Below are 121,896 nucleotides of genomic sequence, written 5' to 3'. Positions count from 1 at the left end.
GCCTTTTAATAGAGGTTAACAGGGCTTTGAACACCATGTTTCATGTTACAGAACACAGCAAAGAGAGACCATCGTCATGCAGAGCCTATTTTGCTGCTGGCAGACTCCAGCAGAGCATGGTTGAGACTGCAATGAGAAATATGGCTTAAAAATTGGAGAGTCTTGGTTTCACAGCCTCTCCTCTGTGGTTTTGTTCCTATGGAAGTTGCATTTGCAGTTGCAAGGTGAGGATTTGATTTGACACCCCTGCAAAGAAAATTTGAAATTATGAGAGGAAATCTTGCTAATCCAATGAACAGCCCAAACTGTTCATTGCACCCTACTCTGCTGTTACAAAGCAGCACAGTGGTGTTGAAGGTGTGGCTTTCTGGTTTGCCACGTGAATTTAGAAGCCTATAAAATATTCTGAATAAAGAAGGAGGATGGAAGGGACACCTTATGAAAGAAAGGATTTTGGGTAGTTACATCAGGTCTACGACTATAGCAAAGTAAATCTCTGTAGTTTCTACTTAATTCTGAAAAAAATGGTAGAAAGTAGGAAAAGGAGGAAACTGAGATGAGCTGTCAGACAGAATGCATTGACAGTTCAAATAATGTTCGTGATGGAGACAGGCCAGTCGAGAAGCAGGGCATTGGGACTGTCCCTGGGCAGACTGGATGGGAGCAGGGCATGGATGTGCTGTGGGAAATGCTCCTGTTGGGACTGCTCAGACTGGTTCAAAGGACTGGAGCTGGTCCTGGCATGGACCTCTGTTACCAAGCAGAAGGTATGTGTTGTACCAACTGTTCACCTGCTTTTTTCCATCTTGGAGGATTTCACCTTAACCAGGATGTGGTGTTTGGGAGAGGTCATCCACTGTGGGTGGCTGCTCTCTCACCAAAACCACCTGCAATGTCCAGCCAGGGTTTAGACCTGGCTAAAGGCAGTGCAGAGCCTGCAGTCCCTGCTCCTTTTGTGATAGATCAGAGACACTATGGATACAGAGACCTTGTGCTGATTCTTCCCACAGGCACCTCACAGGTACCATTAATGTCGCTCTGCCCACCTACAGCAATTCCAGCGTGGGGTGAAGCACTGAATGGCACAGTGTCCTGGGAATCCTCTGGAAAATGGCCGTCCCCTGCCTCCCTCAATGGGGGACACACCAGCTGCACTGAAATGTCAGAAGGGTTTGCACAGCTGACAGGTTGCTGAAAATGGAGCATCGCCATAAATTCTCCTTATCCAGCCAAGTGCAGCTTAATATAGTCTTAGCTGCACGGGCTGTCCCCCGCACTGAGACCGAGAGCTGCCACAGCTCATGACCAAAACATGAAGTTGTCGATTTAACAGGATGAACTACTGCTAGTGAAGGGGGAAAGAACGTAAAATCCTTTGAAATTTAGTTTCCTCTGTAGGTTTAAGAAGTCACAGAGGAAGGAGAGAAGAATGAACATGTCTGAACTTGGCCAGAACTCCGATGAAGACGTGTGTCCCGAGGACATCGATGAAGATGAAATCCTGGCAAACCTGTCCCCTGAGGAGCTCAAGGAGCTGCAGAGTGAGATGGAAGTCATGGCCCCAGACCCTGAAGTCCCGACTGGGATGATACAGAAGGATCAGACGGAGAAACCCCCCACGGGGAGCTTTGACCACAGGTCCCTGGTTGACTACCTGTACTGGCAGAAGGCATCCAGACGCATGCTCGAGGATGAGAGAGTTCCCGTCACCCTCTTGCCCTCTGAGGTAACAAGCAAAAAATCACAAATATTTATTATGCATCTGCTGTGGGATCTGTTTTATAGCTTTAATACCTTAACCTGCCTCTGCCTCTGTCCCTTACGTAACGCATAGTACAAACAAATTTAGATTAATCCTAAAAGCCTCAGCAGTGACAGAATCCAGCTTGGACTGATGTCAGGGTTAGTAATTTTTTAATTGCTTTTCCCAAATATTTACTTAAGCTTTTTAATTTAAGGAAATCCTAATTCTGTTTCAGTAAAGCAAATCACTGAGAAATTGTCACAAGATTAGTTTGGAGGATGTAACTAAAATGTGTTTGACTTTGCATATGAAACAACACCATGTTGCTTTTCCATAAAAGACTGCATTAATTGTATTTCTTAAATTAATTAATTGACAGAATTTAATGATCTACTGGAGAAAAACCCCAAACCACTGTATTTTAACAGGGTGAAACATTCACTAATGACCAAGCATGCAAACTCCAGGAACTAGTCCAACCTTATTCAATACAGTCCTTAAATTTATTTGACTGTCCCTACGACTTTGAAATAAAGTTAAGGTCACACTTAGATATCTTTCAGGATGAGGGCCACACTTAAAAATATGTTAATAGAATTGAAACTTGGCCAGATGAAACACACCCATACCCAAACCTAAGTGAATTTGAGGTAACTGATTTATTTTATTTTTGTTTTAAATACCAATGGTTCTGCTAATACAGACCAACAAGGTACATTGCAGACTTCCCTGGGCAGGTTTCTTGGTGAAATTTGTGGTGTTTTCCCTTCCTGTAACACTCTCACTCTCAAAGAAACAATTTTTTTTAATGTTTCTGAGGTTAAATCTGGAATTTGGGTGTGGAGCTGGCTGCTGACAACTGGTCAAGCGATCCCCACACTAAACCCATCCACTACCACAGGAGACAGGAGCCACAGCCCCAAGGGCAGAGGTGACTGTGACCATTTTGTCAGACTTTGGGTGCACCACAAGCCCTGCCTGAAGTAGTGCCAATCTTTGCAAAACAGCTTGATTTTATTAGCATTTCTCAGTGATGGAGGATACACTTGCAAAAAGATGCTTGAAAAAAAAAAATCTCAGCCGGGGGGATGTCTCTGGAGATGGTAGAAATCTGCAACTAATTTTGTTTGGTTGCTAGAAGCCCCACGCCTTGTAACAGCTTTGTGCCAGATCTGGTTTCCTATCTCTGGACTCAAAACTGAGCTAATATTTTGCTTTATCTTCAGTGAGGTGCTTCTTTGGCTGTGATGCTCTGGCAGTACCACAACAGGCGGCCTTGTCCCATGTGCTGGGTGATTCCACTGTGGTCACAATGTGCCCTCTTTATTCCCCCTTGGGCTGAGCAAACCATGAGTGGTTCACACTGATTTCCAATGGTTTGTGGCATATGAGAGAAATTTTGTCTCTTGTCAAAGAAAAGATACAAATTACACAAAACCCAGAAAGAGACTTTGGATCAGAGACTCAGCCCCCAGAAGAGTTCAAGGACCATCTTAACATATCATTAAATATGTTCAGGATTTAATTGTCAGGACTTAATTTTGTAAGCAAAGAAGAAAACCTGGTTTGCAGCCTCTTTAAGAACAAGTTGTTCCTGTGTCCGCCAGCACAGCCTGGACTTCCAGGCAGTGACACTTTGAAGGATTATTCTCTAAGGTATGGACATTGAGAGATCTAAGTCCAACTGCTACATGTTTATTTGAGTAGAAAGTTACTGTAACAAAGCTGTGTTCAGTTATTTCAGCTGTGAGGTTTTGTCTTCCTCAGAGAAGCACTGCAGAGGAGATGGAAGGAAAGGCTGGCAGCAGCGGCGAGGCAGCCGGCGGGAGGATGCCAGGAGCAGAGGGAAAAGAGAGACATTACCAAAATGAGCATGTGTCCAACTCAGGAACACAATTTGAGGAGACAAAGAAAGATGGAAACGATAAAGAGAGAGGGGAGGAGGAGGATGAGAAAGAAGAAGCAGAGGAGGAAGAGGAAGATGATGAAGAGGAGGAGGAAGAAGAAGAGGAAGATGAGACTGAATTGCAAACAAAGGAGAATTACACCAATGAGAACTGTCACAATGATCAGATAAATAAGAAACCAAGTACAGAATCAGGAGAAGTCAAAGAAAAGCCAAATGAAAATGAAAAGAAAATATCAAAATTGAACATCCCCCAAAAGTTAGCTCTGGATACCAGCTTCATGAAGCTCAGTGCCAGGCCTTCAGGGAATCAAACCAATTTAGAAGAGAGTTTGGAGAAGGTCCGAAAAAACAACCCAGAAGTGAAAGAGCTCAACCTGAACAACATCGAAAACGTCCCCAAGGAAATGCTGATAGACTTTGTCAATGCCATGAAAAAGAATAAGAACATAAAAACATTCAGCTTGGCCAACGTGGGGGCCGATGACAACGTGGCGTTTGCCCTGGCCAACATGCTGCGGGAGAACAGGAGCATCACCACGCTGAACATCGACTCCAACTTCATCTCTGGCAAAGGGATCGTGGCCATCATGCGGTGCCTCCAGTACAACGAGACGCTGACGGAGCTCCGCTTTCACAACCAGCGGGGCATGCTGGGCCACCAGGCAGAGATGGAGATCGCCAGGCTGCTGAAAGCCAACACCACCCTCCTGAAAATGGGCTATCACTTCGAACTGCCAGGGCCCAGGATGGTGGTGACCAACCTGCTCAGCAGAAACCTGGACAAGCAGAGGCAGAAGAGGCAAGAGGGGCAAAGGCAGCAGCAAATGAAAGAGCAGAAGGAGTTGATAGCGATGCTGGAGAATGGACTTGGGTTGCCTCCCGGGATGTGGGAAATGCTGGGGGGACCTCTGCCCCAGGTGAGGATGCATGAGCCCCCACAAGCCCCAAAACCACCCGTCCCTGCAGCTGTGTCCCTGAGCAAAAGGCAGGAGAGCACGAGGCAGCCGGCCCCGGAGCAGCCCTGCAGAGAGAAACCCGCCAGCTTCAAAGTGGTCAAGCTGAAGAAGATTCAGCGCAAACCCGCCGTGCCGGAATACGTGGAACCCGCCGAGAAAACCAACCTCAAAGACGTCATCAAAACGCTTAAACCGGTTCCCAGGAGAAGACCTCCTCCCCTCGTGGAGATAACCCCGAGGGATCAGCTCCTCAACGACATCCGTCAGAGCAACGTCGCTTACCTTAGACCGGTGAGTGCCGGGCTGTGCTGGGGAGGGGAGGGAATCACATCCACCCAGCGTGCTCTGAGCTGGGGTTGGAAACATCTGGGCATTCGTGGGGCTGGCAGTGCACCTGCATGCTGCATCATCAGTGCTGCATCAGGCTGCTGTTCCTGGGATGCAGGTGGTTGTTTTCCAGTCTGGCTTGCACAGAGAAATGGCAACAAGCGCTGAGGCTGCAGCCTCGTGCATCCCTGTCTGCATCTGTAAGGTAAAAGAATGGAAATTCAGTCAGGAGATTAATAAACCCACAGAAACTCAACCTTAGCATACTACTAATAGCATATTAGTTGTGATAGGCATGTGCTATTGTAAGATGCTTGTTTCAGGAGAGCAAGAGGTATTATTTTTCACATTAGCCTGGCCTCAGTCCTCCATAAAAACCTTGTTTCTCTCTTCAATAGCTGTGTTTTACCTTAGTTCTCACTTTACACAGGAAAGCACTATCATTTGGCCCACAACAAAATCTAGCCTAGACTCACAGCCTGCAGCCTCACCCGGCAGCAAGGGGTGCATTATTTTAGTGATCCTTTGCCACTTGATCTTTTTTTGCCCTTATTTAAATCAGCTGCAAAACTCTAGTGCTGTTAGGAAAAAAAAGAAATTAGAAGCACCAGCAGTGAAGATGGAGCAAGGCTAAAGGAAGAAAGTAGCGATACCACAGGAGCTTTTATATTTGTTTCTGAGTAAATCTTTGCCACTGAAAAGTGCTCAGTGGTCACGACTCATGCGAGCTCAGTGTGAGAATCCAAGTCCAAAACTGTGAAAGCTGCCTCTTGGTGATGCTGCTACTTGGGTACCAAATTCACGGGCCACTTCTCAAAATGTTGGCCACCAGATTTAACCTTTTGCTCTCCTGACCTGTTATATTTCCTTGTGTTGTACCATTATTCAAGAAATCCTAAAAGATGACTGATGTATTTGTAGCTAGTGATGCTGATGCCTCTTAGTGTTGCTAAAGCTTGAGGAAGAGGACAGAAAATCCTTTGTAATTAAAAATGGTCAAGTAGTATTTTGTAATTAATTTTTCTTTTAATATTGACATTTTAATATACTGGGCCTCATTTTGCTTTCCTTTATACCTACACAGAAATAATTATTCCCTCAGCAAGTCCCTCAGCAGGGGATACATGTGTTGGGGGTTTGGGGTGGGGGTTTTTTTGGTGTTTTTTTTGGTGGGTTTTCTTTTTTTTTTCCTAGTTCTCTCTCATTGGGCCACGTGGCATGGATTTGGGAGCATTAGGCTGTTATTGTCCCCATCCTGTGTGATCCTTTTTTGCCTCAATACCCTCAGCTTCATCTCTAAAATAGGGTTTTACTGCTTGAGCCAAGCTGGGTGCTTGTTTGCTCCATGAAGGGACTCAATGCTTTCAAATTGATTTCCTGAGCATAAAGCATCACAAACAGCAAGTGGAAAATTACAAACAAAAGAAATTCCCAACCAGAGCTCCCTGGAGCTCCCAGCTGTTATATTTTTGATCATTTTACGTTTTTTGAAGGTTTGTATTAGACTAAACTGGTCTGGGAAATAAGACTGAGAAATTTCCTCCTCCTCACACTTACTGTCCTTGTCCAGGTGCCGTTGCCAAAGCAGCTGGAGTGAGACCAGACTGACCTGAAGAAAACAACTTTGGAATAAGGACTGTTCAAGTTTTGCTTACAACAGTTTCAGCAGATGTTTTCTGCAGAACCCAGGTGGTATATTCAACTCTTTGGGAACAAAGCTTGCGATACACACTTTTATAAGTGTGGTGGAAATGGCTGGCATGGGAAAACCCAGTGCTAAGCATTTCCACCAGGTATCAAACAATCCCGCTGCCATCTGTCTGCCAAGCGGATTTGAGGCTTCAGTTTGTTGTGGGAGTATTTTCTCAGAGGCATCAATAACCTTGTCTTTCTAGTTTGTCAGCAAACTACTTTGCTTCCACGTTGTCCTTCTGCTGCCAGATTCTGCAGGAACACGCTGTGCTTTATCTTTCTTTTCACACACATGCTGCTTTATTATTCTCCTGTCTGTGAGAAATCTTCTTGGGTTCCGTGTATACAGCTTCATTTTTTAGGCTAAGGAAACAGAAATGAAATAAAGCTCTCTCTGTAAGATGTGTGCAGCACTTCCATCACTAACCAGATGCTCACAGACAGAAGGACTGCTCTGGTACAACAAACACCTCGCCTGGATGGTTTCAAGCTCTATTTCAGAACATAGTCTAGTGGGTATTGTACCTGATCAGCATATAAAAGATGCTGCTACATTCTGCTTTGAGAGCTGTGATCTTCATTCCCCATGATTCACCTCTGTCTTAATGTATTCCTTAATTGCAGCCACCTTGGAGTGCACTGAAATGCCATTTCAGGTTTTTTTCCACATTGTTCTTGTGGCAGGAGGATGGGCATTTTTTTCCTCCTCGTGCTTTACTATCACATTAGATTTTTCTGTTGCATTTTTTGTAAAGCAACTGCAGGTAAGTCACACTCTTGTAAAATACATCCATGAGATACCAGTTTGGAAGTTTTTTGTTCGTTTTTTAAAGCTGTAAGGCTTAGGGAAACAACAAAGGCCAAAATGCAGCTCCCCTGCCTTCCTGTGGCTGATATTCGACCCAAAGGCGCAGCTTTGCAGCTCCTGGCAGGATTTCCTTCAGGTGAGTTAGTCTCTTAGTGGTAACTCTTAACAACCTTCCTCTGGCACCTAAATCCCAGTCCCACCCTGCTCCCCCTTCCCATGTTTATTATAATAGTCCTGTAGTATCAGCAATGTCCAGGACCTCATTGAATCCAAGGTAGTCTCTACTATCATTCGTTTAAATTTTCATTTGTCCTTGTCCTTTCTGTACCTATCACCTAGATAGATATGGTCTATGGAAATGGTCTCTTTCCAAGCTCTATCTTTCAAACTGTAAAGCTCCTTCTCAGCTCAGCTTCTGTTTGCAACTGTAATGCCCCAGACTTGGGAAACCCTCTTGGTTTATTGTCTAAGACAGAGCAAGTAGCTTTTAAGTATCAGGTAAAGGGAAAGGAAGAGCCATGTCTGCATGGCAGAGATATAAAAAAAATTGAAGTAATTTTCATTGCAGTCCTTACTTTTTGTAGTGGGTAAGAGTAGGAAAGGGAAGGAGCTTGGGACTTCTAACCAAGCCCTTGCATGGAGCACAGCAGCAAATGCAAAAAGCAAGTCCCCCAGAAAGCTCTTGCAGTAGCTGCTCTCCAGACTGGTTTCAGGGCCAGGCTAGTGCAGCTCAGACTTCAGCAGTTGGGACAGGGAAGCACAAAGGAAAATATATTATAGTGCTTTACAGTCTCCAGCTCGAGCTGCCAGGCACAAATTACTGCTACACCCAGAAGCTGCCAAACACGTCTTACCAGGGTGTACAGAGCAGGACCTGTGGAGCCCTGCTCTGATCCGTGTTCTCCCACCAAGCAGCCTCTCCAGTGATCCCAGGAGGAGCCAGGCAGCCAGATACAGAGATCACACCATCAGTTTGACTGCAGCAGAGCTGGCTTCCTAGTACTGCTCAAGGCAGAGCTCCCAATATTCCTAGGTGCAGAAATCCCGCTCAGGTAATTAAAAGAAAAGTGAAATCCCAGTTAAGCAGAGTTATATAAGAGACTGGAACAGCATGAACAAATACCTTAAGTATTTCACCTCTGTAGAGCAGCCTTTTTAAGGATGCAAGAGCAAGGCTATAACATTGCAGTTCAGAGGTCCCTCGTGCCCCAGCAAAGCTAATACAGACACGGAGCAGTCAAAGCCAGAAGCTTAATCCCCTTCACGGGCTTGCAGCACGAGCTGCTGGGTGACAGCAAATCTCCCACCCCCCCTCCTGGAGTTCCACCAAACACAGAAACAGCCACAAGCTTCAGTTTCAAATCCTTAGAATTTATTTTTCATCGTAACTGTGCAGTTTTTAAAATTCTACAGTAATGATGAAGTCATAGGCTACTATGTTCTTTAAGTGTGGAAACAGCTTTCAAAAAACAAAGACCATGCGCTACAAGTGAGGAACAGGCCATTGACTCTTCTGCTGGAATATACAGACATTTTTGATAAATACTGATCACTTTAACACTTAAATGGAATGACATGTTCAGATTTCTACGCAGTTCACTATGAAAACAGCATGGCAAGTTACATAAAAGCTTCAACTTCAAGGATCCTTCCTTTTTTATTAAATTAATTACTTGGTTAGAAAAGAGAAATGCAAGATTATTTGAAATGGAGTGTCACCTGGACAACTTCCCCCCACATTGTTGGCAAGCTCCTGTTATCAAGATGATTCCATCAGAGCTGGCAGCTAAAATCTATATATGTAAAAGAATCCCCCACACTGTTCTCAGCTTCAAGAGTTCTAACAGGCAAATATCTTCATGAATTTGGAATGGGTTTTCAAAAACTGTATCTTGACATTTATTGCTTTTACTTGTAAACCTGAAACCCAGTTTATTCCTTTGATGAGTACCAGAAGTTACAGAGTCAAAGGATGCATGTTTGACTTATATCTTTGCATTCTGGTTAAGAGGAAAGAAAAAGATGACCCACGCTCGAAAACACACATACACCTCCATCTACAAACAGCCTATACAGACTAAAGCAGAACAAGGTAAGTCCTTAAGTAGCAGTATTTAAAAACATCAATGGGGTAGAAACCCAGCTTATCCAACTTATCTGCACATTTCTTCTTCTCCTGTGCTTGGCCACAGTTTAGCTGGCACACAGGGAAGTTGGACTCCCCTGCAGAAAGGAGCAGTTTCTACAGATCAGGATTTTGGAGAGAGCAAAGGTACATTTTACTGGAGCTGGCAGGCACAGTGCCACGTGTACCCTTCATGCTTACATCTATTTAGACTCTTTCATGGCTGCTGAAGGAGGAGTGTGAGGTGAGGACAGAACCCAGACTCGTTACAAGTACTGCACAGTTTTACCCCTTGCCAGTTAAGCTGGGAGGGATTTGGAGGATGCAAGAGATACCTAATTTTGATACATTCCAGCTCACCTTGATCATCACCAGGCTGAAGGTGCTACCTGGCATAACCTGGCTAAACTGCAATCTTTTAGAACTGAGATGAAGGGGATGTTACTTTAATAGACAAATTTGTTACAAGACAGTTTGAGAGACTGCATTCCATAAGTTTCCATCTCTTCCTCCTCTACCCCCAGAAGAAGAGACAAGCAAACATGACTAAGTTAGTATGTATTTGTGTAAACACCAGAACATTTTGCTATACAATAGAAAAAAGTTGCTGCTCTTATGTTCTTAGAGGAGCCCTGAAGACCTTGGAATACCTGTATCCTGCAACTATTAACCTGTACCACATGCATTTCCTGTTTTGTACACAAACTGAAAGCAAGCTTGAACAATAGTAAATAGCAACTACACTCCTGCAACAGGTGAAAATGCCATGTTGCAGCTGCTTACTCCTTCACTTTAGATATGTAGTCAGCGATTTTGTTGATGCTATCCTCCTGCTGTTCTAGAGCATCCAGGATGATGCCCATTGGGGTCTTCTTCAAGCCTATTCCCTCCATCTTGTTCTGCAGCTTGTTCTGTATGTTCCGGAGCCTCAGAGAAGCATGGACAAACATCACTGCAGGACACAAACACACTCATTAATTGTTAATGCTCAGGGAATGCACAGTTCTTGCAGCCCTCATCTTAAGACACATTCCAGCACCATGACATCAGTGGAAGATGATGACGTATCAATGACTGTTTAAGTAACCACAGGTATCCATTTAATGATATTAAAGATGGCTTGTGCTGTTTTGTGTCTGCTCCCCCACAATTCTGCTTTGGGATCATTTAAACAGAGATATCAAAGGCAACAGCCAATTTGGAATCTGCAGACTTAAGTCAGACCCCTCTAGGCCCGCAGAGAAGAGAAAAATTACTTACAGAGGAGAGGAAGTGTGATCCCAAACATGAACACCATGACATCTCCCAGGTAGGAGATCAAGAAGTAGCTAGACAGCATGATGGCCACCACAAACGTGGTTGGATACTGCTTCTTCAGCTTGCGCAGAATATCCTTGTTGTGCGACATCCACACAAACCCCAGGAACACCAGCACCACCACGGTACCACCAATGACCATGTTCAGGGGACTCAGAAATCTGCAGAGAAGAAGGAACAACAACAAAAAAAGTGTTCAATTTCAGAGCCTTCATGACTTGTGTCCACAAAGGAACAGCTCGCTCAGTAGTAATGTTACCAGGGAGGTAAGTCATTGAGAAGGCAGTTGTTGCTGTCAAGACCTTTACCAAGGTCTTTAGCAGAAGCTAAATAAAGCAACAAAGTGCAACTTGAACAAGCAACTCTTAGCACTGAATTTAGATAATCTTTGTCTTTATGTTCTCTTCTTGAGCTTAGCTGAGGATAATGAGTTTCTGCAGCACCTCATAACAGAGGCACTTCCCACCAGGACCCCTCCTACCTCTGCGATCAACTCATTTGATATCACACCCAGAGTTAACATATCCAGAGAGCAGATGGAGCCAACATTGGCCCAAGGGACTGATCTTTTCCCTCCACGTGGCAAAACCAGGATCAGCCTAGGCCTTCAGATAAACTAGCTTTTCATAGTATCTTGTCTAGGTTTGCAAAATGGGAAAGGTAGAACACTAAAGGAAGTTACTTCACTGTTTCTCATTTCTGAATAAAACTTCTTACTGGTTTACAACCAAACAAAAGAATTGTATGAACTTCCAGAAGGAGCTTGCCACCATCAGCGCAAGAGATGGAAGCCCAGTCCCAAGCAAGCATGCCTGAGAGTCAGAAGGAACTGGAGTATGGGATAAAGGTTTCATAGGAAGAGGAGCCAGGCCTGGGAAGAGAGTCACTGCTGAGGTTTGTGTTCTATTATTGCTATCAGAGTTTCCAAGCAAACCAAGCCACCAAGTGGATCAGCTTTGGACTATAAACAGCAAGTCCCTTTTTTGGACCAGTGCAAGAACATCACCTGCTCAAACCACTTTCCCAACTATTTAGAGCTTGTTCAGAGTCAAGCTTTCAGTAATCGCTTTGCTGAGCTTGTTTCTGTACTCACACAAAGTCAAGGCTCTATGATATTTCACTTATAGAGTAAAAAGTTATGTGATTTCATGTGCATTCTGATTTACTGGCCTGCACATGCTCTGCTCTGGTTACACAGCAGCTGGGGGCTCTGAGCTATTACAACTATGGCAGCAGGACAACACCGCCCTGACAAAGCCAGACATACTCTAGATTTCCCCTCGTAGACTTTGCAGCACATCTTGCTGTTCCAAAGCTAACAGGCCCAGTGATTCACCACTCCTCCCCACTGCTGAGGAGGAAGCTATGGTTTGTGGTCTGTGCTTCATATCCGGCACAGGCACAAGAAATGGGCTGGTATGTCAACACTCCACCTGCAGTGCCAGGGAACAGTTCCCCAGAGAAGGAAGAATCCCCAAGAATTATTTCAGAGCAAGGACTGGCTCTTGATTCTTTAAGTGAGTTGTGCCAACAGGAGACAGGACAACTGGACAGAAAAAGATTAAAATTCAGACTAGTTCCCCACCTGCTTCTGCTCCTCATGCTGAAAAGCCAACAGGGCTTTTTGGAAGTGGTGATAGGGCAGACTTGGTTGTTGCATCTGAGTCACTCCCTGTAGCCAGCCAGTTTATATTTAGCTTTGAATCGTCAATCTAAAGTTTCCAGGCTGGAAAAAGTGAACAGCATTGCTCTGGAAGGAAATCGGTTTCATCTGTGCTCCTTTGCAGCAGGAGAAGGAGGGTGACTCATGACTGGACCACACTGGTGTCTGGCTTATATACATACTACTGGACATATGAGATTCCTAAAGCAGAAGTCACCTCCACATCACAGCTATCTTGGAGCAGAAACGGCCAAACTTACTCAGGCAACTCGCAGTAAATAATTTTTTGTTGCCAAAAAAATCCCCAGACAAGATAATCCTAGAAGCAACAAAGAGCTAGGCAGAGCTCCACTCTGCATTTTCCACATGCCTGCTAAATGCTCTCAAAGCCTTATCTTCCCTGCTCTTCTCTCTACTCTTATTACAACTTCAGAAACTTGTGGTGAAGAGCTATCCCTCCATATTTATAAGGAAGAGACCAAGTAATTCTCTGGTCTACACTTTTTTCTGGTATTAAACAGGTTCTGTATAACTGATTGGCTGTAAGGGATATAAAGAGGAGTGGGGGGGAGGCACAATGCATTCAGAAGATCCCACTTTCCTAAGGAAAGTGATTTGAATTACATGTTTTCTGAAGTGGGCTGCATTCCAACGCATACAAGGGAACAGTGAACAGAAGTATCAAGTGAAGGCATTCAGAGCCACATGAACACAGATGGGGATTGCAGTTGCCACTAAAAACTGGTATTCAAGTTATCAGCCATGTGTCCACAGACTTCACTCCTGGTGATTGCAGTACTGGATAGGGTGTCATATGCCAAGCTCCCCTTTATTGCTTGACTCGCCCACAGCGTAATTTACAGCACTAAGATTACCCTAGAAATTCATATATAGAAAATTCTTCTCCAGCAATGGCATTTTTCAAGAAGGCAGACCTCCATTATCGTCTCACTCAGATCTGTTGGCGGGCTGCTCTCAATAACACAATAGCTAAAGGCTAGAAAGGAAAAAACATGGACACGTTATTTTAGAACACCAGGGCGTGGGGAAAAAGCAAGCTGTGTAACAGCCCTAGAAGTCACCTTACAGCTGAACCACCAACATTGGTATTGGCCTTATTTATCCAGAGGTCAGAACACAATATGACAAATTTGTGCTCAGGCAAGGAGGCTGGAAGTCTTTCAATGCTGCAGAGACAAGGTAAGTGACCAGCCATTAAGTATGTTACAAGATACTTTCTAAATATAATTCCCTTTAGCAGGGATTTATGAGACCTCTCAAATACCTAAAAATGTAATGCACATAACTATCAGCATGGCAGGGGTGTGGTGGCTTGAGTTTACACTGCTCAGATGACTCAGGGGAGGAAAAACTCTTTTAGGGTTGGACATGAAAATCACCAACTTCTATGACCTTGAAAGAAGCTAGAATGGCAGGACTAATGGCATTTAGGTGTGCTAATGGCCTAGAGCATCTTGTGTGGATGATCTCCTCACTTGTTCTCTGTGGTGGACAAGGTACAGCCCTGGTAGGATGCTCTGACCTCGCGTACAGCCAGGACAAACTGACAAGGAAAAGCCATCACTCGGATTCAGTTTCAACAGTGGCACAGTGGGACTTGCCATTGCCCCCCTGCTGCCCTGCAAAGACCAGGCTTCCTTGAGCACCTACCTCAATGCAAAGTAAAGAGACAGGGGAAATAAATAAAATACACATCCTGCCTGGCTGCAGAGACACAGGTATTGTCCTGTGCCAAGCTGGGCCGCAGGACACTTTGTATTCTGGAAGGAGCCTCAGGGGAGATGAAATGCTGGAGGTGCAGTTGTGTGGGAGGAAGTACTGGCAGCTACCCCAGGCCAGCAGAAACAGATGAAGATGAAATACTTTCTTTTTTTAAACTAGATTCATGTTTCTAGGCTCTGCATCGCAGGTTAGAACTCTCACACAGGTTCAGGAAAGCCCAAAAAGTTCTGCTTTCAGTGAGTTACCACATCACCTCTCCTTGTCAGGCTGTTTCATACCTGCACACTTGTACAGCCTTACAGCAGGAGACAAGGAGGACACAGAGCTGTAGTGTAGGGGGAAAGAGCTTGGCAAGACACATCCTTTGTGGAAGACAAGAAGCCTCCAGCAGCACAAGCCCAGAAATAGGACAGGCCACATAAAAAGCAAAAGCTCCATCCTCAAATCAGCTCCATTTTAGATGACTGTATTGGGGTGATTATTCAGCAGTTGCTGTCACATCTGTTTCTTTTGCCTGTGACCAGGGAAGTCTGAACAAAGGCACTGAGTAGGAGACTGGCAGTCATCGTGAACCATGTTTTTTTACTTACAGCAGCTCAGTTAGGCTGTTGCACCAAATAAGCATGAAAATTCCCTTTCAGAAGGCCTTTTGCTCTACCACGGCCCAAACAGTGGTAAGGTCAGAGCACTAAAATGCTTCCTCCCTCATTTGTATTAAATTAAATAACTTGAAAGATGAAGTTCTGCCTCCTCTCTCCCCATACTTTGAGCTTCACTGAGGTTATACAGCTGTAATGAGATGTAGCACATAAAACTATAAATAGCATGTTATTTCAGGTGACAGCCCTCAGCATCCATGGATTTAGCAATGCTTCTGTACCTACTGTTGTTTACTTGCATTGTTTTGAGAACAGGAGACTGATTCCTTCTTGCAGAACTGCCAGACCTTTAGGAAGTTATATATACTAATATTATTATGCAACATATGTTTTAAAATGATGTTTTGCTCGCTCATTCTTAATCTTTCATCAGAGAAACTAAAGATTTTGCTGCTCTGGAGTTTTTGTTTCAGCAGAGGGAATCACTACAGGTACCTCAGGCAGGGGAAGGAAAAAAAAGAAGAAAAAAGACAGGCAGTCATTGATTGCTGGGGTTGTGCAGATGGACAGTAGACGTTTTTAAAAAGTGGTAAAGAAAAGAGACATCAAACCTCAGGCTGTGAGGAGAACATTACTGCAGAAGAGAATGAGCACTCTGATGTTCACATAGATACAGCACTCTGAAATCCAGTATGCTTTTTAAAACTGTCAAATGTAGAAGCTAATTTTTAGCAAGTACATGGCAAGAAAAGCCTAGATGAAATTATATTAATTTAAGCAGTTAAGTTTGAACTACATGACAGAGAGGCCTTGTTGGAGTAGGTGGAAGAAGAGACAAATTCCACTTATTAACCAAATTGACTGTTTGAGGGGAGTTACAAGCTGTTGTGGGAGGCACTGAAGGTACCAATTTTAATAAAAATCCCAATAGGACTCACAATGACAGGGCCCTGGCTCAGGGTAAGAATGGGGAGTCCAGTTCCTCTATAACTGGGTGAAAGGGCACAATTTTGTAAAGATCTTGTTTTTATCAGTGATCTACTGCAACTGAGTTGTAGAGGGGGGAAAAGAAAAAGCACCCAAGTCCAGAGTCATTCTTAAAGGAATTTGCAGGGAGGGAGCGTGGAAGAGACAAGGCTGCTACCACCAGCCTGTATTTGTGGAGTGGCACTAATTTAGCAGTTTCAGTTTTTTGTTCACTGATTTATTATTTTCTACCCAGTCCTGCAGGCTGAAAGTAAAATCTACATTACTGCAAAGCCCAGAACTTCATTTACATGTAACAGTAGCTTTGGGAGAAGACACATGGAAGGAGAAAGGCAGGGACATGATGCAGTAGAGATCATTGCAATTCCACTACGTTCATGGTAAGGTTCTTCCACACCTTGAAGAGAGAGGGTAAAAGGCTGGAGAGGTCACCTTTGCTGTAGGAGAGGCAGTAAACTAAAGCTGTGGCAATGAGCACTGTACCTTCAGTATCAAGAAAGCCCTAGGCTACAATTTCTGAGTCAGCCCAACACAACCACAGTTGCCAAGTATTGCAATAGCTGAAAATATTATCTTCGCATTACAAGTCTGTCTATATAGTTAGATGGTTTAAGAACAGGTAGAGTTGGTTATGGGCTAAGTTTAGTTTTGATCACAGGAAGACCACTACATTAGTGGTTTCAATAATCCTGCCCTTAGGCCTGTATACAGCCCTGGAGTTCCTAAAAAGCCATGATTCATCATTTATCACTCAGAGGTTCCTGCCCAGTACGGAGTTAAGTGCAACATCTATTTAAATTTATCAGGAGAACTTTCTTTACCTTTCTCCCAAAGCTACAGTCTGGCCAAATGAAAAATAATTTTATTAAAAGAAATGGACACTTTTTCTCTATTGAGGTATTATCCAATTTCCTTTAGAGTTCTTCTACCATTTGACTTTACTTCAGGGTTAGAAGGATCAGGTTCATCATACACAAAGGCTCTAAGACATGCTGTAAAAAATATTTGAGATCAAGATTCCATTCCAGGCATTGTTCATCTGTAAGTTTTCAACTTAGAGGGTTATCACTCAATATTAAGGTATTGGAATTGCAGTTCTGATATTAGTTTGCATCTCCTGCGGCTCTCTTCCTCTTCCACCTCCCACCTCAGCACATCAGTGGGAAACAAGTGGGAGATGAATCTCCCTTGATCTGAAGAAAAGCAATCAGAGTTCAAAAGGAGGAATTTAGGAGAGTGAGTAAAAGCTTCTGCTATCCTTGTTTTCTGACCAGAAATATTAAAATTGTTTACATTTTTTTCCCAACCTTCTTGGGCAGAAGAGCTTGTCCCTTTGCCTTCCAGGGACACTGTGATTCACCTGTGATTCATTGGGAGGTGGCTACAGCATCATGCTGCTAAACAGGGGCAAATGAACACAGAAGTTTAGAGCAAGGTGGTATAAGAAAGGCAAGGCCATGGAAGTGTCATTTTACCAGACTTGTAGTCTGTAAAGCTCACTGCAGCATATCCCCAACAAATTAAAAAGCAGAAAGCCTGTGCCACTATGCCAAACCCTTAACCATCATATGCAACCAGAAGAAAAAGCAGGATTCTGAGCCTATCCTTCCACAGAGCACAGGCCAAAGCTCCCTGTGAGCCATAGAATCTTCACCAACTTGAGATGCTGGATCAACAGCTTCAGAAGCCCTAACAGGATGCAGAATGCTTACACCAAAAAAAAATGGATTTAGAGGAATAATTTTAAGACTCTGCAACATAAAAGATAAGATGTACTTCAGCCAAAACCACTCTGGCCTAGTGGCTGGGCAATCCTCCAATTTAAGCATTTGCACAGTCTTTGTTGAGAAGAGTGGAGTATTCCAGTTTCCATATTAAAAGCTTAATCATCAGCTTCTGCTGCATGTCTTGCTTAAGAGCTTTCGGACCAAAGATGCCGAAGCAATACCTCAAGAATCACATAGGCTTTGATTCAGAAGATGATTATAAGGTTATTCCCTAATTCTCTTCAGGAAAGTTGGGCCTCAGACAATATCATATCAGCAGATGCTCCTGTCTTGAAGAAGGCAGAATTTATCTATGTAGTTTTTTTAGATTCACAGTAGAGCATGTCTGAGCTTGCACAGCCCACCGGACAGGTTCAGGAGGAAGCACAAGTCGCTGCACAGGATGCAGCTCCGTTTTCTGCGGGCAGCGACATCCTGCACATTGCACATAAAAATCATCGGTGCCTTCTGCCAGGCTGGGTGCCCACTGCCTCTCCCTCGGGCAAAGGGCTTGAGGAGCAGCCCGTGAAACAGGGAGGTAACAGTAACATCAGTGAGACCGCACCAATAAACTGTTATAAACGCGACTCCTCTCAAGCCCCTCCTGCATTTTTAAGAGACACCAGAGCTTTAAGGGAAGGCAGGAGGGGAAAGGGGGGAAATAGGGAGGGTAAAGGGGAGAAAAAGGGGGAGGGAATGAAAGGGAAAGCGGAAGTGGGGGGAAAGGGGAGTGGGGGAGAATGGGGAGTGGAGGAAGGGGGAAAGGCGGGGGTGGGGAAGGAGAATGGGGGTTAGGAGAATGGAGGGAAAAGAGAATAGGGGAGAAAAGAAAGGGGGGGGGGGAGCAGCTCCCCCGGCCCCGCAGCCCGACATCCCGCCCAGGGCCGGGCCGGGCCCCTTCCCGTGGCACCGGGCCGGGTCTCAGCGCTCCCGGCCCGGGGACCAGGGCCCCCCATCCCGCCGCCCCCGGCCCGGCCGCGCTGCGAGGCCGCGCACTGACCCCACGATGGAGATGAGCGCGGCGGCCACCATCAGGTAGTTGGTCTGGTAGTAGAGCAGGTTGCTGACCACGCGGTTGTTCCATTTCGAGATGTCCTTGAGGTCGGGCAGGGCGAAGCGGTCCGAGCCGGGGAAGAAATCGTCCCAGGCCCGCAGCGGGGCCACCTGCACCTCCATGGCCGCCGCCACCGCCGCGCAGGCTCGGGAGAGGCGGGCACCGCCCCGGGGCGGCTCTGGCACCGCCGCACCCGCACCGACAGACGGACGCCGGCACCGACAGACACACCGACACCGATACGCGCACTAACACCGGCCCCGGCCCCGCTCCTCGCTGCTGAGACCGCGAGCGAACGAGCGGCAGCAGCAGCACAAGAGACGGTCTGTGTCACCGCCCGCCACACGCCCAGGGATGGCAGCTGACACGGGCTGCTGTCAATAACCGCTGCAAATTCATTGTTCCCTCAGCAAATGGTGATGCACGCTTAATATTCACGTGCCGAACCCGCTCCCCATCATCTGTGAGACAGGGGGAGTGTCAGCCCCAGCCACGGGGGCTCTGGGGGGTGTCCCATTGCAGATTGGCTCTGCTAAGTGGGGGTGCTGTCTTCAAGGTGAATTTTCTGTCCTCAGGCTGAGTTTTCTCGCCTTTTTAAAACGTAATTGATGTCAGATAACTTCAACAATACAAGTTGTTTAATGAAGAAAAGAACGTTGTGTTTTCAAGCATTGCGTAAGATTAGATCACCCAAATAAATATGCATTAGGCGGGCGGGGAATATGTATTAGACAGGCGGGTTTATGTAAATTTTACTTATAAAACGTGTAACCCCTTGGGATGCTTGATTTGTGGAAACGTACACCTTGCGCCCTGCGCAAAATAAACAACGTCTCCTTCCTAAACTAGACTCTGTGTCTGTGTTTAGAGATCTCCTAAAATCGGCAACAGGATGATTGTGCCTATGGAGGGAAAGGTTGGTGGCAGCAATTGTGGTGGTTCAATCCCAGCAGTCCGTGTTGGAGCACTTGTGGTTTCAGGCTTTCACACTTCACCCACCATGTGTGTACCACACAGCACACCGGGTTTGCTGCAGGCATCAAAGTCCTTCTCAAAATGCAGACTGGTAAGCCAGGAGGCTGGCAGCTGCTTCTAAAGTTTGGGAGTCCAAGGCTTGAGAGCAACCCTTGTGAGTCCTGCTCATCTGCTTCCCGTCCTGTGCTCAGATGCCGTTCCTTAGTTCTGGTTTATATTTGATCCCAGGACAGCCATGGGCACAGCCTGTCCAGCCTCTGTCCAGGGAGTGCTGACAAGGCAAAAGCCATTGTGGTGGGCAGTGACCAGCCCCAGGCTGCTCCCACACCCACGTTTGGTCCCTAGTCATCCTGTAGGCTCTAACGTGCCCTGAGAATGCCCTCCTGGGTAACTCTGAGTTCAGAGGAGGCCACCAAGATGAGCAGAGGGATGGAGCATCTCTGCTATGAGGAAAGGCTGAGAGAACTGGGACTATTGAGCCTGGAAAAGAGAAGGCTTACGGGTGACCCAGTTGCTGCCTTCCAGTACCTGATGGGAACCTACAAGAAAGGGACTTTTTACAAGAGCATGGAGTGACAGAATAAGATGGATTGGCTTCAAACTGAGAGAGGGCAGGTTTAGATTATATATTAGGAAAAAACTCTTTATTGTAGGGTGGTGAGGCCCTGGCACAGATTGCCCACAGAAGCTGCGGCTGCCCCATCCCGGGAAGGGTTCAAGGCCAGGTTGGACAGGGCTTGGAGCAACCTGGTCTAGTGGAAGGTGTCCCTGGCCATGGCAGGTTGGAACAGGATGATCTCTGAGGTCCCTTCCAACCCGAACCATTCCATGGCTCTGTGATCATCAGGGAGGTGGGCCCAGGGAGACCCCTCAGCTGCCGGGGTCCGGCCAGGGAAGGCGAGAGCCTCTGTCTCACGCATCAGGGGTTCCGCAAGGCTCCCGCCGCCGTCTCACCGGGGCGATTATCGCGATTATCGCCCCCCCCGCGCGGGAAACAACCCCTTGGGCCCGGCCCCGCCCCGCGCGGGGCACTGTGGGAAGCAGAGGGAGCGATGGCGGATCGTGAGGAATCGTAAGTGCCCTGTATGTGTGTGCTCGGCCGCCCCCGCCCCGCGCCCGGGGAACCCCCTCCCTCCTCCCCGGTCTCTGTAGCGCGATACTGACCCTTCTTTTATTCTCTCTCTTTTAGGGAGAAGAAAAGAAGGAGGCTAGAGGAGCTGCTGGCGGATGGGTTAGTGCGGGGCTGCGGGCCAGCGGGGGCAGGGGCAGCGCTTGGCGGGGCGGGGGCAGGGCAGGGCAGGGAGAGCCGCAGCCCCGCGGGGGATGAGGGACGGGGGAGGCGCGGGCAGGGAGGAGGGAGCCCCAGGAAGGCTGTCAGAGGCGGGGCAGGGCTTGGACGGCAGGGGCTGAGGGAGAGGAGCCCGGCCGAGGGGCTCGCAGCTTGGCATGGTGCGCTCAGGAGCTTGGGGACGACACGGGGGGAGCTGCCTTGCCGGCCAGGGAGCGGGGAGGGCCTCCAGGCTAGAAGCAGGTGGCTGAATTTTTTGGCTGAAAATTTCAAAAAAATTCAGGCCGCGAAACAGTTGGCCTCTGCTTGTTAAAAGCTCTAAATTCTATGCACCTGCCTTAAAAACTAATGCTGGGAAATCTTCAGCATCATCTGCTTCTGTCCCTTAGCTGCTCCCTTCCATCTGCCTGTGCCCCTCTTCCCAGGGATCACAAAGCCGGCCTGCCCGAGCACCGGGCTCGCAGGCAGTGCATGTGTGTGTCGGGATGAGGGTCACGAAAATCCCTGGGCATGTTGGATGGGAGGGGTGCATGCCAAGTCCCTCAAAAGCATGGAGCTTCGGAGATGCGAAAGTGGCAGGGAAAAGTCTGAGCTTAAAGCAATATAAGGACTGTGGTGCTCTGAGATCTTAAATGAAATTTTAAATGAAAGCAACTCGGTGAAATAATTAAGAATTTTGTTAAACTCTCCTGATACTTGGTAATGCTGTAACAGCACAGAAAATAAACACTTTAAAAAAAATCTCTGAAATATAAAATCTCAGGTTGAATTATTGATGTTTTTCAGATCTCCACAATGTCCAACCCTGCAAAAACCAAACTGTAGTACAATTGCAAAAGTGAAACTAGATCTTACTATTTTGCCTTACTTATAAAGGGATATAGATGTTTAAACACACAAGGAATGGTGCTGCTTAATGGCTGTTTATAGGGGCTATATAAAAGGATGAGAAAAAGTTGTTCTCAGTGCCACTGAACACAGCTTCTACACTCATTTACAGAAAGGCTAAAAATTATAATATCCACAGAAGCAGTTTTTGTGATGTCTACTGACCTATTTTATTTGCTTAAGTCAGTGCTTAGTGCATGTCCTGAAACCTGGTGTACAACAGGTGAGGGGTTCTGTAGGGGGAGTGTTGTGTTTATTTACACCATTTCCCATTGTGTGAAATATGTGTATTTTCACATTATTGTGAAAACTGGAGAAGGTACAAAAGTGCAGAACAGGTCAAAATCCCCTTATGAATTCAAATAATTTTTATAGCTTTTATTTAACTGCTCATAGAGTAACTAACTTATATCGACAGTTAATCATGGAAGGAGTTCAGACTGCAGTCAAAATATCATAGAATCCTAGAACAGTTTGGGTTGGAAGGGACCTTAAAGATCATCTCATTCCAGCCCCTGGCCAGGGACAGCTGCCCAAAACAGGTGAATTATGATTTATTTATTCCTGCAGTTTAGACTTTTTCCCTGTTACTGAAAATCTTTTGTAAAATCAGTTGTCTGTAACTTGAAGTTACTGTGGACAGGCTGTGTTGTCCATGTTCTGAATGCTGTGAAGATAAAGGAATTCACTCTAGATGTTTTCACTACATTTTCGAGTCACCAGGAAGTTGTAATAAATTCTAAATATTACCCAACAGTTGTTAACCAAGTGCTTTTCATAGGGCTTCACAGAAGGAAGCAAATAACACTCCTTATCAATGGTGGCACAACCTTTTATACTCAGGATTGGGAAAGCTCTTTTATAAGGAGTTTAGTTTTGTATCAATGTAGAACACAATCATATGTATTGAGTGGAGCTTCTGTTTAAAAAGGGGAGTAGCTGATGGTCTTGCACTAGAAAATTACTTGAGAGCTGATTTTAAACTATTCCAGTAAGTCTCTGCAGTTTAAATTTATACTCATGTACTACTAAAAGTGACCTGCAAAAGCAGAAAAAGGGTACTGGGGTATTTTGTGTAAAAATCTGCCTTGAAAATTCAAAGGAAGGTAACTACAAACTTTCCTTTTTGCAAGTGAGACTGTTTACTGCTGACAGGCTCAGGGATGACAGAAAAATGGGCGTGTTCTAAATTACATAGTACCATCTGAGGGTGAAGAGCATTCAAGGTTTATGTCTTTTTTAACACTTGTTCAAATTAACTACTCTGAAGATTCAGAGGACAACGTTGGGGCACGTTACTGTTGTTTATTCAGTGCCTCACAACTGGTGTTACATACTGGTAATTCTAAATTTATGAACTTAAAAAATCAGTCAAAAAAAGGATACAGGACTTTACAGATGAAAAAAACACCCTCAAAATCTAAAGGGACAAGCTCTTTTTCTTTGCCCTCTTTAAATATGAGGGAAATAAAAGGAATTAGACTAGACCCCTTTTTCACTTCAGGTCAACTTTTACTAGTAGCAGTTAGATCAATGGGTTTATTGAAATGCTTGAGGTTTTTCCCCCTCTGTGTGTATTTATATTGTTGCTTTCTAGTTGCACAAATAAAACCCACTCATGCAAATGCTCACATGCATAACACACACGCAGAACATGCAGATGCATTTGTATGAATGGTCAATAATTCAGGTGTTTTTTAATATAGAAGAGTTGGAGGTGTGGCTTTTTCCTTACGATTTTGCAGCTGAATTTACTGTGTTCTGTGCAGAATGGCTGTTGATGGTGGGTGTGGGGACACTGGAGACTGGGGAGGTCGCTGGAACCATGTAAAGAAGTTCCTCGAGCGATCTGGACCGTTCACACATCCCGATTTCGAGCCAGGCACTCAAGTGAGAAACACTTACTTTCAATAAAAAAATATATAGTGTGTGTTGCAAAGTAATGTAAACAGGTTCATTAATTGACCCACCAGCAATGTGTGAGTACTAAAACTGCATGAAGAACTTGTATTTTAATCAATTGAACATTGTGGTCCCAGAAGAACATACTGTGCTCTTTTTTTAAGCTTGCTGTTATTATATATAAATATATATCAACATTTGAATTATGCTCTGTCTTTGAGTTTTACATGAAAAATAGCAGCATTTATCTTCCATTTTTAAATAATTTGATACAGTGAGAAATTCATTGTACTTGAAGAAATTACTGTTAATATGGGTACTTGGAGAACTGGAAAGATGTTTAGTAAGCAAAAGCAAAATTTAGGCTGTTTTAATTATTTCTTCTGCTTTTTCTTTTTTGTACATATTGTTTTAGAGCTTACAGTTGAAAGTATTTTACTATTATCTTTTTAATGTACTGTTCCATTATTTACTAGTTGGAGGCTGGGGTGTAGTGGAACAGTTCACAGAAAGCAGTTATATAGTTAAACATTTCAGTTCTTTTTGGCCAGCAATGTTACCTGTCTGTTTAGATTTATTTAGTAATGTGTATATATATGTATATCGGTGAAATATTTGAAGGAGGAAAACATTACCTCCTTAAGCCAAATAATAATAAAAGTGGAGCTTGCTTTTTTCATGGTCAAAATTAATATAAAGATAATAGTGATATCAATAAAGATCTTACTTTACTCTAAATTTGGATATAGGAACTGCTGATTAAAGTCCAATATGTAATTACTCCTGGAAACACAAAGTTGCTTTATCTGTAACTCACTAGTCACTGAAAATTTATGGTGACATGTTTATAAGGGTTATGAAACAAAGGACAAATTGTATTAATTTTTTGTTTTATGTTTTGCAGGCCCTTGATTTTTTGCTAAGCACATGTAAAGTACTAGTTATTGGAGCAGGAGGATTAGGATGTGAACTCCTGAAAAATCTGGTAATTACACAGCTTTCATCCTTTGCTTAGAATCTTCTCTTTTTAACTAGAGAGTTTATATAATATTTTATTATATATAGCTACTAGATTTCCAAGTTCTAATTGTGTGTAAAATAGATGATGATACAGACAATAACCTTGAAGAATGTTGTTAATAAGCTTGAAAGGTGGTAGTCTAATATGTTGCATGTTATTTATTCAGCTGTCTCAAAGTTTGTCCTAAGGGACAACATGCTGCTGTTTATGGAGTGTAGCCAAAAGTTCATGTGCAGCCTTAGAGAGAGTCTGATGCTGGTGATTCTCCATAATTACCTAATCCACATAAACAAAGTGAGCTAAGAACAAATCATGCTCATAATGGTACAAGAAAGGACTGTTTGGAATACAGTGGTGAAAATCACAGACTCATAGAGTCGTTTAGGTTGGAAAAGATCACTGAGTCCAACCACAACCTTAACACAGGATTTCCCTGCTGTACAGAATACCAGGAGGTGTTCTGTAGTTTTCTTGGCTTCCCTGTGTTAGGATTAGGTAGGATAAAGCAATACTGCCTTCAGTAGAACGTTGTCTTTGACTGTTGAAGCGTTAGTAATTCCATCTGTAAGTACCAGCACTAACAGCCCAACAAAGAATGACCAGGTACCTGTCTGCACACGGAATGAGGAGCAAATACCTTTGTTCCTCTAAAACTTGCTTTTTTTGGCACGTGGAATGAAGTCCAGGGCTCTGTAAGCTTTTTATTTCCTCTTCTCTTTTCACAGGCACTGTCTGGCTTCAGACAGATCCATGTTATTGACATGGATACTATAGACGTCTCTAACCTTAACCGGCAGTTTCTGTTTCGGTAAGTGGCGTTTTCACAGTTCAGCTTCTGGATTTTTAAATGTACCTAAACAAAACACGTGACTGTGATCATTATTTTGGTTGGACAGGATGTCGTTAAAGATTACTGAACCTTCATATCACAGTAGTACTCAGAATAAATTAAATGTTGCTAAACTTCCTTGGGGATCTGTGGTGTCATATTTGAGTGTGAAGAAAATTCTTGTTCCTTGCCATTGCAGTAGAGCTAATGGAAAAAGTCACACTAAAAAATAATGTACACAGACTGAAATCTCAGATTTTCTTATGCCATTTTCTTCTAAGCACAATGAAAAATTGTTGGATTTTTTTTTTTGGTGCTGAAAACTGTAGTTACATGCACATATTCAGGTAACTCTGACTATCTCGTATCTGATGGTTTACAGGGATCATAGAATGCTTTGGGTTGGATGCTTTAATATTATCACGTCAGTAAATTGTCCTAAAGTAACAGTTAGTCACTTAATTTGGTATTGCAATGCATAGAGACTGGAGAGATTGAATCTGCTAAAATAATGCATTTGGAATTGCTTGGGTTTTCCCAGACCGAAGGATGTGGGGCGACCAAAAGCTGAAGTTGCAGCAGAATTCCTGAACAGCCGCATTCCCAACTGTGCTGTTGTACCGTATCCTTTTGTAGAGAAGTAGTGGCCCTGAAGGCTTCAAAATCCTAGAAAACTCTGTAGGTGGTAAGAGTATCTGAAGTATTTTGCTGCCATCCTCTCTTTTTCGTACAATAAAGAACGGATTCATTCAGCTGGTGATTGAGAATTCTTTCTCGGCGACATTAGCATCCAGGGAATATGCATGGGAAAGGCTCAGCTTTAAGAAACTGCTTTGTATTTTTCCACTGAGTGTTTTTATTCAAATGCAATATTGTAATTTTCACTGAGATACTGGAATTACAGGTTATTTCACCAGAGTGTTTTGAGTACTAACTGGTAGGAGACATTAGTTTATAAACTTAGAGCAGCACTTGCTGATAGGGGACTTTGTGAGAGCCCATGTTTTGAGCTTCCTAAATATTTTGCCTACTGAACTTTCTCCTGTTTGTGACTATTACATTGTGTCTCTTACTTGTTTTGTCAGATATTACAGCTGCAGCTGTGGGAATTTTGAATCTCAAATCTCATAGTTTTTTTTTAAAAAGTCTTGTATAAAACTATAGCAATAAATCAGATAATATTTTGGCCTTAGGTTAGCAAATAGGAAACAGTAAACTTAACTATAAATAAATTCCTTTACTGGGCTTACATTCAGGTATTTTAAAAAGATCCAGGACATGGATGAAAGCTTCTATCGACGTAAGTGGAATTTGTGTGCCTGCCAAACACCCACCAGTGCTTTAGGGGAACCTTGCAGTTGTTGCTGCTCACTGCTTTTCCTGGGAGTTAGATTGCTAATTATTTTAGTCTTCTACAATACACTGGAAATAAAAGTAGCAAATAAAATTTAAATACATCTGTGATACAGGTAATCTAGGGGAGACAGTTAAACCACAGTCACTGTCTGTGGACTGTTATGGACAGAATATTTGCTTGTTTTCAGAAATGTGCATTAGTATAGATTTAAATGTTTTTTTCCCTCTAGAGTTCCATATTATTGTTTGTGGGCTGGACTCTATAATTGCAAGAAGATGGATAAATGGCATGCTGGTAAACTCTTCAATCTTTTTAAGGCCTGATTATTGCTTGGGTATAGATAACTAAAATTAAACATGTTGATGTAGAACATATCATTAAAATGAATGAGGGCTGTTGAAGCTCACAGCTATTTCTGTTTTCTTTCTGAGAACAGGGTGAAATGCATGCTCTCTTACCTGCCCTTTTCTTGAGGAGTGTTAGCCAACATTTGTGCAGTGCCCTACAGGGGTAATTTCAGAGTTAGATTGCATTGTTTGTGGCCTTGTGCAGCCAGCTTTTCAAAGTCATATGAAGGAGAGTTCTTCTCTGGATGCTCTCATTGTGAACTTTGTCTTCATTACCCAAACAGTGCTTTTCGTAAATGCCATCTTTTGGAGCTGCAATGTTACAGAGTTCAGTGACCAGAAAGCTGGTCATCAAACTAGGTAGTTTTATCATTGTGAGTTTGTTTACAAAACAAGGATCTGGAGTATGTACCTGTATTTTAAAAAACCAAAACAGCAAACCAAGCATCAAACCCCCAAATCCTTCAAACCAACCAACCATTTGTTCTGATATGCTGTAAGGAAATAACAGCATTTATCAGGGGAGGAGATGGAGGGTGAAGGTGGTAGATAAAAGTCTTATGCACTGACAAATAAGTAGTGTTTTGTATACTGTGCACCCTTAAAATAAACTGTGTATTAGGCCTTCAATCTTACGGTGTAGCATTAAGAATAAAATTTTTAGAATATGTTTTCTTCCTGCAACTTGTTTAAAAAATCCAACCAAACAAAAACCAACACCCCCCCCTACCTTTATTCATTAGATGTCCTTTTTAAATTATGAAGATAAGGCACTGGATCAAAGTTCCATCATACCTTTAATAGATGGAGGGACGGAAGGTTTCAAAGGAAACGCTCGTGTGATCATTCCTGGTATGACAGCATGTGTTGAGTGCACACTTGAGCTTTATCCCCCACAGGTAATTCAACCAGTGATATATCAATTTTTTATATATTCTTCTGATTTGCTGGTTTCTTTTCCTAATACTATATATAGTGTATTACCTGGTTTCTTATGGTTTTCTTCCCCTGCCCAACCAGGTCAATTTTCCCATGTGCACTATTGCATCCATGCCCAGATTGCCAGAGCATTGTATTGAGTATGTCAGGATATTACAGTGGCCAAAGGAGCAACCTTTTGGAGGTAATTAGTGTATTACACTGGTGCTAAATTGCCATTTCTCCTTTTAACTAACTTGAGTTGGGAATATACAGCTACTTCTAATAAAACAATCCTACCTCTCAACCTCATGTGACTCATTGTCATATTGAATCTAAGCCTCCTCTGAGCTGGAGATGGATTTTCACTCCTTGAACTTGCTATCCAGTTCCATATTTGCTCATGTGTTTCTCACACTGCACAGTTTCTTACCTGACTTAAAATATAACTTGTAACAGCTCTATAAATCTGTGCAGTTAAGATAGTTTGTGTATAGGATGTGTTAAAACCAAAGATGTTTGTAGAAATGTACTTTGGTTATTTAAAGTGTCAAGCTTTAAAAGCTTCATGGAGTATTTGTTTTAACTCCAGTGAAAACAAAGGGACTCTTTTTAGACTATAAGAATGCTGTATTTCTGAAGAACTTCTGTAATTGCAACTTACCTGTAAATTCTTAACTTTACTGTAGAAGGTGTTGCATTGGATGGAGATGACCCTGAACATATACAGTGGATTTACCAGAAGTCTTTAGAAAGAGCAGCACAATTTAATATTAAAGGTGTTACCTACAGACTCACCCAAGGTAAGGGGATGGCATTTCACCAGGTTTGTGACATTTGCACTTAGGCTGGATTGGCATTCTTTGTATTTGTTACGACTAAGCTGGCAGCTCTGCTGAGAAAGAAATAGTTCTTTTCTGCCTTAAAACAGAAATAAGCAGCTCATTTCCTGTGCCAGCACAAATATTTTTATGATGAATCAGATGTTGAGGCATTTATGATAAATCAGGGGAACTTATCTGGGACAAAACTGAACATTCTTTTTACCATTTTTATTTTTAACCTGGAGCAGCTCCACAGTTTACATTACACTATGACCACTTTTGCTGGGTCAAAGAATAGCAACAAAAGAATGTGATTTTAGCAATGGCAACATTTATGCCAGCTTAGGCTGGTTAAGACTGGCATCTGTTCCTCACTGCTGTCCATGCCTCTGTTCACAGGCAAGTGCAGAATGCTGACAGTCATTTAATAATAACAGAGCTGTATGTTTTGTTTTTACAGGGGTGGTTAAACGAATTATTCCTGCAGTAGCTTCTACAAATGCAGTAATTGCAGGTATGGTGGAAGAGCTCATTTCACTTCTGCTTGACTGACTTGAGAGTTTTGTAGAACAAAAATTTGTAATTGAGAACTTGGTAAGGATAACAGTAATTTTTAAATGGTCTGATTTGTTCTTACAGTCTCATTTCGTTTTTCCATTGAGAAACTGGATGTGACTGTATAAACATTAAGCTCGTGTTTGACTGTGGGAGTGAGCAAAGCATTTGAGACTGGGAAAAAAAATGGGGAAACACAGTACATAGTCTCAACATAGTGTCAGATTAGTGCCAAATCTAATGCATAGAACTACCAGCTGCCTTCAGATACTTCTTTTTCTTGTTGCATATTGTTGAAGTTGGGTTTGTCACTTCTTTGGTACAGCTGTGTGCACTAATGTCTGATAGAGCTAGAAAGTGAAGACATTGATTTGTTTTTTCTCATTTCAGCTGTTTGCGCCACTGAAGTTTTCAAAATAGCCACAAGGTATTTAATTTCTTATTAATAACACACGTGATTTGCAGCATAATGCCATGTATCAACACTAACCTGTTTGCCATTGCAGTGCATACGTTCCTCTTAACAACTACTTGGTGTTTAATGATGTGGATGGATTATACACATACACCTTTGAAGCTGAAAGGAAGGTTAGTGCCATTAAAGGCTTGAAGGGTTGTTTCCATGATTTTTATTTATGCAGTTTGTGTGTATTTCTGAACTCCAATATCGAATCTCTTGGCCCCTAGCACTGAGTAATAATATTTCTGATGTTTAAAAAGTGGAATCTACAATGTTACCAGTCTGTTACTTCTACAGAGTAGAAGTACAAAATGATATGCAAATTTAAGATGACTCATAGGTAAATCTTCTCAAAAAGAGGTTCTGACAACAATTGATTTCAAGGTTTGTAGTGTTAGATTTTTTTGTCAGTTGAAATTTGTCATTCATAAATACTTGGCTGCTGTTGGGAGTCAGTCAAACAGTGACAAACTTCATGAGGAATTGGGTTTTGTCATTAGTATTTGCAACAGTATTAATATTTCTAGAGCTAAAACTTTAAAAAAACCCACAACACAAACACTTTTGAGACCTTATTGGCAGCATTTCTAAAATGGTATCTATCATAATGTGTATTCTTTGTTATAGGAGAACTGTCCAGCCTGCAGCCAGCTTCCCCAAAAGATAGAGATTTCCCCATCAGCTAAATTGCAGGAGATCTTGGATTACTTGACAAATAATGCTTCATTGTAAGTGTGCAACTATGCCAACTTTTTTGGTAGTTTAGTGTTTCAAAAAGATAATTTGTAAATGTATTTTTACCTTATTGTCTGTTTTGTTCTTTTTTTTTTTTTAATGTTTTATGTATAGGCAAATGAAATCTCCTGCAATCACAGCAACTATGTTTGGGGGAAATAAAACACTTTATTTACAGGTAATCTGAACATAAATAATTATCTTTAATAATCTTAATGTATTTAAAGTTATTTTTCAGAACTTGAAAGGAAATCTTTGGCTTTTTTTTGTTTTTAATTTGCAGACAGTAGCTTCAATTGAAGAACGAACAAGGCCAAATCTTTCCAAGACACTAAAAGGTATCATGGAGTTGTCACATGTAGATTTTCAAGTTACAGAAAGTCAGTTCCATCCCTCTGTATGGATGTTTAGTTTTATTTTGCACTGTGCAGTAAAATGTGGTTCATTGTCCTTTTACATGCAATACACCTTTCTCAGGTATGTGAATTGTTTAAAGATGAAGTGCAGGCAGGTGCAGAGCAGATTGCAATGAAGCAAGCAGATAAGTGCTGTAAATTAAACATACTTCAGTAGAGTTTTATATATATTTCTTGACAAGGTTTCTTAGTTTCCTGATTAAATTAGATTAATATTTATTTAGCCAGTGAGCTGCTTGCAGCGTTATTTCATCATATTTATGGTATGTGGAAATAGCATTCATAACTTTTTGGGGGTTTTAAAATTAACAAAAAATCAGCAAACCTCATGGGTTTAATTAAATTGATTAAACTTTTCTTTCTGTTTCAGAACTGGGGCTTGTGGATGGCCAAGAACTTGCAGTTGCTGACATTACAACACCACAGACTATGTTGTTCAAGCTTCACTTTACCACTTAATTTATTCATAAGTAAAGTGCAAATACAGCAAGAGAAATCTGTGCCCACCTTGTAAAACAAATATACTCTGTGGGTGTTAAAGCAGCCTGAAGTGTTCCTGTAAGTGCTAGCATGGTTGAAGGTTAGGAACTCCAAACAAATCACCATATTTCAGAATTGTACGTAGAAGCCAATATTTGGTGGATTATATTTGTATAAATGCTTATTCATGTACAGATCTCTGATGTATAGAAATACATTTTTTCCCGGTTTTTTTTTTGGTCAAAATGTTCATGTTAATGTACTTTCAGACACATGGAACTTAAGGTGGCTAAAAGTCTCGTTTTTAACACATCTGCACACGTATATGCAAAGAAAGGACCTTTAAAAGGAACCACAGCGATCTGGTTTTTAGTTGTAGCACTCCTTTGGACTTGCTGAGTCACCTTAAACCAGAAGAGGCAGTAAATTAAAATGAGCATTTTCCTCTTATTAGATATTGATTTGATCAATTTTATGAAAGGTTTTAAGTATGGGAGAGATGACTTTGTTTACAAGAAAACACAAAAGGACAAAATGATCAGCTGTACATGAAAATAGTCTCCTCACTGTCCCCAGGCAGCCGCCATGCACAGCATTGCAAGATTATGTTCAAATATCATTGGTGCTGTTAAGGTATTTATTAATAAAAATCATAAAGACACCTGAGTTTGTGACTAATCTGTGGACATTCAAGAGTGTTTATAGCCTCAGTTAAAAATTCTAGGGCATCACTTGGCTGCTTTGGTCAGAGACATCTCTCTCTAAGCAGCTCGGGGTACCTCAGTCTGAATTCTGGTTTTATGTGTTAACAGTGTTTAAATTTTACATCTGTTAAAATATGAACTGTGGGTCAGCTTTCCAGCTTAGTAGTGATGGGACAAGGAGTAATGGGTACAAATTGAAACAGGGGAAATTCAGGCTAGATATTAGGAAGGAATTTTTGGCTGTGAGGGTGGTGAGGCCCTGGCACAGGCTGCCCAGAGAAGCTGTGGCTGCTCCATCCCTGGAAGTGTCCAAGGCCAGGTTGGAACAACTGGTCTAGTGGAAGATGTCCCTGCCCATGGCAGAGGCTGGGATGAGATGGGCTTTAAGGCCCCTTTCCAACAAAACCATTCTGTGATTACGATTCTGCCACATCCCGGTGAGTGCCTTTCGTTGAGCGGCCGAAGGGCGCGTTGGGAAGCAGGAACTAAGGCTGTGTTTATCGGCGGGTCTGGAGGCGCGGGCAGGAAGCCAGGACGGCAGGAACCGAGGCCGAACAGCCCCCCGGCAGGGCAGGACCCAGGGCGGGACCCTCCGCCCCTTCCCGGCGGTTCCCGGCGCGGTTCCGGCCCCTCCTCCCGGGCCGTGCCGGGGCCGGAGCGCGGCTGCGCCCGGGCCCGAGTGCGACGTGGATCCGGCGGCGCCTGCGCGGGGCCGCCCTTCGCTTCCCTTCGCTTCCCTTCGCTTCCCTCAGCGCCGAGCCGAGCCCGCGGCCCCGCCGGGCAGCGCCGGAGGGCTCTGAGCTGTGGGCGGGGGTCCCCCCGGAGCCGCCGAGGATGAGCTGGTTCAACGCCTCGCAGCTGTCCAGCTTCGCCAAGCAGGCGCTGTCGCAGGCGCAGAAGTCCATCGACCGGGTGCTGGACATCCAGGCCGAGGAGAGCCCCTGGCCCGACGCCGTCATCCCCGACTACGGTGACGGTAAGGGCGGCCGGCCGAGCCCTCTCACCTCCCTCACTGCCCCCTTCCCTGGCTCTCGCCCTCCGCTGTCTCCCGTTTAACCCCTTAACTGGGGGGGTTTAACCCGCTCCCTCCGTCCCAAGCCCCCTCTGGTTTGTATAACCCACCCCCTGGTCCTCTGGTGCCCCCCTGCAGGGTGACACCCGCACAGAGCTGGGGCAGGCTCAGCTCAGTGCCCCGCTGCTGTCATCTGTGTCCTGCCTTTATTGCCCTGAGCTTCACATCCGTGTTCCTTAAGGCGTTATTTATTTTGGCTGAGGGGCTAAGAAGTGATAAAACCTGCTCAGTAATAAAAAAGGAGAAACCGTGCCCTTCCAGAGGCATTCATGGATTTGCTCTTTGCGACAGCAGAATAGGAGCTGAAAGGCTGGTCCACATAAACCAAGTGAAGGTTCCACTTTCCCTGGCATCAAGTTCATAATCCTCTAATGTCTGTTGAAAGGAATATGTTGGTGGAAAAGTTGTCATGGCCCTGAGTGTCCCTCTTTTACATGTGCTAATGTGGAACCTGAAGGAATGGTCAGTCCTAAGTTGCTGTTTGGAAATGAAGGAGCAAAAAGGAGCTCTCTCATTAGAAACGTCTTTTCTGTTCCATAAATAATATCTTACAGATAAGAATAAATAAACAAAAGGATGGGAAACTAAATCATCTGAAATCAGTGTCCTTATTACAGCTATATGTAGAAGATGTGTATGTATTTGTAGGAGAAGATTATTTCCAGGTGAACCTGCATCAGGGTGAGATTTCTGAGAACTGAAAGCTGTAGCAATTGAAAGTGTTTTCCAAGCTGGTTGCTCAGCAAAGGTCAGTTTTGCATGTCTTTGTCCCTTTGTGGGCTTGGCGGTCAGTCAAGTAGTCAGTGTCATCTTAAATCACTGGAATTGTTTGTAGAAAACGGTGTCTTGCTTAATTTATTAAAATTTTAGACTTGTCTAAACATTTTTTAATTTTAATTTATATCTGAGTATTTATAGTAGTCCTGTAATTCATAAGGAAAGCAGCAAAGATCAGCATGCATCTGGTTTCAGGAAAAACATACTTGTTTTTAAAAGATGTCAAAATACGTTCTGAGTGTTAACAGTTCACTCAGAGCTTTTTCTGCAGCAAATGAATCATGGACAAGGTAGTAAGAAACCAGATGTTTGTGGTAATAAATCAGACATTTGTAGTATTTTGGGCAGTGAGAGCAGTAGTTATCTGAATTTGAGACTTGAGGCCAACAGCTATCAACAGTTCCTGAAAGTGGAAGACAGTTTTAAATACTATAACTTGGTGTTTTTCATAGATGTTGCTGTATAAAGTGAGCTTGTTTTTAAGTAGCCTGAAATAATTGCGTTACCCAGATTATATTTGCAGGTACAAAATCAAATTGGGTATCATTTTTTGATTTATCTTTCTTACCTGGGATGCCACTGAAATTTGATGCTGAAATTCTCATTATCCTTGCTGTTGACAAGTCCTGGAAAACCTGCAAGAAGTACAATAATAGGATGTTGTTTTAGAGCAGCTTCAGAACTAAACAATTCAGTATTTCTCCACAGGAGGAGAAAAAAAACTCTCAGCTGGGCTGCTGACGATGTGTATTGTCAGCTCCATGCTGGTGCTTGGTGTGTGAGGAAAAATACGAAGCCTGTCACAAAGTGAAAGGGCAAGAACCCTTCTCTTGGTGTAAATTCTGTAAATATTTAAAGCTTTTCCCCTCTGTTTTCTGCCGTGGTGTGTGAAGTGTTTGTGTGCTACTGGCAGATAACTTTTAAGACCTAGTAATAGTTTTCTCTTTTGTAATCTGTATGTTCTCCTCACTACAGATTTTCAGGTTGTTTTGCCTGGCCTCCTCATGCTGTAGGAAGCAGGACACCACATTTGCTTTTGCTGGTTCCCTTTGCAAAAGCAGTGCTCGCTTTTTGTGCCCAAATAGCACAGCCCTGCCCTTACAGCTCTCAGAATGCTCTGTGGGCTTGTTTCCCCTTCCCTGACACTTCTCTCCATCTGCTTTCTGGAATTGTCACTCTTGGATTTACCGGTGCAGTTTGTGTTTGGGTTCTTTCTGCTTTAAAGTTACTGTTTAACTGGGAGGGAGCAAGTTGGTTCTGTTCAGGTACTCCTGCTTTGTAGAGGTGTCTGTGTCCAGCTTAAGTCTTAAGCTTAAGGGAGACATGAAGTAATTTTCTTTTGCTTTGTTTAAAAATTGGTTCCAAGCTTTGTAAGGAAGTAGTAACAAAAACGATGCTGTTTGTGTATAATGTTCACTTTAAGTTGTATGATGTTGAATACGTTCTTTTTTGAACTGTTGCATCTAAAAAGATAAATATTGAAAAAGAATACATTTTAATTTTTTTTTGCCTATTTCTCCTTTTTTTTTTTTTTTAAATTTCTTGTTTCAGGAACAAATTCTCTCATAAGTGGAGGATGGGATACATCTTCCTGGGGCTTGAGTTCGACTACAGAACCCCAGAATCAGCCGGTGTCGCCCACAGCAATCACCAAGCCGGTGAGGAGGACGGTAGTGGATGAATCCGAAAACTTCTTCAGTGCCTTTCTCTCCCCCACGGACGTTCAGAGTATACAGAAAAACCCAGTGGTGTCCAAACCCCCAGCCAAATCACAGCGACCCAAAGAGGAGGTGAAAAGCACTTTGAAGGAGTCTCAGCACCCCAGTCAGCTGGAAGTGCCGGTGACCACAGAGGCAGAAGTGAAGGATTCCTCCGTAGCTGGCCTGGACTTAAAAAGCCTCGATATTCCCAAGGAGAAATCAGAAGAGAATTCTGGGCTGAAATCTGACACCAAGCATGAAGCAAGCACAGATGAAATTACTGACAAAAAGGCATCTGCTCTAAATTTGGAAGAACCTGAGGATGCTCCTAGTGAAAAATCCAGTGTAGGAGGGGAAGGAGCAGTGGGTGCACCGGAGGGCACTTCACAGCCTCTTGGTGCAGGCACAAAAGACATGGGTTTGGAAGGAAAGGAGAGAAAGAGTGAGGACAGACAAAGCAATACCCCATCACCTCCCATTAGCACTTTCTCCTCGGGCACTTCCACAACCAGTGACATTGAAGTGCTGGACCATGAAAGTGTGATAAGTGAGAGCTCCGTGAGTTCAAGACAAGAAGCTGCAGATTCCAAATCCAGCCTTCACCTCATGCAGACGTCGTTCCAGCTTTTATCCACCTCTGCCTGTGCGGATTATAATCGTTTAGATGACTTCCAAAAAATGACAGAGAGCTGTGGCTCCTCTGATGCTTTCGAAAGGATTGACTCATTCAGTGTCCAGTCCTTAGACAGCAGAAGTGTGAGTGAAATAAACTCAGATGATGAGTTATCGGGGAGGGCTTCTGCCTCAGCGTCTGCCGCTGTCAGTCCTGCTGGGCCAAAGACAGAAATGGTCGATGCCCTGAAAAATAAACCTGAAATCTTGAGTGATGCTCCTGTGTTACACGCTGAGGAAGCTGAGATGGAAGAGAGTGGGAGAAGTGCAACCCCTGTTAATTCTGAACAGCCAGATGTTCTGGTTGCTGCTGTGCAAGCTCCTGAAGAACAGGTGGTGAAGGAGGAGGCCGAGCTGCAGCAGGATGCTGTGGAGCAAGTGGTAGAAGAGGACACTGAAAAGCAAGAGTTTAAAAAGGTAACTGTGAAACATGTATTGCAAACACACCCTTTAATTTCAAGTGAAACTCCTGACATCTCCTTACATTAGCCTGTTCTATGTCTCCAATATCAGCTTCACCATATTTGAATGAATTATCTCGCCCTGTAGAAAACTGTGCTTGATGTCCTGCAGAAGAACAATACTGGTGAAATTTCTGGTCAGATAGTTTTGGGTTACACCCGACCCACCTGTTTAACATAATTGTGAAGTGTGAGTAGTGCTGGCAAACAGCACTTCAGTAGGTCAGAGCTTGATAAGTCAAATGTGTTATTTTAATTCTTTAGTGTAATTTTTTTTCTGTGGAAGGTGGAAGAGATTCCTTGGAATATTTTGATTTGAATTGCAAAACTACAAGCCTTTAGTATTTAAGCAATAATCAAGAAAATTTTTTGCAAGCATTTTTTTTCCACAGACAACTATCAAAATTGGATTGCATTCCAGGAGTATAATGCATGTTCTCTGAGGATAGCAGTAGTTAGTGTAAATAAGTCATTTTTACTAGATAAATTAATGTTTGTTTTGAGCAAAAATAATCTTTACTTTTAAAAAGGAGGCAGAGCAGACTTTTTAAAGAAGATATGGATAGTGAACTGATTCAATGAAATGTGCATGGTTAGTTTAGATAGATGGAATGACTAGAAGTGTGACAAAATAAAATACTAAACTGGAGTTTGAAGCAGTGTGTTTTGTCCCATTCTGCTAACTTAGTGAGTGACTATTTTTTCCCATTTTCTGTGACCACTTTGTTTATATTTTGTAGGGAACAGTGATAGTGGACCCCAGCAAATTTTGTCTTTCATTGGCCATATTGTTCATATTTGTACATTTGCTTGTGTGTTTGTTATTTCTCTATATTCAGCTTTCCAAAACTCTAGTATTAAGAAATTACTTTGATGATGTGATCTAAGAGCTCTTGACCCTGCTTGAAAGTTTTCTTCCCCCATCTGATGCTGTTCTGATGCTTTGTGCTAATGTTTCACAGAAGAGACTTTCCCATATAAGTTATTCTGTGATTCTGTAAAGAGTGGTATAAGGAGCCCTGGAAGTCTTAATGCTTAATGTAAGCTGTAGATTTATAGGCTGTCAACTCTGCTTAAAAACTTCATATATAATTAAATATATCTGTTGATGATTTTGTTGAGGAACTTAACTGAGCCACATGTGCTGATTTAGTAGGATTTCTTACAGCTGTAGAAAAGTTATCTTTGTGTTTAGATACTGCTTAGTTCCAAAAGAATGTGGCAGAAACATGGTAATCCTCACTGACTTTTACATCAAATTCCTAAAAGCTTTGACAATTTGAGCTTTAAATGGTCTTGGGAGGGAATGGTGGGGGGGAAAGGGGAAGCCTGCCCCTCTTGTGTTTTAATTGTCCCATTCATCTGATCTTTATCTGTAAAAACATTGTCCAGATGATTGATTCATTAACTGAGAAACTGGAGAAGAGGGAAATACAGTTATTAAGTGCTAGTAAAGAAAAGGCACGCCTGGAAGAAGCTTATGATAACCTAAAAGAGTAAGTATGAAAATCCACACAGTAGTGGGTGTAACTGTGACTTTGCTGTAATACAATCTTAGACAATACATAAACCACGTAGCTTCATGTCTAGAGCAAAGGTTGCACTGGTTGGGAAGGGTGGAAATAACAATTGCATATGCTGTGACGGGATTTTTTTAAAGATAATGTTGTTTCTTGGGGCCAAAATCTCTTTTGGGAAGAGGCTGGTGAAAGATTTTTCAGTGAGCAAGCAGTAGGAATGACAAACATGTAGAGTCAGGCTTGGTTATTAATAAAGATCTTTATAATATCACTGGATTCAGCTATTAAGGGAGACTGACTTTTCTGATACAGAGGTATAAACCCAGTTTACTAAGTACTTTGCTGACTAAAATGTAGGCAGTGAAAGTGTGGTAGAAGGGCTGGTTTTAGGAAAAACCTGAATTCATTATTTAATTTGGTTAAAATTAAAAGAGGAAAAAATGGAAAGCTGTATTTACCAGTTCACTGATCAAATACCAAGTTTAAAAATTCGAAGATGATCTGTGAAGCTACTGTTTAATGACTAAATTGATCTTAAACTTAAAAAACACTTTAAATAATTTACCCTATATATGGTGCAGACTATGGTTACTTACAAAGTACTTTATTAAGGGGCAAAACATTTAAGATAAATCAACTATTTAATTGTTTTCATGGGTAAATTACAGAATTAATAAAGATCTTTGATTAGTATTTCTAATATGGATGTGGGGGGTTTTTTGACCTCTGCTTAACATGTGCAAAATAAATAAACAAAACACTTTTTAAAAGCATTTAAGACAACCTGTTGCAAACTGTTTGGAATGTGACATAATGATGCAACTGTTCTGAACTGTTAATTTTAAATGTAGTGAAATGTTTCGAATGAAAGAAGAGAGCAGTAGCCTTTCATCTCTTAAAGAGGAGTTTGCTCAGCGAATTGCAGATGCTGAGAAGAAGCTCCAGCTAGCCTGCAAGGAGAGAGATGCAGCTAAAAAGGTAATTTGGCTTTTTAGTGAAATTAATACTTATTATTTTAGGACACAGTTAAATTTCTTGAACTTTAATTGCTAAAAATTGAGCTAGGGAAAAGCCTGAGTCTGACAGGTGCTGTCTGATGCTGTTAGAAACCAGCATAAGCTGGTTTTAGCCATCCAGCTGCTTGGTATTTCCTTGGTGTTTTTAAGTTAGTTTGGTTTGGGGAAGAAAAAGGGTTTAAGGTCTGCTCTCATTCACCTTGTACCCATATATGCATTTGCATTGGTGTGAGGGAGAATGGCCTGAGGATGTGAGGAAGTGAGGAAGTGGTGAAGAATGGGAAGGGCTTCTTTAGAGGATTAACTGGTAGGAAAATTAAGGGCTGATGACAGATTGATTTGGAATGAGCAAAGAAATCTGCAGCAACAAAGTTTATGGGATTTAAACGTTCCTGACCTGACATCACAGCATTACATTTCGTAGCTTAATGCAAAAAAGGAAACTCAAATCTGTGACTGGAATACAAATATTTTTCACAGTTGTTTGTCACTGTAGGTGTCACTCTGTTGACACAGTAGTGAGTCAAAATAGAAAATTTACCCAATACCTGTGTATGAATAGGACAGGTTGTTTTTGCAACATTGCAGAAGTTTCAAGAATAGAAAATGAAATGGATGGAGGAGTTGGAACAAATTGTACGGAGGATTTACGGACTCTCAATCCTTGGAGGTTTTTAAAACTGGATGGACTAAGGCTCTGAGCAATCTGTTTTGATCAGATAATCTCCAGAGTTCCCTTCCAACCTAAATTATTTTCCATGAAAATTTCCTCCCTTTTTGAGAGGAAGGGGTGAAAATAAAAAGGTGATCAGTGGAGCTCACTGTCTGTTTTTTCCTAAATGTATGGTAGTAAATGGTTCTAAGTATTTTATCCTACTATTTAGGAAGTAAAGACTGTTAAAGAAGAATTGGCTACTCGACTTAATACCAATGAAACTGCTGAATTACTGAAAGAAAAAGAAGAGCAAATCAAAGGATTAATGGAGGAAGGTGAGAATTATTTTTTTTTAAATAGTAAAAATGTGGAGAGTAGTTTGAAATGTACTCCTCTTGCATACAAGTCTTGTTTATGCAAAAAATGCAAAATTTGAAGCTTTTTGCATGTTTCTGAACATATGAAGCACTCATTGAACAGCAAAGAGCAACAGGAGGGGTCAGGCAGGTACAGGTGGCTGGAGAGGTGCTTCCTGCAGGGAGCATTAAAGGGGCTGTGAGATAGAACCAGTATGTGCAGTACAACACACCGTGTTCCATTCAGCAGAAATCTAATTAGGGCATTGTTAAGGCATTTCTACACTGTCTCCTTTAATACTGTTTAATTTTGAAAGTAAAATATAGTTTCTAAACAGACCATTTTATTTTTTTCCTGATATGATGAGCTCATTTGCTTTACTTTCAGAGCAATTCACGTCCTGTTTCACTATAGCTGAGTGTAACAAGGTCATCCCGGGATAAGGTAGATTTAAAACTTAGGAACTTTCATGAAAAAATGCAAGAATAAGCATTTCCATACTTATTTGGTTATTATTTTCATGGGACTGAGGAGCAAGGCAGGTGTGAATAGAGAGAATCCATAGAATATCAGCAATATGCATTAGCTTTATATTGATTTTCTTCACAGGAGAAAAGCTTTCCAAACAGCAGCTGCACAATTCCAACATTATTAAGAAATTAAGAGCCAAAGAGAAAGAGAGAGAAAATATTAACACAAAACAGAGCAAAAAGATTAAGGAATTGGAAGAGGAGTTGCAGCATTTAAAACAGGTGAGATATTTGTTGATTTTTTTTTTTTTTTACAACTTTTTATATTAACTGCAGAGTTGCCTTTCAGGGGGGCTCTTGACAGACTGAATATTCTTTTCGTTTCTGGGAGACTTCCCTATTTCATAGAACCATAGAATGGTTTGGGATGGAAGGGACCTCAAAGATCATCTTGTTCCAACCCCCCTGCCATGGGCAGGGACACCTTCCACTAGACCGGGTTGCTCAGAGCTTCATCCAACCTGGCCTTGAACACTTCCAGCCACAACTTCTCTGGGCAACCTGTGCCAGGGCCTCACCATTTCACATTATTGGAACACTGAGTTGTGATTTATCTGTATATTCTCATGAAAACTGCAGTCAGGTGTCTTTCCAGGTGCTTGTTTGCACTTGCACTGCTGTTGCCAGGTGAGCCACCCAAATTCAATACACTGAATTTTGGTTGGAAAACATGCACCAGCAAAATTTGGGCTGTGATTTAATCAAGATCTTACAAGCAGCAGACTCAGTAAGTATGTGAAACTGGTGAAGAGCAGCCCCCTCCTATGAGGAAGGTGGGGGAGCAAAACCTTTCCCTTTTAAGCAAAGTGTCAGATGGGTTTAGTCATTTTATGTAACTTCATCCCAAATTGGTTGCCACAGTTGTTGCTGTGCTCAGACAGCATCGCCTGCCCCAGGTCCTGGGGACTGTCTCATGTTTCTTGTTTGCACTCTGACAGGTGCTTGATGGCAAGGAGGACCTCGAGAAGCAGCATCGAGACAGCATTAAACAGCTGAACAGTGTTGTAGAGCGACAAGAAAAGGATCTTGCTAAACTTCAGGCAGAGGTGGAAGACCTTGAAGAAAGGAACAGAAGTGTCCAGGCAGCACTTGACAGTGCATACAAGTAAGCAATCACATCTGCAGATTCTGTGCCTCTTTCTTGTGCAATGCTTATATATAAAAAAGTTATTTGCAAAGTCACTGTTGGCATTGTATAAACTGTAAATGCCTTGAGGTTTTTTTGTTTGTTTGTTTGTTTTTCTCCCCAGGGAACTTGCAGATCTTCATAAAGCTAATGCTACAAAGGACAGCGAGGCTCAGGAAGCAGCCTTAAGTAGGGAAATGAAGGCAAAGGAAGAGCTTGGGTTAGCTCTGGAAAAGGCCCAGGAGGAGGCTCGGCAGCAACAAGAAGCTTTGGCAATTCAGGTGGGTCTTGAATACAGTCAATAAACTTTTTAGCTGAACAAATGACTGTGCTGAGGTGGAGTGTGCACCTGACATCATGAACCAGCTGCAATATGAGGTGGAACTCATTTTGTTTACTTGGCAAATACCCAGTGGATTTCTTTCCAGTTGAATTTGTTCAGTCTTGAGCAGTAGTTGTGCTAAGCTTTAAAATACTAATTTTATTTAAAAATACTTATAATTGTATAAATGAAATTACTTTGACAGGCTCTGTGTTAAGGTTGTAATAGCCTTACCATGGTGCAAAATTCAAGAAATGTATGGAATTTTTCAGTGATAATCAGTGTAACTATTTGCACGCAAAAACAAAGCCTTTGCTTGTTAACAGACATACCCTGTCTAACAGTGTTTAAAAATGGTGTAGGACTGTGGCACTTAAGAGGTGATACTATAACTTTCAGCAAGAGTTTAGTAACAATTACTTGCTTACTTAGGTGGCAGACCTGAGGCTGGCACTGCAACGTGCAGAGCAGCAGGCAGCAAGAAAGGAAGATTATTTACGCCAGGAAATTGGTGAACTACAACAGGTACTATAACAAAGAGGTGATGCCAACTTGTATCTGCAAGGAGGGTTTCTAAAAACTTAAAGTAAAATGCTACCATGGCATTAATAGCCTGAAAGAGAGCATTTGTTTTCCTTGTTACCTGCATGATTTGTCCTGTGTAGAGGAAAAATTAAAATATTAAAGGAAATGGTTTTTTAAATCACATGGTGGACAAAATAGTATTTTTTTATGATGCCTCTTAAATGTAATGCTGTCCTTTTAATATAAGACAAAGTACAGACATGAGGTTTGTGGTAGTCATCTAAAATTGCTGACAAATGTGTTTTGAATGACTCTTTAGCTGCTTCTTAAAAATACTTTTATGGTTTTCAGGTCCAGGAGATAGATTGTTGCCAAAATGTTTCAAATGATGTTCCAGAGGGCTGGACATTTCTGGACCCTTGCTCTGTGATTTATGTAAAAATGTTAAACTTCTCTCTTGGAATATGACACCTAGGAGTTTGAACCCATAAACGTTGGCTGTAAAGCAATAATCTTAGAATGTTAAGCAGCTGCTGTGCATTTAGCTGAATTTTCTATTAATCTTTGAATCCATCATATGATTTCAAAGCTTAGTTATATTTAATTTGTGATTTCAGAGACTCCAAGAAGCAGAGAACAGGAACCAAGAACTGAGCCAAAGTGTCACATCCGCTACACGGCCCCTGCTCCGGCAGATAGAAAATCTTCAGGCCACGCTGGGAGCACAGACCTCTGCATGGGAAAAACTGGAAAAGAACCTTTCTGACAGACTGGGTAAGATATTTTTAGCTTTTACTGAGCTGTGAGGCTCTTGATGAAAATGTGAGATGCCTGAAGGTAAAAGTAAAGGACTTGACGCTTCCCCAGTGCGTAGCTGGTGGATCAGAAAAGATGAGCACAAAATGCTTTCCTTTAAGGAAATGGTGAGGGGGGAATTATGCCAAGGTTCTTGGCCAGGTAATGCACTGTTTCTCTTTAAAACACAATATAAGAGGAGATGGAGGTGTTAAGGTTTTCATGTCCTTACAGCATCTAACAGAAGGATGGGCACTGAGACACTGAAAGTATCCCAGCATGGAGGCTGGTGCTTAGATTCCAAATTGTAAACTTTGGAATCGTTTACTTACCTAACTGCATAGGTGATGATACATATATTTGTTGATACAGTAGTAACCTATAGCTTTAAAGGAAAAATGCTTAAAAAGCCCACAGCTGGGGGCTTTTTTAAGAGAAATTATTTCCTTTCTGGAGACAGTCTGTAGTTGTATACTGCGTTCTGAAAGAGTATGAAATCTCTCTCCTGTGTTGCTCTGATCCTCTGACTGTGGTGGAAAATACCTAATTTCCTTTACAAAAGAAAACAAGATATATTTTTAAAAACCCCTCAAATTCAGTTTTGATGCATAAATAAGTGGCCCCTGTTATAGATGTTTGATGAAAAAATGTTAAATTCCTTGTTTTTCCTAATATTAGGTGAGTCTCAAACTCTTCTAGCAGCAGCTGCTGAGAGAGAACGGGCTGCTACAGAAGAACTTCTTGCTAATAAAATTCAGATGTCTTCTTCTGAATCTCAGAATAGTCTTTTAAGGCAAGAAAATACACGCCTTCAGGCTCAGCTGGAAGTGGAGAGAACCAAATTGAAGAAAATGGAAAATGAAAACAGTAGGTGAGTTGCATTTTTGGTTAAACAGCATTTCGTTAAAATTGTAGTGAAATGGAGTGCTGATATGACTATGCAAAATGTTGGCAGCTGTTGATGTTGTCCAACTTGTTAAGGATATTGTGTTTCATGCTAAAGATTGGAGGGTGTTACATTCATAATGTTTTATAGCCCTGAAGCTATGTTTGTTTTAAAAACATAGGAATCCGAAGTAAACAGAAAATACTTAGTGACTTTCTCTACCTGTTTCCTTCCTCAATGTAGGTATGAGGTTGAACTAGAAGGGCTCAAAGATGAGTATGCAAAAACCTTGGAAGATGCAAAGAAAGAAAAGGTATTGCCTAGTGCATCTTTATTCTGTGTTATCACTGAAGTCTGAGCTAGCAGGATGTTAACAGCCTGTATTTATTTGTGCAGACACTGCTGGCTACTCAGTTAGAAATGGAGAGGATGAAAGTGGAACAGGAGAGAAAGAAGGCAATTCTTGTGCAGGAAGCAGCAAAGGAGAAGGTACCAAAGCCTAACATCTCGAAGTCTTATTGATATTATCATTATTTTAGTAGATATCTATAACCTGAAACTTAGAGTAGATATCTATACCTGGCAGTATATACAGCACATGCTGTCAGCTTGGGCACTGGGGACTTGGCTCTCTCTTTATTGTGACTGCCTTTTATTGCCAGTGAAATAAATGTTGTGTTAGACTCACTGAAATACATTTTGACTATTTACTTGCGAAGAGACAAAATATGGATAATGATTGTTTTAATCATCTGAGGTTTTTGAGGGCTCTTGTATTCTCTTCTGAAGTTACTTGTTTTCTTTGCTTAGACTACTAGCATTGCTTCCACTCAATTCCTGTTTTGTTTCACATGATTGTGTGTAATTACCACATGCTTTCCAGCTGAAGTCACAAGTCTCAGAGCAGTCCTCAGTAGTCATTAACTTTGCTACTGCTAATTAGCAGTTGGTATTCAAGTAGAACTGTTTGTATGATTCCTTTCTTACCTTCTCCAGTTCTAAAATATAAGTTCTTTATCCTTCAGAGGCCAGCATTCTTGTAGATGCTGCCTGGAAAAAGAGGCCAGTCTATTAGGAAGGTATATTAGTAAAGTATGTGAGAAATCTCAGAATTTAATTCATACACTTTATTTGGGGAAAAAAAAAAGTATTAATATTCATTTTAAAAAGAGACTTCCTTCTGGGTGTGAGATACTCCTCCATTTGGGCATACAAAACTGCCTCTGAATCTCCCTTGGCTGCTTGAGAGGAACTCTTTTGGTGTAATTTGCAGCTTCTGTCTTCATTTCCAGAAAAGTCTGAGAACTTGGTCATGGACTATAAGTGTTATAGCACAGACACTCTTCGTTGTTGAACTTCCATATGTTTTAAGGATAAAGGAAATAGAAAGTTTATCTATCACATAGTGTCCTATAGTTAGTGATGAAAAAGGCAGTCTTTTTACAGAATCTGTCTTTTGCAATGTTGTGAACTTTTTTCTTTGTGTAACTGGTGATGTTGTCTGTTGTTGTTTGTGTTTAAGGATCGGAAGTCATTTACAGTTGAAACTGTTTCAAGTACTCCATCAATGTCACGCTCTAGTTCCATAAGTGGGGTGGAAATGGCAGGTCTTCAAACCTCTTTCCTCTCACAGGTAGGATATATCACCTGTGAAAGGCAGGTGAAACTACAACTTTTATTGCAGAGTAATATATACATGTATTGGTGCTGAGTTCACATGTAAGGAGCTATCCCAAACCGTGCCTATTTACCTTAAGGTTTTGTTTTAAAAACAAACTTTAAACATCAAAATGCTTGCCTAGCACAGTATAATTGTAAATCTCAAAGGATGCAATACTTAGGAGAAGGAGGATTTCAAAGTGTGCATGTTTTAATTTAATTTTAAGCTTCTCTAACCTTCTGTTTGTAGGATGATCCTCATGATCACTCATTTGGACCAATAGCTACTAGTGGGAGCAACCTCTATGATGCCATAAGGATGGGAGCAGGTTCAAGTATAATTGAAAACCTTCAGTCACAGCTAAAACTAAGAGAAGGAGAGATTTCACATCTACAGGTACTGTGGTCACTCTTACATACCCAAACAGCGTTTACAAGTGTAAATACTAATGCAATTGATGTTATGTTGTGGGTTTTTATTCAGAAAGCTTGGTCACTTTTATGGTTCTGTGAACCAGAGTAGCTGCTGCAGGTATGTGTAGGGATGAGCACCTTTGTTTGGGCAAGGACCTATCCAGAAAACTTGTCAGATAAACAAAAAAGGCAAAAACCCCAAAGCACTGATCAGATTAGAGAAGAGAGAGTGCTTCCAAGGTGTGCTGTCTCAGAGTCTGACACAATAAAAAGCCTTAATTACTGCATCAAAGTATTTTTTTTTTTAATAAATACAGTAAATTCTTTCCTTCTCCTTATTGTTGTATGTGTTTACCTCAGCTGGAAATTGGAAACCTTGAGAAAACTCGATCAATAATGGCAGAAGAACTGGTTAAGTTAACAAATCAAAATGATGAACTGGAAGAAAAAGTGAAGGAAATACCAAAATTACGCACACAGTTAAAGGTAAATGTATTTCTGTTGTAAATCCATGTCAAATTTATGTAACTGGAGTTTTTATTAGGAATGCCCCTATCAGTTTAGGATTATATTCAAGTCTCTCCCTAATAATAAATGACTGAGGATTTGGGATTTTTATAGAGTAAAATCTGAAAATGCCCACTCTGTAGCTGGGTAGTGACCTCAAAACACAGTTGTTGGAAATGTGTGCTGTGCAGAAGATTTTGTGCTAAATCAGGGAGGGAACATTCTCGTTTCTGTCATTTAAGACACTTGGCTGGAACTGGACTTTTTAGTAGAGGGGGTGTTTTGATAAATAGCATGGATTTGAGAGGTTGATGCAGAAGCTGAATGAGTGTCCGGTAGAAATACAGGAAAGAGGACAAATAGTTTAATCCTCATGTTTAAGAATTTAAATGGAAATATTTGGGAATTATCATTATTCTATACATACAGAATGTTCAGTTTTCTGCTGAAATATTTCACAAACTGGTAATTCCTGTAGTAAAACTGTGTAGTTTTCTAACTGTATTTAGTGCTTATAGCACTAAAGGTGCTTTAGTACAGCCTCTGAAGCCAACACTAATTCTCTGTAGGATCTTTGGAATATCTTCTTTTTAATATCTAGAGTATAAATCTAGCCATATTCAAACACAAAGTATTTCTGAAGAGTTTATGGTGTGCTTCATTGTCGTTATATTTTGATAAAGCAATGCTACACTTACTTCCCTGAGTAGTGTAAAACACTGTCCCAGGAGCAACTTTTTTAATGTTGAAAACCAGTCAGATAACAAACTTGTCCTTGCAGGATTTGGATCAAAGATACAACACAATTCTCCAGATGTATGGAGAGAAGGCAGAGGAAGCTGAGGAACTCCGACTGGATCTGGAAGATGTGAAAAACATGTACAAGACTCAGATAGATGAACTTTTAAGACAAAGACAAAATTAATTCCTGCTGGAACTCTTAACATTATATGTTAACAGACTGTAAAGAAAACTGTTTATGTAAATGCTGAATTTAAATGTCTTGTAAAAAATAATTGTATCATAGAAAATGTGACTATATCATAGAGTTCCTATGTTGACAGAAAAATCAATGCTTTAAGTGTCCCATTCTGTCTGCAGTTAAATTATTTGTACAATATTTAATTTTTTTTTTCAGTCATCCCTTTATTTAAGTCTTTGCTAAATGGTGGGTCATTTTACTTGTAAACAGTAGCAGAAATGATGGTTGTTACCTCATGAGACAGCACTGGAAGGCATGAGTTGTACTAAAACAGCCCTTGATTCATAATTCCTGTAAACCTATGAAAATCACATTAGAAGTCTTTCCTAAGTGTTCTTCATATGAGTTTTTCTAAAACCTCATCAGTTAATTTTTAATAACAAAACAGCAGTGACTTGCTGTCTGAAGCATAATTGGTGGATATTTTTATGACAGCAGAATCTTACATTTGTACTTGCAACATCTGAACATATTAGGGTGATTATTCTTAAATCAGATTAGTCTGGCTATTTTACACTAAGTCCTCTAAAGCAGAGTGTGAGACTCAGATGACACTTTAAATTACAGCTTTATCTTGTATATTGCTCATGTTCTTATGAACAGTGTAGAGACAACAGCTCTGCTTGTAATTGTAAATGTGTCTAATTTTAACACCAGAAATCTGAGCTACTAAATATTTATCCTAGATTTAGTTGCTGATTTTATAACAGTAGCTAAAACAGTTCAGAAGAATGCAGAAAACTTGTTCTTTTTTAAAAATAAGTTGCTGCAGCTCTCATGGTCCCTTGTATACAAGTAGCAGGGTTTAGACTTTCTGTAAAATTGTACTGTGACTTAATACACTTTTCAAGCAAGTCTCCAGTGGCTTCAAAGTATTTCTCATGCCATTCCTTAAGCAAGGTATTGGTCAAACAGCATCCATGTGACTTGGAGTCGAGCTGCATTTTTGGTAATGTCAGAGGAAACGTTTGAATTGGACCCTTGGGAATGCTGAGAATCGCGGGAAGGAGTTTTCGCCTTCCTCTCTGCATTCCAGAGGCCAAATATTTTGCTGCATTTCGGAACCTACTCGTGTGAAATATTCGGCAGTCGAAATTCTTTGCTTATCATACCAGTGCCTCTGTTGGGAAAGGGTTTTTTTTTTTTCCCAGATCTGTGCACGTAATTTGGGAACTCTCTTCCTGCTTGGGTATTCGGTGGCCTGAGAGAGACAAAGGATGTAAAGGATGAGAAATTGCTTCTGGAGAAAAGTCTCTCGGTAACATGGTTTTACTAATGGTGTTAAGGATTTATTCCTCACTGGGAGAACAGTTAATTCACTGAAGGTACACAGGCAAGGGTATGTTCCTGTAAAATCCTAGTCCAATGTGAGATTCAGGCAGTTACTCTGAACATTTCAATAATGCCATAGAGCAAAAACACTAAAATTTGTTATAACTCCCCATCTGTCATAGAAACTTTAACTGCTTTAATATTAAATACTTTTTTCTTTTCCTTTTTTTTTCTTTTTTTTTTTAATGGGGAGGTGGGAGGGAACTATCCTCTTACTGTTTTCATTTTAGATTTGGAAACCATGGTGATTTCATTTTTTTCCTGAAAACCTCAGAATTTAACACTTTTCCTTCATATTGAAGCACAGTTGGTTGCTCTAAGTTTCAAAAAAGCCCCAAACCAACCAACCCCAAACAAAAAACCACTCCTTATAAAAGCACTTTCTGGAGCTTTACTGATTTATTGTGTATTAGAATTATGATGTGCAAAGGTTAGTTCAGCCTTCTCTTAAGAAAACAACTCTTATGATGGTCAAAGATTAGAAATTCTGTTCAGCTTTTATCTACTACAGGAAATCAATAAATTGCTTGTTTTCAGCACTTTTTTACAATCTTGGTAGACAAATGCAGTACTCTAAAAACAACAAAAATCATCCTTTGAACTTTTATTGGGATCTGTTGCTGCCAGTGCTTTTGAAGGTAACATTTCCTGTGTAATTTGTGAGTAGATGCTCCTGAAGGGCTGACACAGGCAGTTCTGAGAATATCTTGGGCTATCTTGGGTTTTCAGGAAGAGCTTTGTAAATGGGAAATTTTAATATGCAGTCAGCATTAGCTGTTTTCAATGTAAAAACATTTGACAGGTATTAGATTTTTAAATTTTACAAAAGTAGATGTAAATATTTTTATTGACTATTTTTGGATTCTTTATTCCCATTTAGTGCAACCTTTACTATCACCTGAGAATCAGATGGCCTTCTGTGTCTTAATCATCAAAGCCTTAGAAAACAAGGTGGCTGTTGGAAGGTAACATAGACTTTAAAGTATTCTGGTTTGGTCATCTTTGGCATAATTCTTGTATGCTTGTTTTGAAGAAACATTAATGTCTGCGTGGACACATTTTGTTCATTGCTCTTATTGAGTTTGCCTAGAAGAGTAACATGCAAAATTAAAGGTCTTAGGTCAGAATTCTAATATCCATGTCTGTTCAAATTTTATTATTTTAGGACATTCCTTCTGAATGCAGCTAATTTAGATGTCATTTTTCAGTGCATATGCAAGTATGAAGAAATGCTATTTAAAGGTTTACTCAAAGTACAGTGTTCAGAGGGGGCTGAATTCCCAGCCTAGGTAATGGAAAGGCCTGTGTGGATGTGGGTGGGTGTGGATGAGGAATAGACTCCTCGGTACTTGCTTCCTTTAAGAACACACGTTCAGAATCCCATGAGAGAAGGGTTAGTTCTACTTATTTTTCTTTCCCTAAAAGTTTGTTTTAATTTACATGGTTATGTTTTACTAAGGGCTATAATGATCCTGAGTATGAGGCGAAATGGTTATTGCACGGTAAAATTAAACCCCTTGGTTTCTAGTTGTAAAATGTGTATAAGTGTGTAAAAAGCACGGGTCAGGGTAAAATAAAATTTTGTGCTAAGAGCGTGCTCTGGTTCTCTTTGAGAAAAGACTTAAAACAGTTCCGTGGTGGGTGGATGGGTGTGAACCTGGTGGTGTGAAACGAAAATACCACTCAAGTCAAGAGATACCAGATCTAGCTGGAATTACAGATGCCAGTTCAATTCTTGTGGTGCTGCGGGTACTGAGGTAGAAGAGGGTGGTTTATTTATAAATGCACTGCAGTGATGGGATTACGGATAATGTGAAATTCAGACTAAATTCCTTTATTCAGGTAAGCGGTGTCAGCCCATCTGCCGGCGCGCTCTGTCCCGTGTTCTCCCGCAGGTTTCCTGTGGCAGGCTGGGCGTTTGTTCCTCATTCCCCACCTGCGAACGAGGGGAGAAGAGCTCTGTGCTGGCGTGGAGGATTCATAGCCCTTGAGTGTTGTCGCCTGTGCCCTCTCCGGCGCTCGGCGCTGCAGGAATTGGGTCAAACCGAAGGAGGTTGCGGGTTCCCAATCCCGGCAGGAGCGCTGTCATGTGCCTGCCCCGCATCTCAGCGGGGGCAGGGCGTTCATCCACCTCCGCCCCTGGAGCGGGGCAGTGTCCGAGCGCGGCGGTGCCACCGGGCCGGCCCCGCTCCCGGGGCTCGGGGGGAGCCCCTAGAACAATGGGGTGCCGGGAAGCTCCGCTTCCTGCCGAGCGGCGGCAGGAAAAGGCCCTTTTCCTCCGCATCCTGCCATCGCCGCTCCCGGGGCGGCAGCGCTTGATTTCCGGCAGCAGAAGGAAGACGCGCCGCTGATCCCCTGCTGATCCCCCGCGGGCAGGTGCCCCCCGCCCCGGACCCACCTGAGCGCCGCCAGAGCCCGACCCGCGACCCCCGCCCGCTTCCCGGGAGCCGGGCCGGGCTCCTCCTTCGCTCCCTCCTTCCCTCCCTCCTTCCTCGGCTCCCGCCGCCCCCGGGCGGGGCGGTCCCGGCGGCCGCAGAGCTCCGGCCGCGGCTGTTCCCGGGGCGGGGGCGGCGGTGCCGCCCGGTCCTCCCTCCTTCCCCTCCCTCACACCCGCGGGGAGAGCAGCTCTCACACACGGGCGCTGCCCCCGCGGGGCCGGGCCGGGCGCTCCCCCCCGGACATGAGGATTGAGGCCATCGGCGAGCGCGTACCGGGAGGAGCGGCCGGTCCCATGGGCCGCGGGGCTGCCCGGGGCCGGCGGGGCTGAGGTGCGGTGATGGGGTGTGATGAGATGTGCGGAGCGGTGACACGCGGTGCGGCGATGGGGCGTGATGTGCGGTGACACGCGGTGCGCTGGGTGGGACGGGACGAGACGGGACGGGGGTGCCGCACGGGGCTCGCTGTGGGCCCGGCATCGGGTCCAGCAGGGGCATGACCAACGTGGGTCAGACCCGGGTCCAGCCGGGCCGGAGGCTGGGTCCAGTTCTGGGTCCAGTTCTGGGTCCCCCATGGCACCAGCACGGCCCGGCACTGGGTGCCGGGCGCCTTCCCGAAGTGACAGACTCTCAGCCGGCACCCAGGGGCCACCCAGCCCTGGGGACACCGCGGGGTACTGATGGCTTTGAGCTGTAATGGGCACGGTGTGATCCTCCCGATACCCCCCTCCCGCCCCACAGGGCAAGAGAAATGGTTTCTTGCAGCCACCCGACGGGTCAGCAGCGTTCCCGGGCTGTGGAAGGCTGCTCTCATTGCTGGGAAAGTGTCTCAAGAAGCAGGACAGTGTCCCAGGGAAAACTCCTTTTACAGGACATACCTAACTCCACTTTTTCTCCTCCTGCATTAGGTTTCTGCACTTGGGAAATCTGAAACGGTTCTCCTCAAACCAAACAGGTAAAACTACTTGTATCGTAGGAATTTTGCTAAAGGCTTCAGTTGAAAGCAAGCATGCAAATTTTAGCAAATTATAATGCCAAAAAAGGTGGGGTTTAGATACAGGCCACGCATTTTTTACCCCAGGAAGTTTAATGGTTCAGAGCAGGGGTGTTTGATGAGAAGGTTGTATTACCAGAAAGGTATGCAGTCAGCTTTAGAGTATACAGATATGTGTGGGCCTGTAGTTAAAGTATGTGTGTATAAAGATACATATATATACTCTTTATATATATGATTATATATATAACTTTTATATGTAAAGTACATAACTCAGCAGTCAAGTTTCTTTAACATGATGTTAAGCACTAAAACCAGGCATTCTGTAACAGACCTATCTGTGACCATTTATTTGTGACTGTGTAGATTTCCTTCAGCTAATGATTAGTTCAAAGTGGAGAAAATATTTTTATACTTATTTTAAAACTAAAAGTCCTTCTTTTCTCACCCTTCCCCCCAGCAGTTCTACATTTTTCTCCCTTCTGACTGGATATTACATGCTCTATACTTAGTTTCCACGCTGAACTCTCAGGATCCCTTGGGAATTAGCTAAAGTAAACACACCCCTTTTAGTTTGACTGGGAGTTGGTGGTGCGTAATAACCCTCGATGACTAATGATTCAAAGATAATCCTGAGGTTGTACAGTCTGGTCTCTCAGTGAAAGTTTGCTCTTCACAGGAAAAAGAAACCACTCCAGAAATGCAAGTACAAATTCTTTGAGTATGTGACTTTGACTGAAATTTGTCTTGTGTGCTTGAAATGCTGCAGATAAGTTAAACGTCTTTTTTTTTTTTTTTTTTTTTGGCTTTTTTTTTTTTAATAAATACAGAACTCACGTGTTGCCATGTTTATGTTGCCTGTGTTTGCATTGCTACTGCAAGAAATTCTGGCTAATTCCCAAGCTGAAAATCCTACTGAATTCAGAAACATTCCGGAGGAGCCATTGTATGACTACAAAGCTATCAGCTTGCCAGATGAGCATATTCCATACTTTCTGCACAATAACCAGCATGTTGCTGACATCTGTAAGCGGGATGCTCTTTGTCCATATAAAGTAAGTTTACTTTTGTTTGTTTGTTTGTTTGTTTAAATGTTATATTGAGGTGGTTTGTTCTTGGAGTCATAGCAGTTAAAGATGGTGATTAATTGGTCTCCTTGCCAATTAGTCAGGAAAAGGGTTTGGCCTAGAACAGACACATTATAGACAAGAATAAAGTTGCTGTGGATGTGTGTCCTCTTTGGAGCCTCTGTTGTGGATGAAGAATCTGGATGTTCTTTCTGAAATTGTTTGAAAACAAACCAGACCAAAAGCCTTTTATGCAAGATTTATGAGCAAGGGGTCATTTAAAATCTAACAACTAACTTAAGTCATTTCCTATTTTGCTGTTGCAAAACCAATTCAGTTATTCTTTGTTACAGAAACACTTGAAGAAACTAAAATCCTGCTGGGGTTATGAGAAATCTTGCAGATCAGATAACAGGTTCAGTTACCCAGTATGTGATTATGTTGAAACCGGATGGTAAGTTAAATTTTAAAAATATACTGTCCAATATGGTAAAAAAAAGAGTGTAGTGGTCACTTTGATATTAGCTGTGAAGTCAACGTTGTTGTGATATTTAGAATTTAAAGGATGATTCTTTGTAGAGACTTGTGTGTATGTATAATGTGTGTATTTATACATAACATGATTTTAAAAATTTAACTTTTTAATGAAGAAAATACTGTTGGAAATGCTTCCTGCCAGAATGTTTTCGTTATTCTGATTTAGCCTTGATTTCAGATTCCTAAAATAACTGTGTATTTCCTTTCTTAGCTTTAAAAACAGAGGGGAAAAAAATGTTAAAAAAAATTTTATACCCTTTTACGGGAGAATAGCTTTAAATTGTCATTGATGTTTTCATTTACATGGAGCTGATAAGTGCTTCCTGTTTCGCATCTTAAATGCCAATAAAGTAACTGGCTGGTTCTTCTCTTCCACTTTCAGTGAAAAAAAATGTTTTCTGTTAAAAGTTATTACTAGAAATAAGCAATAGACCTTGATTTTTTTTTCCTCTGCCCTTCACACATCAGGGCAAGTGACATTGAGACAGCCCAGCAGATATTCTGGAAACAAGCTGATTTTGGTTATGTTCGAGAGAGGCTCAATGAAATGAAGACCCACTGTAAGCCTGCAGCAACAGTAGGTGTTTCTGGTAGATGTGATACTTTGCACTTGTTTTTAGACATAATTTTTGTTATTGACAGAATTCTGCTTGTTCTTTTCTTAACAGGGGGATTCATCTCTGACCTGTTCCCAGTACCTTCAGCACTGCAGAGCAACAAACTTGTACATTGATTTAAGGACTGTGAAGAGAAACCATGACAGGTGTCTGGTTTGCTTGTGTTATAGTGAGAACAGGGTGGCAGGGAAAAGGATTTGAGACTTTGCTTAACAAAGCTGGTGTGCTTGTTGCCGTGGGCTTTTCTGCTGGTCAGAGACTTGTTGATAAAGTCTCGTTGAGGGTTACACCTCTTCACTGCTGTGTGCTGCTGCTGTCAGCAGTACAGGTTGTTTAAAAACCTAAGTGGTCAGTTTTATGGAGTAATGAGGGGTGACTCAAATACTCCCTTATGATAGAAGAGAGGAAGACTTTTCTGTGTCTTCGGTCATGTCCTTTCTTGATCGGATGACATGCAAAACAGAAAGTTTCCATCTGAGCCACCAAGACCTTTCCTGTGCTGGGTACCTTTATACCAGATCCAGGAACTGCATTTTTAGACACAGTGTGACTGAAGAGAGATCTGAGCCTGGATCTTCCATATCCCAATTTAAAACAGTACACGTTGGAAAACTGGGTAAAAATCATACTGCTGATGCTGGCATCACCTCCTGTCTTATTTCTGAAGTCAGTGTCTTGGGGCACATGACTGCAAAGGAGGTGTTTCATGACTGACAATACCCCTCAGAATGGGTTTTGTCTCTTCTCAGCCTGTCCTGAAAGCTAATTTAGACAGCACTTTTAGTTGGCATTTTGTTTTCATGAAATTTGTTCTTGCACCCCACTCTTCGTATGTTGTATAAAATCCTTGCATAGTGAACTGGGTTGTGAAATCTGAGGTGAATTTCAGCTAGAAGATGTTAAAAACAAACAAAAACTCCAGCTAACGTGCTCCTGTGAGTAATCATGGAGCAAAATCTAATTAAGTTACTCATTCAGGTATGTGAAAATGATTCCTAATAACAGTCTGGGTGGATTAGTGCTGTTTTCTGTGTTTTCTAGAACTTCAAGGACACCACTGTCTTTACGTAGGAATTGTGGGAAATCCTTTATTTAAGAAAACACTCAGGTTTTAAATATGTGTGAAGTGCCTTGCTGAACTGAGACTAACCAGCACTGCCTTGAGTATGTAATTGAGATTGCAGGGCACTGGTTAGCTCTGTTGCACCAAAGCTGATCGACTTTTCCTAATTTGCATTAGATTCAAAGAAGACTTTTTCCAGAAGGGAGAGATTGGAGGTCATTGCACCCTCGACGTTAAAGCATTTTTGGCTGAAGGTCAGCGCAAGAGCCCTCTGCAGTCCTGGTAAGAATCTCTTGTCAAGGATTCTGCTTCCAAGTTCACTCACTAATTATTTTTGATTTTTTGGCATTGGCATTAGCAGCTGTGTGTAGGGGATTTCATACTGAGGAAAGAGTTGCTCCTTTCAGGGTCAGTTTGAGAGTTCATAGTAGATACCTCTGGTAATTGCATCTGTGCAGAGTGTCTGAACTATGCTGTGGGTAATTGTGTCCTGCCTAATTTACAGCAGCAAAAGATCTGAAAATGTCTTGTAATTGGGAGTTCTAACTTTCAAGTATTTTCTGGGCAAGATGCTGGCTCTCAGCCTAACCTGCCTGTAGGAGGAGATAATTGTTTTGTTGTGAAATGCCTTGAAATTGGCACCTGTGTGTTAGTTCACACAGTCCTGGTGATGATGGGGCCAATGCAGTGCCTGAGCTGGATGTGTTCACACAGCGTTCCCAGGGAGCCGGTGCTTGGAATGTGAGATGGGCAACACACTGAGGCTGAGTAGGAAGTGCAGAGTATCACAGTTTGCATGTTAGCACTTCAAAGCTGCATTGCCAGTTAATTGACGAGAGATGAAGGAATTTGAGCCATTAAGGTCCATATTATAATTCATTTTGTGCTTTTCTCATGTTTGGATTTTTTTCCCCCCTGGTTTTGCCTTGATGGCTAATTTCAGTTGAGAACAGCTGCAGAGGAGGAAAGGACTTTTCTTCTCTACCTGCTACTGTCGTTGCAACTGCTCATCCTTGTTTAGATCCAGGAATAAAAAAAACTACGTAGACATTCATTATTCTGACCAAAGCATGGAGATTTTGCTTGAGTGTCTTTGTCAATGCAGATCAGGTTGGATGGACCCACAGACCCAGGCTCTAAGGCTCTTTGTTACATCTCTGCTGCCTTGATTTGTAGATCAAAGGTGCTGTTCACTCTTGAGATCAAAGGCAGTGTTTAACCTCCAGAAGCTCATAAACTGAGGAACCCTCCATTATAATTTCAAATCATTTTAATTGTCAGACTCTATCAGTTTTCAGCAGTCCTGTTAAATCAAATGGACTGGATGGACAGTTACTAAACCTTAGGCATATGAACTACATTTGTATAAGTGTGTTAATGTCAGAGCATATTCTGTGTGATTGAATCTTTCTAGGTTTGCAGAACTCCAGACATTTACTGCATTAGACTTCAGGCCTCTAGAAGATGAAAAGTGTGACATTATTATTGAAAAGCCAACGTACTTCATGAAATTAGATGCAGGTAATTGGTATCTTTAGTTTATTTTTTTTATCTTGCAGTACTGCACTGTAAAAAGCCCGTATTCAACTTGCCCATCTACATTATGCCTTTGTGATTGTTAAGTTCACTTGTAATATATTTTTATTTTTTTGAAAAATGGTGTGATTTTTCCTTCCTTTTTTCCCTCTTCTAGTTCCAGTGATGAACTCGGAAACTTAAATTTGAAAATCTTATTTTTTCCCACAGATGATTTTAAAAATCAAAATAATTTCCTGCTGCCTTGCACAGTGGTTCTCTTGACTGTGGTTTGAGAGTGTTTGTGCCAGAGTCTGCTCTCTACAGAGTCTTTGACTGTGTTTCCTTATGACAGGTTTCATACTGTGAAACACAACCTGTGGGTGTCTGTGTCTTGTAGTATATGCTCAGTAACAGGATTCTGAGTGTATTGGATGATATGGAAGAGAAGTGGTATTTCAGGAGGGGCAGCACTCAGGCACCTCTGGGAATCAGCCAGTGGTATCTGACATTTTTTGAGCTTCACCAGCCTTTTTGTTGGTACAGCACAGTTTGCAGACAGCTGTTAATGGCAGAGGGTGCTCAGGATGTGTTCAGACAAAGCAGCTGCACTGGGGTGAGCTGTGGTTTGAACAGGATGGTTGTGTGCTGTGTTCTGTCCCTGTGACACATGGCAACTGTAACCTGAATTCATCCTCCTCTCGTGCCAATGTCTTCCCTTTTAAGCAAAGCTGTTGTAAGGAACTGGACTGCGTTACCTCCTTTGTTTCGTGGTAGTTTTTTATGCACCAGGGTATTAAGCTTAAGAAACCAAGAATGAGCAAGAATGCTCTGAGAGAGAACCTGAGGAATTAATTGGGCTTTGGCTTGTGTGCAAGTACAAGTTCTGTCTTGCAGCTCTGCAGACAGAGCTTCCTTAGCCCCACTAAAGCAGAACCAAGATCAGTGCCCAGGGCCAGCTTTCATGTTTCCTGTGTGTCAAACTGGCTTGTGTTAAAGCAGGAGTTCCTTTCATATCCTTCAGAAAGCAGCTGCAGACTGTAATGAGAAATAGCACACGAAACTTATCTGTTTCTTATGCTTTCTTTTGGCCACTCTACTAACTTCTCTGTACTTTGTAAAACCGTGTTTTACTTCAGATTTTTTACCATGATTCCTTCCCTTTATAAGTTTGCTTTTTTTAGTGTATATTAGAAGCATTCAGTCAGAAGTAGGGGAAAACTAACATAAAATACAGGATACTGCTAAGGAAAAAAGCATGAACCAATAAAGGTGGAAGGAGTGATGCTGTGCTTTGCTAACAGTTCTGTCTTTCTCAGGTGTCAACATGTACCATCACTTCTGTGATTTCGTCAATCTTTACATTACTCAACATATCAATAATTCCTTCAGTACTGATGTCAACATAGTCATGTGGGACACTGTAAGTCTGCTGTGCTTTTGACATATTTGTAATGAGTTGTATTTCTGCTTTGTAGAGACTCTGAATGCTTTAGTAGCCAATCCCTGGCTTTCCTGTGGGCTTAACCATGTGGAACTGATAAATTTTTGGACACTTTTAATACAGGTGCATGAACAAGAGCTGGGGAACAGATTTTCCCTGATAAACCGTGTGCTGTTGGAACACTACTCTGTAGCTCAGCTTTTGCTGGTGTGTAGTTATGGCTTTTTTTGGTGTGACCTCAAAAATAATATGATCACTTTTTCTAGTTTGTAGCATTTGAACATTTCATGCTCTTTTCTGTAGGCTTTTTTTCTCTCAGAATATTGAAGATTTACTCAACTGTTTCTTTTCTATTTAAAAAGAGTGCAGTCTTGCATTTCTCTAAATCAGTAATGTGCAGCCTGTAATAAAGAAAACAACTAGATTAAATCCTTGTATATGTATCAAAACAGGGTCTAATATTTAATTTCTTTAAGTAGCCTTCTTGCAGTTACTTCTCTCCATCACCTCTCAGAATACCTTGATGACATATAAAACAAGTTTTTAAGTGGGGCTGTTTTTGTTGTACTGCTGAGTTGAAACCATGACTGTATTTAAGAGTAATATTAGTTTTACTGCCCAGTATTTAGGTGGTATAAGAGACTGTTAAACTAAATAATGAACAACTGAGGAATTTGTAATATGCCAGATAATGTGTATAATCAGGTCCAGAAATAACACAGTTCTTGAGTATGGTATTGTCACATGTCTGTTTTGTGCTCGTGAAGTGCTGTGTTTTCTTTCTGAGTATTTACTGCTAGGACAGCTAAAATTCAATAGAGAACTGCTTGCTATTTAATGAGAAACCTCCTTGACTGGAATAGACCCTTTATTTTTTTGTTCTATTACATTTTTAAAGATAAAATGCCATCTGCTAGATAAGTGAGCTCTCTAGACGTTATACAGGGACCTGTTAATCCAGATTTTATGACTTTTCAAAAAGATCAGATGTCAGACAGCATTGTAAATTACTTTGAAAAGCAACTCTTTGTCTTATATCTCACTGTTGAATCAAATAACTCTTTCAAATGTCCCATTCAAAGTACTGTCACAGTACTATCATTTTAAATGAGCTTTACCTGCTCAGGCTGCTCGAGTTCATTGCTGTGTACAGCCAGGTGATGGCACCAGTCAACTGTCTGTGCTGATCAAAAGGTGGATTTTAGCTTATTATTCATTCTCTTTTTTTCTTTTTTTTAGCTTGATGCAATTAGATTTGGCCATACTTCCTAGCTGCTGTTCTTATTAAACAGTAGTGCCCTTAGATGTAGGTTAAACAAAGCAGAAAACGAGGGGGGATTGGTTTGGAGACCATCTCTGCAAATGCAGGGAAGAAATGTTTATGAAGCACTTTTAAGGAGAGCAGAGAGGGTTAGAAAGTGGTACTTTCATCAGTTCTCTACTTTTAACCCGGAAGAGCAGTTCTTGTGATACAGATGACCAGAAAGTAGTTTGGATTGTAAAATCCATTAAAACCTAATGGCAGAGGAAGGGGAAGGAAAGCGCCTTGTCAGCTGAAGGAAATCTGGTGCCCTTTAGATTTTTACATCTCAGTAGATATATGCTCTTTTCTGTGATCATTTGTAGTCTGATTTTCAAATTTCTGGTCGAGAATATTCCCACATAACTTTCCCAACAGCCTGAACCAGCCCCGGAGTTGAAAGGAAGCTTTAAGTGAGGAATCTGCACCAGGGCTACTGAGGGCACGTTTAATTGCGTTCAAAGAGCAAGAGGTGGTGACTCAGCCCTGGGATGTGCAGGAAATGTGACAGATTGGAAGGCAAGAGCCCCTGGGGACAGGCTGATGTTGTAGGGAGTCGATGGCTCTTTAAAGGTTCCACAGAGTGTTGCTGCAAAGGGAAAAGTTTTTTACTGCCCTGTATAGAAACTTCTGAGCTGTTTCTCCCATCAAATCACGTCATTGCCTTTGGTTTCTGATACATGTGCAATATGCAAGTGACAATTCCAAAGGAGAGGCAAAGGCAGAACAAGCTTGTTGTGACTTTTTACCTCAAACCTTACCGCTGCACGTGAATTCCCAGGTGGTTTTTAGTTTCAGGACTAGTCTCAGGAATTGAGGTTTGCACCCTCTACCATCCCTGCATTTCTTTTACTTCAAATTTAACTTGTCTTCTGTTGTCTCTGGGAAAACTAGTTGGTACTTCTCTCTCTGACTCAGAAATTTTAATCTGCTACTGAAGTACTAGATTGCTAATTTATAGAAGTTTTTATTAAAAATTAACTACCTGACAGGTAATTTGAGTTACCTGTCACTGTAAACAGAGAGTTTGGTGTTGTGTAATGTCTGTGTTCTGTGCTAGGCTGTTTTGGGTACTGTGATGGTGTTGCACATATTAATTGTGTATTAGAACTTGTATACAGGGCTTGAATCATGAAGAGAGGTTCTAATATGCATTTATGTAATCCTTATGCCCTTGTGTTTTTTGCTTTCCTCCCAGAGCTCGTATGGCTACGGTGACCTGTTCAGTGAGACATGGAAGGCATTTACTGACTACGAAATAATACACTTGAAAACCTTTGACTCTAAAAGGGTATGGAATTTTATATGTTGTTTGAATGCATAGTCACTAGGGAGCAAATATGACAACTTCTCAAGCTGCTTGTGGTTATGGGTGTTTCAGATGAAAGCATTAATACCTCCCATGCATGTTTAATTTGTGTAATATGAGTATTCTACCTTAGAAACGAGAGTCAGAGCTGTAACCTAATTCTGTGGTGTGTCTATCCTTTATGTAGATGGACCTTAGTTTCGTGTCCTGAGAGATGGTATTCACATGTGGGGTTTCCTTCTGCAGGGACCCATTACTGAAGTTAAGGGTTCTGTCTTTCTAAGTCTTCTGACTCCTCTCGAGGTGTTTCTTTTCCCCTGTAACTTCTGGCATACCTGCTGCTTATCATTAAAAAAATTTTACACCACAAAATGTAACCATTCATTCACAGCTCATTTTAGTCTCTTAAATCCAGTCTTAAACTCATTAACTGGCTTACTTCTATTTAGTTCATGTTTGTTCTGTTTTGGGGTGTTTTTTTCACCTCTCCCCACACTTGCATCCATAGGGTCCCAAGTGAGAGCTCTTTTGGGATCAGGATTGTCTTTGTTCTGTTTATTTGCAGTCAAGGAAGTGGGGTTGCTCTTGATGGGAGCAGTAATTGCTGGCTCATTAGAAGCAGGGATCCCAGTGAAGGAGGCAGTGGAAGGTGGCAGTGGGGTGTAACTCCCTGTGATCTCCTTTGCAGGTGTGCTTTAAAGAAGCAGTGTTCTCGTTGCTGCCTCGGATGCGATACGGCTTGTTCTACAACACTCCACTGGTGAGTCCCATTTAGCCATCCACTGTTAACTGGATGTGTGTGTGACAGTGTGAAATCTGAGCTGATGAATCCCTCCAATATCCAGCTGAGCTATCATGGAATGTACTGCAGGGAAGGTCCAACTCCAAAAGGAATGATCTCCCCTGAAGATTAGGATTTTGAAGTTCTTTAGCTGGTTGTGTGCAGTCCCCTCTGTCACAGCTCAGGAGATGCATGTTGTTCTTCTTTAATGGGTGAGCACTGTGAACTTACTGGTATTTTTGCAGAGCACAAGACCTTGAACACAGTCAGACTTTCCCAGTGGTATTAGCTCATGCATTCAGGCTCTAACACTAGAGAGAGTTATATTTCTTTCTAAATGAAAGTGCCACTTGTGTTGCAGTGAATAGTGACATGTTTAGCGCAGTGCATGATACTGGGCTTTTGTTCCACAAGAATGGCAAAAAAACGGATCACAAAGCGCAGTTTTCTGAGCAAAATAACTCTGTATGTTAACAATTGCTTTTTTAATTTCAGATCTCTGGCTGTCACGGTACAGGGCTGTTCAGAGCGTTTTCTCAGCATGTGTTACACAGGTTAAATATTACACAAGAAGGACCCAAGGTATGATAACTGAATAATGGCAACTGTAATGTGGAGCTGATGGCTCTTAACAGAGAAACAGCATTAGGAAATAGGAGCCAGTGGGGAATGAGGGTGTATTGTGCACTTTTTGTCTTTTCCTGTGGTGCCTGGGATTTTTTGCCTAGTAAGTCAACCTGTTCTGTAAAAGCCTTCAGCAAACTGTGTGTATTTGTGAAAGTTGCCCTTTTGTCTTTTTTTCCATAGGACAGACTTTAGAACATTCTAAGGGTCTCATCCCTGTATCCATTCTCTCTGCCAAAGGCCTTGGTGTCCTTCCTGGTTAAGTAATACGTGTTACATGTTCTGAGAAGGTGCTGCCCTTGGGTCCAGCAGAAGGGATCCCTTGGAGCAGTGCCCTTTATCAACCCTCATAGGTACTGCTGAGCTCAGATCAGAGGAGGAAACGATGGAATCTGGTCCTTCCATCCTTGCCCAGCACTGTCTGTGTGGCCCTGGGCAGGGAACTGTTGTACCCACTGGTGGTTTTTGCCCGTGGCATTGATGGGCACAGCAGTTCAGGGCTGGCTGAAGGATTTTCCAGAGGGTAGCCTGTGTATTGTGGCTGAGGGGCACCATTCAGAGCTCTGCACAGGCATTTAGTTATGCTTCTCCTGCTGACACTAATGGGAGTCATGCAGTTAAATCTCTTTATTTCACTTGGAATGCTTACCCCTGTGAGTCCAATTAATTAAAAGAGGCAAAAGGAGGAACTGTTAGAGAAGTAAAATATTTTTTTCCCAAGGATCTTGTGCACAAGCCATCCTGAAAGCTGCTTTCCTGCTTTCAAAAACTGCCATATAATGTGTAATACAAAGGCTCTTTTGTACTGAATAAAATAAACCTTTCAGAAAATATTTCATTCTTGGTTAATAATCAGACTTTCACAAAGTTTTTGACACTTTGAGTCTGTTGGGAAATGGGATGTGAATTTTAAGATGGTTACATCATCTGTTTATTACATGTGGAAGGAACATATTTGGTTGCTCAAATATTTGCCAAAAGTAAATATGGAAGTGTCTGGGATTGTTTTTGTGAGGTCTGCCTCTCAGCTAACACACTGCTCCTTCTTTCTTCTCAGGATGGGAAAATTCGAGTCACGATACTTGCACGCAGTACAGATTACAGGAAAATATTAAACCAGAATGAGGTGTGGTCCTTTTTATTTTTATTTTTAAAAACAGATTAATTAGAAGTTAAGTTTTGCTCGTTGGATTGATTTTTTTTTTTTTTGGGTAGAGCCAAGACATCTATTTGCTGACAAATCTTGGACAAATATGTCCAATGCTTATATTAATTTCTTGTAATATGTCTTGTAGCCAGTCTCCATTTCTGTACACCAGACACTGGACCTTGCTGCCCTTTCTAAATATTGAATGGGAGACTACAAATGTAATACTAGAAGTATTTCCTCTCAGCAAACAGACACTGCAGAGCTTCTAATAAAATTAAATTACTTCGCTTTCAGATTATTTCTTTTATTTACAGCATCCCCAGTGCTGAAGTCTAACAAAACCCTTTGTAATGTCTGCAGATTGAAATGCATAAGCCATTGTATTTGAGTATGTGCACTCAAAACTTAATAAATTCTCATATTGATTCATGTTTTTGAATCATGCAACTTACTGGACTTACAGTGTAGCCTCTTTTGTGGTCAAATGGTCATATTTAATATTTTCATACCTGTTTTCATTCCTGCTGTTTGGTGCCTGACAAAAATGAATTGGGATTATCATCCCCACCTTATTTAGGGAGAAGCTGAGGTTTGTGTGATGCAGTAGCTCAGTGACAGAACAGACAGAACAAAGGATTTGTGCTTTATCTGCTGGGCTGTCCTCAGTTCGTGATGCTGCATGTAGTGTGAGTTCTGGTCAAGTGCACATGACAAAGGGAGAAGTTAGTTTTATTTTTACCATACTTCTGTAAAAGAAAATGCTTGGCTCTTTTTCCCTCTACTGCTGGCTATGGATTGGAGACTCTCCAAAAGCCCTTTAGTTCTGAAGCCCAGGTCTAACCTGTTTTCACTTCTCATGTCAGTAAGAGTCTGACCTAGTAATGGATTTTTGAAAATCCTTCTACTTACCAATTCCCTGGTGGGGAGGAGAAGTGTGTGAAGTGGTCAGGAGTGCAGGGGAGCAATTAATTGAAGGAGAACACCAAATCATTGTCTTTTTATTCTCCTCCTCAGCTCGTGAATGCTTTGAAAACAGTATCAACGTTGGAGGTCAAAGTGGTGGACTACAAATACAAGTACGTAAGTTGGTGGAAGAATCTGGTGTGTGCTGCCTGTGGCTGGGGAAGCTGTTTGCAGGCAGGGCTGTGTCTGTCCTCCTGTCCAACCTGTGCAAAATCCAAGGACTGGGAAGGAAGAGTGTTACTGAGGGAGTGGTGGGTGAGCTAGTCAAGCCCTCCCATTCTATGATGCTCTGCTTAGGACTGAATCTCTAGAGCAGCAGGTTCGGATTAAAGCTATTACACAATGAACAAGTTTTGAAATCACTTTTCTTTCTGTTTCATCCCTTCTCCCCAAACCAGCTGTGTTCCCATCACCCTTTTACATTTGCTAATGCTCTGCAGAAACTGTAGGTCAACAGGGATTTCTCTTGTATGATGCCAGTGTCTTATTTTACGTGACCCTTAGCTTAGTAAGGAATAATAACTCTCCTTATTTAACACTCTGGTGGCCCCTGGAGACACCACTTGAGGTCAGTTTGGGGTGCCAGGTGTAGCAGGCACTGTGCCAGTAAGAAATGGATTGAAGGAAAGGTTCCCAAATAGTGCATGCCTGTGCCAAATGGCAGCAGCTCCATGTACTCACTGGTGCTTCCATGGATCATGCAGGAAGAGTGGGATGCTGAAACAATAGTGAGAGACCAGCATTCTGACCAAAACAGAGACAATGTGAGGAAGTTTATTTGTGTACTTCAGCATCACATTGAATACAGTTCAGAAACAGTTTTAAGTCTTCAGGTGTTTTTTTTTTTCTGGTTTGGTTTTCTTTTTTTAAGGAAGTGATGCAATTTATTTTAAAGGCAAACAAAAAGAAAACCGCAAACTTACAAAAACTTTAACTTGAAAGAAAATATTTTTGAAAGAGATCCTTGTGAAGTTTTGAAACCTGCCTGCATTTCTTTGAGTTCCATGCTGAGTTATTGCTGGCTGCAGCATTTGTGATTCTTAGTATTCTTCCTTGAAAAATCAGTTCTCTCTTTCTCTATTCCCTTAAGCTAATTTTGTGCTTTCTCCATGTGTGGGATCCTTACTGCTGTGGATAGACCTGCCACGTGACCAGTTGTGTTGTGTTGTCTGCAGGGAACTTGAATTTTCGGAGCAATTGAGAATTACCCACAACTCTGATATATTCATTGGGATGCACGGAGCTGGACTGACCCATTTGCTCTTTCTACCAGACTGGGCTGTTGTTTTTGAGCTGTAAGTCTGTCTGTCTTTCCCCTCTATTGTACACAACTGCTCATGTCTGTTGCTATGTGTTAATGAAACCTCTCCCTTGCTGGTATTTGACCATGAATGTCTGTCTTGCATCCTTGTTTATACTTCATTTTTGGCAGCCTCTTCTTCTGGGAATTGAAAGAGAGGAAGCCTTCATTATAAAATATAGTGTAATTATATCATACAGGTTTAGTCTGTGATTTCCTAATATACCATGGTAGAAATAAAATGCAGAAATTTTTTGGAGGAAATGGCAAACATTGGGAAAACTTCACTGCTCAGATCCTGCAGGTGTGTCTGGGATCTAAGGGTGTTTTGCTGACCCAGGTGAATTGATTACATCAAGTGCATGTCCAAGGGTATTAGAGATCCCCTGAAGGTTTTTTTTTATCCTTTTTGTGCTCCGGACATGAGCACCAGTGTGCTGGCCAAGGTCAGCCCTGTGTCATTCTGTTTTGCTGAGATTCCTCTTGTAGCTTCCTTTTAAATGTATTTTGTCATGAAGTACGGGTATTGACAGACACTCCAGTTCTACAGAACTGAACAAAAATGCAGAATACTTGTCAGAAGAGCACTGAATTCTCCATCCTGGGAAATTTTGCTGTGGGAAGGCTGCAGAGCTGGTGTTTGGCAGCCTAGTCTTGGCTTGAGAGTATTTTGTCCAGTCTCCAGGTAAAGTTCAGAAACCCAGAGGTTTTTTTCACATGTCCAAGAGCTGCTGCAGCTGGACAAGGACATGTCTGATGTTCCTCAAACTGCCTCCTAGGCCAGTTGTTTTCAGTTGAGCAGAAATTTGTCCACAGTTTTGGTGCCTTAGAACTGAAAAACAGACGTTGCAACTTGCAGAGTTTTTCCTGTTTCATCCTTGAGCACAATCTGTGTAGGTAAATATGGTTTTTTTTATGCCTGTCCTTAGATACAATTGTGAAGATGAACGTTGTTACCTGGATTTGGCAAGGCTGAGAGGGATTCATTACATCACGTGGAGGAAAAGGAATAAAGTATTCCCTCAGGATCGGGTAATGATGGTCACTGCTGGGAGGGTGAAGTGCTCTAACTGAAGCATTTTAGGGTTATCTTGCTTAACCTATCTGTGTTCTGGTATTTGAAATACAGTTTTCATTCTTTAGACCAAATTAACTCCCCTGATGTGATAACGAAATTATTTCATGTTAATGGCTGAGGGAAGAAGAGAAATTAAATTAATTTGCCATTAATCCAAGCCATCCATAGCACGGCTGTTCTGCAGTTACTTTGCTGATTCTTTTGCCTCAGAGCAGATCAGTGGATCAGAAAGAATAAATTAAAATGGCATATTTTCAATATTTTTTTTTGCTTTTTTGAATAAAGATGCATTGATTTTTTTTTTCTGTCTAAAATTCCTTATCTCGTTTTTCTAGGGACACCACCCAACACTGGGAGAACATCCAAAATTTACAAACTACTCCTTTGATGTGGAAGAATTTATGTACTTGGTGCTTCTGGCTGCAAATCATGTTTCACAGCATTCCAAGTGGCCGTTTAGGGTAAAACATGATGAATTCTAAATTAGATTTCTGACTGAAATACTGTTTTTAAATAATCACGGAATGGCCTGGGTTGGAAGGGACCTTAAAGATCATCCAGTTCCAACCCCCTGCCATGGGCAGGGACACCTTCCACTAGACCAAGTTGCTCAGAGCCCCATCCAGCCTGGCCTTGAACACTTCCAGGGATGGGGCATCCACAGCTTCTCTGGGCAACCTGTGCCAGGGCCTCACCACCCTCACAGGGAAGAATTTTTTCCTTGTATTTAATCTAACCCTGCTCTCTTTCATTTCAAAGCCATTCCCCCTTGTCCTGTCACTCCACACCCTTGTCCAAAGTCCCTCTCCAGCTTTTTTGTAGCTCCTTTAGGCACTGGAAGGAGCTCTAAGCTCTCCCCAGAGCCTTTTCTTCTCCAGGCTGGACGTCCCCAGCTCTCCCAGCCTGTCTCCAGAGCAGAGGGGCTGCAGCCCTCGGATCATCTGCGTGTCCCTCCTCTGGACTCGCTCCAGCAGGTCACTGATCTCCTTTTGGACATCAAGTCATTGACCACAACTCTGAGTGTAGCCACACGGCCAACTCCTTATCCATCCTCATAATGCTCCATAAAAATACTGTAACAACAGGAAGCAAAGTGCTGTTGTGAAATGTGTAAACTTCTACGAGGGAAATAACCCATCTTTAATTTGTCAGACCACTCCTTAGCATCACACCTCTATTTTTCAGGACTCTTTTGGTTTTTGCACTGTATTTTTGCATTCCAAATTCTGAAATACTCATCTTTATACAAAGATATGTCCATCCATTTCATGTAAGGTTTTGTGGGGTAGATACAGTGTCAAGAGACTCTGGCAACTCCCTATTTTAAGTTTAGAAACATTTTCACATTAGAGAGCACAGTCTTTTGTTTTTACATTTAAATATAAGCTTTGATTCCTCTCACTTTAGTTTTAAGTGCTCAAATATAACGGGTCAGTAGGTTCAGTCAGACTTCTGTCTCAAAGCAGGGCAATCTTTTCCTGATTGAATACTTAAAGCTTCAGGTAAACTGGGTGTTTCCTGTTTTTTCACATAAACCAGCATGTTGCATTGGAAAATTTGAGCAAATTGGAATAAAACTTGAGTCTTTTTGAGGATGATAAAGGGAATGGACTTCTATTTTTTTATGACAAATGATAAAATGTGTACAGTGTCTTTCAGCTGCACCTGAAAGGAATTCATGAGGAACCCTAGAGTCATTAAAAGTGTATTTGTTAATATTCTTTTTTCCTCAAAATGTTGAAGAGTCAATCTAGAAAACTTCTTAAAACCTTCCCAAAGCCAGTAGCACAGTTCACTGTTTCCAGTGAAGGAAATACTAAGCCAAAGCTGAGTTCTTTATGAGTTCCCCCCTGACCAGGGCTGACATGTTTGTGCTGGTGGGGAAAAAAAAGGGAGTAGTTGTGTTCTCTTAAGTGGAAGGATGTGTGAAAGAATCAAGTCAGTGAGATAAAAACCAGAGTTCTATGTTAAATTATAGATTTTTTGGGGAATGTGTTCCCGTGCTAGACTTGCAGTTCAGCCATGTAGTGCTGGTGGCACGAGGCAGAGCACACATTTGTATGGAAAAGCAGGAGAGTTCCAGTGAATGTAAACATTTCACTGGTCTAATTGTAGATGTTATTGACTTCCCTTCTCCAGCAGTTGTAGGCAATTCCACAGGGTGTAGGTGCATTTACTGACCTGGCTGTACTGGGAGGGATGAGTTCCTGTAAGCACAATTTCCGTATAGATCTCTCATGACCTTAAGCAGTGCATAGGGAAAGCTGGATAGAGCTGAGACCTTTGTATATCTTGTGTATCTGGTGCAATTCTTCCTGTAGTGTGTTGTTTTACTGAGGGAGAAAACTGTTTCACTTTAAAGAACTGTAGAAGCAAAATTGCACTTTTTTGACATATGTAAAAAAAGAAAAAAGCCCTCAAGAAATACAATTTCCTGTATTTGTGTCTGTGTGGGTTTTTTACCTTGTGGGATTTTTAAAGGAAAAAAAATGCATGAAACTTAAGTCGGTAAAATGCTTGAGTTTGAATGAAATCAAGTCAAAATAAAGAAGACATTTAATTATGAAATGCACATGAGAGTTTTTTAATAAAAAGCTTTTTAATTAAAAAAAAAAATTTGTCATAGTTTGCCAAGTTTTAGAGGTAAATGTTTTAAATATTATTAATTGCATGGAGTCACGTGTCTCTGCTTTCTCCTCCGTGACAGCCTGATATTCTGAGATCCAAAGTGATACTGGGATCTCTTCATCTGGGGATCATTTAGAGGTAATGCTACCATCCTGCACTGATGGCTTTGGTGCCAGGCATTTGAAGACTGGTTTGTGAAAGTATTTGTATATGTTTAATGGTGCAGGTGATGCTGCTGAAGGCAGTGTGTGAGTGCAGACATGTGCTTGAGTCTGTGCAGAAGCAGCTAATGAGGAGCTGCTCTTTCAAGTGATCACTAAAACAAATGGTTGAACATATGCATGGAGGAGAGGCTGCAGGGACTTAATCCAAGGGCAAAATATCCTGCCAACGTTCACCAGTTTCAGCAAATTTGAGTGCAGCATCAACAGTTGATGGCCAGGACATTATTCAGCCTTTATGGCTTAATATTACTGGGATGAAAATACTTGTTTTGTTGATTAACTTTACAAATAGTCACAAAATTATCTTGGCAGCAGAACAGGCTTGGTTGGATTAATGGGGTTTTGCCAATAAATCCTGAGAGAGTTTGGACAACAGCAAAGATCTGGGCTTGTGGCTTTCTTCCAGAGGGTCTGGGCCATCTCTGTCTGTCTGGAGGCTGGAATTTGAAGGAATCCATGAGGCTTTTGGGCCTGTTGTTCTTTAGGCATGATATAGCTCTGGATTATGTTTTCCTAACAGACTATGGAAATCTTGTTCCTTGCTATTTCTGATTTTTGTTTGTTTGTTTTGCTTTCTCCAGTTTACCCAAGTTTAGAGTGTTTTTAACTGGCACATTGGCATCAGCGTGATGAGTTTCATTTTGGGACTTCACATGACGTTGCCAATCCTGAACACTTATGGGATTGCCTGTGTCTCATGTACAGTGTAAACTGGGGGCTGGATTTGAAATAAAAAATAATTTATGGATGCACGTGGCATCTTTCCTTTTTACTTCAGAAGGCTTCAAGGTGTAATTTCAGGTTTTTTCTTTGGGAAGTTCTGCAGAAGTTGGGTAAGTGTGAGAAATGGTTTGTCGTGGGAAGGTGGCAAATCAGGATTATTAATCTTAAGAGTACAATTATAAATATTAAAGTAATAAATTTTTAAAAGCAGTTAAATAATAATAGAATTATTTAATTTTTCTGTTAATCTTACCAGTACCATTAATGAGATAACTCAGGGTTTAGAATGTTTCTTAATCTTGTGTTTTTTTAAGGAGAAAAACGGAAGGAAATGTTCTCCTTGAGAGCTTTTTGTGTGCTCAGAAGGGTAAAATGTTTGATTTCAACATTGAGTAATTGTTTCAATTTGCAGTGTTTGCCTTAAGTTGCGCTCTTACTTTCTCTGAACACACATTTCTCATGGATTGGGCTTTTTGTCTGAAATAAATGAACTGCTATTAAATACTCTCCAGCTTTGGCCCTGAAATGGTCACAGAAGCTGGTCTTTTTGGTGTTCATTCATGAATTCTTGTTCTGGCCAGGGGTGGTTGCCACAGCTGGATAGACCTGACAGCACATTCACAGATGTATAGTTTAATTGGCTGTTGTCCTCTCTTAGAAAAGTGAAGTATTTTTATAATATAAAAATATAATATAAATACAAAATAACCTTTATATATAAATAAAATACAGTAATATATAAATATACATAATATTAACTATTTCAGTTATTACCATTGTCTTCTGGATAAGTGAATAAAACTCAAATTGCAAACTGTATCTTAATTTCATTTATGTTTTCTTGGTTTCCCTTCCCCTTCCAATCCTTCCATGGCAAATCAAAAAGTAGCAAAAAGGAAAAATGACACTGTTACAGAGAATAAATTTATTTTGAATATGTATAACTTCTACAATGGCATTGTTCTTTACCTTGGGTACTTTTTTAAAATCAGATCTGGTTTGGGCCCTTAGAGAAGTGTTTATTAATGTAGTACGTAAAGTCTATAAAAGCTTTTGAGTAGTGGGTGACAAATCAATTGTCTGGAGCTCAGCTCCCCCATCACTTGGGAACAAAGCAGTGTCAGGAATATTAATTCTGGTTGCCAGGTCTTTGAGTGTCGGATTTGTTGAAAACTGAAGAAAAGATGACGTTCAATCATGATTTGAAAAGCAAAAGTTCAGCATGGATCCGTTATTTTCCAGTTTGTCCTGATAATAACGTTGCTGTTGAGTACAAAATGCTCTCAGTAAAGACAACATGTGGGAAAAAATGAACTCTTACCAAACCAGACATCACTGGTACAGCCTGGGGAAAAGGGGGCTCAGGGGGGACCTTCTGGCTCTCTGCAACTCCCTGATGGGAGAGGGGAGCCAGGTGGGAGTCGGGCTCTGCTTCCAGGATGAGAGGAAATGGTCTCAAGTTGCACCAGAAGAGGTTTTATATTGGATATTAGGGAAAATTTCTTCACCTAAATAGTTGTCAAGCACTGGCACAGCCTGCCCAGGGAAGTGGTGGAGTCACCATCCCTGGGGGTATTTAAAAGATGCGTAGATGTGGCACTTGGAGACATTTTAGTGGTGGCCTTGGCAGTGCTGGGTTAATGGTTGGGCTCAGTGACCTAAAAGGCCTTCTCTAACCTAAATGATTCTGTGTTTCCATGCTGGTTAACGCCAGCTCAGCACTTGAAATCTGCTTTCTGTGCTCACGTGCTCCCTGGCAGTGCCGTGGCTGTTTCAGCGAATCCTTCAGGAGAGCCCGCTGGCACCCAGTGCCCTGCTGGGAGGTGACAGCCCGGTGTCCTGCTGGTCCCAGGGCTCTCTGCAGACTGGAAATGCCTTTTGCCTCGGAGGGACGCCCGATTTCCAGGTAAGGCGGGCGAGCGTTCCCTACCTATTGTGGCAGAGTGCAGTAGGTGTCACTAGAGCCCTTTCCAGCGTTCGAGGGGAATCTCATTTCAGATGCAGAAGCCGCTCACAGAGGAGCACAACAAAGCAACTGCTCCTGCAGTCACGATTTTGTTTTCCACCTTCCTGTTTGCAGAAGGAAATACCTGCAAAAGAAACTAATCCAGGGAGATTTTAGCTCTTAGCCCAGGATGATTCAGATGCTATAATATTGGTATATTTTTCTCCAGGTTTTCTTTAAGCAACTTAGTTGGTGTTGGAAAATAATTTCAGTTTATTTTTCAGTTCAGCAAAAATTTTCAGTTAATCTTTTGTTGCAAAATGCTGCTTCTCATTTTGTTCTAAAAACACTTTTTACTGAATTGTTTTTGTTCAGTAGTTAATGAAATTCCTGTTTTGCTGCAAAATCTTGATTTCCACTTAGGCAGCACATTACCCAGCCATGCCATATATCCTGCACCTTCCTCTACCTAATTACTTGTCCCATGTAGTGCACTGTGGGGGTGTGTGTGTGTGTGCATATGCACCTGGTGTCATGAAAATATAAACCACTGACACTTGGAAAACAGTTAGAAAATACTGGAAAATGGTGGAGTTGTTATTCTGATTATATAAAAAAGCAATTACCATGAAGACATTTGTTTTTTAAAGAAAAATAGGTTGGTTTTGTAGATTTCCCCCTTTCTAAACTTTCCAATTCCATAGTTAGTCTTTAAAAAGGGAGTTGATTGACTTCTCTTTGCAGGTTTGGGAAGCTTTGGGCAGACTCAGGGAGGGCTGTGGTGTCTGGCCTTGTCCCTGCACATTGGTTAAAGCCAGTGGAGATGATTTCCCTGCCTCACATCTGATCCACAGCTTTCAACGGCTGAGCAAAGTAAAAATAAGCTTTAAATGTTAATATAGGGTAGTAATTGTTTGAACTGTCGTGCAAGAAGGGTGGAAAGCAGGTGAGTTTTGCAATATGATGGAAGCACTGAAGGAGGGCAGATGTGACACAAGAGCAATACATCCATCCTCAGCTTTGATGGTTGAATTGGGTTGAATCAGGGCTCTTTGGTGTCCCCATGTGTGAAGAAACCTCAAAACTATCATTTTGCTTTCAGTGGTGCAGGGTGAGGACAGTGAAGGTCAATAACCGACTGGTACAATTTGGCATCTCTGTGCCATTCTCCACAGATCTGCGTCAGGTGAGGAGCTTGGACAGATCCTGAACACTCAGTGAAGTGTGGGCAGCTCTGGTGGAGACCACAGCAGGTGTTATCCCTGTTTGGCATTTGATTTTTTTGCATCTTGGAGGTAATTAAAATGCTCATCATGGTGACGGGTCAGGTGTGGTAACCTGCCCTGGTGCTTGGGACGTGCAGGAGATGGCTGTGCCCGGGGTGGGGAGGGATGGTCACTCTGGTCAGGGCTCTGTGAGGATCCTGGCACCAGTAAGAGGGCAGTGGTGACCACACTGGACATCATTCATTACCCCATCAAGGGCTCTGAGCATCCATCAGCACAAAGGCGTGTGTGCCGAGCTGACAGCTCCGAATTGTTTCCTCACCAATTACCGCGCCGGAGCCTTGATAGCGTAACGAAATGTGCCTCCTACCTATCACTTCATCTTTGTCAAACTGACTGGGTGTTCTTAGTTTGTTATGACTGGGAGAACTTCAGCGGCGTCAGAAAAATAAGCGAGGCTGTCTCTGGTGTGAAAGGCTTAAAGGCGGGGTGGATGCTGTTAAATAAAAATGCCTCGATCCAGATGAAAATGTACATGGTAAAAAACCCTCACAGACCAGCTGAGCCCTCTCAGCTCTGTCATCATTTGGGACCCAGTGGGGGATGAGAAGAGTAAGAACTTTTCTTTTGCTAGACGTCTTTACACTTAGTAAAGTATTCAGCCTTTCTTATAATTTATTCATTGTGGTCTAGCATAGTCTAAAATATCAAACCTTCCCCCTCTGTCCTTTTACATACGCATTTTTGATGCCTCTTAATTCATTATTTAAGCAGCCTGCGTTCTGCTTTACAAAATACCCTCCTCCCCAGTGCCTTAATGTTACCAGTTATTTGTGTATCCGTGTCAGTGGCTATCCAGCAGGGAAGGGGCAGGGTGGGTGGGATGCTGATCCTCCAGCCCTCACCTCCTGTGCCCACGCCAGCTCTCCTGCTTGGTGAGGAGCAGAGGGCTTGGCAGCAAAAGGAATTGGGCAGCCAGAGCTCGAGCGCTGCAGCTCCAGCAGAGCACTCGAATATGTGCTGAAGTGATGCTTGAGTGTGTGTTGCTTTGAAGCCTGGGAGCTCTTCTGAGAGAGAAAGTGGCTCAGTGGCACTTTAGAGAACGGGACACTGCAGCTCTCAGCATCCAGACGGCTGGGTGGGAACCCCCGCTCCTGCTGGGACTCCATGAAAATCCATTTCACCGTCACAGCCCCTCCTGCAGCAGCAGCTGAGTGAGCCTGGGTGAGATGCAGGGGATCCCTTTGGTGGAAGTGCACCTGGAGCACAAAGTATTCCCTGTCTCGTCATTAATTACAAAGTTGGGTAACTGTCAACAGGAGCATTTGCGGCTGAGAAACGTGTCTGCACACTGCGAAGCCTGAGCGATGCTTTGATTGGAATTCTTGCAGCAGCCTGTTTGCTCCCTGGGTATGGTGCTTGGACCTCTGCCAGATGTGCCATTCCACCCCCCCAGATTCCATGTGCAGCGTCTGCGAGGCGGGTCTGCATCCGGGAACGGGGGGTCCGGAAGGCGTCATGGTCGTAGCCCTGCTTTTCCCTAACAAAAGAGAACGGGGTAGTTGGTTCAATGCAGAATATTAAACCTCTTAATTTAACAACAACAAAAAAAGGTTAAGTAAATTAAGAGGAACACAACTGCTCCAAACCTCCTGCTTATGCCCTTGGTTGCAAAACTGCCCTGGATATTGTCAATTGAGTGTTTTTAACATTCCAACCAAAGAAAAAGTCAGAACTATTTGACCTGTTAATACATTTAAATAACCTGTTAATGCTTCAAAGAAAACATTTCTGAATGTTGTGTAATAAATCAATCTTTGCTTACTTAATAGCCTCAATGTTTTCCTTTTGAGTTAGGAACTCATGAGAAAGCCTAGGACTGAAAACCAAAACTGACAGCTTTCTGGGCATTTAATGTAAGTTGCATTTTGTTGATCATATTTGAAAGCATTTAATATTAGCTTTGTGCAATAATTTCAGTTGAGGATGTTGTCACTTTGGGGACAACAGGAGGAAGCACAATCCCTGTTTGCCTGGCAGGAGCTTGTTCTCAGCAGAAGGGACTTGGCTGAGGACCTCCCAGATCCCACTGACTCAGCACGTGGCTAAATATTTTTGCCTTATGTTTTAAACAAATAAACAATTTTACTTACTTCTGGGGCTTTTGGGGTTTGCCCCCTCCTGACCAAATAACGTTTACTTGTTCTCATATTTACTTTCTCCCAGCTCTCCAATATCATATTTGCACAGTCGATACTCCTCTGCTGGCAGATTATTTTTAATAGAGTGGTTTATTAAAGCATCTTTCATGAGAATATTTGCATTGCAATGCACGTCAGAGCACTGCTGTGTGAGAAAGGTTACTCCTGAATGCAGCAGTACAGTGACCTGCTTATCAAATTTTATGCTTGGAACATTTAGATGAGGAAGGGTAAAAAGGAATGTGACTGTGGATCATGTGTAGATCCTCGTGAAAATCCCACCATGGGTAAAGTCTTACTGGACATTGACTTGTTGAGAGGCAAGTACAGCATGTTTCATGCAGCTTTTTTTGTCCCCCAGCTTATCTTTCCATCACTTTTTAAATTCTGGCCATCTATATTCCTCTATTTTAAAAATTTTGTTTCCTTTTTCTCTTTATGAAGAAGACATCTCAAGTTTCTCTCCCTGGAGTAAAGTGTCAATTTACATCCAGTATATTCAGTTACTCTGGGAGTTAATCAGGCTCAGTCTGCTTCTTTTTGGTGGTTTTTTTTTTTTGTTATGCTTTGAATTTTTGCCATCAGTCTGAGATATAGGACTCAGATGGGGCCCTCACTGAAATCCACAACTCGCCCCTCCTGGGATTTCAGTGGCACTGAGGTTGTGTCAGAGGTGGGGTCTGATGTCACTCAACATGGGAACATTGCTCCTTCCAGCCACTCTCCCAGCCAGCACTCCACAGAGAAAAGTTTTGGCAGGGCTGTTGTAGGCAGCTCCAGTTAATTTTGTTCTTTTTCACTATTAATTATTATTGGAAACAATTTCCAGTGAATTTAAATCCTCATGTCTATGCAGTAGGGCTGCATCGTGCTCTGGGTGTGTTTATTTTTCTGTGTGTCTGCTCATGCAGATTTCCTGAGCCCCTGGAGTTTTCCTAGCTTCTCTCTGGTATTTGACATTTATTCTTTGTGTGCTTTTCCAGCTCATTAATTTATTAAACATCAACGGTGATGCAGTTCTTTGATCCTCTTAAAAATTAACCACCTATGCCTGTATCTTAACCAGTTCTTGAGCCATGGAAATATTCCCTCTCTCCTGGACACTTCAGCTCATCAACAAACCCTTGCCAGCGCCTTTTCCTGAGAAGTTTTCAAATATCATATGATTTATATGTGAGTTTCCCTTATTATTTTTCAGATTTGCGTGTGGAAAGGTGCAGTTTTCTCTACAGAAATACGTTGTTCACCAAGGTGTGTGTAACTTACTGACTTCTCAAAATAATCGACTTCCTCGGCAAGTTAAAAAAAATCATAACGGGGAAATGGATTTGTCTTGAGCATTTCCTAAAGAAGGGAGACACCTGATGTGAATGGAAAGGGATCTCCGTGCTAGAGGCTCAACTGCTCTCCCCTTGCAGAGCTTTTGGGTGAAGCCACCTGGCCCTGAGAATTTGCACTTTCCCCTGTGCTGCTGACTGAGGAGATGCTGCACCTCCCTTCTGCCAGAAACTCCTGGGTGTCCCCCCTGCCAAGTCCAGGGTTTGAATATCCTCCTTTACAGGACTGCTTGATTCCTGTCCATGTTCCCAAATGGTTGTGGTGTTTTGTTGGTTTTTGTTTGTTTGTTTGTTTGTTTGTTTGTTTTTGTTTTTTTGGTTTTTTGTTTGTTTGTTTGGTTTTGTTTTTTTTGGTTTTTTTTTTGTTTGTTTGTTTGTTTTGTTTTTTTTTTGTTTTGTTTTGGTTTTTTTGGTTTTTTTTTTGGTGTGTGCTCTCTTCCTATAGGAGATAAAATACTTCACTACAATGCCCCACAGCCCCTAAAACCAGATGGTCCAGGCAGAGTTTACTGCTGAACTTTGTTCCCCTGGAGATGGGAGCTTCCCTCCCTGGAAGGAGCCCTTCCAAAAGCCGCCTCTGAGTTGCTAAGAAACAGCTTGTCACTGTGGCATGGGCTGTAATCAGTTGTGTACAGGTAATTAGAAGTCACTACTGCTTTATTATTAACTGTTTGTTGATTTTTCTTTTTCTTTTAAATAATTTTCCTCTCCGTCCCCAGAGCGTTCAACGCTCCTGGTACATCTGCATCAATTATGTATTGTCGGTGTGATTTTTCTTCCTGTGGAAACTTGGCTTCCAGAGGCTCTTTGTGGTGCTCCAGCCATGACCTAAACCCTCCTTTGCTGAATAATTCCTACCGAGACAACACAGTTTCCCCGCTGTGTTTTCCACGCTGCCGTGTTTCAGCAAGGCAAATAAATCAGGCTGTCTCCTGCCACCGGGCAGCCTTGTTTGCTCAATTTTGCTGTTCCATTTCTTGCTTTATTGAATAAGCATGTATTTATGTACCTTGTGTCCTCTTCCTGCCTGCCCATTTTTTATTGAACTTCTCCATCGGCCGCGCGGTTGGGTTTTCCTGACAGGGTTTTGGATCTTAAAATGCTATTTCTTCAGACCAGCTGTCACTTCTGTCCTAACCTTGTCCCATGAGGTCCTCTGTGCATCGCTTACGTGTCTAGCTCTGCCTGCCTGATCTAAGTGCCCCTTCACCTTCTCCTCAGCTCTTTTAGTTTTAATACCTTGTACATGAAATTTTGATTTTCCCTCTTCTCTTTAATTAAGAGAATTTTTTGACACTATCCAAAAACCAGCACCCATACAATGAGCTTCCCTCGCAGCCCTTGTGCTTGAGCTCCTCTTTGTGCCGGCACCTTCCACAGGCAGTGCTGAGCCCGCGTCTCCCCAGGGACCAGCAGGGAGATGCTGCTGCACCAGCCCCAGTCTTAAATCTTATCCTCAGTAATAGAAACAGTCTCCAGCCACAGACTGAGGGGGTTATTTTCACACACCTCAGCCTGCATTGGAGCTGTAGCTGCGGCTCCCAGGGCAGCTCAGGGTGGTTCTGAGGGAATCTCATGCTCAAACACCTGGCAGCAGCTGGGGAGAGATGTGAGTGCATCCCCACACTGGGGATCTGCTCCCTCCTCGTGGGATGTTATCCCCCACCTAACGGGTTCAGACTCTAGGACTGAAGAGGAAGCTTTTTGTGCTGAATCACCAGTTTGGGAATGTGCCACTTGGCAGGATTTCCCCCTATCCCAGATCCCATTTCTCTGTGGAGCTTTGGGGACGTGGGGTGAAAGAAAACCTTTTCCCTAATGGCTCATATTTCTGCTTAGTGACCGCCTGCCAAATTTGATGTCAGGAGATGCTGAGATCTGTAGGGCTGAAAGTTGGTGTCTAATGAAGGGACGTCAGGAAGCGAATGAGGTTTTTATATCCCGTGCAGCCGAACGCTGGGATGTTATTTATAGCTGCTCACTTGCACCATAAGCACCTGTAGAGACTTTATTCTTCAGCCTCTCAGTGGAATCACAAATGACAGAAAGAGCTGAAGATGTAATGACCCTTGAGGTAGGAGAAATTATTTACCAAACCGTAGATAAGGCAACAGATCTCTCCTGCACTGTGTTTAGGGCATCCAATCTATTGCAGATGTTACCATAGTCATGCTGTTTAATTTAAAATTGCCCTGCCTTCCTTGTGTCTCAAATTCTTTTCTTGGGAAACTAAATCCTTTCATAACCTAAATGCAGCAGAGGAGATGAAAGCGGCTGGGCTGGGGATGTATATGGCCATTCCAAGGGAGCTCTATATAATTGTTTTTTAAAAGGACATGCTTGCTCTATTTTACTTCTTTTTTTTGGTCTGGTTCATCCTGGTTTTGTTGTTTGTGATATGTGTTCTGTCATATGCTCCTTGTCTAGCAATAAAAAGTTACCAAGATTAAAAGCCTTTGTTAATTTATAACAGGCATGGTAAGAGCTCTTCTCATTTTACTGACTTTGCAACCTCTGTAGCAGATATAATACAGGGATTATAAAGGAGTGGTTACCATTGGTTTCCTGGAATAATTTTCTTTGTGCATGGGTCAAAAGGATAAGGATTAACAATACTATTAGGCATTGGAGACAGTAGCCCAGTCTGTTTGCCTCTAGCTTTCAAATCTGTCTCTTAACAGGGCAGGTGACTCTGAAGTAGAAGATTTGCCACTGTCTTGAACTGAACATAGTCCCTACCCCCAAAAAACTCGTTCACTTCAGACAAATCTCTCCCCACCAAACACCCAATAGGTCTTTCTCTGCTGAAATTAGGGAAGGATCCCAGCTTCATCTAAGTGTGAGGAGACTGATTTATACTTGCAAGACTTTAAATGATGGGTCCCAATTTTTTTATATATACTTTCAGCTGCAATGCCAAGCAGGGAGCTGTGTAAATCTCTCCAGTGTGAACTTTACTTATCACTTATCAATCACATGTGAGACCTAATTTTAGTTTTCCCTCTTCTGAGGCAAGATTTTGGAAACACTCCATGGATGTCAAACACATGCAGCTGGAGGTGGTCCTGGGGATTAATTTCACCTATGGCTTTTTCAGGTCTCTGGTGAGACCCACAGTGTAAGAGAAGCCATTTACCCACAGGTGCTGGATTGTTCTTCCTGGTGGTGCTGCAATCAAAGCTGTCAAGGAAAATGATCTATGTGCCATAGCTTGATTATACTTGTCCTGAGATACTTCTACGCTAAAGGGTTTTCAGGTTTTAATCAGTCTGCATTAACCATGATGCTCTTGTAGTTGATCAAGGAAAGAAAGCAACTGTTGATTGTACTAAAAGCATTAAGTGACCTCTGCTAATTAAAAGATAATGTCAGTGCAACTGAGTGGAGTGCCTGGGTCCTTAGCCTTTTAGGTAGACATTAAATGAAAATCAAAGAGTTCGTGGGAAATAAATGTGGTAAAGGTAAGAGACTTGTTTGTGGAAATAGCAGGTCATGTTGAAGTAAAAGTTATTTAATCCATTAATGATAGCTAATATGCCAGAGAACCAGCAATTTGTTGAAAAAGAATAAGCTTCCTCCCCAGTTGTGGGATGTCTTCACTTACTCTGCCTTGACTGGAGCGTTTTGCTTGGGAAGCCTATGATGTAGTGGATCCACTGTGTCCCTCTCTTGTCCATAAATAAACTAAATGTGTTTCCTCACAAATGCATGTCACCTTTTAAATGACCCAGACGTTCAGTGTTAAGCTCTGTGTTCAGTAATCATGTAGTCAGTGTCTACAAATGCAGTCTTACTTGCCTTTTTTCATTAATCTTGGTGTCTGGGAGAGAAAAGACAGATGGAATAACTATGTACGAGCACATCCCTTGCTCCTTGGAGAATACAGGTGGTAAACATTATCTTCTGCTTTCTGTATTTATATAGATGCAGAATGAAAGCCCTTTGGACAGAGAAGCAATGGCACAAATTCTGTAAGAAATCACCTGAAGATGCAACATACCCATGTCCTCTGAGGAGCCCTGGTGGACACAGTGGTTTTGGAGGAGGTACCGAAGCAGTCGGTAAAAGTGTGGTATAATTTTTCAGGTTTGCATCTCACCCTTTGACTTCTTCCTCTGTGAGGAGAAACAGAAGGAAGGACAGTTAAAATATTTTTTTTCCCACATGGAAGAAATTAAATCCCATGTGGGAATATAGAGGGGAACACAATGGTTCAAAATGTGGTGTTGAGAATGAGGTTGACTCCATGCATAAAGCGGAGGCTTCATGGGGAGGAGAGGGGAGGTGTCTGCTTCTCTTCAGATTAAAAGAAATGTTCTGGAAGCCGAAGGTAATCTCTTCCCAGGCAGTTTGTAACTGAGCTTCACAGCTGCCAAATTGCATTTGATCACATTCAGCATCTCTAGCTGAGGAGGCTGCAGGGTGAGGAGCAGCACGTCACGGGGTGTGAAGGCGTCTGAGCCAGCCCTGGCTGTGGTCTCTGTCAGAGGCTCCATCCAAGGCATCTTCCCAGGCAGAATATGCCTGATTTGCCACCATCCCAAAAGCTACAGGACAAGGTGGGCTGCGCCTCTGTGGCGCTGCTGATCTTTTGGCCAGGAAACCAGTGCTGGGATGAGCTTGTGAGCTACAGGCCCAGCTGCTACCACTGATGGTGCTGCAGCATCTGTGCCCTTCGTCCCACCCCTGTGGGTAGGAGATCCCATCACTGTGGACAGGAGATCCCCATTGCTGGCATGTGACCCCTCCTGCCCCTGTGCCAAGTGTGCAGGGCCAGCAGGCTGCAGGGGCACACCCTGTGCATCACTGCACGACAGTCATAGAATCAGAGAATGAATCGTAGAATCACTGAATGGTTTGGGTTGTTCCATCTTGTTCCAACCCACCCTGCCATGGGCAGGGTCACCTTCCACTAGACCAGGTTGCTCAGAGCCCCCTCCAGCCTGGCCTTGAACTTCAAGGCATGGGGCATCCACTGCTCTTCTGGGCAACAAGAGTCAATATTCACCTCGGGGAGGGCAGCTCTGTCATTGTCTCTGACAAACACAGCCTGGGCTGCTCCACACCGACGACCCCAGGCTGCCTGGAGCAGGAGCTGGGAGCAGCTCCCCGTTTGGCTGTGTTAGGAAGTGGGAGGCACGGATCTGGTATTGCAGGGAGAGCAGCAGCACCACTGCTGTGTCAGCCCCCTGCCTGCAAGCATCATTTCAGGACCAGGGGTTTCCTGTTAGGCAAAAGAGAGGGACATTTTCAAACAGAAAATAGTGATTTCTCTCAGTGTCAGCCACCTGCCTCACAAAAAATATTGCCCATCTGAAAGGAAATCCAAATGGGAGGTTTTGACGTAAATATCCCTTTTGTAGAAGCCTTCCCCCCCACCCCTCCGCTATTTGGCAACAGAAAATTACATCTTCCTATGTGAAACCTGAAGAATTTTCACATTGGAAACTTTCAACTTTGAAAAAATGCCCCTTCTGTCTCCCCTTAGCTTTGAATTCCGTGGAATCCACTCCTTTGTTGTACTGAGGTCCCAGCAGCGCCTGATGCCTCATTTCTCGCTGTTTTACAATAAACTCTTACTTTCAGTGTTTTTTAAAGAGCAATGTGTACACCTGAAGGTATTTTAAAGAAACTATTTAAAAGGTTATAAAAAATAAAATAAATACTTGGCATCAAGATTCTTGGAGTGCATGATGAATATTTTAATAGTCAAAAATCCAGCCAGAGAGAAATGAAAGGATTTAGTGCTCTAAATAAAACTCTTTGTGGGTTTTAATGTGCAAAAATGGACAACAATGGCTTTAAAACCTCTCCACAAATACTTACATCTATGCCCTGGTATACTCTGTGTATCTTATATCCGTAGTCAGTAATGGTCTGTTATGTCTTTTTAGATGCTGAGGGAAGGCATTACACCATTTTTCTCCTCTAGGACTTTGAATAATAACCTTTAGGTTTTGAGCAGAGAGTTTGGACCTGTGGGAAGACAGTCATGGATGTGAAGCCTCTTCATTCTCAGAGTTTTTGTATCCTGTAATGGAAAGGAAAACCAGAGGGAGGGGAGTGGGAGATCTGGGACGTGATCATTCCCACACAGAGCGGCTCAGGCAGCATAAATTGTGGAAAGCTCTGTGCTCACATAACTTCTAATTGTCTTGTGACTGCAGTAAGTTTCAGACCAACAATGGGATAATGTTTGGTTGTATCACTGCTTAACGTCTCCATTTCTCTCACACACACATCCCAACACAGCCGGAAGAAAAGAAGCTTTTTGTAGTATCAGCTGTGACAGAGGTGAAGAATTGCTTGAGTTCTTATTTGTGTAACTGGTCAACTCACTAGCCAAGAAAGCCTTCATTTTTTTTTTTTAATTAACCAAATGTGTTAGTGTCCATTAAACGTGTATTTCTGTAATTATTTCTGTAAAATAATATCTTTTGCCTGAGCAAGAGCCCTGCTGTAAGGTTGCCTTTCTGCAAATCTTCCTGCTAATCGAATCTTCTGTATTTTCTTTCTTGCTTTTGTAGTAACTCCTGTTGCTAAATGTAGTGAATGCAATTGCTAAAGTGATGGTGCCAGTATAAATTATTAAAATTACATGGAGTAATAAGAATGTGTTGTGTATAAAAAGATGCAGAACAAGGCAGTAGGACTCGAGCTTTTAAGTTACTTCAGAAAATTCTCTATATCTGTAATATGGACAAACTATACATTAAGCACAGTTGGGTTTTGTCTTTATGTGTTTTCTAAAGCAAAATGTTTGGATGCCATTTATTTTAGGTTTCCAGCTTTCCTTGAAGAAAATGAGATTGTGAGAGGTCTTCTCACAGGTTTTGGATAATTTTTGGAAGCATCCTGGGTTGGATGATTAAAAACATAGTGTCTAAAATCATAAGTCACTTCTGAAAATCTATGTGGTTTGTTTATAACAAGGAGCACTGAAAAGACTAAACTGTATGAAGATCACTTTGTATCAAATGTACAAATTCATTAATTTAGTGCATAATGTCTGTTTTCTTTTTATTGAAACAGAGAAGTTCTTGAGAACCAACAAATTAAATACAGCCTTTGTCACCTACTGGCCCTTTTACTACATATTAATACAAATAATCCATTTGAGTTTTTCCTTTCTTGTAGCAGGCACTCACAGAGTGCATATGGGAAGTGGTATGGAAAGTTGGAAAGAGATGCTAAACAGCACAGATGTAAGGTTGGTGTTGCACAAAAAGAGAGTTCAGTGCATAATCTCAGCCCTTGATGGAGAAGATATGGTGAAATGTTGACTTTAATTGCCATGGGACATAGATTAGCAGATGGTCCCATGGATAGACTGCTATCCATGTCTATAAATAGCATAAGATAATTTATGCAAAATCTCTCTTTTCTTTTATAGCTATCTCCCAATGTGTTGATATCTTTCTGGCAAGGAAGTATCCAGCACTGGAGCTGGAATATAGGTCCTGTTTAAAGCCTTGGTATCATGTGATTATGTTACAGCAAAAAAAAGCATCTGATCAAGTAGCTCCTGATTGAAAAGACAGGCTGTGACAGCCCGATCTGAATGCACCTTCATTTCAAAAATAACTTTCGGGTATCTGCAAGTCAGCTGGAATAATGGCTGTGAGAAGTGGGGAAGGCAGCGCGGCTCCGAGCGGGGTCAGGGAGCTTCGTGTGGTTCCTATCTCAGGCTGCTGAGTGGTGTTTTGCTTTGCACATCTCATCTGCCTTCAGCTTCCACCTCCCCACAGCTGAATGAATTTCTTTGCTCGAGGTCTCATTGCCACAAGCTGTTTTTCAAAGCTGCTTTTTCTGGCCGGCCCTGCACAGCTTTGCCTGCTTGTCTCCTTCCTCTCCCGCTGCCAGCACGCTCAGGTTTTGGGGTTGGTCCCCAAGAAGCTGCAGTGCTGGGGGGTGTTTACCTAGTTTAGGGCAACCACATTAACCCTGTTGGGGTCCTGCTGTTCCTGCCCAGCAGCTCAGTGCTCAGGGGGACCAGCACCTGCTCTTTACCACCTCTCAGCACAGGATCTGGACCTCAAGTGGCACTGTGGGACCAGCCACAACTGGAAGAGGTGTTCCAAGGAGGAGCTGCTGAAGCTGGTGGAAAACCTCGTGTCTCCAAGTACCCTCAAAGTACACAGGCTGAGCAGCCAAAGCACTCATAGGTAAGAGGCAGAAAGTTTTTGGGCCCTGCCATCCCTGTGTGCAGTCTGGATCCCCTCTATCAGATTTTGCCTCCTGGACATGTAGACCCTGGGTGCTACAGCTGCTCCTTATCACTGGAGTTCATTTCCCTCTTTACTGGGCTTTCACAGACATCCCAGTCCATATCTCTCTGTCCGTGGTTTCTGTAATGAAAACCTCACTTTTGGGTTCATGTTTTTGGCTTTTCTGTCGTTCCAGAAACCTCACATTTACAGGCTTGGCTGCAACTGTCACCGAGCAATAGGGAAACAGATTCCCATGGATGTCTATGCTTTTGAAGTTTTCTGTGCCATTTGTGCCTTATCCAAAGAACTGTCAGAAAACCCCACTTTTTAAGATATTCATCCATCATTGTGCAAAATTTGGCATGGTAAACCAGAGTCCAAGCAATTTTTATGTCCAGTTCTCCCTTGCTATTACACTGAATTAAGGAAGTACTGGTAAATAAGAAATAAGCAAGGAACTTGTCTATGTAAGTACAGGGAGTATTTTAAGACAGAGCACTTTTCCCAACAGTGGTACAGTATCTCCCAGCCCCACAGAAGGGCTGAGTCATCCCTCTGCTCACCACCTGGGCAGGTAAATGAAAACATAACAGAGGACCTGCAGTGATTGACTTTATGTCATTTTGAGCCTGAAGTCGTTCAAAACCAGCCACCAGAAACATGCATTGAAATATCAAGGTCCACATCCTTCTCCATGATAAATCTAAACCCCCATGGTTCAGTAGGGATATTCTGGATTTACCTACATGTAATTTAGAGCAGATTTTGGACCCTGCTCATGAGCATTATGCTTTTCCCTGCAGGAAGGAAGATTGATTCTGACCTTACTTAAACTAAGCAGCTTTAATCGTTCAGTGTGGAAACACCAAGACTGGGCTGGGGGCTGGGGACACAGACATGGGAATCCTATAATCTTTGGTTAAGTTGTAATGAAATTGTCCAGGATGAGAAGGAAACAGATGGATTCTGATTAATTTCTCACAAGTGTAGACCTCAGCATCCGATGCAACATATGTGGTGAGCAAATGTCACTCATGCCTCCAAAGTGCAGAAAAAATCACTATTGTCAGGATATATTCATTGGCATATTGGCTGCTGAACTCCCAAGGGAGTGAGGATGCTGTGCATTACATTTAGTCCTGAATTAAATATTCAGAGGCTGAGATACCTAACCCTTTCCTGTATGCCTCACTGGTTATCACAGTTGAACTTAATGAATTGAAAGAGGGAGGGGAAGGGAGATTTCCTCCCCTCCTTTGTAAATCGTTATTTACTGGGGAAGGAATATCAAGATGGCTTGATATTTCTGCTTTACAGAGTTCAGATGACTACCAATATAGCCTGAGTTAGGGAAAATAACGCAGCTTTGAGCTGTAAATGAGCAACTACACAACTTTCATCTTGTACTGATAGAAATCAGAGCCCAGCTCTGTGTTTGTGGAGTTGTTCTGGGTTTTGTCACTTCTGTAATCTATTCCATGTAATTGCATATTTAAAGAAAATGAAGTTCATGTATTGATTTCCACTATATTGTTTAAGGCAGGTAAGATAAGAGGCCAGAGCTACTTTCTCTTGTCTCCACATAGTCTTAGGAAGTGGAAGGAGCCATGCATGTGAGTAAAGCGAGGCCCCATCTGCGCTGAGGAAAAAGATTCATTACAGCTGACTTGTCCTGTCAGAATTACTGCCCTGGACTGTTTCTCGGAAGAGGATGTCACTAAGATATCTATTAGAGTATTTCAACCACAAACTTGAGAAATGAATATTGAGCAGTAGGTCTCCGGTGTAGCTCAGGCTCTGCCCCCATGTACGGCTCCCCCCTTTCAGTCACTCCTGCAAAATCAAGAAATCTGCAGGTTAGTGTCTTCTCTTCTAAAAATGAATTCATCATTGGGAAAATGGGAAAAAATGGGAAAAAAATGAGCTCTCTAACTGACTGTATGATGAAATTATATCTGTCTTAACTTGCACATTTCCCTCTCCTCCTTTGGCAAACACTGCTCCACTCACATTATGGGCTGATTTGTTTGTTTTAATGATCCTCCTTTTAACAAGGGAACGTGTTTTTGGTTTGGTTTGGGTTTTGGTTTTTTTTCTTTTTTTTTTTGGTTTGGCTGGTTGGTTGTTTTTTTTTTTTTTTTTTTTTTTTTTGGTGGGGGGGAAGCCAAATCATCTCAAAAAGAGTTTTATTTCTGATTGAGGAAGATGTGGCTGATAGGCCTGGGGAAAGTTGGAGATATCCACGTTAGCTGCTGTCATGCTCTGGCTGAAGCTCCCTCGCTCTTCGCATGCAGCCCTTTGTTTTGTTCTGAGTGGAAGATGCAGCAAAGCTCAGTAATAGCTGGGACTGTGCTAAAGAGCACCCAACTGCTGAAGTCATAACCTTTGTTTTAATTAAGACCCCTAGTTTTGGAAAACCTGACCTGAGATTCTTGTTTCCCTTTGTCACCATTTAATATTGTGACCTGTGCTGGCCTGTGGTCCCCTCTCACCTCGTGGAGCACAGCAGTGTTTAGTTTGACTTCATTGCTCATTAGAGACAACTAGTAGTCTCTGTGCTTAAATCTTTAAAAATTATAATAAGACAATGAGACTCATTCCTCAGGAAGCTGAGTGCAATTGAGGGTTGGGTCTGCTGAAATTTCTTTTTTTTTTTTTTTCTGAAATGGGTTGTTTCCAACATTTTTCACCTGTTTTTGCCTTAATTATGTACCAGAACTGAGGTAACAATTTGTGCATCTGCAAACTTTTTGAACACAGTACTCTCCTTTGACAGCTGGAACCTCCTGTTCAGTTTTTCTGGTTTTTTCCATGGTTCTTGACAATGCATCACTTACAGGTCCCTCCATTAAGCTGTTGCCAGTGCAATGGGACTAAGTTTGATCATTGCTTATTGCATCAAGGCAAAATAACATAAATCCTCTGTCGATCTCCAAAGTCACCGAACAAGATCAAACTTTCTTTTTTCCTTGTTTTATAACATGCAACTGGAATTTCCTAAAAATGTTACAGTCCCCTTTGCTATCCTGGAGACTAGAAGCTGTTCTGGGACTCCTTGGCTCATAAAAGTGGTGACATTGCAAAGCTACATCAGGATTTTTTGACCCAGCTTGTGTTGTGTGGAAACCTCAGAGTCCCACAATGCTATCCCAGCTAAATACATGGTTTGCTGAACAAACCTGCCCACTGCTTTGCTTGGCAGAGGGTTTTGTGGACCACCAGGAAAGCCTGAAGCCACAGGAAAAGGTGAAGCCAAGGAGAGAGGTGGGAGGTGGACTTATAGGGAAGATAAAATGGTGGGTGTGGAGATTTGTATTAATTAATTGCAAACCCAGAGAAAATAGGAATATTCAACAAGTACAGAAATAGCTGGTGACCAAAAATATTTCCCTAACTCAGATAATTGAGAATATACTCAGTCAAGTGAAGCCATTTTCAAGGTGCAGAGTGATGAGGATGGGACCTGAGTGCACGTTGTCTTTGTCTCTTCATCTGAGGCCTCACACATGAAAGTCCCAGTTGCTGCTTCCTGTGTTCAGCAAACCAGTAGAGATATTAAATTGGGGCATAATGATGAATGAAACTGTGGGATGTGTCTTGATTATCCCAGGTTTCTAATGTATAATTGAATTATTTTGGTGAGTGTATTTCAAGCCCTTTGATTTCTGGCCTCTGTTTTTAATTACTCAGCCCCCTCTTGCCCTTGTGCATTATTATGCTGCTCATTAGCATTCAGTGAGACTACAGAAGTTTGACTTCTGAATAAAGTAGCGTACAAAAGAGAAGGGATGCTTTTTATCTTACCACTTAATAATTTAAACGGAATCCTTTTCTTTAATCAATGTTTAATAGTACAATAGTTGTTTATTTAAACTGTGCTTTGCCTAATTTTGCAAACAAAAAAGAGAAGCAGGATAAACATGTTTAGAAATAATAAGCTTTGTAACCATTTTAATCTCCAAAAGATTTAAAATCTCTCCAGCACTTCTAATGTTGGTTCATCTCAACAAGGCACTAACACGGGCCTTGAATGTATCTGTATCGTTCATGCAGTGTTAAGGAGTACAAGCCTATTTTTTATTTGAGGGAAGCAGAAAACCCTGCTAATTGCAAAACTGAAAGCTACTCAGCAGCGTTAATATTGTTGGCATGACTGCCAGCTGTGATGATTAGGATGTGTGACAGAGGGAGAGATAATTTGATCACAGGCCTGGGGACTAGAAGCACCCGTGTCCTGCTCCTTCCCAGTACACCTGCAAAGGCAAGGAAAATACAGTTCAGCCCCACAGTGCCCGAGCTTTCTGGGAGGGGGGGTCCTGCAGGGCACAGTGGATGCCATAAATATGTGAGTCACACCAGGTGGAGGGGATGGGAGCTCAAGCCTGAGCATTGACCTCTCAAAGGAAATAGCTTTATAGGGGGTTAGTAACCAGGTGTGAAGGCTCTGCATCTGTGGTGCTTGTTCTGTGTCGTCAGCAAAACGTGGCTTTGGATGGGGCTTGGGCACTGTGGGCCAACAACTGGGAACCTGAGCCACGGCAAGGTCAGGGGGACCCTCAGAACCCGACATAAAAGAGATGGACTAAAGCATCCGTCCCTCTGCTTGGCTTCCTCATCTGTAAAACAGGAATTGATCAGGGATATCCTGAGGATTTAGAGATATCTGGAGACCGCTTTGGAGGCATTAAAACCAGTGAGCATAATATCTGCATTTCAAAGTACTCTTTGGACCTCTTAATTCATTTTGACAGCAATGCTGCACAAGAAATGTGGCTGCCTCCATTGTCTGGATGGGAAAACTGAGACTAAGGGATGGCGGTTGTGGAAGGAAATGTGAGCACAGGACAGCACCAGGCCAGAGAGAGCTGTGAACTCCTGTCCCCTGTGGCTCAGCAGCCCACTTGTAAGAGCACCCACAGCTGGTAAACTGCTCCATCTCCACATACCAGGGGGTGCTGATCCTGTGTAATCCCTGTCTGATGTCCTGACCAGTCTACTTTCAACAAATTGTACTCCAGGCAGAAAGACCAGACCTTTTTTCTGCTGATTTCTGTCTCCTGTCCTCTAAATCATTCCCTTTCCCATCAGTATATCCAGTTCTCTCCCTTTCCCCCAGATCTACTTTTCACATTTCTTTATGCAACCTTGGAGCTCCCTCCTCTCTCTGCCTTTTCTGTGTCCCCTTTTCTAGGCTCAGTAGAGGTCTGGAGGGGTGTTAAATGCCAGGAGCAGTAGGCAAGGTGACAGTTCCTCGTGTAAGGAATGAGATGGATATTTGACTGTATCATAACTCTTGTTGATTAAAAGAGCATAGCTGAGTTGTGCTAACATGAGATGAGGGAGAGCTAAGGGGATATGGACCCTTTCTTTCAGGCTAAATGAATTTATCCAGGATGTGAGAGTCTGCTCCTGTATTATTAATTTACAGTGAATGGTGGTGTGAAAGCTGCTGAGATTTTTACTGTTTTTCACATGTGCACTAGAGAAGTTGCACAAAGACAACTCGAAAGATAATATGCAATTCCACAGCAGCAGCCAACAAGTGATTTCCTGTGATGAAAGTAGCCTGCCCTGTTCCACAAGGCATTTTTGCAGTGGTTCTTCCAATTTAAGGAATGTTTGTCCAGGAGGATGATGATTTGCATCACACCAGGACTTAGGTAATATAGCTGAGATGGACCTACTGTTGCACTGAGCCCTACGGTCACTTACGGTGAGACACTGCCCTCTCTCACAGAAATGGGACTCTATACATATTTAAATTCATGACTCCCACAGAAGCACGTATTTGGACATCACTGTTTAGGCAAGCACCAGAGCTACGGGAGAAACTGAGGGTGTAAAAGTGAGGTGATAAAGGTCGCACAGAGTCAGCGGCAGAGCAAGAAGCAGAATCCGTTTCCCAGTGGCTGCTGGAAAAGCTGTTGAAGTGACCCCGGCTTTGTAGCCAGGGAAACACCATCTTTCATTTTTCCCATTTAAACTAAATTTGTGAAGGCGATGATTTATTGATAACCCACAGGACTGTGGGGTAGGGGCAGCAGCGATCAGACATGCGGTAAGAGGCGGGGGGAGGTTGTGGTCCTGACCCCCCTTACCCTTCTCAAGTTGCGGCTGTCTCCCAAAGATGCTGCGAACTCCGGTTCGGCTGCGAGCTAGAAAACATCTCCTGTCTCTTCCCTCGGCTGAGCAGCGACCACTCGGATGTTGAAATAAGGTCAGGGCTCCGTCAGGCGGCTAAAAACCCGGGCTGAGGGAAGGCTCTGCCTCTGGAAGGCAGCGCGATCTTCCCCGGCAGCATCCCGCTGCCCGGAGCCGAGGAAGGGAGGGAGAGAAGGAAGGAGGAAGAGAGGGAGGGAGGAGAGGGCACCTCGCCCGAGCAGCGCTGGCTCTGCGCTCGCCGTGCGCGGTGGGGTCAGGTACGGGGGGAGCGGAGGTGGGAGAGGCAGCGAAGCCGTGACACTGCGCTTCCAACCCCGTCTCTGAGGAGGAGGAGGAGGAGTGGGAGGGGAGTTCCAAAGCCACTTCGGGCGATGCGCCGCTACGTGCGGGAGTCTGTGCGGAGAATCCTCCTGGTAGCCTGAACGCCGGATGCGCTCCCCGCTCCCTCGTGGGTGATTCCCCCTTCCCCGCACCTCGTTCCTGCCTCCGCAGCCGCTCCTCGGACGAGACGGCGGCCAGGTGAGCGGTACCGGGGAGCGGAGCCGGGGGCCGGGAGGTGCGGGGCTGCGGCCGGGGATCCCCTCCGGTTGCCCGGGCTGGGGTTCGATGCGGGGCCGGGCCGGAGCTGGGGCTCCCGTCCGGGAGGGGCTGGGCTGGGCTGTGCTGTGCTGTGTCCCCACCGCTGCCGGGGCTGGTGGTCGGTTCCGCGCGTCCCGGGCGGGCTGTGTGTGATCCGCGCCGGGGGGAGGCAGCCGGGAGAAACATCGCTTCGTCTGCCGTGTAACTTGTGTCTCGGAGCGCAATTACCGGGAGTGCGGTGGCTTAACAGTGGTTTATCTGTTCCCCGAGAAGCCATGCGTGGCTGGCGGGCTGCCCGGCCGGGGGCAGCGGGATCCCCTGCTCCGGGCACCCCCCGCGCCGCAGGTGTCGGGAGTGTTTGCTCTTCTCAATAGGTGTGGAGAGAACCCCGCGGGCTGGGCAGGCTCCGACGCTGGGAGAGTGACTGTGTGAGCGTCAGTCCGAAACACTCCAAGTACTGATGTTAGAGTTAAATATACCTCTCTACTAGTGTGTCTGCACGCAATTCATTTACTGCCACCGTTATTTTAGTGATGGAGGTGTCGCTAGAAAAGGGACAAGCTTGCTCTGCAAATACCACTCTTCCCCCCCCCCCTTTATAAAAATGTTTATAGTTTCAGCTACCGATTTCGTGGCTCCTGAAATACTTTCATTTCCCGGATCAGTTGGTTTCTCACCACTGGCAGTTTCATCTTTCTGAGTGGGAGATCTCGAGGATTTACTTTCTCTTAAAGAGGGCTCCAACAATACCCTCTCCTTTCAGCGAGGCATGTGTTATATCCCGACCCCAGCAACTTCACTTTGACAAAAGAAAAGCTGGAAATAAGCACTTAAGAGATGCGACTTTCCCTGTTTCAACAAGTTGCTTTGTTCTCTGCTCGCGTAATTTCCTCCAAGACGCGCGGTCATTGTCGTTAGTAGATGATGTGGTGATACGTGTGATGTTAAACCTGCAGTCACCGGGGATTAATGCACGGGCATGACATCACCGACAGCCAATGAGGGGATGGGTTTGGACACGTACTGACCCAAACTGTCTTCCAAACTGAGGTGGTGATCCTGCCACGCTCCTAAGGAATAATGCAAGTTTGGTGGTTTCCTAGCATAGTGTGACTGTATTTCCTGGTCTTGTGTCCTCTTCTGAGACAGTCATCATTCATTAAACAGCCTCATGTCTGTAGTTAGTCTGGTTGGTTAAAGGTTTCAGTCCTTGGAAGAGACTGTTGAATATGGACATATTAGTTCCCTGGCACAGAGAGAGGTAATGTGACTGAGCTGGTTTCTGACAGAGTATAAACAGCCAGAGTTCTAAGCCCTTGTGGCAGAAGAACTACCTGAACAGCATGTTTGAGCACACAGTGGTTTCACCTGTAGTAAATTGCCTCCTTTGCCTTATTGCTTGGAGTAGAGCTGCTCACGTGGAGGTTGGCACAGACCCCGTGCCAGGGGAGTGAGGAGGGAAGCCGTGCAGCCAGGTGGATGCTGCCGTGGCTGGTGAGGCAGGACAGCGCGTGTTCCCTGCTGTGGCTCCTGCTGCGTTTCACCCCGGGACCTCGATGCCTCCGTGCTGCCAAGGTCTAGCAGGTCTGAAGCCCTCGGCCTCAGTTCCTGTTCCTTTGCTCTACGGTTGCTCAAAAACTCAGCTATCTTGGGTGGCTTTTGCAGAATTGCAACAGATGTTGCCCGGCATGGTCTGGCTCCTGAAATGTGCATTTCGGAGTTCAGGCTGCCTCTTCTGCCTAATGTTTCCTTAACCGTCGTCATTCGCAGCAGACTCATCCAAGTCCCCTGCAGGTCAGCCAGGGGCTTCCCCACAGGCTATGCAAGACCCTTTGTGTCACTATCACAAATATTTGCAGACAGATCGCTTATATTACCTTAAATATTTCCTGTTTGCTAGAATTATTAATGCTGAGAGTAAATTTTTTGCGTACAGACTTCATCTCTCAAGTCTTTTAACATTTTTTGTTGTAATTTATATGTAGGTACACACACATGTTCCCCTATCAGTGCCATTGCATCGACAGCCCTCTACACTGAGGGACCCACACAGACTGTTAGCAATATGACTGACGTGCCTCAGAGTTGTCTGTGATCCTTACGCCTTCTTTGCCAATAAGACGTGACAGGATACATCTAATGAATTACCTTTAAATTAGAAAGCAGTAAACAAGCCATTATTGGATTAGAGGAATATTAAAATTAGAAGAACGTTACAGTCTTTTGATATCCTGTGGCACATTTTTACCAGCTAGGAAATGACACGGGTTGCTGCAGAGAGAGAGAGGGTCTCTAGAGAACTGTAATGATTTTCATCTGTGTGAAATAGATTTTTTTTAATGCTATTACTTAGTGTCTTATGTTTTAGATGATGCTGTAGCAGATTTCTTTCTCCCCCCCCCCCTTCTAGTTTCATATTGATGTTTGATATATTTGTCTGAGTGACTTTGGTGCTTGTGGAAGGTACAGGTTTGATGTACTCTGATGGCTAAAAAGCTCCTAATTATTGAAGAAAAACACAGGCAAAATGAAACAAGAGCCTTGGTGATAGATTTTAGTCCAACACTGAAGAGCCCTCTGCCTTGCCAGGGTGCAGAGATTGTCTGAGTTCATGCCACTTATTCCGTGGCCCTTTTCCTCAGCTGCCTAGAAGGCTGCTCCAGCTCTGGCAATTCTGGGATGTTATTCTAACTGCATAAAAAGTTTCACATTGACTTTACTGAGACCCTTAAGAACTAGATTAAATCTACCAGTTCTCCTGGTCATACAGCTCAGGTGCAGGTGTTACCTGGTATTGCTTTCCAGATGTGACTGCTCTGGATTAGATATGAACTGGCAACTGGTTGCTGGTACGTTTGAGCAGCTCCTGATCTCCCCATGCCAATTTTCTATTAATTGAAGGCCAGCACCTGCTGTCCTCTCTCAGGCAAAGCTGCCCAATTAAGGAGGGGGCTGTGAGTTAAAAGAGCAGAATTTGGCCAGTACTCCTCAAGTGTTACAAAAAAAAGGTACATATTTTGTATGTACATTTGATGGAAAAATATTTGATGAAAAGCAGTTAATTCTCAGGTTCAAGCAAAGTAAAATTTCTTATGAAATCTTAAAATTATTATGTTTATTGCCACCTGTGTTGGCCAGTGAAAAAAATAAGCTCAATCTAGAACTAAGCTTGAATTTGTGGGAGCAAAAATTGTTTTTGTTTGGAATGTCAATCTTTAATAACACTCTAAGACCAATCTTTTATTGTTTTAAACTCACTATCAATATGAATATGGATCAACAAGGTACCTTGGAGTGCTAAGCCTCATTGCAGTCTCCTGAGGAGAGCCTCGAGCATCCTATTTTTTCCTGGATTTTGGAAGCACATTCAGAATAAAGATCTCTCCTATATAAATACTTTTCATCCAAGGTATTGGATTTTCCTTGTCTCACTCTCACAGTTTATGGCCCTGGGACTCCTTGCCCCTTCTCGAGGTCTAGTAGAACTCCTTCAGCATCTCTTTTTCCCTTTGAAAAATGTGATAACCATCATGCAAGCGGTTGCTTTGAAGCGGGTGCCAACCCTGCAGATCAGAAGATCACAGCACACTTTCACCTGAGGTCAGGCAGCTCAAGCTGGGCTGCTTTGCAGTGGCAAAGCATCCTGAATACTTGCAGGCAGTGGGGATTTCTGTCGGACTGTGCCACTCAAGCCTCTTTGCTATTCTGAAAAGGCTTGTAAGGAGGAACAAAGCACTGAGGATTTCGCCAATTTTCCTCTATTTTGTATTTTCCAGCAGTTATTTTGAAAGGCTGTGAGCTGAAAGGCTGATTTTCTCGGACTTGGTGCAACGACGCCAGAGTAAAGCTCAAACGAGGAAAGTGGTATTGGGTATCTCCGTGACTCCAAAGGTGACCTGTTGTTTTTACTGCCCCTTCTGTTGTGTTACAATTTCAGTTACACTTTGCAGGGAACATCTATGGAATGAAAACTCTGGTGGGGTCAGGCCTTTCTACTAGAGGGATATTTCCCTCTGCACAGCCTCAGTACGAGTTTTCTCCCTCCCACTTTTAAAGTAACAGTTGTGTTACGTGTGCTGTGAGATGTAACAAGGATAAATATACTAAGGGGCAGCAATCCCATCCTTGGTGTTACATGATGGTAAAAGATGGTTAAAGAACTTAGTCCTTGATCCTCGATGCAGAGCTCTTTCCCCTTTCTGTTCTCCAGCAACTTGCCAAGCACAGCTCAGCCATGTGCTGCATCCTTCTGAGCTGAAGGACATGGTCTAACTGCAAACAGCCTATTTCTGGTTCTGGAAGCAATAAACCTTCTCCATATAAAGGAGGGAGCAGAACTCTGATGCTTTAGCTCCTCTTTGCAGGCTTTTTTTTTTTCCTGACCTGCAAGAAGCTACTAACTAAACCAGAAGCATTTGAGCAATGCCTAGACGTGGATAAACCAATTAACAGGAGTCCTTTCAGCTTTTTAAAACACATTGCGAATTTCGGGTTCATATTTGCATAATTCGGGTTATTAGTTCATGTGTTTGCGTTTCCTAAACTGTGTGCCAGATTCCCATTTGGCGTGAGTTTGAGTGTTAATCTCAGTGTAAAGGGGAAAAGGTGGAAATTGAGTTGTTGTAGGAAGCACTGAAGGGTTAGTGATTTTTCTTTTTGACAAAATTAAATGAGTTTCTCTCTTTTCTGAGTCATTTTGGTGTCACCTCAGGTATTCAGTGAGAAATTCAGAAACTCTTAATTGATAAGGTACCTCGTCTCTCCTATATGCATCTCTGGGATTTATATATATTGCGAGTTAATAAAACTTCCAGCACACATTCTGTGCATGTGTAATTAAGGAGTGACTGCCCCTCGGTGTCATTTGCTGTGTTATGTAGATTCCAGTTGTGGGGATGATGGTATTTTATGCTGTCATATAAAAGCAGGAACATCCCTGCATGAGTGAATCTGTTTGAAGGACCAGGCTGTGGCTGGTTTAGTCTAGAGAGCAGTTACCCTCGGATTTCTTTGCTGCTTCCATTATTCAATGAGAATTATGTGTGTTTATGATAGTCGGATCAGCAAACAGAAGTGCATTGCAGATGCAGATATATTGTGAAGTACAGCGGTTTACATTAATAGGAAGGATTTATCTTGTTGCTGTGTTGAATTTATGATGCCAAGCTGTGATATTTTCCTGTTTCAAAAATGTTATATTGCAGTGAGTTGATACCAGGGTGATAAAATAAATGTTTCTTTTTTAATTCAAGCCACCGTAAGATGCTAATAATGTTGGAGACAGGAAGAGAAATGCCGTATTTCAGAAATTAATAAAATGCATCTGTATTATGATTTTCTGGCAAAATTAACTCAGCTTGGGCTCCTAAATGAAAGTTCTTGTTATGTTTGAACTATTAAACAGGTGTGGTTGAGTTCTTTAATGGAAGTATGATTCTATGACACAAGTACTGGGGTTATTATGCCCTGCTTAATTTAGTCTTTGGGACTCTGTTCCCTATAATTTACAAGGGCATGTGATAGGACAAGGGGGAATGGCTTTAAACTGAAAGAGAGCAGGTTTACAGGGTTTTAGAAATTTAGATATTAGGAAGAAATGTTTCATGATGGAGGTGGTGAGGCTCTGGCACAGGTTGCCCAGAGAATCTGTGGCTGCCCCATCCCTGAAAGTGTCGAAGGCCAGGTTGGATGGGGCTTGGAGCAGCCTGGTCTAGTGGAAGGTGTCCCTGCCCATGGCGAGGCAGCTGAAACTTTACGGTCCCTTTCAGCCCATATCATTCTATGATAATTCTGAAAAGAATATAGAGAAGCTCTAGGTGCTGGTGATGGTCCCTTTGCTGGGCATTCAGGCAGCTCACGTTCCTTGCTTGTTTAATTCCAGTTTACTGGCAAATGCTCAGCAGACAGGGTTACTAGGAAGGAAGGAGTGGTCGTGTCTTGTGCTTTGCTGTTACCTCCTCCTCTGGCCTTGCCAGGGGCTGTGGCAATGCCAGGGCTGTACTCAGGATATCCATTTGCCCTGTTCCTAGAAAAGGAAAGGAAACCTTCATGAGAGAAGGCTGTCGTGGCTGCTCTGCTCTGGGGCCACAGTACTGCTTCCTCCCCAAGGAAAACCAGGATGCAACAAGCCAGTGGATTTAACATTGGTCAGGTGGCGTTGATGTTATGAAGCTAAACCTTTTTGTCTCTGTATATGTGCAGCTGTGCCTCACTCCAAGAGCGTTTTACTGGTTTCACTGGAATTGTCCCAGCACGAATACAGGCAGCTGTGAAAGCCTGATCCTGACTGTCTGGCAGGCTCGTGTTCACTGCATTACTATTTGTGCTGAGCACTGTCAGTTTAATGACTGTGAAGCACCGTGGTTAGAAGTCAAGTGCTATAAAAGTTTCCCCAAACACAGATCTAGAGCAGTGAGTGGACCCGCACATAAAATAGGTTATTGAATCTAAACAAAGGATTAATCATTTTGTGGAATACAGAAAGATTGTCATATGTGTGTATTCCTGTTATGTTACTCTCTTAAACAGTGTCTCTGAACCTTTGAGTTAATATCCATTATTTGGAGGCACATGGGAGAGTATTTGACATTGGCTTGTTTAGCTGAAAGGTACTACTGGAGTAACAGTTTCACTGTGGAAATACCAATTATGGGTGTTTGGGCTTAGCACGGGCTGAAGGGGGGAAAAGAAAAAAAATTATTTTAGTACTAAATTATCCCCATATTTTTTGTGTGCTGATGAAATGATTAATTCTGCTTTTGTTTAGTAATAGATCTGTTTCTGTTCATGGACCATTAAAAGAACATAATTTTCGTAGAAAAAATTACTTTAAAAAACCTGCACTGACCGTCTTATATTAAGAGAATAGTAGGTAAAAAGGACTATGCCTCCTTTTCTACACCAAATTGAAATGGAGGGATGGATCTGAGGTGAAGCAGGACAATTTCTGGCAGAATCAGTGTAACCTTCCACCTGAGAAATGAATAGGTTCATTTAGTTCATTAAGTGTTAGAAATTAATTGGTATTGAGCTTATCCACATACTTAAGAGCATTTCCCTCCAGAACATTTCCTTCCTGTAGATGTTTCTAATGTATTTTTATGGTATATATGTCAGTTTAACAATGGAAGAATAGTCACAGAAACCCTAAACCTTTAAGAATAATTACTGTTTATAGCTCTGAAAAGGGTTCAGCACTTTAAATACAATTACTCATCCTGCCAGTGTGTATCATTCAGCTGTGAAATGCTCCAGGTGCAGTTTGCTCACAGGTTGCACCCCAGATGGGTTGTGTTTTGGGGTGGATGAACAGGTAGCTGCATTCACCCAGTGTCTTTGCTGACAGCTGTAAGAATGAGAAGGAAAACGTGTCATTTAAGCAAAATTCTTGGGTTTTGTAAGTGTTAGGCATTCTTTTTCCTGACCATGTTCTTCAGCAATGAATAAACTATTACTCCTAAATCTTGCTTGGAAATGCAGTAGAGACAGGCAGCTATTTATTATTTGCATATATGGAATATGCTTAATTGTATTATGGATAAAAATCTGATATACCTTCTGTGTTTTCCTCACGTAAGAGGAAAAATAAAGACTGAGCAAAGCCAAACTGGTTTTCTTTTAAATGCCTTTTTTTTTTACTACAGCAGAAACATCTTCAGTTACAGTTAATGAGTATTATTGTCTTTTGTTTAAATTCTTTGTTACAGACGCTTAGAGCAAAAGGGCATTAATAATAAAAAGGCCTTCTTCTCTGGAATGTCTATCTGATAATGGCCTGTATGATTTAAAAATAATGCTGAAAATAATTGGTTTTCAAAGGAATAATTTTGTATAACTAATTGGAGGGCAAAAGGAAAATCTGCATCCTCCAGACAAATGCAATGTCTCTTTAAATACCCAAACAATTTTTCCTTCTATATTTCCACCCTCAAGACCACAATAATATCAAATCTCATTCAGGTTATACTTAAATATGACCAAACTGATAATTACATTATTACAGAGAAGGGCAGGATAGCTGGAGGGTGTGTACAAGGTGCATTAGTACTGCAAATAGAAGCTGATTTACTTATTGATAGTGGAGACACGTTTTAGACACTTTATAGAATTAACAATTGATCAGCTTGTTAGGTTCTAGTTCTTCATAAGCACAGCATGTTTATTCATTATTGTCATTACACGGTGCAAGCAGCTGAGGTCGTGATTAGTAAGGCAAGATCTAAAAAAATTTAAACTCTCTTAAATACAACTTCTGCAACGGGCAGTTTCTGAGCAATGCGCCGATTCTCCCTTCTCAGAAATAAATATAACATACACCTGCCCAGTTCATTTGCATTTCATTTACATTTTTCAGAACCATCAGATTTAGTTATTTCCCAAATGCCAGCGATTCAGGCTTGTAAAAGTACAATAAGATGGGCGACATAAAAGCATTACTTTCAGATTGCCTCGGTCACTGTAAATATCCACCAATCTATAGTATTGCAACTGATAAACGAAACAAGCTGCTGAAGGAGAATGGAATGATGTTATTCCAATAAATATATCCATGATTGTTTGTTACTAAGCGTAAGTTATATCTTGTAAATCAGCATTGACTTAAGCTTGAGCAAACTCGATAGCAAAAATTCCCACGGAGGCTTCTCCTGCTGTATATGACTAATATATTAAAGAAGATAAATAGTCATTTTTAAAACTTATTACACAGTAGGATTGAACGCAAGAGGAAACCATTTTACAAATCTGAAAGTTAAGGTCACCTTGAGAAGAAAAGGACACTTAAGATGACTAGAAAAAGTCTGTTTCCTCCAGAAATTGAGATTCAAGTTTACTCTTTTCACGGTGTCTTTTATAAAGCTTTAGAATCCCAAGTGTAAAACCAGAGTTAGTTTTGATGTGCAAATATTTCAAAACTGTGTAGTGGATAGCCATTTAGACACTTGCATCTAACCAGTGCTACAGATTAGCTTCCAGTCTCATACTAATAAATAAAATACAGAATAATAAGTAATAAAGAATAAAAAACAGAATATGAAGCTTTTTTGATAGCAACATTTATAATATAACCCAGCATTAGGGCTGAACTTTCTAAAACATTTAATTGGGCTGTCATAATAGTTTTCTACTTTTTCCTTTTTCTATTTATAAGCATTTTGAAAAATTATCATGATGTATATTTTAGTCATACTGAACACTGTCAAGCTTTTGGTTCATAATTCAGACTTTTAGGAGTATGAAAATGTGCTCACTAGCATTTTCTTAGGGCTTGCTAATAAAGTTCATGAAATATTTTTCTATTACTCAGTCTTATCATAGATAATACTGTACCCTTGTTTGAGCTGTAGCAAATCAGGACAACATTGATTTTCTTTAAGAGATGAATAATGAAAGATCTATATTCTTAAATATGTAGATAAAGATAAGTAACTTAATTAAAAAATTATCAGTGGAAGGTAGTAAGATGAATTAGCTATTTTAATTTGTTGTATATGTCAATATGCTGCAACATAACCCGGAGTTTTACCCAAAATCCATTTATGATACCTTTTTTTTCATTTTTTCAGTGTGATTTCATAGTGTCTTCAATTGCTTATTCTTTTGAAAATCGCTCATGTATAGGGAATGTTAAATTCTTGGAACTATCTGCCCCAACTTCAGCTTATGTGGGCATTGAGTCTGCAGATGTTTGATGTCCAGAGCAGTGCAGCCTGATGAAAATAGTTCTGCTCTGATCAATAGTGATGTTTACAGGCTCTGTCTCCAGCGGTGGAAGTCAGGTTACGAGCCTGATTGTTTTTCCAGTGACTGGCAAATTCTGCTCTTTGATCACATGTGCTATGAATATCCGAGCTGGCAAAATTCCAGGCTAAATTGCTTGCTATTTTTTGACTAGCTTTACAAATTATACATGATGGAAAAAGGGACGTCTCCGGGCCTCCATCTTTCCTCCAGTGTTGCTTTTAATATCGAGTAGACATCATCAGGGTGCACAGTATAGGGGAGGAGCTGTTAGGAGGAGCTGCTCTATTAAGATGTGGTAGTTGATCTTATTTAAAGGAGGAGATAAACAGCCCTGTGCTGGAAGGGCTCCTCTGTGTCGCACACCGTGGGGTTTTTCTTGGTCTCACATTAACGGAGCAGGCACCCACACCCGTTCCACTGGTGGATCCTCTGGTGGGAATAATTGTGTGTATAGTGCTGTGCCTAGAATAAGACTTTCAGAATTCTCATGCTTAAATTCTAAGTGACTCCCAAGTCGTGCTGGTTTTCAAGCTTGAGTCTCCAATCTCAGTGCAGCTACAAATACATGATTTGACAAGCACGGCTGAGCTTCTGCTTCAGGTCCTTGGGTCACTGCCTTTCTGTTGCAAATGCATTGTCCAACGGCTGGTTAGAAGGTTTTTTTTTAAAAAAGGCTGTTTTTTCTAGACATCTCTGTTAGCTATCCAGGGTAAGACAAAGCTGGTTCACGATGATTTTCAGGTTTTTCACCTTCTCCTTATTAGACTCAAGGCTGTCCTGTTTGAAATGACTCATCTGGGTGATGAGAAAAGGGGCACGTTGTAGGTAGGCAATATCTGTTGTAGGAAGGGATTGGGGAGAGACTTTATAAAATCTCTGGGTAAGGCATTGCTTGGTAGATAAGACATGAGCTGAGCAGTGTGTTAGGATGTTTCTGTAGAGCTTCCCTGGGATGGTTTGACAATACAGTGTGTGATTTGGGCAGGCAAATTTTATTCTTCCTACTCTACCCAGTAATGCCCTGGCAAACTGTGAAGCGTTGAGGAGACATTGGTATCCTCCAAGCTTCACGCTTTACTTTGTTTTACCTTGTTTTATTCACTTTGTCTTGCTATAGCTTTTGATTAAACACATTACTTCTGTCACTGAATGAGTAGCAAACACTTGCTGTGGATTTTGCTCCATTAGGAGTAATGGATGGGAGTGCTTCTTGTCCAGAACAAGACTGTCAGAATCCAAGATGTAAATAAGAGCCAAGGCAAATTAATTGCAAACCTGTCAAGCCTAGTCTGTCTGTATTTTTATTACACGGTGTCCAGAAGATCTTTCTGGGAGATTGTTTTTTAAAAAACCTTTTCCTTGTGCAAATCCAGCTGAAATTTACCCAGGCACAGCAGAGGTACTGTTACTGGTCCTCTGTGCTAAGGGAACAACCTCTGGATTCTCCCTTTAATTCATCATTTTTGCTCCACACTGTACAACACACAGACAGCATATGGTTGTGGTTCTGTATTTTGGGACATGCATCTCAGGAGACCAGTGGGCCAGAGGTCTCTGGTGGATAAAAGCTCCAAGGAATCTCAGATGACCTGTGTCCAGACTGTTGCAGTGGAGCTTAAGCCAGGCTTGAGTGCTGCATTCAGAGAGCTCTGCTAACTTCTCCTGAGTGGAGAACAGGAAGCTTCAGAAAGCAATACTTTCCAGTTAGGATGACTGTCGTAGGAATATTCCATTATTAAATAAGAAATTTTTCATATTCTTGAAGACCAGATGCTGAGACCTTCAGGTTAAAAAGGCGATAGATTATTTATGCTTTACTGCTATTGTCAGGGAATAAATTGGATGGTGCTATTGCAAGCAGAGAAATAATTAAGAATTCTGGTACAATTGAGCAGTCAAATTTAAAAGGACAAAATAATGGTTTAGGAATCCAACTGTCTTTGGCTGGAGAGCAAAAATAATTTAAAATGATAAACCACACCCTCCATTGGCTATTTATTCTGTTTTACACAGCAGTGTCAGTATTCCAAGTGGGTTCTTCTGTCTTTCTGATGTACAGAAAGTGCTGTAAGACACTTCATACTCACAAGTATCTCCTCCAAATCACACAATCTGAATGAAGCTGAACAAATAAGTACCTATAAGTACCCAAGTATTTATTCTATTTGCCCAAAGCCCTCAGGTTAGAAAAAGAAGAAGGACCCTGAGAGCAAAATTAGGGTGGTTGCACTCTCTAGAAAATGTCCTTTGGGTTTGGCTCACCAAACACTTTCTGTGAACAGAGGATGAATTTTGGCCATTTAGGGGAGGATAGAGATGGACAGAACTTCATCCATGGTTAAAAAATGAAGTATTAGACTAAAGTGACAGTAGATAGCTACGTGAAAATGAATAGGGTTTGCCTAGTGAATGGAACAGCTCTAAATTAAAAGTCTGTACCTTTCTTTTTGGATGTGGTGGTACCCTCTGGTGAGTGAAGGTTCAGTTTTCTGCAGCTTCTCTTGCTAATCTTGGCAAAAACACTTGCCACTGGGTGATTTTTTTCCTTTTTTTTTTTTTTTTTAATTAAGGTTTCCATTAAAGTAGAAGACTTAAATTCCTACTCTGGTCCCTGAGATGTAGCACATTTTTAATGACAGCAGTTTTTAATCTAAACCAGTCCTGTGACTGCCTTTGCTAATGGCCTTCCTCGAGCCTGTGTGACTGCCTTGCCTTGTGCCAGGCTGTGGAAATGTGTGCAATAACCCTAGAATTTGAATCAATGATGCAACCACTCCATAGGCCTCTTAAAAGATGTATCTCACAGTGCAGGAAACTCAGGTGGGAACAGTTAAAGCGAGAGAGTTTCACTTTTGTGTTCCAGTTCATCAATCTTTAAAGAGACACGAGCAGGTCAAATGGGTCTAACACTGATCGATGTACAAGGAGAATCCCTTTTTAAAGGAATCACAATTCATCTCCAATGGGCAACTGAGAAATTAAATAAAAAGATGCAGCCACTGGGGTCCTGGTGGGGGAGAACTTAATTAGCTCAGCCCTCACATGCTCTTTATTGAGTCATCCCTTGGAACCCATAACCCAGCCCAACAGGGGTTTTTGCAGCCCATTATGTTTTTGTTCAGTGAGCTCTTACTGGGTCTGAGAACTTGTCTCTGACTAGTGCCTGCCATCAAGAAGGGCATCCCTGCTTGGCTTGGAGGACAGTTCCCTGCAATGTGAGAACAACCAACCATGTCTGTCCCCCAGTCTCTCACTGAAGGCTCCTTACTGTGTTACTGCATCTCAGGGACATGGCCTGGTCACCACCTGAAGGGCAAATGTCTGTTGGTCTGCAGCTCAACAGCAGCACAGCAGGACAGCAGCAGCTGTCTCAGGACCTTGCTAAGTGCTCATGATTGCTCTCGTTTGAGTTACATTTGAGTTAGAACCAGTGTACTAGTAAGGGTACACATGGCAATAGTAAACAAGGCATGTTCAGGGTATATTTTAATGGGATTATTGGTTAGGAAAACTTCTGTAAGGTTGTATGTAAGATGAAGTGACTATTCAGTTGTGTATCTGAGGCATTTCATACCTGTTGGTAATTCTAATATAATTGAAATTTGGAGGTTGCTCTCTTTATTGTAGTTAAGTTTGAGTACCGTTTCCCCCAGGACAGAAATTTACAGATCATTTACTCAAAAGTGGAAAAAATGTGTATTGTGGGGATCTGAAAGCCAAGGTTCTGTGAATAGTCAGAAATCAGAGAAATGGAACACTTCTGCAATCCATTCCCTGAAAAAAAAAGATTCGGCAGAAATATCTGAGTGTCCACCAAGCTGGCTGAAAATACTGATTTTTAATCTGATGCCAATATCCATAATATCATACAAGCTCAGGAAGCACAATCCAACCTCTGGTAAACAATATCTCATTGCTAAAAGATTGAACTAAACGTGTCACCGAGTTAATTTTTTTCTCCGTGAATCTTGAGACTTTTCTTTTTTTTCATAAAATCTCAGTTTCCTGGATGAAAATAATTGGAGAAGATTTTTCTTTTCTGTTTTCTAATTATTTTTTAACAGAGTTAATAGCTCACCTGTAGCGGTGATGAGAAACTGATTAAAAGCTGATTGTTGTCTACCCTGAAAAGAAACAATCAACAGTTTGTTATTTTCACAGATCTCATGTCTTTAAGGCACTCATAATTGCCTTCAAGTGAGGCACATAAAGTGGGGGGAATCTCATGCTACATTTCCAACCCTGAGCATTTCAAAGCATAATCAAAATTATACCACTTACCGTTCCCCCTGCTCCTCCCATCAGTCATGCACACGATCATGAAGAGGCCTTTGCATGAATGGAGGGGCAAGATAAAAGCAAAAATCCTTTCTAGGAAGATTGGGAAATGAAAGCCTGAATTTCAGCCTTCTCTGAGCTTTGTGAAAAGGAAGATTACTATTTTTTTTTTTTTTTTTAAAAAAAGCAAAGAAGAATGTTTCTAGCTTTAGCCATGAGGAGGCTGTTACTCATTCAAAGCCTGGCTGTGGTCATACTTCAGCCAGAGAAACTGGCTGAGCCTCCTGTATGGAAACGTGCTGTTGGATCAGCTGTGACAGGCACTGGAAGGAGGAACCTGTGACAATTCAGGTGCCTGAGGGGGAAGTACCACCCTAACAACACCTACTAGTGTTTCTGAAGAGCAGTTACCAGCTTGTTGTGGCTGCTGCTCTCCTGCCCTGGTAGTGCAGTGACAGGAAAAGTATCTGGGACTGTTCTTACCAGTCCTTCAGCACCTTTTGAGGTTTGCTCCTTGTTCATTGCAACAGTAGCCAGAGCTCTACCTGGCTTCCTTGTGCCTGTGAAAGGATGAAAACAGCATCCAGCAGATGATTAACCTGCTCTAAACAGGGAGACCTTTTCCCCCTGTTGATCAATATGAAACTCAGGTGGGGTCTCTTTCCCTGCCTCCCAACTGTTCTCTTGATGCTCACAGACAGGCTGCTGCCAAGCAGGTCAGCTTCCCAGAGGAGTCAGGAAAGATGCTATGCAAGCAAGAAACAGAGAGGGCTGAGAAGGGACAGGGGAAGAGGCGTGAAGGATTGGGCTGGAATAGGGAAGGATGAAGGAAATTCTTTCTGGAGGTGAGGAGCAAAATGTGATTTATGGGACTTGTGAAATTCTCTTGCACCAGGGAAATAAGTCCCTGGTGTTGCTGGAAATGAAAGTTGCTGAGAGTGTTACCTTATATATTTATATTGGGATTTGGAGTTTTTCTGGTTACAAAGGAGAAAAAGGGGGTCCTGCTGGAGGGAGGTGGAGTCAGTCCATGTACAGACTGTGCACAATGCAGGTTCACTCTGTGTGATGCTCTGTGCATCCAGCATGATGTTGCCCAACCACAGAAAAGTGAACACAACTCTGAGATTGGCTCTGAATATGCTTTTGTTCATTTAACCTGAATCCAGACTGAATAAGATTGGGATCTCCTTTAAAGTGCAGTTGTTTATTGACCCAGCTCAAAGTCTTCATGCCACACAATTGGCTTTCTAACTTACGAGCAGTATTTTGCCTCTGTCATTCGATGATGTAACACTTTATACTTTTGATTAGCAATTCCTGAACTGGTGGGTCAGGAACCCAGTTCTGAAGTTCTCCTATTCAATAGAGCAATGGTTTTCTAAAATAACCCTGATAAGCAAAGAATGTTTTTTAACACTGAGTAAAAAGCTCTGAACCCATAGCATCAAAGTTGGGTTAAAGCTCTTTGGCCTGTTCCTCTCCCCTCCTGTACAAGTTTAATTCTTCGTTATTGCCACAAAAGATTCTGCACGGGGCAGAATTTTAAACCAATCCCAAGCTGACTGTGTTATTTTGGTACCAAAATGGGAATACAAAAAATGTTGCCTTTCAGTTTGCTAGTAGTTCTTCTACATACTGCCCTGAGCCCGACGGAGACAGCACAGCACAAGGTACTTTGCTATTGGCTTATGTAGTGGATAACACAGGTGTTAAAAAATGTGTGTTCAGCCCATAATTGCACTTCTGGAAATTTAGTGCTGTATTTATGAAATGCTTTTCCTTAGAATCTTTTAATAATTAGATAATGAGTCCCAAGTGGAACAATTATCTCATATACCCAGACAGTTGGGATTCTTCATCAGCCAGTGTGCATCCACTGCTCATCAAGCATGTTTGTGTTCTAAAAGCAAAACTGGCTATTCTGTGTTTTCCTCTTGGAGCATTTCAGACATTGACACAAAGGCAGAGACCAGGTTACATGGATGACACAGGAATGGACAGACACTGTTGCAGTCAGGGCCTAATACAGCTTAGGGAAGCATGAGTGGACATGCTGTAACTATTTACTGTGAATGAGGTGTTTTTGGGAATAAGAAGAGAATATAATATTCTAATGCAGTAGAACCAGAAAGAACCAAATTTGGTTGTATAAGGACCCTGAGAACCACCAGAAAGATATCTAAATATAGCATACACTGACCCACCTGCATGAAAAAAACCAACATGTGTTGGAGGTTTCTTTCTGCTACAATTTTCCTCCACTAACCTCTGATTTGATGAGTGTCTGCATTCAGGGTACTGGAGATGACACTGAACAGTGACTATCTACCTCACATATTCCAGCAGGTTTTTTTTGCTCCAAGGCATAAAGGAGATGGATTCCTGTTACATACCCCAAGCAAACATGTCATCCAACCCTGTGGAGGAAGAAGGGAGCCTTGACCACCACATGTTCATCCAATTTAAAGAAAACTTCACAAACCAGGCTTCAAGAGATTTTGATTGGCTCGTACCACTACTTTTCCACCCTTAGACACAGAAAGTTTCTCCTCATATACACACCAATTAATCTGTGCAGGACACTGAATTTACTTTCATGCTATTTGCAGTAGCTACAGAGAACCACTTCTTTAAATCATGCCCTTCTTTAAAATAAACCTCTTCAAGGAGACAGTTAGGTCTTTTCTTGATTAAACAAACACAGCTACTCCAGTCTTTCTTTACCACTTGCACTTGCTGACTCTCTTAATTTTCATGTTATTTCCCTGGGATTGCTACTTGTTCTTAGTTTGAATGGCCACCCTTAGTCAGTGATGATCTGACTAAGAACAGGTCTGGGACCTCCCAGTGCATCTTCCACAGGCACAGACAGACATGAATTTTGCTCCTTCAGCCCTCCCATCCATTTGTCCCTCCTCTGAGCGATCTCTGCAAAATAACCTACCAGCTCACCTGGGTCCCTGGTGAGTGGGAAGAAAGTTGAGTGACCTGTTCTATAGCAGGTCAGGTATCTTTTCACTCCAGGGAAGAAATTAAATTCCTCCGTCAGTTCAGGGTATAGAAGACAGTGTTTTATGGCTCAGGACAGTCTGTACAACAACTTCAGTGCTTTGCTACCTGGCAGGCAAAGTTTACAGTAGGGGAAAAGGTGTATTTGCTGTGCCTGGAACATTCTGCTGAAGAGACTTCCTTCAAAGACGTTTCTCTCCCCATTTTTTTGGTGTGCTCTCTGCTTTAGATGAGTACTGCTCTGCTTCTGGGAGGTCAGCTGGGAGTGGAGCAGGGCACTGTCTCTGCTCTGCCTCCTCTTTGAACAGGGTTGAAGCAATTCCTGCTCTCCCTTGAACACAGTGCCTGAAGCCTGCCCATCTCTTAAGCAGGCCTTGCTCTGGGGGGGTGAAGATTTTGAGCTGCTGTGAGGGACTGAAAGTAGCTGGATAATCACAAGGAAAAATTCTTTCTGATAAAGATAGTTGAAAAGAGTTGAAATGCTGAGCTGTAATGAGATCTCCTGTGTTGGCTGTGCACATTGGTAAGTCTGTGCAACCTTAAAAATGAAATCTTGATGGTGATACCTCCCTCTTCAGGAATTTACTTTGGCAGAATGGTTTTTTAATGCTGAATGGAGAAAAGGGTCTATTCTGCCTCTGTTCTACAGGCAGAATAGCTGTACTTTACTCTCTGAGCAGTCCTGTTGGTCTTGGTGAACTTTTTGCTGGAGGAAAGATGAGAACTCACTTTGAGTTGAGAGAGCAGATTCTAAAACGTTTTCCCAAAAATTAATTTTCTAAATGAGATTCTGTTTCATTCAGATGATCATCTCATACTCAGAGATTATTCTTTTGGACTGCAAGTGATCAGTTATGTGTGCCAGCATGACTCATGTGCTTCATTTTCAAGTCTAATTCTTGCTGTGCATATACAGTTGCAGGCTGTGAGTTCTGGTGACCACAGGTCCCCAGAATGTACACTGGAGCTGGTGTATATGAAGAAGTTACTGCTTCCTTGCCTGGAAAGGACCTGAACTAGCCTCATTTCAAACTCCTCCCTATACTGTGTGGACTTGAGGTTTTGTGGCAGTCCTCTAGGTCTCACCTCCAGTCCCTCACTTGAATTTGTTTTCTGATTCTGCTGTTGCTGCTTCTGTGTGACCTGAGCTCTACTGAATCAAATTTAGAGTCCACAAACTCTCACTTAAAATGAGTCCAACCGAAAAACCTTTCCAGAGATCATCCACTCACGTCCCTATTGTGACTCGAGCTATTAGCTAAGGAGAGCTGTGGTGTCTGGAGCAGAGGATTAGTGTGACTCAGGCATATTTCTCCCAGGACATCATGTTAACATGCCCACTACAGACAGAAGGTTTGTTCTCATCTTTAAAGGAGGTGGTGAGGACAGATACAGCCTAGAGAACTCCAAATGCTGCTGAAGACAGACTCAGTTCCCCCTAAACATGTGGCACACAGGATGTCTGTCTGTGTGTGGACGGTCTGGCTGCTGGTGTGGTCGGTACCTCATGCTATGTAGATATAATAGCAGTTCAATTCATCCTTCTTAGGAGGCTGTGGGTTTTATTTCCTTTAGCTTTCATTTTGTATTGTTTTCTTTTCCTCCCCATCTCCCCCACTTGCTGTTAAGTGAGATTTTGAAATATTCCTGTGGAAAGGGCCAACTAGTGGTGACAGACTGAGCTGCCACCAGCAGAAAGTGATGTCTAAATGGAATGTGATGTTCAAAAGTTGCACATGAAGTGTGTTGGGAGTGTGCTGGGATCTGAGGGGTACTGGGCATTGCTGCAGTTCCCCCATGGTTTTTAGGATACCTGCTTGGCTTTCTCAAAAGCAAGGACGCACACTTGCAGCTTGCTGCCAGCTTGCTTAGCTGATTTTCATGCTGTCGAAAGAGCATTCTCACTTCAGTTTGCTGTGTGGAGCTTGATGTGACAGGGCCTCCCTCCCCCAGAGATACCTGCAGAGAAGCAGAAAAGTAGATGTTGACTCTGGGAATAAAAGGGTCGAGGAACTGGGCCCAAAGAGCTTCACTTTCTTGCACTGAGATTGGTCTTGTACTACCTTCCAGTACTTGAAGGGAGCTTACAAGAAAGATGGAGAGGGACTTTTTACAAGGACATGTAATGACAGGACAAGGAGGAATGGATTAAAAGTAAAAGAAACTAGGTTTAGATTAGATATTAGGAAAAAGCTCTTTATTGTGAGGGTGGCGAGGCCCTGGCACAGGTTGCCCAGAGAAGCTGTGGCTGCCCCATCCCTGGAAGTGTCCAAGGCCAGGTTGGACAGGGCTTGGAGCAACCTGGTCTAAGTGGAAGGTGTCCCTGCCCATGGCAGGGCTTTGGAATAAGATGAACTTTAAGGTCCCTTCCAATCCAAACCATTCTATGATCCTGTGATCCTACTACACGGATAACTTTGTGTCCTTCCTCAGTTTGCACAGTGCCTTCCCACCCGGTGTAACCCTTATTTGGTGTAAGGACTGGCAGAACTGAGGCCTTTAAAGACCTGACATGTCCCTGTGGGATGTGCCAGCTGGGAAAACAACAGGAATATATCAGGAGGTACAAGCTGGAAGGTGCAGTGTTTAAAGCGAGGTTAGTTAACTCTTGGAATAACTTGGCCGAGGTGGATTTACTGACACTTGAAGCCATCAGATCAAGCTGAGTTTATGTGGCCTGATGCAGAGCTTTCTGGGTGAGGGTCGAGTGACTAAATTTGGAGTCCCAGATGCATCATTTCCCTGTATCAGCCCATTCCTGGGGGCTGACGGGGCTCCCAGAGGAGACCTGCGAGGAGCCCGCGCCCGTGAGCACTTCCCTGCGGTGCCCAGACCCCGAGGCGAGACTGAGCGGAGGGAACCTGTGACAGCGACGTGTTAATGTGATTAATGAGGAGCCCTAATTGTCACGGACAGCCCGTGCCGGCGCAGGGAAGCGCTGCCGAGCGGCCCCGCGGCGGGCGGGGAGAGCATCCCTGGGGACCGGGGCGGCTCCGGCGGGGAACAATGAGCGGGGTTCGGCGGAGTGGCTGTGCGGACGGGATTTAATGAGATTTCCGAGTACTGACAAGAGCTGGAAGCGTTTAATAGCTCCGATTTAAATTATTCAGGACCGGGCGGGGCCGGGGCTGTGGGGGAGCCGCTGGGGCGGCGCGCGGCCGCCAGGGGGCAGCATCGCCCCGCCGGTGGAGAGAATCCGCTTGGATGGAACCGGGATAACGGTCCTGGAACCGGGATAGCGACCCTGGAACCGGGATAGTGATCCTGGAACCGGGATAACGGTCCTGGAACCGGGATAACGGTCCTGGAACCGGGATAACCATCCTGGAACCGGGATAACGGTCCTGGAACCGGGATAACCATCCTGGAACCGGGATAACGGTCCTGGAACCGGGATAACCATCCTGGAACCGGGATAACGGTCCTGGAACCGGGATAGCGACCCTGGAACCAGGATAGTGACCCTGGAACCGGGATAACGGTCCTGGAACCGGGATAACGGTCCTGGAACTGGGATAACCGTCCTGGAACCGGGACAACCGTCCTGGAACCGGGATAACCATCTTGGAACCGGGATAGCGATCCTGCATCCCGGATAACCGGCCTGCATCCCGTGATAGAGACCCTCCATCCCGAAATAACCACCTTCCATCCCGGGATAACCCCCCTCCCTCCCCGGATAACGATCCTCCCTCCCCAGATAACGATTCTCCATCCCGGGATAACAAAGTGAGTCACCCGCTCATGGCCCGAAAGTGGCCGCGGGCCGAGGGGTAACATCATCACAGAATCACAGAATGCTTAGGGATGGAAGGGACTTGAAAGATCATCCGGTTCCACCCCTCTGCCATGGGCAGGGACACCTCCCGCTAGACCGGGCTGTTCCAAGCCCTGTCCAAGCTGGCCTTGAACAGTTCCAGGGACGGGGTAGCCACGGCTATGTAACACCTAGTCTAAATCTCTCCTCTTTTAGTTTGAAACCATCCCTCCTTGTCCTATCACTGATTGCCTGTGTAAAAAATTGCTCTCCCTCTTTCTTACAACCCCCCTTCAAGTTCTATTGCTGAATACCTGACCTGTTTATAAAGATTTAGCTCTGAAATGTAGCTCTGGGTTAGCCAGTTTGTAGCAGGGGATATGGCCAAGAAGGTGTTCACTCTCGCTCTTTTCTTGATTTCTTTTTTTTTGTCTCTGGTTCCCCTTAAACTCAAATAGCAGCACTTTTCAAATACATGCAGTGACCAGACTAGATCTTTTTTCCCCTCCTCTTCTATGAAATGCAGATGTTGCTCTGTTTTCTCTTGTTCTCTTATTCAGTAGGAGGTAAGATTTTAACCAGGCTGACAGTGGGGTTAAGCTCAGGCAGGCAAATCCCCCTGTACAGTACATGGCCCCCAAACTGCTTTCCTCTCTCACCCACTGCTTTACAGAGAAGAGGAGTCTTTTGAGGGATGCACTGTTGTATTATAAGTGAGGAATTACTGAGAATGGAGAAATTAAAGCCTTTTAAATATTTAATGGAAGAAGGTTTTCTAAATTATTTAATAGCTTATTATGAAAGATTGCATAAAATGGTTTGGTAATTTATTCTTTACAGAAAGTAGCCTTAAGAAGCATTTTACAACATGTAAATATTGGTAGGAAATGCACCTAATTTAAAACCCTATCTTATTCCTACTGTCAAAGGAATTATACAGCACCCATACAGTTTTCAAATAACTTTAAACCTTTATTGTTTCTGTTCTTGAAACACTTCTCTGGCATAGGGAAATGCTGTTTATACTGATTTTACTGAAGTGCAGAGGCACAGAGAACAGACTGTGCTGAGACTGAGGCACATCAGATCTGACCATGGCAATTCCTTTCAGATCCCAGAAGCTGTAGTCTTTGTTTTGGGCATGGGGATGCCCTAAATACTGACACAGAGGAGTTGTGTAGCCTCCGGGTGACTCATGTGCAAAGCAGGAGCTGTTCATGGCCAGCCTAGGTGTAAATACTGAGAGCCCTTCCCCTCTCCAATTCCCTCTTCCTTCTTTTCTATATATTTAGTGGAGATGGAGATGGGATTCAGCTGCCCACTGACTAGTCATTGTATAAAATCAAATGAACAGCTCTGCTTTCCAAAGTAATGCAGTGCCCTAAGATGAGTTAGAGACCAGCAGCAAACCCACTGTTCACAAAACACACAGAAAACATGGCTTTGCCATGAAAAACCTGGAATTCCTTTTACCCTTATTAACCAAGTGAGGCTCTTGCTTCTGTTCTGACCTGTCTCCTTTATTGACATAAACCACCTGATGCTGGTTTCAGGAGTTTGCCTTAATCTCCCCTCAAACAACCCTATTTTTAAAAGAAATATCTCTGCCTGGAAGGCATCAGAAAGCCTCAAGATATGCTGGTGGCTATATCATCTGTCACTTTTGCTGCTTCCATTTAATTAGAATGAGTTGGAATAATCAATATTTCCTTGTCTTTTACAAGTGTTTAACATGTGTTTACAGAACAGGTTACAGCAACATTAGTGTTTACCTGTAGGTGCATCTACACAGGGTTTTATTTTCCTCTCTAATAAAAATTATGGAACAGATAAGCACTAAAACCCAGGTTAGTGTATTGCAGTATTGATTTCTGCAAGAGCATTGTAAGAATATATTTATCTACCTGTCCTATTATGAAATGGGTAAAAATGTACCACATAACCATTTCAGTCAGTCAATGCTATATTGAAAAGCCGCTTTGTTTGTTCTTCTCAATAGGCCTTTTGAGACACACTTTTTTTATTTTTATTTTTTATTTTATGTGTATTTGTGGAAGAAATGATTAATACAGGATGGTAGTGCTTTGTCTTAAGGCATCTCTTTGTCCACATTTTGTTTTAATTACAACTGTTGTGTTGTGATTTTGGCTCACTCTGAAACTCCACATTGGAAAGCAAAGAGAGAGTAAAATGTGATTAATTATAGTTTGCTGGCCTGGCACCTCTTTAATGCCAGCAATTACTCTATTTTCTCATGGCATTCTGAACAAAAAGGAGCTGTTAAGGCCAGGCTGGACGGAGCTTTGAGCAACCTGGTCTAGTGGAAGGTGTCCCTGCCCATGGCAGGGTGTTGGAATGAGGTGATCTTTAAAGTCCCTTCCATCCCAAAGCATTCTGTGATTCTCTGAGTGTGTTGAGCCATGGGCTTCTGAGAGGTGTCTGCCTACATGCTTTTATGACCCTAGAGATGATTTGGCCTCCGATGTGGTGGTGTAATTTTGTGTTTCTTAAAAGCAAATTTCTAATTGATCAAAAGAAGAGTGAAATTAAAAGAGTGGTGGAGAAGATGAGAAAAGGTTATTGTCACCTCTCCGTAGTGAAGACCACATTATTATTGCTCTCACAAATTGCACTGTGTCGTGCTTTCTATAGCAGAAGGTCAAGTTGCGCCCAGGGATAGAAGTGAGAGAACAAATATAAACAACAAAAGCAAAGAGACTCAAATGTCTATAAAAGGGAGTGTTTGAGCTGGTTATTCTGTGGAATGCGTGTCAGTACTGCTGCACAAGGGTCTCTGTGTAATGATTTCAAAGGGTAACTTCTGGGTACAGGTGGGCTGGGTGTGAGAGGTGATGCTGGAAGCAAGGGGAGACAGAAGTGTCAGAGGATGCAGCAGTGCATTGATCACACAGACACGCTCCTGTGGATGTGACCCTCTGCTCCTGAGGCAGCCACACTCCAGGGCCTTGGCCAAACCTTTATGAAGACAATGAAAGATTTTTTTCCCCTTTCTCTAATAATCTCTGGTTCATACTGTTAGAGGCTTCATGTAATCATGTGGAAATGTGTTTGCACTATGGTGGAGTCTTAGACCTTACAGCTTTCACAGCATTTGGGTGGCGAGAGGGCACATGGTTATAAAGCCCCAGCAAGCTGCATGTTCTGTTTGTGATTCCTAGTACAGTGAACTCTGCCTTTAGTTAATGCAGTGATAATTCAGAGCTGCCTTACCACAATTTCTCTGTGTTCTTGGAAAGAATGGAGCAATACAACTGCTGTCTTCTGCCCTGGATTGCACTGTAGATGGCACTGTGAAACAATGATTTTGGTTACGGAGATGTATTTTACAGCACCACTCCAGACGTTAATTGCAGTGTAATATGACTTTCTTTCTAGGTCCCCAAAGTGAAGGAAAAATTCTGAGATGCAGAAAGTCTTATTTGCTGCCGCAAATGGGAATCTGGAATAACTATGAAAAACACACTGAAATAATTGTGTTTGACTGGAACAAAACTCTTACAAAGTCCCCAAGGTAAGAGCACTTTTTATCTTTCAAATGACACTGAAGATTTGCTGTTCTGGTGAGCAACAATATCCACTTGAATCCAATAGAGAATGAAGGCTTGACATTTCTAGAAGCAGCAGCCCACTGACGCTGAAGGGCTCAGCACCCCTTGCTGCATCTGTCTGCCAAATTTCATTTTTCTCCTGCCTTTTCAAAGATCCTCTTGTATTTCTTTACATTAGCAGGCTGAGAACTTGAGTCCTGTCTACCTGCAAGGCAGACCAAAGTCTGAAAATGTATCATTTGTATGGTACTGGATGCTTTTAGCAGCCTTTCTGTTTGGATATAACTAAGTTGATGCTTGGTAGTGATACACTCATTCCCGGACTTGAATATTCTTGCAAAGGGGTAAGGTTACCCTGTTACCCTGGTGAACCCTGGTTTCACATTCCCTGTCTAACATCACAGCATGGCTTCATAATCTGGGAAAGCTTTTGAAATTATTTCAGCACACAACCATTTCTACTGAGACCAGTTTCACTCCTGCAGTGGGAACAGTGGGAACACTTGGGTTCACTTAATTGCTGAAATAGCAGCTGATAAGCACACAGCGCATGATTTGAGACTAAATACCTGTCCCTTCCATTAACTCCTACCAGTAACGGCACGTTCAAAGTGCCTGATCTGTGGTATTTAATTCCCTGGGTTAAATCCTGCTTTCAGTCACACCTCAGGAAATCTATAGGAAAGTTCCTGCCTTTGTTATGATACCACAGAGTGAAACCAGAGCTGGAGTCTCTGCTATTTGGATCAGATTCCAGTGTTTGCATTTAGAGCAACAGACAGATGGGATTGCAGGATGAGCAGATGATGACATCCTATTTAGTGATAACTGGTGCATGAGCTGCAAGCTCATGTATGTTTCTCATGGAGAGAGCAAGAAAACTAAGATTAAATTCATCTCTCTCCTCAAGAAAATGAGGTTCAGTTACCTGGGAAAGAAATGGTACATCGATTTCAGAACTTACTAGGCAGTTTTCTTAGGCTAATATTGGATCACCAGTAATAATAACATTTATGCTGTTTTCACAGTGACTCAATCCCATTAGCTGCAGTGGCATTATGTGGTTCAGCTGGATGCAAGAGGTGAATTAGGTTCAGCTGCTCTGAATTAGCCTGGGAGTGCTCCATAAGAGGGCACTCACAGGGTAGGCAAGGACTAGTGATGTCTTTATTTTCTGAGCTGTAAAAGATCCTCAGTGTGTTCCTTCCTGTACCGGTTCATTTGCATTCAGGGTGGTGACACTGGGCTTGAGACAGAGCACCTTCTTAAAGCCAAAAAACGGTACCACATTGTCAAATCAGTCCTTAAAATGTGGATTCTTTACATGTAATCTTTGCTTTCTGCGATTTGTAGACAAGGCGAGCTCTTTATTAATGCTAGTTGTGTAATTTTTAAAAGAAGTTTGTAGGGCTGGAGTAAAGTCTATCAGGGCAGCTGAAGATGCTGGGGTTTGCACCAATGTGTAAAACAGTATTTGTTGCTAAGATATGTTTACGTGCAGCAGACTTTTTGTCTCTTAATTTTTGATATTAGTAAGTGCTTTTGTGATTTGTTTGGGCTTTGTTAAGATTCACAATAAGAGAACAATATCGTTTTACGAAGTGTGAAAGTGAAACTTATGTAAGCACTACTAAATGAGGAAACATGGCCTCTGCTTTGGTTTTGTTTGTAGATGTTTATCAAACTTAAACAACATCCAAGTGCTTCACCTGGCTGTGACAGTAGAGCTGTCTAAGGCATGAATTGTTTCTTTTTTTTCCTTTTTTTTTTTTTTTTTACTATCCCTATATTCAACACTTGAATATTGGGTTAACTGAATAGTCTCAGACATTTTTAAAGATAAACAGATAAACAAATTATTTGGCACATACTTGGAAGAATCAGAACTGGAATCCGCAGGGGGAAGAAGTTCCCAAAGGACTTTTTGGTGCAAATAAATATGCTTGTGATAGGCTTGTTGAAATCCCAGTATGTTGATTCCCTGCACACTAACATCACTGCTATGAAAGCAGTATTTAGTTCAATTTATGCAAATCTATAAATTGCCTTTAATTAATTTGATGTATTCCTGCTTACAGAATTTGCTGAAAGTGTGAAACGTGGTATCTAAGGGTTCAACTACATAATGCCTGTTTATGTATCACACAAGTAATAAATCATCATAACTGAGTTTAAGAAGATGATTAGATTCCCTTTCTATATGATGAATGGCAAAACATAAGCTATTGAGGGATTTAACTGTAGATATTTGCCGAAAAATTACTGAGGATTTGTGATCTTAGGTCTAACGCTAAGACTAACAACATGCACTTTCTTTAGAACAAGTGTTTTCTGAAATGCAGTTTTTAACACCCTGGCAGAGAAGTGAGTCCTTGCATATTTGCCTGAGGTGCTGGTTTCATGAGTGTTTAACCCTCAACAAACCTACTGGAAAGGAAAGCTCACAGATGTTGTGTGACTGGGAGGCCCAGCCAGTTCCTGCACACATGGGAGCTGGTACCTTTAACAAATGTGTCCTGAGAAGTGTTGAGTAAAAATGACATTTTTTTTTTTCTATGATTGGGGCAAGTGCAGTTTAAAAATAGTAGCGCAGCTTATAAATATGTATATTTACATTTGAGTGTGGAGGGATCTTAATAAAAAACAACCCACCCTTTATTTCAGATTCATAGAAATGTATTGCTCTCATAATGTGTTATTATAAATATGTGTTTGTGGGTAATGTGATGTGTGATAGACATTGTTTTGCTTCTAATTATGAAACATTATTAACAAATAACTGATGCCAACTAAATCATGAATGTGATTTTGTCACTGTTGTCTTGTAATAAGCCATATTGGTTATTCTTCAGCATCATCTCAGCTTTCCTTCCCCACATCATTTTTATGTCATTCCCTACATACATTGTTCTTTCACTCAACTGCTTCCTTTTCTGCCTCCAGGATGAGATTCTGTGCCAAATCAATGCTTCTCTCTGAGTGGCTCTTTCTGGTCTATGTGTTAATGGTCTGCTGTAAATTGTTGTCGGCCTCTAGCCACCATCCCCGGGGGCACACAGGTAGGAGCTTTTAAACTCATTATGTGCTACTGAGACCAATTAATACCACTTGCAGCATGCTAGAGCCCACTTTTTAGCAATGGATAATTGATGAGGCTATTGACAGCATGTTATAATCAGTGCAATAGGTTAAAAATATAACACCAAGAAAAAAATGAGTTATTGTAAATTTTCGTGGTTTTTCTCTAGTAATTTTATGTACTGAAGCTCACCAGACAGTTTTTTTTTTGAGTGACTTCATGACTGCTAGGACTTTGGGATTTGTTTGTGTCATTTTGCTTTATCTGTATTGGGATTTGTTTGTGTCATTTTGCTTTATCCGTATCCGAAGACATTTTGAAATGTATCTTTATCTTCTCCCTCTTAATCCTGTCGTTATCAACTGACTTTACAGCGGTGTCATTGGCTTTGGTGGGCAATAGATCAAAGCCTTCAGACTTATCTTAGTCAGTTCTTTCACTGAGTAACACAAATTCTGAACAGTGTTTAGATCAGCTTGTGATGTGCTCCTTCTTTTCCTAACTTGCATAGTGAGGCAACCAGAAAGATCTTGCATTTAAGGGGATGTACTATTGTAGTAGGGAATTATCTATGAGGAACAATGTGTTATCACATTACAAGTGACTGAAATAGCTCAGAAAGCAGGGTTGGCTTCATGGAGAGATATCAGACTGAGTCTCTGGAGCCACATCTCTGTTAGGATCATGCAGACACATCAGCTTGAAAGGAGAAAGAGAGAGAGATGTACCTGTGCCAATGAAAAGGTATCTGTACAAGTCCTAAATAAAATAACTGTGCTAAGATTGTGTCACCTTTGATCCCAGGAGAGAGATAAATTAACAAAACACCTCTTTGAGCACCACTTCTCAGGAGAGGCCAAAAGCCTGGCTGCAACACCATGATGATGCCTGTATTCTCAGCAACATAGTCACCTTCATGGTGGCTTGGGGACTTCAGCAAGTGTTGCTGTTTGTGATGTGGTCTTATTCTTAAATTAGTCCTAGAGTCCATATGTAATGTTCTTAGCTCTGAGCCAGACTCTTGTGGTTCAGGTCTAATGTTAGCATCCACTCCAGCTCAGCACTAGGAAGTGGGGATGCATTTCTTAAGGCTCCATCCTCCAGATGAGACAAACTATTGATCTCTTTCCTGGCTGCTTCAAGTGGTCATCTAGGTGGGAGCTGAAGGCTCCTCATGTGCTCTCCAAAATGTCTTCAATCCTGGCAAGCAGGACTGACTGTCCTGCACAGAGATGCTGTGTCTGTATCTATGTGCTCAGAGCACATCAGCAGTGGGTGTCTCTGAGAGCTGCCAAAACCACCTCCTTGCCTCACCCCAGCACCAGCTCTGTGCTCCCAGGTGCTGTGCAGC

At 42.4% G+C, this 121,896-nt stretch overlaps 6 protein-coding genes and 1 long non-coding RNA gene across 17 annotated transcripts in view; 6 read left to right on the top strand and 1 right to left on the bottom strand.

Annotated features, from left to right (window-relative positions):
- The first annotated feature begins 1,244 nt into the window (after positions 1-1,244).
- Positions 1,245-7,030, top strand: LMOD3 (leiomodin 3). The gene is made up of 3 exons (XM_017835157.1): positions 1,245-1,726; positions 3,512-4,900; positions 6,507-7,030. Exons 1-3 carry the CDS (start codon positions 1,430-1,432, stop codon positions 6,531-6,533), a joined length of 1,713 nt encoding a protein of 570 aa, XP_017690646.1. The 5' UTR covers positions 1,245-1,429; the 3' UTR covers positions 6,534-7,030.
- Positions 7,031-8,786: 1,756 nt separating this feature from the next.
- Positions 8,787-18,873, bottom strand: ARL6IP5 (ADP ribosylation factor like GTPase 6 interacting protein 5). The gene is made up of 3 exons (XM_017835147.1): positions 18,637-18,873; positions 10,822-11,039; positions 8,787-10,513 (listed from the first exon to the last, which is right to left on the bottom strand). The coding sequence occupies exons 1-3, from the start codon at positions 18,810-18,812 to the stop codon at positions 10,341-10,343; spliced, it is 567 nt and encodes a 188-aa protein (XP_017690636.1). The 5' UTR covers positions 18,813-18,873; the 3' UTR covers positions 8,787-10,340.
- Positions 18,874-20,676: 1,803 nt separating this feature from the next.
- UBA3 (ubiquitin like modifier activating enzyme 3) lies at positions 20,677-32,351 on the top strand. Of its 4 annotated transcripts, none has more exons than XM_017835150.1 (18): positions 20,677-20,737; positions 20,855-20,896; positions 23,611-23,731; positions 24,648-24,728; positions 25,490-25,572; positions 26,135-26,215; positions 26,850-26,893; positions 27,180-27,244; positions 28,041-28,196; positions 28,318-28,420; positions 28,905-29,018; positions 29,500-29,553; positions 29,985-30,021; positions 30,101-30,182; positions 30,682-30,782; positions 30,904-30,967; positions 31,073-31,127; positions 31,576-32,351. In XM_017835150.1, exons 1-18 carry the CDS (start codon positions 20,718-20,720, stop codon positions 31,662-31,664), a joined length of 1,392 nt encoding a protein of 463 aa, XP_017690639.1. In that variant the 5' UTR covers positions 20,677-20,717; the 3' UTR covers positions 31,665-32,351. The 4 variants fall into 4 exon arrangements, with proteins under 4 accessions (XP_017690639.1, XP_017690640.1, XP_017690641.1 ...); XM_017835152.1 differs by having other exon boundaries at positions 20,694-20,748; XM_017835151.1 differs by lacking the exon at positions 20,855-20,896 and having other exon boundaries at positions 20,680-20,737.
- Positions 32,352-33,152: 801 nt separating this feature from the next.
- TMF1 (TATA element modulatory factor 1) lies at positions 33,153-51,289 on the top strand. Its single transcript, XM_017835149.1, has 17 exons — positions 33,153-33,365; positions 35,790-37,027; positions 38,464-38,567; positions 39,443-39,569; positions 40,492-40,597; positions 41,229-41,371; positions 42,088-42,254; positions 42,400-42,556; positions 43,030-43,122; positions 43,740-43,896; positions 44,596-44,788; positions 45,047-45,116; positions 45,200-45,292; positions 46,326-46,436; positions 46,713-46,859; positions 47,237-47,362; positions 48,165-51,289. The coding sequence occupies exons 1-17, from the start codon at positions 33,224-33,226 to the stop codon at positions 48,306-48,308; spliced, it is 3,318 nt and encodes a 1,105-aa protein (XP_017690638.1). The 5' UTR covers positions 33,153-33,223; the 3' UTR covers positions 48,309-51,289.
- Positions 51,290-52,287: 998 nt separating this feature from the next.
- EOGT (EGF domain specific O-linked N-acetylglucosamine transferase) lies at positions 52,288-68,470 on the top strand. Of its 2 annotated transcripts, XM_017835138.1 has the most exons (17): positions 52,288-52,465; positions 53,041-53,087; positions 53,957-54,181; positions 54,547-54,647; positions 55,199-55,307; positions 55,399-55,493; positions 56,588-56,692; positions 57,825-57,931; positions 59,245-59,348; positions 61,868-61,960; positions 62,667-62,738; positions 63,255-63,341; positions 64,441-64,509; positions 65,548-65,609; positions 66,672-66,791; positions 67,726-67,828; positions 68,210-68,470. In XM_017835138.1, the coding sequence occupies exons 3-17, from the start codon at positions 53,972-53,974 to the stop codon at positions 68,354-68,356; spliced, it is 1,584 nt and encodes a 527-aa protein (XP_017690627.1). In that variant the 5' UTR covers positions 52,288-52,465; positions 53,041-53,087; positions 53,957-53,971; the 3' UTR covers positions 68,357-68,470. The 2 variants fall into 2 exon arrangements, with proteins under 2 accessions (XP_017690627.1, XP_017690628.1); XM_017835139.1 differs by lacking the exons at positions 52,288-52,465; positions 53,041-53,087 and adding an exon at positions 53,794-53,847.
- A 9,417-nt stretch (positions 68,471-77,887) lies between these two features.
- Positions 77,888-79,051, top strand: LOC108507291. The gene is made up of 3 exons (XR_001878067.1): positions 77,888-77,994; positions 78,604-78,793; positions 78,878-79,051. It is a non-coding gene; the product is annotated as an uncharacterized LOC108507291 (long non-coding RNA).
- A 4,882-nt stretch (positions 79,052-83,933) lies between these two features.
- Positions 83,934-121,896, top strand: part of FAM19A4 (family with sequence similarity 19 member A4, C-C motif chemokine like) — a 79,299-nt gene continuing 41,336 nt past the window's right edge. For 2 of the 7 annotated variants that reach the window (XM_017835128.1, XM_017835132.1), the window contains exons 1-6: positions 83,934-84,452; positions 85,296-85,368; positions 85,552-85,615; positions 86,134-86,323; positions 117,294-117,429; positions 120,410-120,525. In XM_017835128.1, coding sequence (XP_017690617.1) covers positions 117,350-117,429; positions 120,410-120,525 — 196 coding nt within the window. In that variant the 5' untranslated portion in view covers positions 83,934-84,452; positions 85,296-85,368; positions 85,552-85,615; positions 86,134-86,323; positions 117,294-117,349. Of the gene's footprint in view, positions 84,453-85,295; positions 85,369-85,551; positions 85,616-86,133; positions 86,324-92,342; positions 92,427-92,906; positions 93,050-117,293; positions 117,430-117,644; positions 117,811-120,409; positions 120,526-121,896 lie in introns of those variants that run through there. The other 5 variants (XM_017835129.1, XM_017835134.1, XM_017835131.1 and 2 more) reach the window with 5 other exon arrangements.

This window comes from Lepidothrix coronata, unplaced genomic scaffold, assembly GCF_001604755.1.
Source record: "Lepidothrix coronata isolate B3197 unplaced genomic scaffold, Lepidothrix_coronata-1.0 Scaffold249, whole genome shotgun sequence".
NCBI classification, from domain to species: Eukaryota; Metazoa; Chordata; class Aves; order Passeriformes; family Pipridae; genus Lepidothrix; species Lepidothrix coronata.
The sequence above is the reverse complement of the archived record's forward strand: the minus strand, read 5'-3'. Positions and strand labels throughout refer to the sequence as shown.

Excerpts from the sequence above, each read along its gene's own strand:
- LMOD3 (XM_017835157.1), top strand. The coding sequence starts at position 1,430 with ATGAACATGTCTGAACTTGGCCAGAACTCCGATGAAGACGTGTGTCCC. Across the intron at positions 1,727-3,511 it reads TCACCCTCTTGCCCTCTGAG|AGAAGCACTGCAGAGGAGAT; the intron begins GTAACAAGCAAA and ends TGTCTTCCTCAG. Across the intron at positions 4,901-6,506 it reads ACGTCGCTTACCTTAGACCG|GTGCCGTTGCCAAAGCAGCT; the intron begins GTGAGTGCCGGG and ends GTCCTTGTCCAG.
- ARL6IP5 (XM_017835147.1), bottom strand. The coding sequence starts at position 18,812 with ATGGAGGTGCAGGTGGCCCCGCTGCGGGCCTGGGACGATTTCTTCCCC. Across the intron at positions 11,040-18,636 it reads GCGCTCATCTCCATCGTGGG|ATTTCTGAGTCCCCTGAACA; the intron begins GTCAGTGCGCGG and ends TCTTCTCTGCAG. Across the intron at positions 10,514-10,821 it reads GATCACACTTCCTCTCCTCT|TGATGTTTGTCCATGCTTCT; the intron begins GTAAGTAATTTT and ends TGTGTCCTGCAG.
- UBA3 (XM_017835150.1), top strand. The coding sequence starts at position 20,718 with ATGGCGGATCGTGAGGAATC. Across the intron at positions 28,197-28,317 it reads TTGAGCTTTATCCCCCACAG|GTCAATTTTCCCATGTGCAC; the intron begins GTAATTCAACCA and ends CTGCCCAACCAG. Across the intron at positions 30,968-31,072 it reads ATAAAACACTTTATTTACAG|ACAGTAGCTTCAATTGAAGA; the intron begins GTAATCTGAACA and ends TTTAATTTGCAG.
- TMF1 (XM_017835149.1), top strand. The coding sequence starts at position 33,224 with ATGAGCTGGTTCAACGCCTCGCAGCTGTCCAGCTTCGCCAAGCAGGCG. Across the intron at positions 44,789-45,046 it reads ATGGAAAATGAAAACAGTAG|GTATGAGGTTGAACTAGAAG; the intron begins GTGAGTTGCATT and ends TCCTCAATGTAG. Across the intron at positions 47,363-48,164 it reads AATTACGCACACAGTTAAAG|GATTTGGATCAAAGATACAA; the intron begins GTAAATGTATTT and ends TTGTCCTTGCAG.
- EOGT (XM_017835138.1), top strand. The coding sequence starts at position 53,972 with ATGTTTATGTTGCCTGTGTTTGCATTGCTACTGCAAGAAATTCTGGCT. Across the intron at positions 57,932-59,244 it reads CTTCATGAAATTAGATGCAG|GTGTCAACATGTACCATCAC; the intron begins GTAATTGGTATC and ends TGTCTTTCTCAG. Across the intron at positions 62,739-63,254 it reads TGTTCTACAACACTCCACTG|ATCTCTGGCTGTCACGGTAC; the intron begins GTGAGTCCCATT and ends TTTTAATTTCAG.